Source organism: Mesoplodon mirus, assembly GCF_964341445.2.
Source record: "Mesoplodon mirus genome assembly, chromosome: X".
NCBI lineage: Eukaryota > Metazoa > Chordata > Mammalia > Artiodactyla > Ziphiidae > Mesoplodon > Mesoplodon mirus.
This window is the reverse complement of record NC_138981.1, coordinates 88840549-88980788: the sequence shown is the minus strand read 5'-3', so window position 1 is coordinate 88980788 and position 140240 is coordinate 88840549. Positions and strand designations below refer to the sequence as shown.

At 43.7% G+C, this 140240-nt stretch overlaps 3 protein-coding genes across 14 annotated transcripts; 2 read left to right on the top strand and 1 right to left on the bottom strand.

Moving 5' to 3' along the window:
• Window positions 1-45697: 45697 nt before the first annotated feature.
• Window positions 45698-76635, top strand: LOC309796453 (glycine receptor subunit alpha-4; the record flags this gene model as incomplete). 2 transcript variants are annotated; one of them, XM_082609577.1, is made up of 9 exons in its annotated part: window positions 45698-45801; window positions 49628-49758; window positions 50044-50111; window positions 50743-50966; window positions 51094-51176; window positions 52898-53038; window positions 56141-56355; window positions 68597-68746; window positions 74210-74500. In XM_082609577.1, the coding sequence occupies 9 exons, from the start codon at window positions 45737-45739 to the stop codon at window positions 74498-74500; spliced, it is 1368 nt and encodes a 455-aa protein (XP_082465703.1). The 2 variants fall into 2 exon arrangements, with proteins under 2 accessions (XP_082465703.1, XP_082465702.1); XM_082609576.1 differs by lacking the exon at window positions 74210-74500 and adding an exon at window positions 76546-76635 and having other exon boundaries at window positions 45737-45801.
• A 15191-nt stretch (window positions 76636-91826) lies between these two features.
• On the top strand, window positions 91827-104382 carry MORF4L2 (mortality factor 4 like 2). 3 transcript variants are annotated; one of them, XM_082609580.1, is made up of 4 exons: window positions 91827-91906; window positions 94656-94744; window positions 101371-101474; window positions 102828-104382. In XM_082609580.1, the coding sequence occupies exon 4, from the start codon at window positions 102852-102854 to the stop codon at window positions 103716-103718; it is 867 nt and encodes a 288-aa protein (XP_082465706.1). In that variant the 5' UTR covers window positions 91827-91906; window positions 94656-94744; window positions 101371-101474; window positions 102828-102851; the 3' UTR covers window positions 103719-104382. The 3 variants fall into 3 exon arrangements, with proteins under 3 accessions (XP_082465706.1, XP_082465705.1, XP_082465707.1); XM_082609579.1 differs by lacking the exon at window positions 91827-91906 and adding an exon at window positions 93125-93232; XM_082609581.1 differs by lacking the exon at window positions 91827-91906 and adding an exon at window positions 93275-93494.
• A 23226-nt stretch (window positions 104383-127608) lies between these two features.
• Window positions 127609-133972, bottom strand: TCEAL1 (transcription elongation factor A like 1). 9 transcript variants are annotated; one of them, XM_082610076.1, is made up of 3 exons: window positions 133824-133972; window positions 129022-129095; window positions 127609-128652 (listed from the first exon to the last, which is right to left on the bottom strand). In XM_082610076.1, exons 2-3 carry the CDS (start codon window positions 129058-129060, stop codon window positions 128161-128163), a joined length of 531 nt encoding a protein of 176 aa, XP_082466202.1. In that variant the 5' UTR covers window positions 129061-129095; window positions 133824-133972; the 3' UTR covers window positions 127609-128160. The 9 variants fall into 9 exon arrangements, with proteins under 9 accessions (XP_082466202.1, XP_082466206.1, XP_082466200.1 ...); XM_082610080.1 differs by having other exon boundaries at window positions 129028-129095; window positions 133824-133971; XM_082610074.1 differs by lacking the exon at window positions 133824-133972 and adding an exon at window positions 129757-129879.
• Between the last annotated feature and the right edge of the window lie 6268 nt (window positions 133973-140240).

Here is a 140240-nt window from a genome sequence, read left to right as displayed (position 1 = left end):
AATTTAGCGACGTTTGGGTGGATGGAGGGGCATATGCTGTAGCAACACAAACAATTAAAAGTTGATGACTAGACATTCCTGTATTTAAAAGTCCTCGGCTACATTGCTACTTGGAATTTCTCTGCAAACTCCATCCTCCTGCCATGCATCCACTCTTGCTCCTTTCTCCCTTCTCTCATTTCCTCTTTTTTCTTCTCTTCCACCCCAAGTTCATGTTTATTTCTTATGAAAAGCAATTTAGCTACTTATGTGTTATCTTCCAGTCCTTTCCATCAGAGCTCCTCCTTCCCCGAAACTGGCATATCTGAGTATTTTCTTAAAAAGGACTGTACCCTTCTTAGGAGAAAACTTTATGTCAACTAATTTATCACCCTACCCCTCTTGCACAAACGTAATCCCTGTTAATCTCACAGCATACGAGGTAGGGTTGTTATACCCATTTTACACATGAGCAAACTCAGGCATCTGAAGCCCACAGCTTGCACTGGAAGAGCTAGGATTCAAACGCACTTCTAAGTCTGGTGTTCTTCCCATTACCCAAGGATGTTGCTAAATTGTGTACTACAGACAATTAGAGAATATGTCAGGGATGGGGGTTAGAGAAATTGCTCTCATGTGGAGGGTTCTCTGACTGAGGGGAAATGCCCACTGCAGCCTATAAGCCTTTCCCTCAGACCAGCTCCAGAGTCAGCAAAGCAGCACTCCTTGTCTACAGCAAAATCACAGGCATGCAGATTCACTAGGCCACTGGATCCCTGAGTTGTTTAGCCTAGGAATAGCTTCAGACATGACCTAGCTATCATACCTTTATGGGGGGTTTTTGTTTTGGTTTGGTTTTCTGGCCGCAGCCATGCGGCCTGCAGGACCCCAGCTCCCCAACCAGGGATCGAACCCCTGGCCCCAGCAGTGGAAGTGTGGAGTCCCCGAACACTGGACCGTCAGGGAATTCCCCACATTTTTGTTTTTTTTCAAACAAATTTTACTACCAGGTCTTACAGCAGCCCAAAGAAGTGGATACTGTCACAATGTCCAATTTACAGACAAGAAAACTGAGTATCAGAGAACTCACATAACTTGCCCAAGGTCACACAGCTAGTAAATGGCGGAAGGCAAAGGTGGAGCCCTCTGGCTTCATGTGTTGTCAATGCCCTCCAGCAAAAGGTCACCAGGAATACACCTGGCTTTGTTCGAGTTGGGTTTATTGCCCGTTGCAGCAAAGGGAGACACCCCAAGACCCCACTGTCCCCCAAGGTGTGCGTTTTCCCTAGAGGCAAAGAGCAATAAGTCCAACTTGTTCAACCCCAGGTGTGCTCCTGGTGGTCTTTGGCTGGAGGACACTGACAGAAACAGGGGTTCACCAACACTCAGCTGAAGCCCTCACTGCCTTGGACCCAGATGTTCCACTTAGTAATAGTGCCTGCATCTGAGACTCCTGTCTGCCTGTTTGAGGTGCCAGCCTGCCCATATCTGGGAGATAAGTTCGCACTGAATTGCAGTCTGATAGTTTTGGGTTTATCTTGCTTTTCTAAGAATGAGATCCCTTGGGGTATTTTTGGTTATCTGTTCGGATTTGTATTGTTCCCTGGTAAAATTGTTTTCTAGCCTTCTAACACATGCTCCTATAGTCTCTCTGCTTATCTAAGTGTCTTTAATGTTGTTTGTTTATAAGAGGAACAATCTATAGGGAGAGGACAGTATAGATTCAATAAACTTGTCCTTGAGCTGGCCCCAGGGACTGAGGAGTTCAGGTCTTCTCAGACCATTGTCCTTCTGACAAACTTTATCTCAGTTTATCATTTCAAAGCCTTATAGAGATTTCTCAATCTTGTCTTTGTGTCCCTGAGACCTGCTTCCTTTAGTTTCATCTACCCAGAATCAGGGGCTTTCGTCTGACCCCTCATTGGTGGTGATTGGCCTTTGGCCAAATTCTGGATGCACAAAGTTCACCACCACCATCTTTACAGATGGTTGAGTTCTCATGGGGTTTTCTCAGTCTAAAAATGCACCACTTCCAGGCTAAACACCTCTTCCTTCATGCTTTCCCCCCATAATGCTAATTTGTGCACTTAGCCCCCTAACTGGCACAATTTCACCAGGGACGATTTAAAATTGCAGTGGTCCCTTTGGGGAGCTTTGGACATAAGCCGGAGAGGTACTTTAGAGCAAAAAGTAAAAGAAACCCTATGGAGGAGATTGTCTTCTTTGTCTAAAAGAGAGATCAGTTTGTTTAACGTAGGAAATATCACCTCCTTGGTTTCCATATTTGGAAGATTAAAAAATGCTGGGTTTTTAATTATACAGCTTGATAAACTTATCAAGGGCCCATGTTATGTCAAAACCAGCTAGACGTACTCTCTTTTTTGTGTGTATACCTCAAAATCTGTATTTCTACGTGTGAACTTTCTTCCTTTTCCTTGCAGAGGAAACATAACTAGCCCTTTACAGTTGATCATTATACATTTGACCCTCTCATATTTTTTTCTGTTCCACTGTCTTTTTCCTGTCTTGTGAAACTTTAAATATTAATTTTATCACAAAACAATTTAGTTGTCTTGCATACACTCTAGGAATATTTAGTCCAAATAAACTCAAATTTGTCTAAAAGAAAATTTTAATTTATTAAACCATCTTACTTTCTGTGTGCACTGAAAAGCATAATAGCCTTGTTGCTATAGCTATAAGAAAATAAGAAGAGGCTTTAGGGACTTCCCTGGTGGCACAGTGGTTAAGAATCTGCCTACCAATGCAGGGGAGACAGGTTCGAACCCTGATCCGGGAAGATCCCATACGCTGCAGAGCAACTAAGCCCATGCACCACAACTACTGAGCCCACGCGCCACAACTACTGAAGTCTGGGCGCCTAAAGTCCATGCTCCGCAACAAGAGAATCCACCAAAATTAGAAGCCCGCACACTGCAACAAAGCCCCCGCTTGCTGCAACTAAAGCCCGTGTGCAGCAAAGAAGGCCCAATGCAGCCAAAAAATAAATTAATTAATTTTTAAAAAAGAAAAAAAATGTTAATTGCTTTAAAAAAAGAAGAAGGTTTAAGGTGAGAGAGTGGCATGGACATATATATACACTACCAAGTGTAAAACTGATAGCTACTGGGATGCATCCGCATAGCACATGGAGATCAGCTCGGTGTTTTGTGACTACCTAGAGGAGTGGGATAGGGAGGGTGGGAGGGAGGGAAGAGATATGGGGACATGTGCATATGTATAACTGATTCACTTTGTTATAAAGCAGAAACTGACACACCACTTTGTGTTAAGCAATTATACTCTAATAAAGATGTTAAAAAAAAAAGAAAAGGGTTTAGTTTCAAGATAAAAGAAGAATTTTGGTATGATTTGATATCTTTAGCACACTATCTTGGTTTATGCAAAACCAGGTTTAAATGTGTCATAATTCAAACTTCTTAAATTTTCTACATTGGTTTTATAAGTTAAACAAGTTAGTATTGTTTCCATAACTTGTTTAAATTAAAATTATATGTATAAAATTGTACTCAACTAAACAGAATAAAAAAAAATCTTCTCAAAACTTTGTTTGTGAAATTCTTAAAATGCTGTATATTGAAAGAATTCAGTGTGTTAGCTAAGTTGTAATTTCCAGATACTTAGCTAATTTTAAAACCTTAGACCCAAGTTCATTGTAAATAATCTTTGGCTGTCTGGACAGTTCCAAAAAGAAAAAAAAAGATACAAATATAGTTATATTCTTATTTTTAATGGCAATCAACTAACAAAATATACAAAAGTTTTGGATGCTATTTTGTACATTTTTTTGCCTTCTAAAACTGTTAAAATATGAAATAATTGTTCATGGAGACAAACATAGCTAAACAACTTTTTATTTTATGTTCTGTAGTTTTCTCTCATGTTTCAGGAAAGAAAAGTTCACTACTTTGATTAAAGATAAGAAAATATAAATGGTTAGTTATACTTGGTACAGTAATTACAGAGAAATAGATGTATAAAAGATAATGGATATTACTTTGCTTTTTAAAGAAGCTGTAATACATACAGATGGCCAACAAACACTTGAAAAGATGCTCAACATCACTAATTATTAGAGAAATGCAAATCAAAACTACAATGAGGTATCACCTCACACTGGTCAGAATGGCCATCATCAAAAAATCTACAAACAATAAATGCTGAAGAGGGTGTGGAGAAAAGGGAAACCTCTTGCACTGTTCGTGGGAATGTAAATTGATACAGTCACTATGGAGAACAGTATGGAAATTCCATTAAAAACTAAAAATAGAACTACCATATGACACAGTAATCTCACTACTGGGCATATACCCAGAGAAAACCATAACTCAAAAAGACACATGAGGGCCTTACCTGGTGGCGCAGTGGTTAAGAATCCGCCTGCCAATGCAGGGGACACGGGTTCAAGCCCTGGCCCAGGAAGACCCCACATGCCGCAGAGCAATTAAGCCTGTGCACCACAACTACTGAGCCGCGCTCTAGATCCCCCATGCCACAACAGGCCTACAGAGCCCGTGTGCTGCAACTACTGCCACACGCCTAGAGCCCGTGCTCTGCAACAAGAGAAGCCACAGCAATAAGAAGCCCACACACCACAACGAAGAGTAGCCCCCGCTCGCTGCAACTAGAGATAGCCTGCGGGTAGCCATGAAGACCCAACGCACCAAAAACTAATTAATTAATTATTTACATTTTTAAAAAAGACACATGCACCCCAGTGTTCATTGCAGCATTATTTACAATAGCCAGGACATGGAAGCAACCTAAATGTCCACCGACAGAGGAATAGATAAAGAAGATGTAGTACATATATACAATGGAATAGTACTCAGCCATAAAAAGGAACAAAATTGGGTCATTTGTAGAGATGTGGATGGACCTAGAGACTGTCATACAGAGTGAAGTCAGAAAGAGAAAAACAAATATCGTATATTAAACCATACATGTGGAATCTGAAAAATTAGTATAGACCATCTTATTTACAAAGCAGAAATAGAGACAGAGACATAGAGAACAAAAGTATGGATACCAAGGTTGAAGGGAGTGGGGTGGGGTGGGATGAATTAGGAGACTGGGATTGACATATATACACTATTGATACTATGTATAAAATAGATAACAAATGAGAACCTACTGTATAGCACAGGAAACTCTACTCAATGCTCTGTGATCACCTAAATGAGAAGGAAATCCAAAATAGAGAGGATATATGTGCACATATGGCTGATTCACTTTGCTGTACAGTATAAATTAACACAGTATTGTAAAGCAACTATACTTCAATAAAAATTTAAAAAATAAAGAAGCATTCATAGTTATTTTAAATGATATGTTTTATTTAACATACTAAGTTAATTATATTTAAAGCAATAGTTAAAAGCTTGAGATTATTACATATTTTCATATTTATATATCTGTATATGCATAAGTGCAAATATATAAAGGTGTATTAATAAATTCTTTATTACAAATTGTTGCATGAATAATGTATCAAAGGAGTAAAATTAGAATTTGGGTCTTTCTTTTTTTTGTAAAATGACTAAGTTTTTCTGTGCCCAAATTAGTAGAGGTTCCTTTTTGTCCCCAACTTATTGTTAACTCTCTGAGCTTTGTGACATAGTATTAAATCATTTGTTAAAGATTCCTTATTTTTTTAAAAAAGTTAATTGTCTAATAGATGTTGTTGTTTATCACTGGGTAATTTTACCATGCTAACTATAAATATTTTTGGCTTTAGATATTTATGACTTATAACTAGTCCCTTCTAACAACTATTCTTAATTTTGCCTACCCAAATGCAGAATGATAAAACTATTAAAATGTCTTTTACGTCTAAACAACCTTTGGGTTTCCTAAAATGAGCATTAAGTAACAAAAAGATTTGCCCATTCATCCTATAAAAGAAAGGATAATAAGAATAATTAGGTTTGTCTAATTTTCTCCAACTTTTGTCAAACTATCATGAGAACTTTGTCTCCCAAACTTAGTATTATAAATAACCTGAAAAATTAAAAGTAGAGTTTATCTTCCAGATATGTAAAATATGCAAATGTAGATATCTTTCCATGTTGAACAACTTTCAAGTTAAAATAAACATACTAATATTTAAGCACAAAGACTGATACAATATCTGTCTGTCAAAAGATTTTTCCAGGATTCTAGATTGACAAACCCATTTTCCCTTTTTGTTCATAAAGTTTCTGGATAGGCACTAGGGGTATGTAATAGCTTAATTCCACGGGAATGGTCAGAGGTATATTGCTTAATTTGGTCTTTCATTAGATCCAGTAGCTGAGGCATAGAACCTTGTCTAAGAGCTATAACAGCAATAGCAAAACATGTCAAAATTTCAATTAGCTTAGTGGGAAGCAGCCGCATAGCACAGGGAGATCAGCTTGGTGCTTTGTGACCGCCTGGAGGGGTGGGATAGGGAGGGTGGGAGGGAGACGCAAAAGGGAGGGGATATGGAAACATATGTATATGTATAACTGATTAAATTTGTTATAAGGCAAAAAATTAAAAAATAAATAAATTAAAAAAAAATGAAAAAAAAAATTTCAATTAGCTTAGTTTAGCTCTTCACTAAACTCAATGGTTCCCCATGCTGTGCAAACTCTCTCATTGAGAAAAAAGGCATAACCTCCTAGGAAATACTGCTTTCCCTGTCACACTCTCTGTGGCTGTGACACTTGAAACCCAGTCAGCCTCCTGCATTTACCTGAAGAAGGTAAAACCTACAATTGCTTCCTTCTGTCAGGAAATTCTCTATATCCTATAAACACCTTCAGAGACGCTTCAGCCTGCTTTGCAAGAACTGCTCAATCCGACTCAAAAAAAAACTATATTAACTTAGAAGGATACAAAATGGGCTCACTGCTATTGTCACAAATGTTTCTTTTGCTCCCAATAGAGTCTGTGCCCCATTAGGGTACTACTTCATATGTGGACATCAGAAATCACACTAACTCATCTTGTATATTCAGGATAATTTTTAGAGATTTAAAATTACCACTCCCCCAGAGGATCATGTTTCTCTAGAAATAATTTTTAAATTACCCCCAGATTACCCAATCACCTCCAAACTGAGGCATATGCAAGCTACTTTGGAGAACTCCCAGAAGGGATAACTGATTGCCTCTTCATGTATACTATTAGAGCTGTTATTCCCACGTTAGAAATAATAGAATTGGCAAAGATGATCCAAAACTTGTCTCTGACCCTAGAAAAAATCTTAAATAATATAAGCTTGACTCTGAAAGCCCAACAACCTAGTCAAAATTCAGTAGCCAGGGCTGTTATAAATAATCACATTACCCTTGATTTCTCTCTTGACTAGTCAAGGGGAATTTTACACTATAGCAAATACTTCTTGCTATGCCAATACACTACGAGATAAGTAAAAGAGCTGGGAGAATAAAAGCCACTTGTTTCCTAGACTAATCATCATTGTGTTTCTGATAATTGTTAGTATTACAGTTGGCTGATGTAGCCTGGAGAGAGTTAGAAATGCTACTGTACGACCATTGTCACATTGGAGGACTCAACAACTCATCCTGAAGCAGAGTAGACTAACACTAGTCCTGCTACAGACTACATTCTCCAGACAACCTCCTGATCAGCAAAATCTTGGCAAAAGTGAAAACCTGGCTATCATTGATTAATGTTCAGCAACCCAACTTCGTCTGCCCTTGGCTATAAGGGAGGCACTAAGAAAAAAACAAACAGCCCCTCACAGCTAAGACCCAGCCTGGTACTATCAGCTGGGCCCTGCTGTTCTCCTGCTAAACAATCTCACAGAACATCAAAATCAGACAAGGCCACTCTGTGACCATGATGAATCAAAATCAAGAAAGACCACTGTGGGGGCCGAAATAGCTCAGCAGGAGAGCATGAGATTGAAAAGGCCACTGTGTAATCAGATCTGAACAGAGACAAAATATGAACATTATGTAAATCATAGCAATGACCAAACTCTACCTCCCCCCCACCCAATTCTGGCTAATACGAGTGACTGCTGCTTCTTTAATTACATCTTTATCTTGCTCTAATCTTCCCTCTTTTTAGATAAGATTTATTGAGATATTCAATTATAGAATTACTCTTGATTCCTGACAGCATCCAATCCAGAGCAAATCCCCACTTCTTTAAACCCTCTCTAAAATCACTGAAGTCCAAATCCTGAAGCATCACATGATTCCTCATGGTGTGCATTCTCTTTTCGCTGCAATAACACATACATTATCACACTTTTATCCCACAGGAAGAAATTACTATCATCACCATTTTGCAGATAATGAAACTAAGACTCTGAGAATTTAAATAACTTTCCCAGGACTACCCAGCTTGTAAGCAGAGAAACCCACACAAGAACCCACAACTTGTTTTTTGCAGTATGTCAAGCTGCTTTTAAAATATATATGTATATGTATAGCTGATTCACTTTGTTATAAAGCAGAAACTAACACACCACTGTAAAGCAATTATACTCCAATAAAGATGTTAAAAAATTTAAAAAAATAATAAATTCCTTGAACGGAGATTCTATTAGGTTCTTGGCAATTCCTCTAAAGAAAATTCCATTTTCCAACAAGCTACATCTTACTTTTAGTTGACATATTGGTATATCAACCCTCCCTGGCTATTCTCAGCCACTTTGAATGCTCTCATTAACTTGCACACAGTAGTTGCTCACTAAATTGTGTGTGTGTATGTGTGTGTGCATTGTGGTTAGATGGGTTGTGATGTATTTTAATGTGTCCTGTGATTTTTCCTGGGGCCTGCACCTGGTTACTTGAATCACCCATCCATTTCTACAGAGAACAAAACCAGACAAACTTCTTTCTTCAGGTCCCTTCCAGGCTCGGGGTCTGAGGAGCTTGCAGGCTGACCCAGCCAGCCTGGTGAGGCTTCTAACTCAGCACGGGGTTGTGAGCGCGTGTGAAGGGAGGAGCCAGAGCTGCCACTGTGGGGCTTCTGACAATTTAGTGCTGACAGTGGCAACGGCAAGGGCATCAGTCTCCCAGCAGGGATGAAGTGAATTCTTCCTGCTTTCAGCCTCCTGCCCACCTCGTGCCAGGTGCAGGGGGTGGAAGAGAGGTTTCAGAAGGGATGTAAGATATGGCTTCTGCTCTGGGGAGCTTACCTTAGCCTCCCCCAGCGAGAATACCTCCTGCTTCCTCTTCTCCCCCTCCCATCCAGTGCCATGTGCTGAGATGCTAAAGGAAGCACTCTTGCAGGGAGATGCAGAGGCGCTGGCTGTTGTGGGCATGAGGCACAGCCCTGAGAGCCCTCAGATGGAGAAGCGTGCATGTTCATTGACCTAAGCATGTCTGCTTTCTGATAATTACCAGTCAAGAAAATCCCAAGGGATGGTGAGGAGGGAGGAGAGGAAGGAGGCAAGGAACAAAGTTCTAGCCATTTTTATGCATCAGGGGTTTAGGGACAGTGATCTGAAATGTGTGTTACGGGAGCAGGGGAGTTTGCCTGGAGGCTGCATCTGCTTAAAGGTACTTTATTTGGATTATATTTTCATTGGGGGTGGCATGGTGGGCAGGTGGCAGCTTACCGCAGCATCAGTAGACCTGAAGCTGCTCCAAGTCATCCCTGCTTTCAGGTGTGATGAAAGGAGCTCCTTCCCTGGGCCAGCAGGCAAGAGAAGAGGCCAGAGAGATGGGATCAAGGAGGAGGGTCTGGAATCTTGAGAAAAGGTGAGCAGGGGGCAAAGTGTTTCAGAGGCAGTGGCTCCTTCCTGAGAATCAGGACTGTGGCTGTTTATGAACTGCCCAAGACCACTGTACATGGCTGGTCTTTATTAGATAATCAGAGAGTTTTTCCCATATCCACTCACAGATTTAAGAGGGGAATAGAATCATTGGAGTGATCCATGGCATTCTTGAGATTGGATCCTCTGAACTTTGACCTGGAAGGTTAGAGTGGGGCTGACTTGGTCCATCTGGACATCCATCGGCTTGTTTATCCTACAGCCACCAGAGCCACCAGCCCAGTTTCTGCTCCTCTTCTTAGAAAGCCCCAGCTCCCACAAAAACACAATGGCTCTTTCCCAGTCCCCAGCAGCCCAGCTGACACAGGCTGGCATTTTAAAAAAGAACCTCCCTTCATCCCTGCTCCAAATAGGAGATAATGAATAGGAAAGAAAGTATCAATAACACCAAATGGAAATATCCGCAAAGCACTGACACTGCTCATTGGAGTCGCTCACTGGAAGGAGAGTGGAGTTTCCCAAAGCACGTTTCAGAGAATGCCAGTTCCACTCAATGCTGAAAGGTGGCTCTGAGGAGGAATCTGCTTGTGAAAGGCTGGGTTACCCAAACTTAAAAATAAAAAATGTTTCTACTTTGAGACTTCTCAGAACGTCCAATATACTGATGTGCATTATGGCCTCTAAAAGATGGAGGAAATAGAGTTTGCCACTGGATGCCATTTATCAAATGCTTACTGTGTGCTAGGCTCTGAGCTAAGTGATTCACATGTATTAATCCTCATGTAACCCTCATCACATAAGATAGATGCTACTGTTCTCGTCATTCTAGAGGTAAAGTAACTGAGCCACAGAGAGTTTAAGTAACCTCATCCAAGGTCACAAGCTATAATTAGCAGATTTGATACTTTGGGGAATTGCACTATAGCATATCAGATCTGTGTGGCAAAGACTGTACAGGTGCTCGCCAAACCCATTTCCTCTTCTTAAAGGCCCCCCACCAAATTACATCACCCAGGCTCCCTTGCAATGGGGTGGTCAGTACTTACATTTGGAATATGAGCAGAAGTGATGTGTGTGCCCTCCAGGCTGAGACAGGTAAGAATGGGTGTGACTCCTCCACCTTCTCGCTTTTCCCTCACCTCTCGGCAGAATGCAGAGGGCCCAGTAAAGGGCTCCAGGGACATAAAGGTGGCCAAGCCACACTACGAAATGAGCATGGGTCACTGGATGTCTCTGTAGATCAGAGCCTCCCAGCCCAGCCCACACCCACTCCTTCCAAGCAGCATTGACTGTGACATGGATAAAAAATAATTGTTGATTGCATTAAACCACTGAGATTTGTGGGTTGTTGGTTACAATATTTATCCTATCCTATCTGGACTAATACAATCAAGAAATTCTTTTTCCCTAGAGTGTTTCCTGGGACAAAGATTCTGAGGAGTTGACACTGAGGAGCATCTGTGTAGTATAATGAGCACCAGCTTCAGAGTCAGACAGAACTAGATTCAAATCTCAGTTCTGTACAAGCTATGCCACTCTGGGCAAGTCACTTAACTCTTCTGAGCTTCTGTTGCCTAATTTAAAACTGGACATAATAATGCCAAACTCAAAGAGTCATTGTGCAGATTAAGTGGGATCATGAACAGAAGTGTCTGACACACAGTAGGTGCTTGTTAAAAGGTAGCTATTATCATTTCAGGAAAGCCCTGGCACTCTGTCTGACACATAATAATAAGGACCTAAGAGGGAGAGGACTGGGGTTGGCTGCATGAACACAGCCTGAAGGGGGCTAGTGTGCCACAGCTAGCCGGTAAGTAGTCCGGGAAAAAGTCTGGAACTGCCGAAGAGGCAAGAGACCATTGTTTCAGGGTGTGCGAGGAGGGGGGATTCACAGCACCACCTAAACAAGCTCCAGAGACGGGCATGAGCAGTGACTATCAGCACGGACACCAGAGACGGGCATGAGACACTAAGGCTGCTGCTGCCGCCACCAAGAAGCCTGTGTGCAAGCACAGGTCACTCTCCACACCTACCCTCCTGGAGCCTGTGCAGCCCTCCACTGCCAGGGTCCCGTGATCCAGGGACAACTTCCCCAGGAGAACACACATCGTGCCTCAGGCTGTTGCAACATCACGCCAGCCTCTGCTGCCACAGGCTCGCCCCGCACTCCGTACCCCTCTCTCCCCCTGGCCAGAGTGAGCCAGAGCCCCCTAATCGGCTGCTACTTTAACCCCGTCCTGTCTGGACGGGGAACAGATGCCCTCAGGCGACCTAAAAGCAGAGGCGGGGCCAACTCCAAAGCTGAACCCCGGGAGCTGTGCAAACAAAGAAGAGAAAGGGAAATCTCTCCATGTAGCCACAAGAGCAGCGGATTAAATGTCCACAATTAAATTGATGTACCCTGCGTCTGTGGAATACATGGACAGACAATGAATCATCCCAAAACTGAGGTGGTGGACTTTGGGAGCAATTGTAGACTTGGGGTTTGCTTTCTCTATCTAATTTGTTTCTGGTTTTATGTTTATCTTAGTTTAGTACTTAGAGTTTATTATCACTGGTAGATTTGTTTATTTATTTGGTTGCTCTCTTCCTTTTTTAAAATATATATATATATATATATATATATATACTTTTCCCTTTTCTCCTTTTGTGAGTGTGTATGTGTATGCTTCTTTGTCTAATTTTGTCTGTATACCTTTGTTTTTACCATTTGTCTTAGGGTTCTGTCTGTCCACTTATTTTTGTTTTTTTTTTGTTTTTAGTATAGTTTTTAGTGCCTGTTATCATTGGTGGATTTGTTTTTTGGTTTGGTTGCTCTCTTCTTTCCTTCTTTCTTTTATTACTCTTTTATTTTTAACAATATTTGTTTTATTTTTATTTTAATAACTTTATTTTTCTTTCTTTCTTTCTTAATTTTTCTCCCTTTTCTTCTCAGCCGTGTGGTTGACAGCATCTTGGTGCTCTGTCTGGGTGTCAGGCCTGAGCCTCTGAGGTGGGAGAGCTGAGTTCAGGATATTGGTCCACCAGAAACCACCCGGCCCCACATAATATCAAACAGCAAAATCTTTCTCAGAGACCTCCATCTCAATGCTAAGACCCAGCTCCACTCAACAACCAGCAAGCTACAGTGTTGGACAAACTATTCCAAACAACTAGCAAGACAGGAACACAACCACACCCATTAACAGAGAGGCTGCCTAAAATCATAACAAGTTCACAGACACACCAACACACACCATCGGATATGGTCCTGCCCACCAGAAAGACAAGGTACAACCTCATCCACCAGAACACAGGCACCAGTCCCCTCCACCAGGAAGCCTACAAAACCCACTGAACCAAACTTACCCACTAGGGGCAGACACCAAAAACAAGGGGAACTACGAACCTGAAGGCTGCAAAAAGGAGACCACAAACACAGTAACTTAAGCAAAATGAAAAGACAGAGACATACACAGAAGATGAAGGAGCAAGGTAAAAACCCAACAAACCAAACAAATGAAGAGGAAATAGGCAGTCTACCTGAAAAAGAAGTCAGAGTAATGATAGTAAAAAAGATCCAAAATCTTGGAAATAGAATGGAGAAAATGCAAGAAATGTTTCACAAGGACCTAGAAGAACTAAAGTGTAAACAAACAATGATGAACAACACAATAAATAAAATTAAAAATTCTCTAGAAGGAATCAATAGCAGAATAACTGAGGCAGAAGAATGGATAAGTGACCTGGAAGATAAAATAGTGGAAATAACTACCACAGAGTAGAATAAAGAAAAAAGAATGAAAACAATTGAGGACAGTCTCAGAGACCTTGGGGACAATGTTAACCTCACCCACATTCAAATTATAGGGGTCCCAGAAGAAGAAGAGAAAAAAAAAGTGACTGAGAAAATATTTGAAGATTAGAGTTGAAAACTTCCCTAATATGGGAAAGGAAATAGTCAATCAAGTCCAGGAAGCACAGAGACCCATACAGTAAAAATTCAAGGAGAAACACGCCAACACACATAATAATTAAACTATCAAAATAAAATACAAAGAAAAAATATTAAAAAGCAGCAAGGGAAAAGCAACAAATAACATAAAAGGGAATCCTCATAAGGTTAACAGCTGATCTTTCAGCAGGAACTCTGCAAGCCACAAGGGAGTGGCAAGACATATTTAAAGTGATGAAAGAGAAAAACCTACAACCAAGATTACTCCACCCAGCAAGGATCTCGTTCAGATTCAACTGAGACATTAAAATCTTTACAGACAAGCAAAAGCTAACAGAATTCACCACCACCAAACCAGCTTTACAACAAATGCTAAAGGAACTTCTCTAGGCAGGAAACACAAGAGAAGGAAAAGACCTACAATAACAAACCCCAAACAATTAAGAAAATGGTAATAGGAACACACATATCAATAACTACCTTAAATGTAACTGGATTAAATGCTCCAACCAAAAGACACAGACTGGATAAATGGATAAAAAAAAACAAGACCCATATATATACTGTCTAGAAGAGACCCACTTCAGACTTAGGGACACATACAGACTGAAAGTGAGGGGATGGAAAAAGATATCCCATTCAAATGGAAATCAAAAGAAAGCTGGAGTAGCAATTCTCATATCAGACAAAATAGACTTTAAAGCAAAGACTATTACAAGAGACAAAGAAGGACACTACATAATGATCAAGGGATCAAACCAAGAAGAAGATATAACAATTGTAAATATTTATGCACCCAAAATAGGAGGACCTCAATATATAAGGCAAATACTAACAGCCATAAAATGGGAAATCAACAGTAACACAGTCATAGTAGGGGACTTTAACACCCCACTTTCACCAATGGACAGATCATCCAAAATGAAAATAAAGAAGGAAACACATGCTTTAAATGACACATTAAACAAGAAGGACTTCATTGATATTTATAGGACATTCCATCTAAAAACAACTGAATACACTTTCTGCTCAAGTGCTCATGGAACATTCTCCAAGATAGATCATATCTTGGGTCACAAATCAAGCCCTGGTAAATTTAAGAAAATTTAAATCATATAAAGTATCTTTTCCAACCACAACGTTATGAGACTAGATATCATTAACAGGATAAAAACTGTACAAAATACAAACACATGGAGGCGAAACCGTACACTACTAAATAACCAAGAGATCACTGAAGAAATCAAAGAGGAAGTTAAAAAAAACCTAGAAACAAATGACAATGAAAACAAGACGACCCAAAACCTATAGGATGCAGCAAAAGCAGTTCTAAGAGGGAAGTTTATAGCAATACAATCAATCCTAAGTCAAGAAACAAGAAACATCTCAAATAAACAACCTAACCTTACACCAAAAGCAATTAGAGAAAGAAGAACAAAAAAAAACAAAGTTAGCAGAAGAAAAGAAATCATGAAGATCCAATCAGAAATAAATGAAAGAGAAATGAAGGAAACGATAGCAAAGATCAATAAAACTAGAAGCTGGTTCTCTCAGAAGATAAGAAAAAAATGATAAAACATTAGCTCGACTCATCAAGAAATAAAGGGAGAAGACTCAAATCAATACAATTAGAAATGAAAAAGGAGAAGTAACAACATACACTGCAGAAATATAAAAGATCATGAGAGATTACTACAAGCAACTCTATGCCAATAAAATGGACAACCTGGAAGAAATGGACAAATTCTTAGAAAAGCATAATCTTCCAAGACTGAACAAGGAAGAAATAGAAAATATAAACAGACCAAACATAGGCACTGAAATTGAAATTGTGAGTAAAAATCTTCCAACAAACAAAAGCCCAGGACCAGATGGCTTCACAGGAGAATTCTATCAAACATTTAGAGAAGAGCTAACACCCATCCTTCTCAAACTCTTCCAAAATATACCAGAGGGAGGAAGACCCCCAAACTCATTCTACGAGGCCACCATCACCCTGATACCAAAACCAGACAAAGATGTCACAAAAAAAGAAAACTACAGGCCAATATCACTGATGAACATAGAAGCAAAAATCCTCAACAAAATACTAGCAAGCAGAATCCAACAGCACATTAAAAGATCATACACCGTAATCAGTTGGGGTTTATCCCAGGAATGTAAGGATTCTTCAATATACGCAAATCAATCAGTGTGATAAACCATATTAATGAATTGAAGGGGAAAAGCCATATGATCATCTCAATAGATGGAGAAAAAGCTTTCGACAAAACTCAACACCCATTTATGATAAAACCCTCCAGAAAGTAGGCATAGAGGGAATTTACCTCAACATAATAAAGGCCATATATGACAAACCCACAGCCAACATCGTTCTCAATGGTGAAAAACTGAAACCATTTCCACCAAGATCAGGAACAAGACAAGGCTGTCCACTCTCACCACTATTATTCAATATAGTTTTGGAAGTTTTACCCACAGCAATCAGAGAAGAAAAAAGAAATAAAAGGAATCCTAATCAGAAAAGAAGTAAAGCTGTCACTGTTTGCAGATGACATGATACTATACATAGAGAATCCTAAAGATGCTACCAGAAAACTACTAGAGCTAATCAATGAATTTGGTAAAGTAGCAGGATACAAAGTTAATGCACAGAAATCTCTTGCATTCCTATACACTAATGATAAAAAATCTGAAAGAGAAATTAAGGAAACACTCCCATTTACCATTGCAACAAAAAGAGTAAAATACCTAGGAATACTCCGACCACAGGAGACAAAAGACCTGTATGCAGAAAACTATAAGACCCTGATGAAGGAAATTAAAGATGTTACAAACAGATAGAGAGATATACCATGTTCTTGAATTGGAAGAATCAACATTGTAAAAATGACTCTACTACCCAAAGCAATCTACAGATTCAATGCAATCCCTATCAAACTACCCATGACATTTTTCACAGAACTAGAACAAATAATTTCACAATTTGTATGGAAACACAAAAAAAACCCCAAGTAGCCAAAGCAATCTTGAGAAAGAAAAACGGAGCTGGAGGAATCAGGCTCCCAGACTTCAGACTACACTACAAAGCTACAGTAATCAAGACAGTATGGTACTGGCACTAAAACAGAAATATAGATCAATGGAACAGGATAGAAAGCCCAGAGGTAAACCCATGCACATATGGTCACCTTATTTTTGATAAAGGAGGCAAGAATATACATTGGAGAAAAGGCAGCCTCTTCAGTAAGTGGTGCTGGGAAAACTGGAGAGCTACACGGAAAATTATGAAATTTGAATACTTCCTAACACCATACACAAAAATAAACTCAAAATGGATTAAAGACCTAAATGTAAGGCCAGACACTCTAAAACTCTTAGAGGAAAACATAGGCAGAATACTCTACAACATAAATCACAGCAAAATCCTTTTTGAACTACCTCCTAGAGAAATGGGAATAAAAACAAAAACAAACAAATGGGACCTAATGAAACTTAAAAGCTTTTGCACAGCAAAGGAAAACATAAACAAGACAAAAAGACAACCCTCAGAATGGGAGAAAATATTTGCAAATGAAGCAACTGACAAAGGATTAATCTCCAAAATTTACAAGCAGCTCATGCAGCTCATTATCAAAAAAACAAACAACCCAATCCAAAAATGGGCAGAAGACCTAAATCGACATTTCTCCAAAGAAGATATAGATTGCCTACAAGGAGAGGAAAGGATGCTCAACCTCTCTAATAATTAGAGAAATGCAAATCAAAACTACAATGAGGTATCACCTCACACCAGTCAGCATGGCCCTCATCAAAAAATCTAGAAACAATAAATGCTGGAGAGGGTGTGGAGAAAAGGGAACACTCTTGCACTGTTGGTGGGAATGTAAATTGATACACGCACTATGGAGAACAGTATGGAGGTTCCTTAAAAAACTAAAAATAGAACTACCATATGACCCAGCAATCCCATTACTGGGCATAAACCCTGAGAAAATTATAATTCAAAAAGAGTCATGTACCACAATGTTCATTGCAGCTCTATTTACAATGGCCAGGACATGGAAGCAACCTAAGTGTCCATCGACAGATGAATGGATAAAGAAGATGTGGCACATGTATACAATGGGATATTACTCAGCCATGAAAAGAAATGAAATTGAGTTATTTGTAGTGAGATGGATGGACCTAGAGAGTGTCATACAGAGTGAAGTAAGTCAAAAAGAGGAAAACAGATACCGTATGCTAGCACATATATATGGAATCTAAAAAATAATAATAATAATAATGGTCCTGAAGAGCCTAGGGGCAGAACAGGAATAAAGATGCAGACGTAGAGAATGGACTTGAGAACATGGAGAGGGGGAAGGGTAACCTGGGATGAAGAGAGAGAGTAGCATTGACATATATACACTACCAAATGTAAAATAGATAGCTAGTGGGAAGCAGCTGCATAGCACAGGGAGATCAGCTCAGTGCTTTGTGTCCACCTAGAAGGGTGGGATAGGGAGAGAGGGAGACGCAAGAGGGAGGCGGTATGGGGATATATGTATACATATAGCTGATTCACTTTGTTATAAAGCAGAAACTAACACACCATTGTAAAGAAATTATACTCCAGTAAAGATGTTAAAGAAAAAAAGAAATACTCTATAATAAATATTCAGTTACTAAGAGAAAACAATAATAATAAGGACCTAATAAATAGTAGCTCCCTTCTCTTTAATTCCTTCCCACATCCCCATAGCCTAAGAGCTGGCTTGACTTGGCAAACACCTTGTTGGGATTTCTACCCTCCCAGTTCCCTCCTAACCCGTGTCTTCTTGGCAGCTCCTCCCTTTACCACACCTTCCGGAGCTGGTCCATGCCCCATTCTCATCCTATCCCGGACAAACCACCAAACGCCAAGCGAAATGACTCTCTACTGAAGGCCTGCGTCTTTAAAAGTTTTTGTGGAGTGAATAGTGTCCCTCTTCCCAAATCAAGCCCTCAGCTCCAAGCTCCTCTGGCGTCCTCTGAGCTGACTCTAATGGCTGGGATGTGCCAGGGCTATGCTGCCACCCTCCACTTCCAATGTCCAATCTAATGCTACCTTCAGTGTACTGGGACCAAACATGAATTCTTCAAGTGTCAGCCAACGTGGTGCCACTGAATCCTGCAAATGGGCAAGCCCAGGGAAGACCTGAATTTGCAACAGCTGCAGAGAGAAGACTAGGGGTGGTGAGGAGGGAGTGTCCACTTCACAGAGAATTCTGGCAGTGAGGGGATCCTTGACCTGTGGTGATATGTGACCACTCCAGGCAGTGATCCAGAAAATTGAATTCACACCCGCTCACCTCTTTCTGGAGCAGACAGAACAAATGGTTCTTGCTTCCTGTCCAGATTCCGTACCCTCCTAATTCCCCCCCAGAAAGAGGAAAAAAATCCAGCTATTTTTAATTCTCTGCTTCTTCAAAGTTGGCCTGGATCTCTCAACTGTTTTTCCTCTTCCCTCTGTGCTGGCGTTTTCTTTGATTTGAGACTCTCTTATTCCCTTAGGCTGATCAACCTCCTGAGATAACCTCTTTGGAGGTTTGTGTTAGTGGGTGTCCATGGGGACCGTGCTCTTGCTGGGGACATGGAGAGCCTTCCCTCAGCCCCTGCAAGCCGTGACCTCCTCCTGAGCTCCCTCTAGTGTTTCTTGTTGTTCTTGACTACGAGCCTCACGGGCACCTATGCCCACCCTCAATCTAGACCATCTGTCCTCTGTGTGAAGTAGACCAGTGGGCCTTAAGTCCGCAAGGAATGACAGTGTTGGAACTAACAAAGGCAGCACTTGCAGAAGGCTTCAAGCTGATTACACTGGGCTGAGGCTGAGCCAGGGATCCCTGGAGAGAAACCTTTAGAAGATTCCATGGCACCTCATCAGGGGAGGCATCTAATAGGAATCCCTGACAGCTCGGGAGTTGGAAACAAATCCTCCTGCCTATTCCCTAGACTAAAACAACAACAATAGCAATTGGATGGGGGTGGGGGGAACAACACTTTCCCAAAGGGCAGACATGCTCCAGCCTTAGGAGGGCACGGCTGGCTGAGGGATGGTCCGTGATCCACCTCATCCTGCCTTGACTGCAGGCGGAGAATAGGAAAGGGAACATGATAATTACAACTAGTAGAGTGAATGAAGCCTGTCCTAAAATACCCCATTTGTATGATTCCATTTATATGATATGTCTAGAATAAGCAAATCTACAGAGACAAAATGTAGATTAGTGGATGCCGGGAGCTGGAGGGAAAGGAAATGGGGAGTTACTGCCAGTGGGTACAGGATTTCTTTTGGGGATGATGAAAATGTTCTGGAGTTAGTGGTGATGATTTTACAACTTGGTGAATATACTAAAAACCACTGAACTGTATACTTTAAAAGAGTAAATGTTATGATATGTGAATTATATCTCAATAAAGCCATTAAATTTTAAAAAAATAATTACAGCTAATAGTTACTGAGTGCTTTAGTATATATCCAGCCCTGTTCTAACCGCTTTACAGACAATAATGTGTTGAATCTGTAAAGAAAAAGACCCTATAAGGAAGGTCTTATTATTGTCCTCATTTTAGGCAGCAGGCAACTGAGGCATAGAGAAGTTACACAGCTGGTAGGGTAAGAACTGAGGTTTGAACCTAGACAATCTGCCTTCCAATCCCATGCTCCTAACCAGTATGCATACTGCCTGGCTAGTGTGCTGCTGTGTGGATGAGCCCTCTCCCCTGCCCTTAGCCTCCTAAGTTACTCCCTCTCCTCTCAGATGGATTGCCTATGCTTGAGGGCTTCATCTACTTCAGAGAAAATCGTAATGATTTTCCCTAGTAAGGCCCTGGGCCAGTGTGACCTTAGGGCACAGAGCAGGGAGCCCCTCGCAGTAATCTGAGAAGGGCCAGGAAAGGAAAAGAGGGAGAGTAGCTAAATTCCATGTCTGGAGAAGGAGGCAGCTAGTGAAGTAACTGGAAAGCTGGAAAGCCAGAGAGAATCCCCTCCCCTCCTCCTGTCCCCAAGCAATACAACTGCTCCCCCAGCCCCTCACACACACACACACACACACACACACACACACACACACTCACATACACAGACATCTGTGCTCAGTTATTCCAGCAGAAGGGCAGAGCAGGGCTGCCAGAGAAGAGATTGCTTGTTAGTGAGGGAGCTTGGCAAACGTGCCCTCCAGCTCTGTTTTTGAAAGCAGCCTGAGTGTTGGGGGCTGGGTGACCTGCAGAACTCCTGAGGCTCAGAGAGCACCCCTAGTGAGGGCAGGTGCTGAGAAGACACTCAGCTGTTGTGTAGGACTGGTTTATTCAAGACTGTGGCTAGCCTCCTGGACTCCAAATCAAGTCCTAAGGCTCCATTCTGGAACCTTCCTAAGGCAGACTCAATAGGGTTATGCAGAGGAAGCCTCGTTCCCTGTTGACTCTGCTTATCCTGCAGGACCCCCTCCATCCTCTCAACCAGCGGGCTAGCTGAGGACGCGCTCAGGCCCCGTCAGCTCCCGAGACTTTGAGTCCTCTGTGTAAAAGTACAGTCCTGGTGCCTGGCCCTTCAGTTCCCCGACAATAAGCCCGAAGACATATAGCAAAGCTTCCCACGATGCTTCTCTCCCAATAGCAAACCACTCTGTGTCGTTAGAAGCCGTCCAGTTCACATCATCACACATCTCTGCAGTTGCCACCTACTCTTCTTACTTTTCTACCTTCACAGGCACATGATCTCAGATGTACTTACATGACTCAGTTTACTCATCTGTCAAATGAAGGCAATACTGCCCAGCAATTTCCTAGAAGTTTTGAGAATCTGATGAGATACAGTTCCAAATGCTCTCGTAAAGTACACAAAAGGCTTCACGTGCTAGGAGATAACATTCGTCTCACCCACCAGCCTGTGAGCTTCTCATCTACCTGATTGTTCCTTTCCTAGTGCCCAGCAGAGTATTCTGCACATAGTAAATTACCCAATAAAAGGGTGCTTCACGAATTCAAGCTACGACTAGGAGCGTAGCATTTTAGGGCTGCAAATGACAAGCCTCTTTCCATGAGCTGTTTCCCAGACTAAGCCTGGGACCAAGACTTTCCCATATCCCCAACAGCAGCAACAGGTGACACCAAGTGAAGCCAATGTCACTCATTTTTCTTCAGAGGGGTCCAGTGGGAGTATGGTTGTGCTGGGCTATAAGGAGATTGGAGCAAGGCACAATCTTTCTGCCATTTCATGGCAAGGAGCAGGGGGAAGGCAATACCTGGGACCAGTGCTGTGGTGATAGACAGTGAAAAGGGGACAGCAGCAGACATGGAGACTGGGCTCTGGCTCTGTGTTCGTTTCAAACCATTTCAGACCCAGTCAATGTGAGCACAGTGAAGGAAGAAGACTGCATGGGACCATTTCACGTTAGCAGCAGGCAGATGGCTTAAGACTTGAGAGAGTAGAAAGAGTCACAGACCCACAGACCTGGAGGGGTGGGACCTTTGAAGCCACCTCCTTCATTTTACACTTGAAGCCCAGAAACCTGAAGTCGTTCATCTAAGGTCACAGAACCAGAGAAGATCACAGCCATGACTGCAACCAGGCAGCTCGAATCACAGACCAGTGTTTGTTCTATTCCCCATCTTCCCACAAAGGGGAATAGTCCTTTATTCTTTCACATCCCTCAACCCATTTGATCTTCATGGCAATCCCAGGAGTCAGGAAGGACAAGGGCTGTCATTCCCATTTGGTACCAGAGGAAACTGAGGCCCAGAGAGGTTTTTGCATGAATAGCCGCAAATATTGGTGACATGGTCTAGTACTCCTGACAAAGGCAGCTGAGTGATTAAGGGCACTGCAGCTAGAGTCAGACCAACCTGGCTTTGAGTCTTAGCTCCACAGATTACTGTCCCTGAAACTTTGGGGTAGTTATCTATCCTTTTGGGGCTTCAATTTTCTCAACTATAAACTGGGGAATGTTAATAGTACTAACCTCAGAGGCACAGGTAATTAATGCTCTATAACTCTTAGTAATTCTTCTTTTCTCTCTGTGCCATGCCCCCAGCCTCAGTGCCTCTCTCTTCAGAAGGAGTCTAGTGGGAGGAAGAGGAGGGGCAGTTGATAACAAAAGCCGAGAAAGTGAGCTTTGGAACACATGACAACAGTGCTTCCCTATCACCTGGCCCCAGCCCCTCCTTCCTCCCTCCTCCCACCAAGGACACTAGATAAAAGAATACTCTTTTATGAATGGATAAAGAAGATGTGGCACATATATACAGTGGAGTATTACTCAGCCATAAAAAAGAAACGAAATTGAGTTATTTGTAGTGAGGTGGATGGACCTAGAGTCTCTCATACAGAGTGAAGTATGTCAGAAAGAGAAAAACAAATATCTTATGCTAACACATATATATGGAATTTAAGGAAAAAAATGTCATGAAGAACCTAGGGGTAAGACGGGAATAAAGACACAGACCTACTAGAGAATGGACTTGAGGATATGGGGAGGGGGAAGGGTAATCTGGGACAAAGTGAGAGAGTGGCATGGACATATGTACACTACCAAACGTAAAATAGATAGCTAGTGGGAAGCAGCCGCATAGCACAGGGAGATCAGCTCGGTGCCTGGTGACCACCTAGAGGGGTGGGATAGGGAGGGTGGGAGGGAGGGAGATGCAAGATGGAAGAGATATGGGAACATATGTATATGTATAACTGATTCACTTTGTTATAAAGCAGAATCTAACACACCATTGTAAAGCAATTATACTCCAATAAAGATGTTAAAAAAAAAAGAATACTCTGAGTGGACTGGCACTCCCCATGCCATTTGTGTTCCTGGGCAGGCAGCCTGCAAAATCTTTAAATGCAAATTAAAAAAAATAAATCAGCAAATCCCAATTGCCTGACCTTGGAAGTAAAGAGACAGACAGGTAAACAACAGATGTAGAGGAATGAGCCAGGAGGACTGCGGGTCCCACAGCTTGGGGGTGGGGGAGGAGGTGAAGGTGAAGATAAAATGAAGGCAAGGAGATAAGTGGGCATAAATACAGATGCTCACCACATGTCTGAACCTCTTTTCTCCCAGACAGACAGCCAAGCAGCTTTGTGGCCTTGTAGGACCAGGCCTCCATCTCCCTTAGCACCACCAAAACCAAGGTCATTGCCAAGTCCTGACACTGGCCCAGTGAGAATCCCAGGAAGCAGGACCTTGGTTCAGAAGAGAAGAATGGTAAACAATTGCTCTCTCCAGAAGCCCTTCCCCTTTATGCCCTCATGTATACTTGTGTGTTCCTTTCCCATCTATACCATTCGTCTGGTTCTTAGAACAATGGCCTGGTTCTGTCCTGGGCCCTCTACCAAGGAAGGTCATCCCTCAGCTACAAAATAGGTCAGAGCCAGACTGGAAACTTCAGGCTTTCCTGGCTGGTTGCTTCCACTGTCACGACTCGAGTCTCACAGATTGCTCTTCCTAAACCATACCCTTGGTAACGAGGATTTTCCCATTCCTTCTCTTACTTCTCTTCTTTGGCAGCAGGTCCCTGAAGGTTACTATAGCCATAACTGGCCCTGTTCAGTCTGAGCCAGGCTGGGCTAAACTAATAGGCCTCTAGCAGAAATTTAGCCTGAGACAAGTGAAAAGCAAGCTTTCCAAGTACCTCTCTGCTAGGGACCCTTCAGCTCAGCATGTGGGCTAAGTCTCTTCAACAGTATCACTGCCTTTGGTTTTGCTTCCTGTGTCTCTATACAGGGAAGGCAGTATCCTCAAACCACCTGTCAGATTGTCTCAGCCCTCAGGTTCCTGAGCTGTGGAGCCCATTTCTCAGAGTAGCCAGGGAGTCTCTGGACAGGTGTAGTGTTGGATCAGTCAGGAGAAGAGCTAAAGCTTCTCCCCACCCTTGAGCAAACAGGGAGGCTAGTCTCAGTGGATCCAAGACTGCCAAGCTGGCAATGCAGTTGATTGGGCTCCTTGGGTCAAGTTCTCAATACAAAGATGGTGGGATTGTGGACATGAAGAGCAAAGGGAGCTCACATCCGAGGTGAATAACATTCAGGATGTGGAGGCCTCTTGCTGGTTTCTAACCACATGTCCTCATTTCACTTTTGCTGTCCTCCAGCAGGGGCACCTCCTCCAGGTGGACCAACTGGCATCCATGGACAGATCCAAATGCCCAGGTGTTTGGCTTCTGGGTTCTTAGTACTCCCTACTCACAGCCACTTCTCTCTCAAAGAAGAAAAAAGGATCAGGAGAAAGGAAACTCACATTTACTGAGCAAGTATTGGTTGCCAGACACTGTCTTGGGTACTTTCCTATACCTTCTCCAACTTCTTTCTTTCTATTTTCTATTTTTTTTTGGTGGTGGTGGGGGGGTTGTGCCTCAGATGCAAAGAATGGCATTGCTTGGAATTTTGTTAGAGTCACACTATCAGTTCATGCATGGCCCACTTTGTTTTATTTTATTTTTATTCATCGTACTTTTTATTGAAATATAGTTGACTCACAATGTTGTGTTAGTTTCAGGTATACAGCAAAGTGATTCAGTATATACATATATATATATACATATATATATCAGTATATATGTATATATACATATTTTTTTTCAGATTCTTTTCCATTATAGGTTATTACAAGATATTGAATATAGTTCCCTGTGCTACACAATATATTGGTCCTTGTTTATTCATCTTACTTTATTTCTTTCCCTCTTTATCGCCTTTCCCAGTGCCATTTCTTTTCCTGATGGACACCCACTCTTTTTTTTCTTTATGTGTTTGATTTACATAAGCAATATTATCTGTATACCTTTTTTCTGCTTCTTTATTTCACACAGTATCACAATTATAGAGAACTAATTATGTTGATATCTATGGATCTAGTGTGATCATTTTGACTACTGAATGGTATTCCAAGATTTACATATTTGTTCCCCTGTTGATGAACATTTAGGTTGTTTCTAATTCTGCAATATTGCAATGGACATTTTCATACAAGCCACTTTGTGTACCTGTGAGAACAGTTCTTGTGGGATATACATCCAAAAGTAGAATTGCTCTGTCATAGGGTATGTACAAATTTTCTAAATATTTGCGAATTCCTCTACAAAATGGCTGTATCCTTTTACATAATTCCCTGTTTCCCTACATTGTTATTAACACTTGTTATTAGCTTACTCTTTTTAAATGTTTTGCCAGTCTGATGGGTATAAAAGAATATCTTGTTGCTGTTTTAATTTGCCTTTTCCTAATGATAATGAGGTTGAACATTTCTTCAAATGATCATGATCCACTTATTGGAGCTTCCCCTTATGTAAATTGCCTATTTGTACATTTGCTGTTTTCTCTATCAGATTTCCTGTCTCTTTCTTGCCCTACATATTCTGGATATTAATCTGTTTTGCTCATATATATTACAAATATTTTCTCCAAATCTGTTACCTGTCTGTTCAATTTGCTCATTGTGTCCTCTGTAGAAAAGAAATCTTTACTCTTAATGGACTTTAATCAAATCCATCCACTTTTGCCTTTATGGTTTGTGCTCTCTACCCCTTAGGAAAACATTCCCACCCCCTTGCTGCAAAGATATTCTCCTACATTTTCTACCAAGAGTTGTATAGTTGCCTTTTATGTTTAAGTCTTCAATATCTCTAAGAGTTTATTTTGTATATGGCATGAGAAAAGCATTTAATCTTATTTTTCTGTATAATAAGCCAATTTTCCCACTATTGTTACATTATGTCAGTTCTACATAGAATAGAACCTTCCTGTGGTCTTCAGTTTTGATCAGTAAGTCAAAATCCATTACCAAGCTCCTATTGTGTTCCAAAACCCTGAAGAGGAAGTCTAGTGGAGCTTATGACACAGAACTTGCCTTTAGGAAATGTGCTATCTAGCTAGAAGAATAAAACATGGACACAAGGACCTGAGAATATGCACAAAGCAACACCTAGGTAAGGATAAATTAAGAACTTGGAAGCTGAGAATACAAGTTTAGAGGGTTAAAAAATGAGCAGGTTCCCTATTCCCAGGCTAGGATGGATAAAAGTTTTGGACTAGGGGTACAGGGACAGCATTTGATGTCATCACTCTGAGATACTCATCCAATCAGGCTAACTTTATGCAGTTGCCACAGGATGAAAGAGATAGGATCCACTAAGACTTCACCATTTGCCATGATCTGGACTTGCTGGTACACTCGGGGTTTCTTTCCCATGCCCTTTTCCCTTTGTATAGCTCCCAAGCCCCAGGGTACCAATTAAGAAGGAAGCAAAGTCATTTTTGAGTGGAGTCCAAGCACCCAGTCCACAAAATCCCCCTGAATCAGCTTTTCAGAGAAATGGACTGAATTGAAGGGAAACTATTTATAAAATAATAATAATAATAATAATAATACCCTCACAGCCCTTCTGGAGCCCACATTTTTTCCACAAATATGTTCTACCTTGGTCACCACTGGGAAGGGAGGCAGCCGACAGAGGGAGATTTTTGTGGACTGAATGGCTGGACTCCTGTCAAAGGACTTTGGGGTCAGGGAGACACCAGACAGGAGTTCCCAGACTGACAGGACTGAGCTGCCTCCATTTTTCCAGAGGCCTTCCTCTTTCCAGAGGCCTCCCTCCACCCAAACTCCTGGCATCTAAATAGTTTGTCTATGCGTTTCTTATTCTGTGGCCAGAAAACTATGGAGGCTTCAGAGAGAGTCAGCGAACCCTCCTCCCCCAGCAGTCCCCCTCTGCCTCAGGATGCCACATCATGCCACAAAGGTGTAACCTCTTGCCTTCCAAACGTGGCCCTCCCAGGAGTCTGCACTGCAAAGCACACGCCAATTATGCTTAGCAGGGCAGCCTGTATTTAGTGTAGCCCGCATCAGGAGCTGATTTTGCTTCTAGTAATCTCCTTCTGCTTTAGTGCTTTGAGACTTTGGTGGGGTGGGCGGGAGGGGAACGGAGGGAAAGAGGGGTAGGGGAAGAAAAGCCAACAGAACTCATCAAAAGCAACAAACAATAAAGCGCAAGCTCCTAACTCCTTAATCCCTTCAGGGACTAGTCCTCACCATAGCAACCAGTAAGTCTCCAGGCCTCCTCAGTCCTCAGTCCAGTTGTTAGTGAAGAGTGGAGGCTGGCTGCTTCATTTGGGATGATTGCAATACTGGGCAAATTAAACTGGTCCTGAGGAGGTGTGGAAGTTGAAGGAGCGGGGTGGGGGGGGTGCGGCAGAGAGAGGAGAAGGAACACAGGTGAGGAATGGCAGGTTTCCATCAGGCAGCATCTCTCAGGAACTCTCTCGGGAAGGCGGAGAGGCCCTCCAGTGCCAACTTGGATTAACCCTCAGAGGTCCTGGGTGAAGGCTGGCTCACCCCACTCTCTTCCCCCTTCCCCTCAGGCAAGCCTCTGCAGTCTGAGGGATCCTTCAGGGTGGGTGGATACCAGTCAGCTCTTTGTAGCCCAAAGTGATACGCTCCTTCTTTGGCCAAAAGCAGAAAGAGGAGCTAGGAAGTAAAAGTAGGGAGGGTTCCCACTTTTACCTCTCCCAGGAGGTAGCTGGTCATTTGTGAGAGTCTCTCCCCCAAGAGGAACAGGAGGCATGCTCCTCAGGAAAGATTCCCGGCAATTCAGCTCCTCTGACCAATAAGTCTGCCTCCCCAGGCCTCCCAAAGGCACCATTGCTCTAGCCTTCTTTTGGTTCAGTCTGTCCACTAAAGGGCCCTGACCCCCATGGATAGACAGCCATCTGCCAAGAAGGGAGTCCTTCAAGTCTTATCAGCGTCTCTATACCTCACGCTGGCAACTGCCTTGGCAACTACCTTTCCTAAGAAACTGAGGCTGGAGCTGGGTATGGGGCTGGAATAGAGTCACTGACACACATGATGAGCTGGGCCTGGACTCGGAAATCAGACCCAAGGCTAGTCCCCAGGCAGCTCACTCTGGCCCTACCCCACAGCAATATGGATGAATTCTTAGTTCTTTTCCTAAATGCATGCTTTGACAAAGAAAGGGGAGGCAGTAAGTTGGGGAGGAAAGACTCAGGGAAGGCCCTTGGGTGTTTTGCTCATGTCCACAACTAATGAAGGGTTGCTTCCTCAATTTGTTCCTAGTGGGTTTGATTTCCCCTATCACAAATGGAACTGAATACTCTTTCCTCTTTAAAAATACTGCCTTGGGGCTTCCCTGGTAGCACAGTGGTTAAGAATCCACTTGCCAATGCCAAAGGGGACACGGGTTCGAGCCCTGGTCCGGGAAGATCCCACATGCCGTGGAGCAACTAAGCCCATGCGCCACAACTACTGAGCCTGCGTGCCACAACTACTGAAGCCCACGTGCCTAGAGCCTGTGCTCTGCAACGAGAAGCCACCGCAGTGAGAAGCCCGCACACCACAACAAAGAGTAGCCCCCGCTCGCCACAACTAGAGGAAAAAAAAAAAGCCCACACACAGCAACAAAGACCCAACGCAGCCAAAAATAAATAAATCAATTAATTAATTTTTAAAAACCCCACTACCTTCCTTCCTCTCTATGTGCCCCTGTGCCTGATACCATCTGCGCACTCTTTCCATTCCCTTAGTGAGGGGCAGAGTCCCAGACTGTGAAAATATAATCATCTTCCCTTTAGCCTCAACCTCCAAGACCTTAACACCTTAGACTTACTAATTTCTGAGTCAGGGTGGAGTCTTGCTTCCACTCACTTGCTCACTCACCATTTATTGAAAGTCACTAGACTAATGTCCATAAGGGCAGAGGTCATGTCTGATTTTGCTCATCAGTGTGTCTCCAGTGGCTGCTTGGCATGCAGTAGGTATTCAGTGAAGATTTTTTTGAATGAAACCTACTATGTGTATGATCTCAGAGTCTCTTGATCACTTAAGACAACAGCAGCATCTAAAGCTTCCCTTTATTGAACAACTACTATGAGCCAGATCCTGTGTTAAGTACTTCAGATGCACACTCTAATTTAAACCTTGTGACAACACTGAGGGGTAGAAACTATTATTTAATTCCACTCCATATATGAGAATAATGAGGCCCAAGGACAAAATTAATTTTTTCCAACTCACATGGTTAGTAAGTGGCAGAGCCTGGTACCAAACCCAGGCCCCTTGGACTCCAAAGCCTGCCTCCCTATACTGGGGTTAAGGAAGTGCCAGTGAGATTAAAGTAACTATTTGGCTCCCCAAAATGCCAGTTAACTCTTCGTAGAGACAGTTATTCGGTCACACACTTTATTCCCAACACTGGCAAATCAGTTTGTCTGAAGTGGCCCAGGTGAGACAGTGTGGGTTGCTAAGTGTGCCTTTCTACTTGTCAATACCCGTTACCCAAGTACAAAGTTTTATAGTTTACAAACTTATCCCTCTTATAGTCCTCACAGCAATCAGAAGAGTGAGTTCAATTAGTATTCCTCACTTTACAAATAAGGAACCTGAGGTTCAAAGGAGGTGATACAAATTGCCTAAGATCACAGAGCCAAGAAGTAGTCTAGCTGGGGCTAAAATCCACTGTTTTCTGACTCTAAAATCCCTGAGCATAAGCCACCGGGTCTCCTTGGCACGCAAAGCATTGGAAATCTTGCTTTCTGGCATGTGCCAATTCCCACTAAAAGACTGCTGCCTTCTCTTCAGACAAAGATGATCTAGGGCACCAGTGCTGTGTCCCAAATTGCCAACTGGGAAGAACCTTGGCATCTCTCACACACTGTCAGAAGTAGAAATGCATCACCTGGCAGGAAAACGTTTTGATGCCTTCTCCTCAAAGGTGCTGTCTAAGAATTAGCCTCCCTCCACCCCGCTACCCCGCAAACTAGGCAGGGACATGTGCTCAGATGCAGTGCAAGCTGGCAAGGGCTTCTGCAAGGTTTGTTTGTTTTCCCCTGGCACCGAAATGAGGACCGGGAATGCATGTCTCTTCTTCGCTCCATCAGTCCTCTTTCCCCTCTGAGAACTCTTAATCATTTCTAAAGTCCAGTGAATAAAGAAAACAGGCCACCACCCCTATAGATTACAGCACTGCTCTCTGGAAGTAGGCATTGGTCATAAAGAGATCACTGCTGGATGGGGCAAAAGCCAACAGATTAGTGGGGATTTGCACCAGCCTAAGTAGGCTTAACTCCTAAGTGGCAAAGTGGCTTGGACAAGGATCCCCCAGAATTCAGTTAGTGACTTCTGTACAGCCTTCTTTCTCCTCCCCCTCCTCTCCTGTATGGCTGTCACCCCTCCCCCATCCCTCCCAGAGTAAGATGCAGTCCTTTTCTGTCTCTCCCACTGTCAAGGGACTGAAAGAATAACATTTCCTGAGCTCCCTTCGCTGAATTATTCATCTTTGCTGCCTGAGCATGACAAAACTTCTCATTAAAAGCCCTGGGTGGGGGTGACCCACCGGGCCCCAGGCCACACAGCTAGCCAGAGAGAAAGCCAAGGGGAGGAAAAGAGGCAGTGGCCGGCGTGAGAGGTTCCCCCAAAGGGCCTGTGAGACAGAGTCCTTGAGACCCCGGGACTCGGGAGGGTGATGGGGCACAGGCAGGCTCTTCACTGTAGGGTGACCAGCGTGGTGGTCTGGGGTGTCAGCCTTCTCAAAAGCTCTGGACAAACACAGAAGGCCTGACCCGCCATGCTTCTCAGCCCTAGAATGTCCGAGTGCTGAGCAGTCAAAGAAATACTGTCACGGAATTGAAGAGAACTCGGTCTCTGCCGTTAGCACTCTGCTTGGCTGGGTAAAGTAGGACACGTTGTCCATCCCTATTGTACCTAGAGGGACAGAGCCATGTGGGGTAGAGAGCCGGAGTGGGGAGAGGAGACCTAATTTCTGGTTCCAGCTCTGCCATTAGCCAGCTGTGTGACCCTGGGCACACCGTTTGGCTTCTCTGTGCCTGAGTTTTCACTTGTACAAGGGAGGCAATACAGACGATGCGGCGATTCAGGGCGTGGGCTCTGGAACCAGGCTGCCCGGGTTCACATCTCATCTCTGTCTCTTCCGAGGTACGTGATGGTAACAAACCTGCTTAGCCCGACAAAGCCTCAGTCTTCTCATCTGTAAAACAGGGACAACAATAGTGTCCACCTCCAAAGATTGCTGCAAACTGTACAGCAGTCAGCACACAGCCTTGAGAGACACTCAGTAGACGGTAGCTATGTGCATCTCATCAGAGGTCCCCGTTCTCCAGCGTTTGATCTGTTCAAGTCACTGGGACCTGGCTTTTCATTCCAGAAGGAGCACGGCGTTCTGGTGATGAGAACATGTGGTTTGCAAGTTGCCTGGGCCAGCCCTTCAGAATATGCAGAATATGTCCCGATGGGTGCACACCCCGTGTGATGTCCTACAAATGCTCGTGTGGGCCTCCTCATTTTCGAGGCATCCTGGGGAACACTGCCATGGAGACCAGTGCTCCCGGGCTTACAGGACATTTGCCCACAGCTCTGAATAGGACAGAGCAAGGGCTGTGGGGGAGGAAACATAATTTCCCTCTATCCTTCTGGGTTCTTGGCTGAGACCACCCCCACCCTGTAATAAAAGACAGATTAACAGGAGAAAAACAGACACTTAGAAACCTATATACCTCCTGTATTTATGAGAGAGACCCAGGAAAATTGAGTGACACCCCGAAGTGGTCCAAACCACCAACTTAAATACCATCTCCAGCTAAAAACAAAAGAAGATAATGCGGGGGTGGGGAAGAGCCACTTATGGGAGATTTTCGGGAAAAGCTCATTGAACAAGGGTAAGAGTGTTATGCATATTTAAGTTGTTGCCTTCTCCACTGATAAGAGTTTCTAGACATTTGGTCATCCTTCTCTCTGTTCCTGGTACAGAAAGAGAGACTCCCTTCCAAATGGTGATTTCCCTTACAAATGTAAATACCTCTGACAAAAGAGTAACCTCTACTAGGTTTTCAGAGCTTCTTCTGGTCTGCTCTTTTTCAGATATAATCAGCCTAAGATAATCCTTATGCCAAAGAGATGTATCTTGGGGTGGTCAATTCTGCCCCGCTCTGTGCCCACCCTGGGGGAGCCACAGCCAGGGAGGCCAGGGCCAGGGCAAGAGGGCAGCAAGTCCCAGGCCTCTCCTCCGCTGGCCTCTGGGTACCCAGCCAACCAGCCAGAAATGGGCTGCTTCCCTTGGCCTCTTACCCCGGACCTGGCTGCCTTGGCTTCTGTTTGCTTTCCATTTGGGGAGTGACTGAGGATTCTGCCAAGAGCCAGGAACCTTCAGAGAAGGACCCTGGGCCCTGTCACGTTCAAGCCCATTAATGGTGTTGTAGGCAACCTCGCCAACAGAGCAGCCAGGACTGACTCCACAGAAGATTGCCACTCAGCACTGTTGTCCAAGCTGGGGCTGCCAGCAGTGCCTCCCCATCCACCCACCCACCCATCCACCCATCCACCCAACCATCCATCCATCCATCCATCCACTGATGCATGCATTCATCCCCAAATATTTAGCTGCCACATATCCTGTGCCTGGCCCTGCACTAGGTGCTGTGGGAGCTCAGCAATGAGAACAACACAGGCCTGGACCTCAGGGAGCTTACAGTCTAGTGGGGAGGGGACTTATGAGGAGCCACACACATGGATGTGAGATTACAAATCATGAGAAACACAAAGAAATAAATAGAGAGGTGTTGTGAACACGTGTAAGATGGAGTAGGAAGCCAGGAAAGAAGTCCAGGGAGGTGACGCTTAGGCCTGACCCCGAGGGAGAGAAGGCACCAGGCGGGCAATGAGTGAGGGGGGAGGGTGCAGTGAGGGGGGAGGGTGCAGGAGGGCCAGGTGTGTCCCTGCCCCGGGTCAGGGTGTTTCCTAGCATTCTGCCTTTGTGGGTCAGATTCTGTGGTCTGGACGCCTGTTGGCTTTCACTTGATAAACAAATTTTGACTGCTGCCGCCGAGGCTTTTCAACACCTAGCCCTCAGACCATGGGCATGAGAGTCCGAGAGAAAACTTGATAACAGGTAGATCCCTGGGCTGCACAGCCCCCCCGGAGACTTGGATTTAGCAGGTCAGGGCGGGCTCAAGAATTTGTATTTTTAACAAGGCCTTCAGGTGGTTCTAACACTGGAACTTGGAGAATCTCTTTACATACAATAGCATGGGGGAAATGGTTTGGTGGCAAAAACCGAGCTATTAAGTTGTCTATGCTTATGAGCCTGGGTTAAATAGTGACTTTCTCTCAAGAGCCTTCTTTGGTCCCTGCATGTGATTGTTTACTGTCAGGCTCTGAAGAATGTGGGCTCCCTTCATCTTGGACTTCCTGAATGGGCTTTTTCTTAGGGTTACCACCTGTCCCGGTTTGTCTGGGACTCTCCTTGTTGTATAATTGAAAGTTCCATGTCCCAGGAAACCCCTCAGTGTCGGCAAACCAAGGCGATTGGCCACCTTATTTTCTTAGAGAAGAGCCCACCTAGATTTACCTTGGAAAGGAAGGAGTCACTAGGATAAGAGTTCCCTCTGCATCTTTCTGACCAAAGTGCTCCCTAACGTGCTAAACTTGCCTTCTCATCTATCTACAAAGAGCCACACAGAATGCTTCTCCCTCTATTCCCCAGCATACACCCTCTCTTCTTTTTCTTTCTGGACAAGTATCATTTCATAAAGAAGGCATGACAACAAGCCAGTAAGTCCCACAGCATATCCAGAGTGCTGGAGATGGAAACCAAAGATGCACAGAGGGCTAAGCCCTGTACTTAGAAACTAGAGCAGAAAGAAGCTATCAGCTGCCAGATTCACAGGGTAATAGAAAAAAAGACATATAGCATCACCATGGCAGCCAGCCTCCAAAGGCCCCCAGCACCTGCTCCTTTCTATACAAGATTTCCCCAAAGAGGAATATTTCTTACTTCCTTGTTTTTCTTTTCAATAAAGATGTTAATTTTATGTCCCCTCATTTGTGCTTAATGTTCTAGTAGAAAGTTAGCTTCTCCTCAGCTCTCCAGCCCCTCCCTGTCTCTCCCAAACTTTTTCTTCCCCCTTCTCCCCAGCCTCCCTTTCCTTTCTGTCTATCTCCTCTGGTTTATTCTGTCTGTACTCACAACTTCCTGTCCCCCAAACCCCCAAGGAATATTTCTAACCATCTCTTCTCCCAGAGCTAAGCCCTCATCCAGGATATTTTCCAGCTGCAATTCTAACTGACCTAGCAAGCACTGGTCTTTGCTCTGGGTGAGGGATATATGGTACTCCCTCCAAAGCCCACATCCTCTGATCTGGCTCCCCCGGCTGAGGGGGTTCAGTGCAGCAAAACCACTTCAGCTCACAGAGCAGATGAAGGGAAAGAAGTACTCCAGGGCCGAGAAGAATAATAATAGCTTATCAAGTGCTGACTGTGTGCCTGGACCTAGGCTAGAGTCTATTATCACATTTAATCTTCATGGCAACCCTGAGGGCACAGGTCTAATTTATTATCTCATTTAGCAGATGCAGAAACAGAGGCTTAGACTGGTGAAGTCACTTGTAGAGGGTCACACAGCTAGCAAGTGACAGAGCAAGGATTTAAACCTAGGCAGTCTAATGCCAAAACCTGTCCCTTCCACGACGACCTTCGGAAGAAGTTTGGGGGAGGAAGATTCTGTCCTGACTCACTCAGTGGGAATGGTCCCAGGTATACCCTTTAATCATCATTGTTTGGAGGGGGCTGGTCAATGAAAAAGTCCTGGATAACAAATATATGTCTTTCTGCTTAGATCCAAGGGACTAGTGTGGCAGAAAGGAAAGCAAGGGAGTTGAGGAGTCCTTTTTTCATTCATCCAACACACATTTAGCAAATATTTCCCGTGAGCTAGGCTCTATTCAGCCTATCCATAGGCATCTGTGTTGTTGTGGAAAGACTGTTGGGTGCTAGGAGCTCTGTTTATGAGGCTTGGCTCTCCACTTGTCATCTCTGAGCCTGTTTCTGGGAATAATGATACTTGTGAGTTAATGAAAATCATGGCTCTGGAAGTGCCTGACACGAGAGCGGTCAACTTTGTAGAGGCAGAATCACTTCTACATGGGAAAGTTCCAGTGAAACAAAGGAGGGTGGTGCTGAATTCTCCCACAGACAGGATGGGTCTGGGGGTGCTGGGACCCTCACCAACTCTCTTAGGAATGGGCGCTCTCAAAGCAAGGGTACCCAAGGCTGCCCACGGCATCACCTGCTTGCCCCTTGGAGCACACAGCTTCCTCTTTCCATATCACTTACTTCTTGTGGTCAAAGAAGAGACCCAGGCCTCTGTGGAACACAGCATTTGGATCTGACACCAAACTTCTATGCTGACGAGGACTCTGGATGAAGACGCTGCTGAGCAACATTATTTTTATCATTATCGTTATTAGAGTGGGACCTTGTGTGCCCAGGCTTGCAAGGGAAGTTGGCCCTGCAGAACGAGGGTTAAGGAAATGCTTTAGGTAAGGGGGGGAGCGGGATGCCAAGAAATTCTAAGGAAATTCACTCATTTCATTTCTCTCTCTTGCACTCTTTCCTTCTCTCATTTCTCATCTCAGCTTTGTTTTAGTTTTCTTTTCTTTTTTTGGAGGAGAATGAGTTACTGAGTAAACGGTGGAGGAAGCAGCTTATGTGTGCATAACTTAGCGGACTTGTGGATTAATTAAAAGGACTCCCTTGGCCCTGCTGCTGACCCTTTACAGAAAAGTAGCAACTCGGGAAGACATTTGCCTGGGCCTGTGCTCGGCCGGGAAGAGCTCACGGCTACCAGGTGCAGGGCAAAGTGTAGGTGTGCACATGTGTGCCTTGTGGAGAGGGCCAGGGGAAAAGTCACAGAGCACAAAGCAGAGGACCGGTTTCGGCTTCCAGTGGAAGGCAGGAATGTGAATGGGGGGCAGGTCGTTCGGGAGCCAGAGTTTCTGAGATCTACCAAGCTCCACACCAAACAGCTGAATCACCTTCAGCCCGTCATTTCACCCTTTCAGTACTTTCTTGGGCCTTCGAAAAGGAGATTGGATTTGATCTATAATATCCTATCCATTTCTAACATTCTATGACTTGGTGGTTTTGCATGAGATTTTGAGGGGAATTCTAGCGCTTCTTCATTTGCCCCAAGCAAGACTCTGCTGTTGAATTTTAGTCTTTCCCCTCATTCCTCACCAAATAATATGTTTCAGGGGCCAAATGGAAGCCACAAGGCACTTCGAAACCACCTCTGAGGGCAAGTTAAGGCTGCCACCATCTCTGCTCATGACAGACTGAGCCAAGCTTCTGCACAAAGACATCAGAGGGAACCTGAGAGTCAACTGCACTTTCCTTCTTCTCAGCTCAAGTACAGAGAAGGGTTGAAGAGGATTGATGACAGGGGGCAGGAAGCGGCGGAGCAGAGCAGAGAAGAATCAAGCCCTTTAGGAAAAAAAACTATCTGCTGCGTTAATTTCAGCCATGATTCATCTGGTAGCTGAAAAGATCCCCTTACTAGGGTGGAGACAACTTCACCACTAACCACAGCAAAGTTTGATTTGGAAGGAAGTATTGATTATGGACTATCTACTGTCCCTTAATGTTCTAAGGATCTAGTTTGTTCTGACTTGACTAGAGCAGCCAGTTGGGGAATAAGCCTGCCTGGCTTTGACTCCTGACTTCATGGCCAACATTTTTGACCTCTGGGGGGAGAAAAAGCCTATTCCATGGCCAGGTTCTGTGGAATGTAGGCTGGAGAAAATGCAGTTTCTTCCTACAAAAACCTCTAGAGTGGCCTTTGATTCGTAGGGAAGCAGGAGGCTGTCCTTTCTCCAATCTTTACTCACCTCCTGAGACCAGAGAGATCTGCATGGCAGAACCAAGACCCATGATGAATCAATCATTCTTTACTTCTTATTCTCCTTTTCTTCAAATGAAGAGGCCTACCCTGATCCTCCTTGGGCATCGGTAGACTTCAGTTCATCTCTGAAAAATGACACTCTGAACTCACAGGTAAGTAGAGGTCTGAGTAGATGCAGAGCAGTGGAGAGGCCAGAGTCTGAATATAGAATTGGACATGAGACAGCTAAACATTTCCTGGACACTAACTGCAAAAAGAAGTCTAGTTTCATCTCTGCTTTAGCCTATCTTATTGGTTGGCTTGTGTTTCACCAACTTGTAAACATAATATCTTTATGCTTGAGAAATTGGAGGTTGAATGAGAATAGAGGTACAGAGAAGACAGAGATGTGAGACAGAGAAGACAGAAATAAACTGTGTTGTGGGTTTCATTTTCCCATCTGTAACATGGATCTAGGAAGAACCAATCATAGCAGATCAGATTCAAACAAGGAGTCAAAATACAGTGAAATGTATCTAATAATAATTATGAATCCCACCAACTTGGAACAAAGAATCTTCTCTGCCTCTGACAAGTTGGAAGCACTTGAATGCCACAAATTTCTCTACCACAGTAACTAGAACTCCTTTCTAGTCTCCATGGAGATCAGAGAATCTTCTCAGAGTAAGGGGATGAGGCTGGCCCTTTGGTATCATTAGAGTCTATGGTGGACTCAGTTCTACCCCAGGATTCAATCAATGCAATTAACATGAGCTAAGGCTCCCCAGGCACTGGCCTTCTTAGCACTGATTAACAGCTTCTCCAGGACTTGGTCTGTGGTATGAGGAGTATCTCTTTAGTTTCACTTTATGTGTTAATCTTCTGACTTCTGCTGGTGGCTGCTTGATCTGGAATGGAATATGAGTCATCAAAAAAGAACAACTTCAAATTCTCTCCCTCCAGTAGCTCAGGATGAGCTGAGCTCCCCTGCCCATGCTTCCAGTTTTCTCCTGGATGCTTCTCTGAAGAGTGAAAATATTCGTCCTTACTCAGTGAACCTTCTAAATGGTCCTCTTCTACTCCATTCTACAGTTTCATAGACCTGTTTCTGTACATGGAAAATAAGTTAGTCTCCTAAGTGTTTTTGCTTAAGGTGATGCAACTGAGTAGACTTCCCTGGCTCCATGCCACTGCTTGCCTGAAAATATCAAGACCTCAGCATCCTATTTGTCTATGCTGAAACTGCACCGTAATTGAGGCTGGTTGTACTGGGCTTGCAGTTGTGAAACAGCACCTGCCTTTGACTCAGCAGTGGGCACACCGCTGTGGAAAGCGAGGGGTTTATAGAACACGTGGGATGTAATACACGGTAAAAGGCAATGTGAAGGTTACAGAAAGAAACTGACAATGGGCAGGAAAGAGAAGTCAGAGTTCTCAAAGCAGCACTCTCTCGGTGTTGGACGATGATGTTGCTGACCGTGCAGGAGCGGGTGGCAGCAAAAGCTATTGTGTGTGACCTGCTGAGGTTTGTTGTCTGATTAGCAGCTCAGGAGTGCCTGTCACTGATTAGAATATGTTGCTTTGGGCCATATGCCCCATAACTTTCACAAAATGAGTTAACCCACCCTATACACAGAGAAGTGGTTCAACTTGGCACATTACCAAGGGATTCCAATTTTTCCTGTGTAAGTGACTGTGTCGAAAAGGGCTTCATTAGTGCAGTATATGTAGAAACCACAGCCACAAATCAAAGAACAAGATCCACCTGCACTCACCCCAACTTCATCACACCCCACAGTCACACTCTGAGATGATAATTGCTAGTGGCAGGGGCATCATCTTCACACTATCAAGAGGTGCTCTGTGTGTGTGTCTGCATGCACACACGTGTGTATATTCAGATGATGAACACTACAGGAGTGCAAGATTAAACTATCACATCTTTTCTAATGTTAAATTCTAGTCCCTGCCATATAAACATTGCTGATCTAACTATAACTATATGATTGGTATCATTAATGCAAATTCAGCTTTCTGCATATTTCCATGTACAGTCACCAACTAAATTCTTCCTTACTTCGGGGTCCAATATCCTATTGCAGCAGACATTGAATTTATTCATGGGGGAAAAAAAGACTTGAGGACAGACAGAAAGACAGACTGAAAGAAAGACAGAAAGGAAAAACAAAGACAAAAGAGAGAGAGGAAGAGAGGCAGAGAGAGAGAGAGAGAATGAATCCTAAATAATTGGAGACCACTTAGAGAAGTACCACAGCAAGGGTGCTAAGAGTGCTGTTAATCCCCCTAACTATCCTACTGAGGAAGGAGCTTATAATCAGTCACAGACAAATCTGTATGCACCACCAGAGATACTCAAGGGACTCGGACATGTATATTCTGTTTAGGGTTGGATTATTGGAGGATAAGCTTCTTGGGGTGGTGTCTAGCAAGTGGTGACCTCTTGTGATGTGACTAGCAGACAGATTCTGGGATACATGGAAATGAAGTTCATTCCTGTCTGCTGAAAAGTCATCTCTCTTTTTTTTTAATTGAAGTATAGCTGATTTACAATATTGTGTTAGTTTCAGGTATACAGCACAGTGATTCAGATATATGTATAGATATATACAGATATACATTCTTTTTCAGATTCTTTTCCCTTATAGGTTATTACAAAATATTGAGTATAGTTCCCTGTGCTATACAGTAGGTCCTTGTTGATTATCTATTTTATATATTGTAGTGTGTATATGTTAATTCCAACCTCCTAATTTATCTGTCCCCCAACCCCATTTCCCCTGCGGTAACCATAAATTTGTTTTCTATGTCTGTTTCTGTTTTGTAAATAAGTTCATTTGTGTCTTTTTCATCTCTATTTTTTCTAGGCCATGTAATAAATGTCCAAATCAAATGCTTCAAGAGGTACGCAGGCCCTGGGGCACTGCTGATGACCCATGCAGAACCTTCTTTGGGAGACAATTACATCATTACTCCACTAGAATGTAAGCTACATAAGGGCGTGGACTTCGTCTGCTTTGTTCACTGTTGTATCTACAGCACCTAAAACATCTGGCATATGATGTGCAATCAATAAATATTTGTTAAGTGCATGCATGAATCAGTGGGAACACAGTGCATTCCACACGGTAAACATTTATTCATCTTTCCAAGTCCTGTTTCTTTTATGTTATGTAAGGGCTTCACAACTCACACATCATGGATGATCACAGTCCCCAAGTGAGCGAAATAAGATATTCATGAGCATGATCACCAGCAAAAACCAATTTACTTTTGAGGAGAAGCGTGACATGGTCCTATCATCCCCGAAAAAGAATGTTTCAGAGTTATGAGAACCAAGAGACAAGGAGAGTCAATGCAAACTCTGTGGAAACCTTAATGAAACTCTCCTGCATGCCTAGTGAATCACTCTCAAGTGGCTGGTGGGATGAGTAGTGATGCTGAGGGTCCAGCAGGAGAGAAATGGTGCCTATCTGGGTGCTAGTCAATATACCATCCCTGCCTGGAGCCCCATTTCTCTGTTGACCCCTAGACACTGAACAGAGAGCCAGCAACAGAGGCAGGACCATTGTTCACTGTGCTATCCTCGTGCTGATAACTGGTTCATTTTTGAGGTCTGAGAGAAGCTCAGTCAACCTCTCCACAGGCGGCCCCAAATTCAGATACCCAAGGCTTGGTCTGCAAAACCCATGCCGGAAATATTCCGTAAAAGAAGGAAAGGTAATCTTGGAAACATGGGACTTAAATCAATTACTCTCCAAAAGTCTTAGGAGAGCACTGAACCTATCCAACGCATCTGCCATTTTGTTCTTTCTTCTTCCTTCCTCTAGCTGAATCGAGGACTGTGAAACTCCCACCACCACTATTACATCACACACACTGTGCATATCTCCTTGAGTCTGAAGGGCATGAGGGCTTCCTGCCTCTGCCAGCAGCACTCCCTCAGCACCAGAAGTTGAGCCCCCACTTTCAAGTAAACTGTCACATCCTTGGAGGTTGAAAATGACCCTGAAAAGGAAAACTCACACACAGCAACAAGATGCAGCCTTGCTCCTTGGAGATCCAACCGAAACGCCCCTGTCCTTGTCAGCAGACATTTTAAAAGACGTCTGTATTTTATTTCACACATGCCCCCAACTTCTTACCCCAATGCTTCTGAAAAGTAGCTAATGCTTTGAGAGTTTCCTCAGCTTGGGAACACAGTCGACTTTTGAGGTACCCCCACAGACCACTTTATACTTAAATAAGTGGGATAGGTAGTATGGGGGAGTTGGGTCCAGGATGGGATGCCAAACGGCTCTCCAACTCTGCCCCCAAAATTAAGCCCTAGAAGTCACTGGAGGGGCTTCCCTGGTGGCGCAGTGGTTGAGAGTCCGCCTGCCGATGCAGGGGACACGGGTTCGTGACCCGCTCCAGGAAGATCCCACATGCCGCGGAGCGGCTGGGCCCATGAGCCATGGCCACTGAGCCTGCGCGTCCCGAGCCTGTGCTCCGCAACGGGAGAGGCCACAACAGTGACAGGCCGGTGTACTGCAAAAAAAAAAAAAAGACTCTAGTAGAAGTCACTGGATTCACCAGATAATACCCGATCCCGCACAGACATGCTTCTCCTCAGACTGAGGTTGCAGAAACCTGCTTGTCAGGAGGGCACAATTGTAATTTTCCTTGTATTGGGCTGAAATGTGACAGACTCTTTCCTGGAATGAAACATTTATGAAAATGATGTGCTTAATCCATTTCTAGCAGCTCAGTAGTTTTTTCATGATGAAGTAATCTTTCATCCAGTAAAACATTTTACTTATTGTAGCTTCTACGCAACCTCCTGCTGCAATCCAGCCACTTCTCGTGGCCAATGGGAAAGCCAATTTCAAAAGACGAAAAGGGGGGCTTCCCTGGTGGCGCAGTGGTTGAGAGTCCGCCTGCCGACACAGGGGACACGGGTTCGTGCCCCGGTCTGGGAAGATCCCATGCAGCGGAGCGGCTGGGCCGGGAGCCATGGCCGCTGAGCCTGCGAGTCCGGAGCCTGCGCTCCGCAACGCGAGAGGCCACGATAGTGAGAGGCCCGTGTACCGCAAAAAAAAAAAAAAAAAAAAAAAAAAGAGGAAAAGGGTGCAATACATTTTGGAGCATAGAGATTCCCATACACCATAGTTTGATAATAAGAAGAGAAAAAATTTGTGGGGCGAGTCTGGACACAAATTTGTGCCCCTCCCACACCAGAAAATGCTGAGGTCATCTTCAGAAAGTGTGGCTTCCTATTAGTAGAGGGAACTCTTGGATGGGCATCTTCCCTGCTTCTTGTCACCTCCTAGGAGCAGCGTATCCAGTTCTTTGCCTCCCTGGCCTCCCTCCTTCTCCCAAAGCCTTTCAGCACCCTTGGGAAGCCGTATCCCTTCGACATACCAGCCAGACCCTTGGTCATGGCTGCAGCCTTTCATAAGAAGGTATCTTTCCTCCCAGGAAACTGATCCCACTGTGTTCTCAGCACTCAGGGACCCCACGGGACACACAGGGGGCGAGACCTGAGACAATGGACCAGTCCCCAGGGGCGTGTGCCTTCCATTAGCCAAGAATCCCAGATGACTGAAGGTGACGCCTCAGGACCAAGGGGCAAGAGAATGAAAACTGCTTTCTCGTTTCCCTTTATTACCATTACTTCATGCCGGCTCTCTCTCTCTGTGTCAGACTCATCATTCTCATTTGACAGAGAAAGATGCAGAGGCACTGGCTTGGGGAAGTATCTCTGGGTGCCCGGAATGCATCTTAATGTATGTTCACTAGTTGCCTGGAATGTGCCAAGCTCTGGGCTGGGCCCTCGGGATTGGGTGGCTCACGTGTCTCTACCCTCAGGAAGCTTGAGAGATCTGTAGTGGGGAGAGAGTCAAGTAAGCAGGCGGCTTTAACAGAGTGTGATGGTGCTGTGAAGGGAAAGGCGAAGGTCCTGTAGGAACACATTGGGGGGTCTCCTAACCCAGACCTGAGGGGTGACAGGGGCAGTTCAAGAAGTCTTCCTTGAGAGGGGGACAACAAAACTTAGTCCAGAAGGATGAGAGTGGAGGGAAGAGTACTCTGGCAGAGGGAACAACTTGTGAAACAACGTGGAAGCTGGAGAGACAGGGGTCTCGAGATGCATCAGCGGAGGAGCAGAGTGACCAGGTCATGCAGCACCTTGAACTTCAGCTTGAAAGCAATACGGAAGAGTTGAGGAAGGGGAAGTGACAAAATCAAGCTTGTCAGAGGGAGTGAGTTAAATAGGATCAAGTGCTTCTGCTGCCCGCCCCGCTTAGTGCCCTAGCCTGCAGCTCTGCCCTGAGAGGTGCTGTAAGGCTCGGTTCCTGCCCACGGAGCGGGGATTGTGATGCTTACAGAAAACACGGAGGGAGGGTAAGCAGGTGAAAGAGCTGCTAAAGATATTTTCAGGAAAATTAGTACTTTGTATTTTGTACTTACTGGCCATATAAGCATGATTTCAGGCTTGTAATGTTTCCAGTCCCAATTCCAAAAGCCCAGCTCCACCATCAACATTTCATTGCGTAATCTTTAAAATTATCTTCTTTCCCTTTCATTGGTGGTTTAAAAATTCCTCTTCTTTAATAATAACACAACCACAAGGGAGATGCAGCACAAGTTCTACCCATCATTGCCTCTAAGTGGGTCCCTTTGAAGAGCTTGCAATCCCCGCACACCCTTCTCTGGTGGGGCTGAGGGGCCGCAGTCAGCGCTGGAATCGACCCCTATAAAGTGGCACCGAACCCTCCCCTGAGTACACACTCAAGAACTCAGATGAGCTGTTGTGAGAGTTTCCACTGCAGAATAAATGAAAACATTTTGCTTCTCACAGTCGTAATTTAAAAAGAGAGTGTGAGAAAATGGAGATAATGGGAAGTTGAGAGAGAAAACGGGAATGGAGAGAAAGCGAGGGTGAAAGAAGAGGGGGAGACAGACACAGAAGGTGAGACCCAGAAAAGAAACAGGAAGGGAGATTAGAGATGGAGAGAGTAAAGATGAAGGAAAGCTTCAGGGAGAGAGGGAAGAAGAAAGTAAGGAAAAAGAGGGAGGGAGGGAGGGAGGCTGAGGCACTCACGGAAGTCCCAGAGCGGTTCAGGTGGTGCTTGAGCAATTTTGGGGAAGGGTCATCAGGAAACGAGCTGCTCAAGCACCTGGATGCTGTAAGCAAATGGGCAGAAGCAAGGGGATGGGGAGCAGCCCACCCTCCCTGCCTCTCTACTCCATCCTGGGCTTCGGGGCTGCCGGGTCATTGCTCTTGGCCCCCTTGACTTCTCTGAAGCTTGCAAAGCCTGCTGTGCGCCAGGCCTGCCCTGCCCCTGCCAGGGACACCTATTCCTCCTCACAGCCTAACCAGGCTGGGGAAAGGGAGTTTCAGAGAGCTAAAGAGAGCCCCCCAAGCTCAGCAGAGATGAGCTAAGGGAGGTAAGCAGGCAGGAAAGAGGATGCGCAACTACAAGGATGAAGATGGGTCATGCAGACAGACAGATGGACAGACTGATAGGCAGGCAGACATAGGAGAACTCCGAAGTTCCTCTGCCTTATCCATCCCTTGTGTCTCCACCCAGAGGGTTGAGGAAAAGCCACCCCTGCCCTCGGCCTCCTCCTCACCTCCTCTCAGCCCTGAAGCTGTCAGCTGGAGGAAACCCACTGGCTCCCCTAAATCCTCTCAGGTCTTTTTCTCCCTTACAAAAATCATTAAGCCTTTAGAGTTTGGCCACAGCTTGGCTCCAGGATAAAAGGGGAACTGCTGGGGAGCTTGGGGAATCAGGGCAGCCTGCACGCACTCCTCCAGCTGGACAGTTAGAAGCTAGACAGGACACCTCCGGCCCTCTCCAGGCTGCAGCAGCAGCCCAGGCTCCTCCCCAGCACGCAGCACACAGGCTCGCTCGGAACCCCACTCCAGCTGCTGGCGACTGTGCCTTTAAATTGCTGCTTTCAGAGGGTGCATCTCAGGGGGAGGTGGGAGGGAGGGAAACATCTTCCTACAGTCTCCCTCTTCCCTCCCCTCCAAGACTCTCCAGGGTTTAGAGAGTGATTGCTGCCCAAAAAGAATCTCCTTCAGCACCCCAGCAGGCAGGCTGAGGCCCTCCGGAGCCCCAGGCGAGCCAGAGCAGGAGCAGGTTATCTGTGTCAGGATCACTTCCAGGGGAATAGTTCTGGCCCCTGACTGGTCAGGACTAAGGACGGGGCAGAGAAAAGAGAAGAGGAGAGAGCGTGCAACTCCTAGCCCGGCCCTCCTTGGGTTCCTTGCAAGTGGCCCAAGTAGGAAGAAGGCTCTGTACTTTCGGCGTTCCCGCCCGGATACCCACTCTCACCTCGGCAGCCAGGCTGAGAAAGGACTCCAGGGTCCCCTCAGAATGACAACTCTTGTTCCAGCAACCCTCTCCTTCCTTCTCTTCTGGACCCTGCAGGTTCTCCTCAGGTGAGCTGAGTGGGGGTGAGAAGGAGATGCATGCAAATACTGGCTGGGGGTAGCAGGGGCTCTGGCACAGTTTCCTTGAAGTTTACAGAAAGCCCACAGTCTGGAAGGCTCCAGGGGAGGACACACCCTCCCCCACTCAGATCCCAGGAGACTTTCATAAAGGAGGTCAAAGCCCCAGAGCAGGTGGGAAGGCTTCGGCATGGGTGAGACTTTCCTGGGCCAGGGTAGGGGCTGGGGAGTGAGCCCCGGAACAGAAGCCATCTGTCCTGCCATGCAACCCTGTCTCCCTACCAGCTTGGCCACACGTTCCTCAGATCCTTAAAAATGACACCAACATCTGCCAGCTGCTCACCCAAGAGATTTCAAGGAGCAAGGATTTTCCCAAAAGCACATCAGAATGATGTTGGCTGACCAAACCTTGGCCCTCTTCAGTCACCTTACCCTGCCCGGGGGGGAACCTGTCTGCTCGCTGTCCCTGGAGGGGCACTAAGTGCCCATCATTTCCTGGGCTTGGGGGCAAGACATGCTTTGAGCTCCTTGTAAATGGCCTCCCACGCATTCTCACTTTCTCATTAGACCAGGAGCCATTCTAGGTGGATAGGGTGAGCTGAGGAGGAAAGATGGCTGTGCCTTGGGCTGAACTGGTCAGAAGAATGCCTCCCAAGGTGGAGGCAGGTGAGTGCCACTGCAATATCGTCCTCCTCCTCTTCGTTCAAAGAGCACGCCAAGATCTGCTTGCCTCTGAGGAGCCTCCTGCCTCACTGCTGGCAGACACATTAGGGGGCAATCAGGCAGGGATACAGTGGGCCGGGGGGGGGGCAGTGACAAACTTCTTCAGAGTGAAAAGCAGCCCAAAGTGCAATGGCAGCTCAGCTGGAGTTGATAGGAGGATACAGGCAGAAGGGGGCACCCATATGACGCTTGCAGGCCCTGCTGGAGGGGAAGTTGCCTCAAGGACCAAGCTTTGGTGGCAGCATTCCCACTTGAGTGATTGGAGCAAGGCAGGCCCTTAGGAAATCTTTTTTTTTTTTTTTTTTTTTTTTTGAAGTACGCGGGCCTCTCACTGTTGTGGCCTCTCCTGTTGCGGAGCACAGGCTCCGGACGCGCAGGCTCAGTGGCCATGGCTCACGGGCCCAGCCGCTCCGCGGCATGTGGGATCTTCCCGGACCGGGGCACAAACCCGTGTCCCCTGCATCGGCAGGCGGACTTCAACCACTGTGCCACCAGGGAAGCCCGAGGCCCTTAGGAAATCTTGAGACCAAATCCTTCATTGTATTTATGGAAACTGAGGCCTAGAGAGGGCAAGTGACCTGGCCAAGGTCACTTAAGTACCCAGCAGCAGAATCAGTGTTCTCCCCTTACCCCACCCCAAGGCCTTCCATGAGAAAGATTTTCAGCTCTGGGACCTCCCTACTCCTGCCAGTGTTTGGAACATTCCAGGAATGAAAGGGAGCAAGGAGAGACCGCACACGGTGACTCTGCTTTCAGGTCCGCAGACAAGGTAACCCTGGAAAAGCGGGGCTGCCACGGCGGTTGGGGCCCAAGACAGCTGAGCCCACAGCCAGTCCCAGGGTCCTGGGGCTGGAGCTAGCGGGAGAGGTGACATGAGAGTGAGGTTGAGGACAGTGCCAAGGGTCTGGCTGCTCCACCTGCAGGGCCATGTGGCCTCCCGGCAGGCAGGTGACAAGCAGCCAGCAGCAGCACCTGGCCAGTGTGGATGCCCCATGGTGAAGCCACTCACTTCTGCTTGCACCAGCACCACCACCCGCCTCCCTGGGTTTTCAGAGCCTGCTTAGGCCACCTGCTCTGGCCACCCCCACTCGGGGCCAAGGTGGCCTCTGTTCCCAGGGTAAGAGCTCTCTCCTGCTCATGGGATTCAAGGAAGCAAGACTCTAAGGGTCAGGGTGCGGCTGTCACCTTCCCCCTCTGGTTCCTTGGCAGCCCACCCTGGGCTGCTTGTATCATGGTATTGCGGTAGATGGACTTAGTTTTGAAGTCAGTAGCTCTGGGTTGGAATCTCGGCTTTACCATTTGGGAACTGTATGATCATGAACAAGTCACTCCATCTTGCACTCCTCAACTATAGCTGGAGGATAATAAGAGTGATTATTGAGAGGATTGATGTGAGAACTATACTAGATAAAGTGTTTAGCATGGTGCCTCAGCTATTTGTATTATTCTATCAGTCACTGGCAGGTGCATAGATTTACTGGGAAAGAGGAGCTCGCTGGTTCAAAGGAGACTCAGACCCAGAAGGACAGCAGTCACCCCACCTCCCAGCCCCAGCAGTGCAGCAGCAGTAGTGGCAGCAGGGGAGCTGGCTCTGGTGATGATGGCAGGATGGAGCAGAAGGCACAGGACCCAGCCAGGAGTCCAGCCTGAGCTCAGTGTGAGCCCCACCCCTGCCCTCAAGCCCTTGTTGAGCTCCTGGTCCCTGGTCTAGCTATTGGCTGCTAAGCAGACAAGCAGGCATATGGAAGGAACTTTGCTGCTCTTTGAAGGAAACTTGTCAGGGGAGAAGGGAGCTGGCCTCTAGGCTAGGCCAAAGCACACTGGCCCCATCCTCAAAATGAAGCTCTTAGGAAGAAAAGATGGGAGTTGACCTTCACAGCATAGCCACTTTACTGGGAGGCTTTCCCATGCTTCTAGAGCCCTGCTTTCCTGCCTCTTTTATTGCCAAGGTGAGATGACCTTCCTGCAGCTGCCACAACCCTGAACTGAGGTTCAGCTCAGAATATAGCTTCCTGCTGGAGCAAACACCAGAAGCTAAGCTGCCCTCTCCAGAAGCTGGGTCCTAGCCCCTGAGGGATCAGCATGAAGGCCAAGCAACTAAAACCATCTCTCAGGGGTGTAAACTGCCCTTGAGCCCTTCCCATCCTTGGCTAGGCCAGATGTACAAAGCGTTGCCACAGCCGCATTATTTCTGTCACTCTTGTTTGAGCATGTTCAAGGCACCTTCAGAAAGAGAATACTGGATGAGGCCTCAGCCTTGGGTTCAAGTCCTGATCTTGGGCCCTGTGTCACTCACCAGCTGTGAGACTTTGGTCAAGTCACTTTTCTTTTGGACGGTCGATCTATCTATCTATCTATCTATCTATCCACTTATTAGATTCCACATATGAGATCATATGGTATTTGTCTTTCTCTGTCTGACTTATTTCATTTAGCATAATACCCTCCAAGTCCATCCATGTTGCTGCAAATGGCATTATTTCATTCTTCTCTATAGCTGAGTAGTATTCCATTGTATATATACACCACATCTTCTTTATCTATTCATCCGTTGATGGACACTTGGGTAATTTCCATGTCTTGGCCATTGCAAATAATGCTGCTATGAAAATGGGGGGCGGTGCTGGTATTTCTTCAACATAGTGATCTTGTTTCCTTTGGATAAATACCCAGAAGTAGAATTGCTGGATCCTAAGGTAGTTCAACTTTTAATATTTTGAGGGAACTCCATATTGTTTTCCACAGTGGCTGCACCAATTTACAGTCTCACAGATTACTCCTTTGGAAGCCTCAGTTTTCTCACCTATAAGATGGAAATAACAGTTTTCACCCCCATCACGCTGAGAATTTTGAGGGCAAAAATATCTAATATATGTGAAAGTAATCTTCTAGGACTAACTATTGAGCTGCTGTGCTGTTTTAGGGGTTTCTGTACTTCTCATTTTGCAAGTGGACACCTAGAAACCCATCTCCTAATCCTCCTGCCTGATGGAGAGACCAGCCAAAGTGGGGAGGGAACAAGGAAGGAGAGTGTCTGTGATAAAGGCAGAATACAACAGATCTCAGTTATTAATTCTTTATCTCTCCTGTCCAGGGTGGCCTTGGCAAAAGAAGAAGTCAAATCTGGGACCAAGGTGTCCCAGCCAATGTCCCCCTCTGATTTCCTGGACAAGCTTATGGGGCGAACATCTGGATATGATGCCAGGATTCGGCCCAATTTTAAAGGTAAGAATCATTTATCCTACAAAAAACCCTTCCCTCCCCACTTCTTTTGGGGACATACTGCCGAGCTAGCCTCCATTGCCTACCTCAGGACCAGGAGGCTGGAGGTACAGGGCTGGCTCTCACAGCTCAGAAGGAGCATCCCCTCTCCATCACCCATGGGCCCGTGTGCCAGGCACTGCCTTCTCCCAGTAGTACCCTGGCCTCAAGCTCAGGGAGGGGGTCTTGGAAATTTCTCCCAGATTCCTGGAATGCCCTGCCAATATGGCTGTGCTTTGCTACCCTTAGGCCCACCTGTGAACGTGACCTGCAACATCTTCATCAACAGTTTCAGCTCCATCACCGAGACTACCATGGTAAAGCATTGCCCTGCTCCCGCTTCCACTCTAGTGTGAATGGGTGAAGCCCACCTGATAGGAAGACTTTCCTCCCTCTGCCATCGTCCCCCTGTTTCAGAGTCATGGCTAAAGCCAGGGGATGTCCAAAGTCGGTCACTGGGAGTTTATCTTTCCCCAGCCCAGGGTTTTAGTGGCTAAAGGCAGACTAGCCTAAGCAGCAGATGTTCCAGTTTGGAAGGTAGCTTGATGCATAGCATCAAGGCTTGGAAATCAGATAAACCTGCGTTCAAACCCTGACTCTACCATCTCTTAGGCAGGTTACTCAAATCTCTCTTTGTCTCAGTTTCCTCATCTGTGAAATGGGGATCATAACAGCACCCTCCTCTCAGGGTTGACATGAGATTTAAATGAGATGATGCATATGAAGAAAGCACTTAGCAGAGAGCCTGGCACATAGTAAGTGTTTAATAAATGTCTTTTCCCTTCCCTTCTTTGCCATATCAGCCCAAAGCAGGCTCCTTCTCCAGTGGAAAATGCCCACTGCCCCTGAGATGTGCTCCCAGCATTTCCTCCTCATGGCCCTCCTGCCCAGGTAGGCTTGCTAGGCCCCTGCAATAGCACTGCCTCTGATGGGCCCATCTCTGTTCAGGACTACCGGGTGAACATCTTCTTGCGGCAGCAGTGGAACGACCCACGCCTGGCCTACCGAGAATACCCTGATGACTCGCTGGACCTCGATCCCTCCATGCTGGACTCAATTTGGAAGCCAGACCTGTTCTTTGCCAATGAGAAAGGGGCCAATTTTCACGAGGTGACCACAGACAACAAGTTGCTGCGCATCTTCAAGAATGGAAACGTGCTCTACAGCATCAGGTGCAGCTGGCGTACAGCCAGGAGAGCTCGGGGCAAGGGGTAGAGGCTGAGGGGTGGGCAGAGGGTTCCCTGTGCTGTGCTGAGCCCCAGTAAGCCGGCCTAACTTCTTTCTTACTGTCCCTGCCAGGCTGACTCTCATTTTATCCTGCCCAATGGACCTGAAGAACTTCCCCATGGATATCCAGACCTGCACGATGCAGCTGGAGAGCTGTAAGTGTCCCTAGAGAGTCACAGAGTGAGGCCTGAGATACCAGCTAGTTAACCCCATGCCATGATATTCCAGACAGGAGAAGGGCAGCCCAGAGTGGGGATGGACTTCCCCAAGCACACACAGTGAGCTCTTGGCACAGGTGAGACTAGAAGCCAGGGCTTGCTAACACTCAGCCCAGTGTGCTTTTCCATCCCCTCGCTATTGGCAGGTCTGGCTGCCTCACAGGGCTGGGGAATGGGAAGGGTCCAGCCTTACATACAAATGTGCTTATGCTGTATGTGGAGGGTCATTTGAGGGGTACCTCCTCTGTCCAGATATAATTTCCCTCTCACAGTGCCTGAAGTAATTCTACCTTTACTTCCCCTGAGTTGAGACATTCAAGATGCCTATAAAAATCCAGAGTTGACAGGGAAGGGGGGAGTCTTTGAACCTTGATTCCTTGTGAACACATATTTTTTTTTAAACTGAAGTATAGTTACAGTGTTGTGTTAATTTCAGGTGTACAGCAAAATAATTCATATATATATATATATATGTTCTTTTTCAGATTCTTTTCCATTATAGGTTATTACAAGATATTGAATATAGTTCCCTATGCTATACAGTAGGTCCTTGTTGTTTGTCTATTTTACACATAGTAGTATGTACAGATAGCTTTTGTAGAGAGGTGAGAGAGGACAGTTCTAGGCATAGGACAGTGCCCAGGATAGCAAGGTCAGCCAAGGGCTACCAAGGGCAGGGGGTGCCAGCCTGCAGAGGCTGCCCCAAGTGCAGAGAAGCTAAAGGATAGCAAGGCTGGACCATCGCCCATGTCCATTCCTTTGCCATCTCCTGGACAATTGAGACTGTGGGATCAGGAGATATCCATTTGATCCTCAAAGAAGAAGTCTTGTCAGGCTGTTTCCAACATATAATAACAGTAATAGATAGAATATGTCCTATGTGGTCAGCTTTTTAGAGTTCATAAACCACCTTCACATCCAGGTCCTCATTACCCACTCTGAAAAGTAGGTGGAGCATTTTACAGAAGGGGAAGTGACTTGCCCAAAGTCACAAAGCTACTCTGGGCCAAGGCCCTACACTGGACATCTGTGAGCCTTGGTGTTTCTGCTCCCATTTCTACCCAACGTGTGAGTATAGTCATCTATGTGGCAAGAGCCTTCACGAACTGCTAGCTATCTGTAAGCAACTTGGCATTTTCAATGTTAGCTCTCAATTTGCCCCAGGTCAGGACTCTGGCTGGGAGTCTGTGGTATGCACATTGTCCCATGCATGACTGGCAAGGTATAAATAGCTCTTTCCTCCCTGGAGTGAGGTGGCAGAAGCCCCAGCTCTGAGGCTGGCTCAGCTCAAGACATGTGGTCGGTACACATGCTTACTCCCCTGGGTTTGAGATGGGGCAGGAGGTTCCCAGCTGGTTTCCTTGACATCTTTCCAAGCCTTTTGACGTGCTTTCTAGGTCTGCCAGAATAATTTCTCTTTGGGCCTTTCTAAAGCTTCAGAACTAGGTAGGAGAGGAATCTTTCTGATTTACCCACTTAGGCTGGGCCCATGAGGCAACTGACCCTCTTCCGAATGGTTTTCCTTTCCAAGATGAGCATGAAACTTCTAAAACCCAGGCCTTATTCCTCATTTGTTCTTTCCTGCCAGTTCTAACTCTCTCCCTACCCCCGTCCAACCACCACACTCTGCAATCCTCTGCCATCTCTGTCACTTTCAGTTGGCTACACCATGAATGACCTCGTGTTTGAGTGGCTAGAAGATTCTCCTGCTGTCCAAGTGGCTGAGGGGTTGACTCTGCCCCAGTTTATCTTGCGGGATGAGAAGGATCTAGGCTATTGTACCAAGCGCTACAACACAGGTAAAAACCCAAGATCTTTACTGGCTGTGAGCCACAAGAGGGCCTCCAGATGGGAGGGAAAGGGGCAAGGCAGCTAGCCTCTACTGAAGGTCCAATCTGTACCAGATGTGGTGCTAAGTGCTTTATATGTCTTATCTCATTATGGTAGGGGTGATCAGCCCCATTTCTCAGAAAGAGAAAACTGAGGTTCTAAGAAGTTGAATCAGTTGGCCAAGTCACACAGCTAGTAAATGGCTGATTTAGAATTCAAATCCAGATCTGTCTAATGCCAAAGCCCTTGTTCTTGTCCCTATCACATGCTGCAGAACAAATGGTCCTGTGCCAGTGAGTAGCAGGAGTGTTCCACCTGTCCTGGGGCCAACTTCACGTGGAAAGTGGGGAATCTACATCTGGGAGTAGTCAATGAGTTTACTGAACCAGGAGAGAACAGAATTCAGGTCACCAGCTGGCTTACCGTCCACACGTCCTACCACTGTCCCCACTGCTCAACTCTCATGAATTGGCTTGGTTTCCCAGGTGTGAAAAGCGTACCAGGAAATGGAGAGGAGCTGGTTTTCCAGCCTGAGCGTCTGCCCCCTGCAGCTTCCCTAATCGCTGCTGGCTCCTCATTTCCCCTGGCAATTTGGCTGTGAAGAGCTATGACCCTGAGATAGAGGCCACAAGCTGAAGAGGGAAGATCACACTCCAACGGTGTGCTGATATGCTTTGGGTGCAGCCCTATGAATTCGTGTGTGAATGTGGAGGTGCAGGTAGCTGGGGAGACGAATGAGCCATTGAATTTAGAAAATGCTGGCGTGAGTGGAAATTGGTATAACTTTTTAGGGAAAAGAACTGGCATTTTGTATATAGACTGGTGGGTTTCAAATTTTGGTGTGCATTATATTTCCCTGGGGAGCCTGTTAAAATATTGATTCCTGGGTTCTGCCTCTCAGAGATTCTGATTACATGCCCTGGGAGTGAAGCCCAGAAATCTGTGTTTGAACAAGCATCCTGAGGATTCTGATGCAGGTGGTCCAGGGGGCACACTAAGAAACTTTAGTCTGGAAGCTAAATTTGTTTCCCTACCTGTTGATCCAGGAATTCCACTGCCTGGAATTTATTATAAGGAAATATTCCAAAATATCATATTGACTTTAGACCCCAAGAGGGTTCCTGGGTCACTGTTTATACCGGCAAAAACTTGGAACTGCTCTAAATATCCACCAATAGGGTGGAAGTTAAGTAAATTACATAGCGCATCTGCTTGGTGGGATATTATCCAGACGTTTAAAAAGAATGCTTGCAAGGTGCTTATATCAACATGGGAAACTTCAAGTGGAAAAGGCTAAGATTCAAAGTTGTATACACAGAATGATTCTATTGTGATGAAAGAAACAAACCAAAAGCATGTGTTTAAAAACCCTGGAAGGGGCTTCCCTGGTGGCGCAGTGGTTGAGAGTCCGCCTGCCCATGCAGGGGACACGGGTTCGTGCCCTGGTCCGGGAAGATCCCACATGCCACGGAGTGGCTGGGCCCGTGAGCCATGGCCGCTGAGCCTGCGCGTCCGGAGCCTGTGCCCCGCAGTGGGAGAGGCCACAACAGTGAGAGGCCCACGTACTGCAAAAAAAAAAAAAAAAAAAAACCTGGAAGGAAATAGCACTAAGCGTTTCTAAAGCAGTATGATACAACAGGTAAGAGCAAGAACTCTGGAGTCAGATAGAGCTGAGTTTGAATTCTGGCTGCACCATTTACTAGTTGGGTGCCCTTGAGCAACATAACTTAATCTCTTTGAGCCTCAGTATCACTGTCTATAAAATGGGAAATAATAATTTGACCTGCCCCAAAGAGTTGCTATGGGATTTAAATGAGATAAACTATATAAAGTCAGGGCACTTAGTAGGGGCTTGACAAATGTCAGCTTATGAATCTTATTATTCTTTCTCTACTTCTCACTTTCATTCTGTGCTAAACAAGTGTTCATTTTGTCATTGAAAACAAAACTGCTATCACCAAAAAAAAAAAAAAAAAAGGAAGGAAGGAAGGAAAGAAAGGAAAGAAAATATGGATACCTAGCCAAAACATGTCATGGCAAGAAGCCCAGGGTGGGTGGACTCAGGGAAGAGTAGGCGATCACAGCATCACACGACATGTCAAAGCCATAATCAGTCATTGATGAAATCACTAACCTTGAGGAATCAGAGAGTCCTGTTAAGAGCAAGCCTAGGCCAGAATAAAATAATAGTATACACATCCTCTGCTTGTTGCTTTGGTTATCCTAAGCGTCTGCTGCCAGAAGCTCTGAGCTAGTGTTTTCTTAGCCTTGGGGAGTGGAAACCAGGGTAAAATGAAGATGGCTGGCAGAGGAGGCGAGCACTGGTGCATGTGCCAGGGGCCAATGCACTTTTTGTGGGTGGAATAGAATGCTGCTGCCAGATGCTTTTTGGGAACCCGCTGCCTGCTGTCTAGAGCTGGTCTCTGTTAGACATTGTTTCCAGATGTTTGCTACCCTGCTCTTCTTACTTGCTTAAGACACAGGCAGTGTTTATCTCAGTGAATCGTTGCTGGAGAGCTTCAAGGGTCCCAGCACACACAAGCTAGGCTTCTGAGATTTGAGTGGAGTCTAAGCTCATTTTGTTAGTCATGATAATAGTACCAGCTACCTACTGTGCTCAACACCTCAAATACATTATCTCATTTAATTCTTCCAACTGCCCAATGATGGAGTTGATATTGTTTTTATTCTATTTTACAGGCAAGGAAACTGAAGCTTTAAAAGCTTAGGTGTTTTGCCTGAGGTCACACAGCTAGTGAGTGGAAGGTTCAGGATTCAAACCCATACAGTCTGGCTCTGGAGCCCTCCCACCCTTAATCCTCTTGCAGTGCTGTCACGGGGAAGGCCTTCTGCTGGCAACTAAAGTGCTGGGAGCAAGAGTTCAAGTCCCCAGTGGCTTCTCTGAGAGTTTCTTCAAAACATGCATCTGGTGCTCCCTGGGGCCATTTTGAAAGGCTCATTTATTGGCGCAGGTTAGGTGCCCATAGAAATAGAGCCGCCCTAGTCCTGCCTCTCAGGCTCAGCTATAGGCTGGGGACCTGAGGCCTGATACCTCACCTCTTTCCTTGCAGGGAAATTCACCTGCATCGAGGTAAAGTTTCACCTGGAACGACAGATGGGCTACTATCTGATTCAGATGTATATCCCCAGCCTACTCATCGTTATCCTGTCCTGGGTCTCCTTCTGGATCAACATGGATGCTGCCCCTGCCCGGGTGGGCCTAGGCATCACCACTGTGCTCACCATGACAACTCAGAGCTCTGGCTCCCGGGCCTCTTTGCCTAAGGTGAAGAGACATGCAAGGGAACTTGCTTGCCATAGAGCTCCCCATTTCCCATTCATCCCCTGTTCCCTCCTGCTGACTATTCTCCTTGGATTTAAGGTAGAGAAGAGCCATCGAGCAAAAGCAGGTGGCCTGCATTCTCTTCCCCCAGAACATACCGCTAATAACATTGCTAACAGTGTGGAGGCTGGGGTTGCAGATGCTTTCTGGCTGGGGAACGAGTAGAGACAGTGCTGACTTACTTTGACTTTCATCAGGAAATACTAGCATGTCCAAGATTAAAAGACCCTTAGCAAGTAGAAAGTCCCACTCCCTCATGGTACAGATGAGGGCATTACAGCCCAGAGAGATAGAATGACTTTCTCAAGGTCATGCTTCACAAGAAACAATCAAACAATCCGACATCTGTTTCTTGCTATGTCGGAAATCGGGTACTATTACAAAGAACTCTAGAGACAATGTCCCTTCTTTTGGGGTGAGAAAACTTTGAGGTAGCAAATAGCAATGAAAGTCAGTAGACTCTGATCACCTAGGGCCTGGTGATATTTTGATTACGCAGAGAGATTTGTGCTGATGGAACTGGGCCTAGGTTCTCCCTGCCTCATGTCTTCATGTGCGGAATTTAGAGGTCGTCACCTCAGTGTCCTTACAGTCAGCAAGGCTCTGAGAAAATCAGGGAGCAAACTCATTCATTCATTCAATAAATATTTACTGAGCACATACTATGTACCAGGCACTGTACTAGGCCATGGAGAAATAATGGGAAACCAAAACAACACAGCTTTTGCAGATCTTCCAGTGAATATATTCCCTCTTGCTCTGTATTGATGGAAACCAGGCCCTGTGATCGCCCATCTTCCAGTGTTTATTTTTAAGAATATTTTTACTGGGGACTTAAACAGGGGGTAATCCAGACACCCAGAGTGAATTTACAAATTTGCTATATAGTGGGGAGGTGGGGCTGGGGGTAATAGTGGTTAAGAGTAAGAGAATAGGGTCAGGTAGATTTTGATTTAAGTCCCCACCTTGTCATTTACTAATGGTGATCTTAGGTAAATTCCTTAACGTCTCAGTCTCCTCACCTGTAACATGGAAATATTACCTCTTCCATAGGGTTATTGCAAGTAATAAATAAGATAATGTATTAACACAGAGAACAGTGTTTGGCACATAATAACCACTCAATAAATGTTAACTATTGTTATAATTATTAGGGGTCTAGGTGGAAAGAACTGGGTGGTAGACCTAGGCCTAAAGCAGCTGGTGGTGTTTCCAATTATTTTTGAGTCACCAGGAAACCTGTGAGGTGGTCCTAAGCCCTCTAGGGATAAATAGTGACAAAACTCAGATTAAGATCTAATGTCCTAGGGGAAGTTGTCAGAGATCACTTCCTATATAAGCATACTTCCTTTTATTGCACTTCGCTTTATTGCACTTCGCTTTATTGCACTTAGCAGATACTGTGTTTTTTAACGACTTGAAGGTTTGTGGCAGCCCTGCGTTGTCAGATGATGCTTAGCATTTTTTTAGCAAAAAGTATTTTTTAATTAAGGTATACACATTGTTCTTTAGACATAATGCTATTACACACTTACTAGAGACTACAGTGTAGTGTAAACATAATTTTTATATGCACTGGGAAACCAAAAGATTTGTGTGATTTGCTTTATTGCAATATCTGCTTTATTGCAGTGATCTGGAACCGAACCCACAATATCTCTGAAGTAGGCCTGTAAATGTATTTCCTAAATGGACAAGGATATTGAAGAGGCTCTGAGAGGCAGACTGGGATTAGGCGAGGGCTACAGGGCCAGGTGGGGCTGTGGTAGTGGCCTGTATGAAGGCCAGAGGCAAAAAAGTAGTTCAGACCTAAGAACCCTGCCCTTGTTTATTGCCACTGCCACACAAGAAGGATATTTTCCTCTAACTCAGGGAAATGCTACAATTTATGCTTTATTCTTGCTGAGAGAACTTCTTCCTCCAGTCCCCTCCTGTGAGCAAGCACAATCCATCTGCTCCCAGGAATCACTTTGTTTTCTCTTACGGAAAAAATGGACTTTGTTGGAGGATTGTTTGATTTGGTTTGATTTGGGGTGCGGGTTGCAGTATTTGATGCCTTATCAGATTTTGATGACCTTTTCTTTTTATGTATATATATTTTTATTGAAGTATAGTTGATTTACAATGTTGTGTCAATCTCTGCTGTACAGCAAAGTGACTCAGTTATACACATAGAGACATTCTTTTTTCATATTCTTTTCCATTATGGTTTATCACAGGATATTGAATGTAGTTCCCTGTGCTATACAGTACGACCTTGTTTTTTATCCATTCTATATATACCAGTTTGCATCTGCTAATCCCAAACTCCCAGTCCTTCCCTTCCCCACCCCACCTCCCCTTTGGCAACCACAAGTCTGTTCTCTATGTTGGGGACCGTTTCTTGGCCTCATTGGCCAATAAGCAAAATATGTAGGCATGCACCCTGAACTAAATAGCTTCATTAGCCAGCCCCACAGAGCAAGGGACTAAGTCAGGGAACTTCCACTCACTCTTGAGTTTCTGCAACATTAGAATTTATGGGAGGCCCAAGGAAAAAGGTGGTGCCAGGTCAGGGGCTTCTGAAAGCCACAGCAATTCCACCTCCAGTACAACTCTAGTGTCCAGGATGAGAGTGGCAGAGGCTCGCGTTGTAAGGGAACTCAGCTGGGATGGCCATTCTCCATGCTCCCGGAAGCCACTCCTTCTTTGCCTTTATGAGGGCTAGGACTCTCAAAGGCACCCATGGCTGTCTCTTTGCCAGGTTCTTGATGTACACAACTGCAGGTGGCTCAGTGAGTAATGGAAGGGTTAAATGGAAGTTTCTACCAGACACTGACAGATTAGACCTAAAGTTGCAGTGGGCAGGAGGGACCCAATTCTTTCAAAATCTTGTAATCTAAATGGCTCACAGCTCTTGGGCAAGTAGTAACAAGGAGGGCCAAGAGAGCAAACAGAAGCCAGCAGAGACAAATACAAACTATCCATCCGTTCATTAATTCAAAAGATACTTACTATGTGCCAGGCACTCAGCTAGGCACAGTGAACACGATGGAAAGAGTCCCTGCCACTGAAGAGCTCACAGTCTAGTGAAGGAAATAGCCAGGTGTATTTGATGGATGCTAAGAAGGTGTAGGTAACCTGAGCACATACAGTAGCGGCAACCAACCCAAACTAGGATGATTAAGGAAGACTTCTCAGAGGATACGGTATCTGAAGTGAACATTTAAGTAAAAGTTATCAAGGTAAAGGAGAGATACAGAGAGAGATTATCTCCTTGGGAGACAACTGAAATTGATCATCATGGCAGGGTCATAGATTGCAAGGGGCGAGATGAGGCTGAAGTAGTAGGTAGTGGCTAGATGTCATGCTAAGGGGAGCATTGACTGTATCGGAAGGATAATGGAGAACCACTGAAGGGTTGTAAGCAGAGGAGTGATATGATCAGACTTACATTTTCAAAACAAAATCCTGGCTGCTGTTTGGAGAACAGATTGGAGGTGGCAAGCGTAGATGCAGGGAGACCATTTAGGAAACTGTTGCACTCCTTCAGATGAGCCAGGATAGCAAGTGGATGGATTCCACAGATATTTAAGGTGTATTGTTGACACATGTATTGTTAACAAGACTTTCTTCCTGCTGCTTAAGGTGTCCTTTTCTTTTGATGGTCCAAAGTCCTTCGTGGACCTCCCTTGTCATTACCTCATTATGGATTTTTGTATCACTTAACATCCCTGGGGGCACAATGGGACTGGGAGATGGTGAATGAAACAGGATGACGTCTTAGTAGGTGGCAAAGTGCAAACACCAAGGGATGCTTAATCAGGGTTACCTAGCAACCCACCACTACCATCTCAGTGGAACTGCCTTAAAAGAAAAAGAGCAGGGTTTCTCAATCTTTTTTTTTTACACACACTCACTGTATTTTATTTTTACAAGAGATAAATAAACTGACACCAAGCATTGTAAATGGATGACCACAACAAAAGCAACAATGATTGCAATTACCAAACACGAAACACACTCATACTATGTCATAATATTGACATTCAGTCCAGGAATCCTCCACTGTAACAGCTCCTTTACTTTGCAGTGAAAATTGATTTGTATATTTTTTGCCTCTGAGTCCTTGTGGGATTTTCTTTTTATTCAAACAGAAAGTCACAAAAATTATAATCATCCTCATCAGTTCACTCAGTCCCATGTAATTAATTTTTTTTCATCTTCATCTTTTTTTTTTTTTTTTTTTTTTTTTTTTGCGGTACTAGGGCCTCTCGTTGTTGTGGTCTCTCCCGTTGCGGAGCACAGGCTCCGGATGCGCAGGCTCAGAGGCCATGGCTCACGGGCCCAGCCGCTCCACGGCATGTGGGATCTTCCTGGACCGGGTCACGAACCCATGTCCCCTGCATCAGCAGGCGGACTCTTAACCACTGCGCCACCAGGGAAGCCCCATCTTCATCTTTTGTTAGCACTTTTATGAATTCATCAGTTTTCCATTAGAGTTCTGAAAATGCTTATTCATTCAGTTCAGCAGTATAGTCAGTTACCAGAAACCTGTACTTGTCAGAGTCTTTTCCATGAATTCCTTGAAGATGAAACCCTTTTATAGGAACATTTTTGCAAAAGCATCAGAGTACACCCAGAACTGTCTGTAAATGACAAAAGACTTAAAAATGACCATGGTTAGAGATTTGATGAAAGTTCATAAAAATGCAATTGACAAGGAAATTTAGTTATTTCTGAGATATACATTTTAAAGTAATAACTAGAATTATGACTTATAACATTATACCAGAACGTATAAAATTTTTAGAAATTTCATGTAATGTCTGAAATATTTATATTAACATATTTCCATACAAATAACCCAAAGAAAGTTTAGTATTAGTTGTTCTGTCTGTTTGTTTGTTTTTTATACTGCAGGTTCTTATTAGTCATCAATTTTATACACATCAGTGTACACATGTCAATTCCAATCGCCCAATTCAGCACGCCACCATCCTCACCCCACCGCGGTTTTCCCCCCTTGGTGCCCATACGTTTGTTCTCTACATCTGTGTCTCAACTTCTGCCCTGCAAACCAGTTCATCTGTACCATTTTTCTAGGTTCCACATACACGCATTAATATACGATATTTGTTTTTCTCTTTCTGACATAGTTCACTCTGTATGACAGTCTCTAGGTCCATCCATGTCTCAACAAATGACTCAATTTCATTCCTTTTTATGGCTGAGTAATATTCCATTGTATATATGTACGACAACCTCTTTATCCATTCATCTGTCGATGGGCATTTAGGTTGCTTCCATGACCTGGCTATTGTAAACAGTGCTGCAGTGAACATTGGGGTGCATGTGTCTTTTTTGAATTATGGTATTCTCTGGGTATATGCCCAGTAGTGAGATTGCTGGATCATATGGTAATTCTATTTTTAGTTTTTTAAGGAACCTCCATACTGTTCTCCATAGCGGCTGTATCAATTTACATTCCCAGCAACAGGGCAAGAGGGCTCCCTTTTCTCCACACCCTCTCCAGCATTTGTTGTTTGTAGATTTTCTGATGATGCCCATTCTAACTGGTGTGAGGTGATACCTCATTGTAGTTTTGATTTGCATTTCTCTAATAATTAGTGATGGTCAGCAGCTTTTCATGTGCTTCCTGGCCATCTGTATGTCTTCTTTGGAGAAATGTCTATTTAGGTCTTCTGCCCATTTTTGGATTGGGTTATTTGTTTTTTTAATATTGAGCTGCATGAGTTGTTTATATATTTTGGAGATTAATCTTTTGTCCATTGATTCGTTTGCAAATATTTTCTCCCATTCTGAGGGTTGTCTTTTGGTCTTGTTTATGGTTTCCTTTGCTGTGCAAACACTTTGAAGTTTCATTAGGTCCCATTTGTTTATTTTTGTTTTTATTTCCATTACTCTAGGAGGTGGATCAAAAAAGATCTTGCTGTGATTTATGTCAAAGAATGTTCTTCCTATGTTTTCCTCTAAGAGTTTTACAGTGTCTGGTCTTACATTTAGGTCTTGAATCCATTTTGAGTTTATTTTTGTGTATGGTGTTAGGGAGTGTTCTAATATCATTCATTACATGTAGCTGTCCAATTTTCCCAGCACCACTTATTGAAGAGACTGTCTTTTCTCCATTGTATATCTTTGCCTCTTTTGTCATAGATTAGTTGACCATACGTGCGTGGGTTTATCTCTGGGCTTTCTATCTTGTTCCATTGATCTATGTTTCTGTTTTTGTGCCTGTACCATATTGTCTTGATTACTGTAGCTTTGTAGTATAGTCTGAAGTCAGGGAGTATGATTCCTCCAGCTCCGTTTTTTTACCTCAAGACTGCTTTGGCTATTCGGGGTCTTTTGTGTCTCCATACAAATTTTAAGATGATTTGTTCTTGTTCCATCAAAACTGCCATTGGTAATTTCATAAGGATTGCATTGAATCTGTATATTGCTTTGGATAGTATAGTCATTTTCACAATATTGATTCTTCCAATTCAAGAACATGGTATATCTCTCCATCTGTTGGTATCATCTTTAATTTCTTTCATCAGTGTCTTATAATTTTCTGCATACAGCTCTTTTTTCTCCCTAGGTACGTTTATTCCTAGGTATTTTGTTCTTTTTGTTGCAGTGGTAAATGGGAGTTTTTCCATAATTTCTCTTTCAGATTTTTCATCATTAGTGTGTATGAATGCAGAGATTTCTGGGCATTAATTTTGTATCCTGCAACTTTACCAAATTCACTGATTAGCTCTAGTAGTTTTCTGGTGGCATCTTTAGGATTCTCTATGTATACTATCATGTCATCTGCAAACAGTGACAGTTTTACTCCTTCTTTTCCAATTTGTATTCCTTTTATTTCTTTTTCTTCTCTGATTGCTGTGGCTAAAACTTCCAAAACTGTGTTGAATAAAAGTGGAGAGAGTGGACATCCTTGTCTCATTCCTAATCTTAGAGGAAATGCTTTCAGTTCTTCACCATTGAGAATGATGTTTGCTGTGTATTTGTCATATATGGCCTTTATTATGTTGAGGTAGGTTCCCTCTGTGCCCACTTTCTGGAGAGTTTTTATCATAAACGAGTGTTGAATTTTGTCAAAAGCTTTTTCTGCATCTATTGAGATGATCATATGGTTTTTATTCTTCAATTTGTTAATATGGTGTATCACATTGATTGATTTGCATATATTGAAGAATCCTTGCATCCCTGGGATAAATCCCACTTGATCATGGTGTATGGTCCTTTTAATGTGTTGTTGGATTCTGTTTGCTAGTATTTTGTTGAGGATTTTTGCATCTATATTCATCAATCATATTGGTCTATAATTTTCTTTTTCTGTAGTATCTTTGTGTGGTTTTGGTATCAGGGTGATGGTGGCCTCATAGAATGAGTTTGGGAGTGTTCCTTCCTCTGCAATTTTTTGGAAGAGTTTGAGAAGGATGGGTGTTAGCTCTTCTCTAAATGTTTGATAGAATTCACCTGTGAAGCCATCTGGTCCTGGACTTTTGTTTGTTGGAAGATTTTTAATCACACTTTAAATTTCATTACTTGTGATTGGTCTGTTCATATTTTCTGTTTCTTACTGGTTCAGTCTTTGAAGGTTATACCTTTCTAAGAATTTGTCCATTTCTTCCAGGCTGTCCATTTTATTGGCATAGAGTTGCTTGTAGTAGTCTCTTAGGATGCTTTGTATTTCTGCGGTGTCTATTGTAACTTCTTTTTCATTCCTAATTTTATTGATTTGAGCCCTCTCCCTCTTTTTCTGGATGAGTCTGGCTAATGGTTTATCATTTTGTTTATCTTCTCAAAGAACCAGCTTTTAGTTTTATTGATCTTTGCTATTGTTTTCTTTGTTTCTATTTCATTTATTTCTGTTCTGATCTTTATGATTTCTTTCCTTCTGCTAAGTTTGGGTTTTGTTTGTTCTTCTTTCTCTAGTTCCTTTAGGTGTAAGGTTAAATTGTTTACTTGAGCTTTTTCTTGTTTCTTGAGGTAGGCTTGTATAGCTATAAACTTCCCTGTTAGAACTGCTTTTGCTGCATCCCATAGGTTTTGGATTGTTGTGTTTTCATTGTCATTTGTCTCTAGGTATTTTTTGATTTCCTCTTTGATTTCTTCAGTGATCACTTCATTATTAAGTAGTGTATTGTTTAGCCTCCATGTGTTTGTGTTTTTTACATTTTTTTCCCTGTAATTCATTTCTAATCTAATAGCATTGTGGTCAGAAATGATGCTTGATATGATTTCAATTTTCTTAAATTTACCGAGGCTTGATTTGTGACCCAAGATGTGATCTATCCTGGAGAATGTTCTGTGCGCACTTGAGTAGAAAGTGTAATCTGCTGTTTTTGGATGGAATGTCCTATAAATATCAATTAAATCTATCTGGTCTATTGTGTCATTTAAAGCCTGTGTTTCCTTATCAATTTTCATTTTGGATGATCTGTCCATTGGTGTAAGTGAGGTGTTAAAGTCTCCCACTATTATTGTGTTACTGTCAATTTCCTCTTTTATAGCTGTTAGCAGTTGCCTTATGTGTTGAGGTGCTCCTATGTTGTGTGCATATATATTTGTAATTGTTGTATCTTCTTGGATTGATCCCTTGATCATTATGTAGTGTCCTTCCTTGTCTCTTGTAACATTCTTTATTTTAAAGTCTCTTTTATCTGATATGAGTATAGCTACTCCAGCTTTCTTTCGATTTCCATTTGCATGGAATATCTTTTTCCATCCCCTCACTTTTAGTCTGTATGTGTCCCTAGGTCTGAAGTGGGTCTCTTGTAGACAGCATATATATGGGTCTTGTTTTTGTATCCATTCAGCAAACCTGTGTCTTTTGGTTGGAGCATTTATTCCATTCACGTTTAAGGTAATTATCGATATGTATGTTCCTATGACCATTTTCTTAATTGTTTTGGATTTGTTTTTGTAGATCATTTTCTTCTCTTGTGCTTCCCACTTAGAGAAGTTCCTTTAGCATTTGCTGTAGAGCTGGTTTGGTGGTGCTGAATTCTCTTAGCTTTTGCTTGTCTGTAAAGCTTTTGATTTCTCCATCGAATCTGAATGAGATCCTTGCTGGGTAGAGTAATCTTGGTTGTAAGTTCTTCCCTTTCATCACTTTAAGTATATCATGCCACTCCCTTCTGGCTTGTAGAATTTCTGCTGAGAAATCATCTGTTAACCTTATGGGAGTTCCCTTGTATGTTATTTGTCGTTTTTCCCTTGCTGTTTTCAATAATTTTTCTTTGTCTTTAATTTTTGCCGATTTAATTACTGTGTGTTTTGGCATGTTTCTCCTTGGGTTTATCCTGTATGGGACTGGTCGCGTTTCCTGGCTATTTTCTTTCCCATGTTAGGGAAGTTTTCGACTATAATCTCTTCAAATATTTTCTCTGGCCCTTTCTCTCTCTCTTCTCCTTCTGGGACCCTTATAATGCGAATGTTGTTGAGTTTAATGTTGTGCCAGAGGTCTCTTAGGCTGTCTTCATTTCTTCTCATTCTTTTTTCTTTATTCTGTTCCGCAGCAGTGAATTCCACCATTCTGTCTTCCAGGTCACTTATCCGATCTTCTGCCTCAGTTATTCTGCTATTGATTCCTTCTAGTGTAGTTTTCATTTCAGTTATTGTATTGTTCATCTCTGTTTGTTCTTAAATTCTTCTAAGTCTTTGTTAAACATTTCTTGCATCTTCTCGATCTTTGCCTCCATTCTTTTTCCGAGGTCCTGGATCATCTTCACTATCATTATTCTGAATTCTTTTTCTGGAAAGTTTCCTATCTCCACTTCATTTAGTTGTTTTTCTGGAGTTTTATCTTGTTCCTTCATCTGGTACATAGCCCTCTGCCTTTTCATCTTGTCTATCTTTCTGTGAATGTGGTTTTTGTTCCACAGGCTGCAGGATTGTAGTTCTTGCTTCTGCTTTCTGCCCTCTGGTGGATGAGACTGTCTAAGAGGCTTGTGTAAGTTTCCTGATGGGAGGGACTGGTGGTGGGTAGAGCTCACTGTTGCTCTGGTGAGCAGAGCTCAATAAAACTTTAATCTGCTTGACTGTTGATGGGTGGGGCTGGGTTCCCTCCCTGTTGGTTGTTTTGCCTGAGGCCACCCAACACTGGAGCCTACCTGGGCTCTTTGGTGGGGCTAATGACAGACTCTGGGAGGGCTCACGCCAAGTAGTACTCCCCAGAACCTCTGCTGCCAGTGTCCTTGTCCCCACAGTGAGGCAAAGCCCCCTCCCACGCCTCTGCAGGAAACCCTCCAACACTAGCAGGTAGGTCTGGTTCAGTCTCCCCTGGGGTCACTGCTCCTTCCCCTGGGTCCCAATGTGCACATTACTTTGTCTGTGCCCTCCAAGAGTGGAGTCTCTGTTTCCCCCAGTCCCATAAAAGTCCTGCAATCAATTCCCACTAGGCTTCAAAGTCTGATTCTCTAGGAATTCCTCCTCCCGTTGCCAGACTCCCAGGTTGGGAAGCTGGACGTGGGGCTCAGAACCTTCACTCCAGTGGGTGGACTTCTGTGGTATAAGTGTTCTCCAGTCTATGAGTCACCCACCCACCAGTTATGGGATTTGATTTTACTGTGATTGTGCCCCTCCTACCCTCTCACTGTGGCTTCTCCTTTGTCTTTGGATGTGGGGTATCATTTTTGGTGAGTTCCAGTGTCTTCCTAGGGTTTCTCAATCTTAGCACTATCATCATTTTGGGTGAGATAATTTTTCTTTGATGTGTGGGTTGGGGGGGTGTCCTGTGCACTGTAGGATATTTAGCAGCTTCCCTGGCCTCTACCCACTAGATGCCAGTTGCCAGCACCACCCCAAAATTGTGCAACCAAAAATGTCTCCAAACATTTTGAAAGGCCCCTGGTGGGGTGGGGGTGGGGGGAGTCAGCCCTAGTTAAGAACCACTGAGGTGGAAGATTTCTCTAGTGAGACCTGCTCCTTACCTGGAATCTGCAGCAAGCTCACTGTCCAACATAGCAGAGGCTGATGAAAAAAGTTGCCTGCCATTAATCCTACTCCTGCTGTGGAGCCCCATAAGGTGAGCTCAGCTGCTCAAAACAATGTAGGGAGGTGATCTGATTAAGGAAGTGAAAGGACTTCATAAACCTGAGCTCTGGCCTCTCTTCTGGTCCCACCCAGCCACAACCCTGCTTCAGGAGAAGTGAGCATTCTCTCTTCACAAGAGAAATGGGAGAGAAAAGTACAGTCATCCCTCAGTACCAGTAGGGGATTGCTTCCAGGACCCCCTGCAGATACCAAAATCAGCAGATGCTCAAGTCCCTTACATTTGGCCCTTCGTATCCTCAGACACAGAACCCATGAATACAGAGGGCTGACTGTACTTAAAGGCTACCAAGGCAGGTAGTAGAGGAGAGCACTAAGGAATGGATAGGCGGAAGGCAGCAGTGCCTTGAAATGAGAGAAGCATCCATAGCAGGGCGTGGATTGTACACTCCATTGGGATCCCTGCCCTGTTTGCTCTTCATTGTAGGACATGAGGTCCTCACTCACCACTCAGTTCAAATCCCCACCAGGGTCTCTCACAAAGAACAGCAGGAAAAAATCACAAGGTCAAAGAAGAATAGGGTTGGAGGAAGGAAAGAAAGGACCTCCTAGTCTGATATTGAGACTACAGCCTAGGTAAAGGGCAGCACCACTGAATTGAAAGCCCAGGATCCCCAAGCCCTACTGCTATCTTCTCACTGGGTAATCTTGGCTAAGACTTTTCTCCTCTAGGCCTCCAATGTCCTCATGTGTCTCACATGGGAATAACACACCCCACCCAATTACCACCACAGCTGTGATGACCCTAGGAGAGAACAGAAGGCAAACAAAAACAGCATTCATGTTCATTGCTTTTTATTGAAAGAAAAGAATCAGAAGACAAGAATGAAAAGAATAATAAGTAGAAGCAGAAGTATGCAAAGAAGAAAGAAAGAAAGGAAAAGAAGTATAGGGAGGAAAGGCAGATGGAAGTGGAGGGTGGAGAAGGCAGAGAGGTGAAGGATGATGGGTAGCCCGATCTCTTTGACATGGGCCTTCAGACAATGGGATATATCATGGGAATCTTCTTTAAAAACCAGAAGAAATTCAGGATAAAACTGAAGAACAGCAGGCAGTTGATATGGGTTGGCAATTCACTGGATAGACCATGGAAGGACTCCTGGAAAGCTGACTGCTCCATTGGTGGATGTTGCAGGTGTCCTACGTGAAGGCAATCGACATATGGATGTCTGTGTGCCTCCTCTTCGTGTTCGCTGCCCTGCTGGAGTACGCTGCTGTCAATTTTGTCTCCCGTCAGCATAAGGAATTCATGCGACTTCGAAGAAGGCAGAGGCTCCAACGCATGGTGAGTATAACTAGGGAGGGGCCCACTTCCTTTCTCCTTTGGACTTCTTCCTCCCTACTACTCCTCCCACAAACCAAGACTCGACCTAGGCTGCAAGGACTAGACAGGCAATCAGGATCCTGGATTCTAGTCCCAAGCTGGTCACAAATAAGCTAAGTACTTTAACAAACTCTTTGATTCCATTTCTTTTTCTGTCCAATGGGACATTAATTCCTGTAGGGCAGTCTAGCAGACTGATTAAGAGCATGGGCATAGTAAGCACTGAAAAAATGTGAGCCAATATTAGAACCTTGTCAAGTTAGTTAACATGAGATTGCTTTGAGAATAAGTAGTGGTTGCTCCTGATTCTCCTCCCACCCAGGAGGAAGGTGCCCCAAGTTGTCATATACTGTTTGGTGGTTAAGAATTCAGATCAGGCATTGTTGCCTTTCTAGAGGAGCATTGTAAAAGGGTCCCCATAACTAAACTGGAATTGAAAAACCACCACTTGCCTCTTCTGGCTGTTGGATTTCTTCACCTTGATCTTCACTGGGCACATCAGAGTTGTTGGGCATGAGCTGTTGTTCTCCCTCGCTCTTGTTTGTTAACCCCATTTCTTCTACAGTAGAGTGATCACCTGGGGAAATAGAGTAGGGATCTTGTCATCGTGACAACAGAGACAGTTCTTCCTCCCCACCATTACCCAGACCATAGGTGCTAGGTACGTTGCCATGACAACAGAGGTGCCTGGGCCACTCTCACAGAAGCCAGTGCCCAGTTATGAGCAAAGCTAAAAGCCTTTGCTGAGCTACATACTGGTCACTTAATCATCTCACTTAATCATCAGACACACAGAGCTCTGGCCTGTCTTGAGCTCTGACTCCTTGTTTTCTGCCTTATCTGGAGGCTCCTAAGCCAAGAGGCAGGCACATATGACCTCTTGCGGGAGAAGAAACAATGCTCTATCTAAGCCCACTGGCTCTAGCCTGTCGGGGCCACTCTAGCCCTAAGGTTCTTCTCTCTTCTTAACATCCCACCTCCCACTTCAGCTGTTCCTGGAGTACCGTTACCATATGTCTGCACTAAAATTATCCTCCGGGATTTCATGTTCCTTGCTAAGGTCCCTTTCTGCTGAGGGCAGGGCTCCTGCCTCATCTAGTGGTTTGTCGGAATTTATCAATTCTTGCCTGGCTTCAGTCCTTGAGTTGTGTCCTGGGAAACTCGCCCTCTAGTGGATTGATCCATAACTACATCTCCTTGAGTAGGACTGATTCTTCAAGAGACCTAAAAAAAGCCTTCGTAGCCGATGCTGAGACTTAGAAAAAATATATGGACTTGGCAGAAGGGCAAGAAAAGTAGATGCACCCTTTTCTAAGCTAACTGTCCCCACCTCCTTTTTAGCTGTGTCAAGCCTGCCTGCAGGTACCAAAATCTTATCTTTATAGGGGTTTTGATCTTGATGCCTTCTCAATGCCTACCTTGGGAAAGAAGAGCAGGCTGCCAACCAGTCCCAGAGTCCTTTTGCCAGATAGATTGCCTGTGTGTGTGTCCCAGCAACAGAAGACTGCTGCAGTTACTGTAGAGCTACTCCAGGTTGACACTAGTCCCGCCCCCTTCCCTGCACCTCTCCAACCTCCAACTACCCACGGCCTATCCCCTCCTGGTCATGTACAGGGTGATCCTGTACAGGGTCATGTACAGGGTGATCTCATAATGAAGTCTGTCATAACCAGTGCTCAATAACTGCAAAGTTATAACATCAGCCTGGGCCCTGCTTAGGCACCTGGATCCTGCCTCAAAGTGGACTGGGCTTATGATTAATATAAATAAAACCTGAAAACCAAAACTTGTGCCATTAGTCCTGTCCCTTTTTGAGATTCCTAAAGCCACTGTCATCCCAGAAGAAATGTAGCAGAATCCTAGAGGTCACTGAGCAGGCTGAAAAAGTTGATGCAGGGTTAATCCATTTCTAGAACCTCTCTCTGGGCCCTGCTGTTCCAGCTAGAGGAGCAGTTTTTAGTCTTGAGAGGAGCCCTCTTAAGGGAGAGAGAGAATCCATATGATTTTCAGGGATCCCTTAGTCAAGAGCAAGTTAGGAGTATTCTAGAAGCCAGCCAGCTATTCACCCAGCTCCAGACTTCATTCTCTTCTTCTCAAATCTCTCCTCAACTACCCATCTCCACAGCATGGTGATCTCCTTCCATGTCACGGTGTAAAAAAATATTGGCTTGGCCAAAAAGTTCGTTCGGGTTTTTGGGCAACCCAATAGCTCAATTTTTTTCCCCAGACAATTCCATTTTGTCTTCCCAGCTAGTCTAGAAACCCCACAGGGAAGAGTCTGTCTCTCCTTTTTTATAATCTCAACAGGCCCTGGCACCAGGTTCTGGACACAGCAGCCACAGAATCTACTCCACCAACCTTTGCAGGCTGATTGGCAAGGGCTCTCTTTCAAGATGGAGAGAGAAAAAGCCTTACCATTATCAACAGAATAACTTGAGAAATGGAAGAAATTTCAAACTACTGCCAAATCCTCTCAGGCGCTTGATCCCAGAACCCTGCTTGCCTCTTTCCATCCCCCAGGACCCTCCCCCATTCTCCAATTTCCTCTCTCACTTCAATATATATCACTCAATATCTATCCCTCCTTCCCATCTCCACACCTCATCTCCCACACCGTGCATTCCCACCCCAGCTTGGTTTTGGAATATCTTTCCTCTCTAGCTCCCCAGTCCTCCTCCCCTATAGATATCTGCCGCAGAAATGTTCTATTTCAACAGCCATGGAAGCCACAAAGTGGAGTTTAAGCCTCCATTGTCCCTCCCAAACACACACACACACACACACACACACACCTCAGAATTTGGCCTAAATAGGTAATACCCAAATCCAGGATCCCCACCCTTGAATTTTAGGCCACTCATGTTTGCTCCCCCAACTACAAGTGGTGCAACGTGTAAAAATTAAAAAGAGCCAAGGGTGACATTCTATTGGCCATATTTTCTCTCCTGTGTGAAATAGCTTTTTCCAGCCTTGGAATATTTCCCAATAATTCCCTTTAGATTTACTGTGATTGGAGAAAAGGGGAAATAATTAGATCTATAGAAACAGAAAGAGCAGTTGGATTCAACTTTCTCTTTCAGAGATTTTTGCAAACAAATATATTCCATGATTGTATCCTCTGGCTGGAGAGCTGAGAGGATCAGTATGAGCAGCAGGGAACAGGGAGTCTGAGGGACTCTGAACTGGAAAGCAAAAGGAAAAATCATTTTATTTACCCCCTCATTTTTCACTTATGTGGGAGATATTTTGTTTGCCTCTGGTTCTTCATCTATAAAATGGGTCTAGCACAACCCCTCTGGTAGAAACAGTGTGAAAATGAATTACAGAACACAGATGAGGTGAGCCAAGGCCTGTGGTGACAGGTTATGTAAAGAATTTTGAGGAGAGAACTGAGGCTGCCTCACCACAACAACTCAGGGTCAAAGCACCACCACAGGAGTGAATTGCCTCTGGCCTACACGTGTACAACTCTCTCCACAGAGACTGGCAAAATCGAGGATTGAATAGCAAGGCTCTCTGGTGGGCAAACTTAGAGAGACCCTTCCCTATGCCAAAGTGCCACTCTTTCTAAAGGCTGAAGGGCATCACACCCTGTGCAGTGGTGGGGCAAGGAGTAATTGCTTTTTCTGCCAAGTACTCTGTAGCTAAGATTCTCTTCTGAGTAGACTCTTCAGTCTGAGATCCTGAGAGGAGGCTGGCTTCATGAGAACAAAGCCATTCCCTGTCCTGTACTCTGAGGCATGTGGTTCATCAGTCCATTCATTCATTCAACTAATGTCTACTGGGTGTCTATTGGATGCCAGCTCTGTGCTAGGCACTGGGGACACAGCAGTGAGCAAGACCGATGCCCTTTCCCACGTCTGTACTATGAGCCCACAGGAAGCAGAGAAAGAGGTGGGATCTGTTGATAAATCTCTGACCTAAGCTTGTCTGCCTCTGATGCCCAGTGACAGGCTAGGCCTTCTAGTGCTGTCATAATCAAGGCTCACTGGGACCCACCACACCAACATCTCATCGATTAAACCACTTTTCAGTGGGTTACTATAGCTACAGAGATCTCATTATAAACACCCTATGATGTCCTTCTAACTGCATAGCATGTGTAAAATCTACTTTTATCTACATTTTATGTATATCTGTCACATCCATTCAACATACATGTGCCTTATTCTGTTTTAGTACTGAAAGCTCCTAGTCTCAGGAAGCCCTCAGCCCTGGACACACTGAGAAGATAGTTGGCACCATCCCACAAGGGGACATTTCACTTCAGGTTATTTCTTACATAGCTGAAACTTTTACTCCTGTAAACATCAGTACTTTACAAAATTATAACCATCTTTGAATGAAGTATTTCTAGGTTTTGGTATATACTTACCTGTCCTCTGTCTAATTTCCAGGCTGTGAACCACCACTTCTGATGGCGGTATGTCCTTTAGAAGTAGCCAACATTGGGCAGGTTTGGGTTATATAGAAACCAAGAGTAAATAGGCTCTGAGTGGGGCCCTGAAAGGCTCTTATATGAGTAAAGTTCTCTCTGTTGATCACTCAGGGGCTTTGGTTCTCTCTCTCTCTCTCTTTCTCTCACTCTCTCTCTCTCTCCTTTTCCCTCCTTCTCCCTCTCCATCTCTCTCTAGATCTCTATCTATCTTTGTGGCCTTACCTTCTGGCTCTCAGCTGTGTTATAGCTACTTAAGATTGTCAGCTGTCATTTATTAGACAAACTTTGTGTAGTCTGCTACATTGCTTAATGCTTATATAAAAATTTACCTCTTCAGTGTTAATGTGTTCATCAGAATGCATATATTGTACATGAATGGAATGTGTATTGGGTAATAAATGTTACCCTAGAAGCACACGTATCTGCAAGAGCATGATCAGCTTTACAATAATTCAGATAGCCCACTAGGTTATCTGAAACTTTTGGAATTTTCAGCTTTAAGTCAAGATAAACATTTTTTTAAGATACTATGTACAAGCAGAATTAATTTTGCAGCTTTTGGAAGTCATTAAAGTCAAGTTCCCAAGTCTAAATATCTCAGCTGTGCTTTCTAAAGGTTTCATTGTTCTGTTTATTCTGTTTATTACCAGTCAGAGATAACTTGACATTGAGATGTCCCTCTCGTGGTGAGGTGGCACTTCACTGGGTTTTAGATGGCTCTAAATGATGTTATGCATTTTAAAAAGGCCGCTCGGGGCTTATCTGCAAATGGAATCATAACATATACCGTCCATACCACGTATAGCTGCTTAACCTACATCTATCTCATGAGTAGTTTTGTGGCCATAAAAAAACATGCAGTGGGCCTGTGTACCCAGCCACCCTGTCTGCATAGCACCACCTGAGATATTTGTGTGGCCTGGTCTCTATTCCTCTGCCTTAGAGCTGTAACCTCAAATTCTGCCTTTTCTTCCATGTAATTCCAGGAGGAAGATATCACCCGAGAAAGTCGCCTTTATTTCCGTGGCTATGGCCTGGGCCACTGCCTGCAGGCAAGGGATGGAGGTCCAATGGAAGGTTCTGGCATTTATAGCCCCCAACCTCCAGCCCCTCTTCTAAGGGAAGGAGAAAACATGCGGAAACTCTACGTGGACCAGGCCAAGAGGATTGACACCATCTCCCGGGCTGTCTTCCCTTTCACTTTCCTCATCTTCAACATCTTCTACTGGGTTGTCTATAAAGTGCTACGGTCAGAAGATATCCACCAGGCACTGTGAATAGGAGCTAAAGAGTCCAGCTGTTGGCTTCCTGCTTCCTCCTGGGTGGGCTTCCCCATGCATTAGATTCCATCAAGGGCTTGAACAGTTCCTTCCTGATCTCCCACTCAGAACTTCAACAGCCAATCCCAAAGCTATGTGGGTCTACAATGCAGGGTGCCAATGGTGGCTTTACTTAGAAAGATGGCTTACCTACCCTAATTCAGATTTTCTCCATACTATCCCATTTCTCATGAGAGTAAGGTTTGGCCATGTTCTTGGGGCCAGGATGACCTTCTTCCCTGACTGGAGCTTCTATGTTTTTCAGGTCTCTGGTGGAGACTATTCAGACCATTGCTACTAGATTCTGGCATTTGTCATCTTAATCTGCACCAATCTTTGCCCTGCCACCTCCCACCCAGAGCCTGACCTTTACTGTGCCCTCTGTACCTTCTACCACAGGCTCAAATAGGGAGTCTTTCCCATCCACAAGTGCTGCCCTGTGTGACCTAGTCAGGTTTTCTTGACTGTGGGAGGAAGGCAAGGGGATAGATTCCCCATCTCTCAGCAAGGTTAGAACAGTCATCAGCTGCACTGGGGTAGGGCATTGCTATATGACCCAACAGAGAGGTCTTCAAGTTTCCTTGGAAGCTCAACACTGTCAGAATGAGGTCAGAAATCTTGGATTCTCAGAGAGATCACCCTTCCAGATCTACCTGAATTTCCTGGTCTCAGAAATATTTGTTTTATTCCCTAACTAACTAACATGGCAGCAGGGTGTGTTTGACTGCTATGGAGTGCAAAAAGAGAAAAATGCTTAGTCTTCAAGAAAGTTACTCAGCGATGCTAGAAACATTTAAGAAAAGTGATATCCAAAGCAGTAGGACCTAGGAGGAGTACAATACAGAAACTATCCTCAGGGAATCTTCTGTCAGCTGTGCTTTTATTTGTTTCTTCTTTTTCTCCAAAGTCTCTTTATTTCCCTGGACCCCTCATTTCCAATTTGCTCCTTTTAGTGAGCAAATAATAGTGCCATGTAACCTTGTCTGGGATAAAGTGGGCTTCAAGGTTCCTAAAGGAGGGAGGAACTAGGTATATAGAGGACCCCTATCCTGGACAAATATTGACTTGGCCAATCTCAGGATGGAGTTGTAGAAGTTAGAAAAACATAAGTTGGAGTTATTTCTTAATCCTTCTCTTGCTTCCTTTCTCCTTCTACAGTGAGGAGGGGAAGCAGTGAGTTGAAGCTACCAGAAATGTCAGAATAGAGGGGGTGCGAAGGGCTCATATCAGACCTGACATACCACAGGGACATGGGGAAGCATGGGCCTGGTACTCTGAGTCCTTTGAAATGACCCACTGTGAAAAACTGAAAAAGGGAAGATTAAAGTGCTGAGCTAAACAACTGGAAGACAGAAGTGATCAAATGATCTCTAACATCTTGACTTTTTCTCTGGACCTACAATAATTTACTATGTGAGTCTAATTCTCTCTCTCTCTCTCTCTCTCTCTCTCTCTTTCTCTCTCTCGTCTTCCTCCTTTCCCCTCCCTCCTTTACTCCCTTTCTCAAAACGGTGTTCAAAATGGAAAGTCAATAAATCCAATGACCAAAGCAAATCCTATAGTCAAACCAAGAGCTCAGCTTCTTTCCCCCTTTTTTCCTGTTGAGCTTGGCTGCTCTTTCCTGTTCACTGAGATACTCTTCTTGTCTCTTGGCTTTGAGGAGAGCATTCTGGGCTGATCAGGGTAGCTGGACCAGAAATTAACCTTATTGAAAATATTAATTATGACTCTGGTGGCCAAGGAGATTCAAAACTAAAGGACTGGCTAAAGAAAGGAGATTAAATTGAGAGGCCAGAGAATCCCTGTTTTCCCATTTCTGCCCAGGTAGTGCCAATCAATGAAAGGCCACAAGCAATACCCCTTTGAAAGGAGCAGAGAGTATCTCTTTGATACTCTCTATGGTGGGGCTGGGGTGTCAGGCTGCTGCAGCCCGAAGGCGGGGGTAGCGGGGGGGGGGTGGACTATGGAGATGAGCTTATTGCACAGAGCTCTACTTGTTATAGATCTTGTCCAGATGGGCCAACTGCACAAATCTGCCCTGTTGGAAGTCTCAAGAACAATGCTCTGGAGACAGCTACAGCACTGAGCAATAGAGCCTGCCCAACTGGGACTCAGCTCAGGGCATCAGCTGGTGCTGGGAGCCAAAGAAGCCAAAGTACCAGCCAACATAATAGCCCAAAGGAGTTCACAAAGCTACTCAGAAGCAATGCCAGGTGGAAGGTACTCTCCCTCCCCATCGGAGCTGGCAAGTGGAGAAGGGAGACACAGGGTGTCAGAATTCGGTGCAAATAGCTTCCATTTTCCTCACCCTTCCCACACAAGTTTGTGGGGGGGGGGATGCGGGTCTCACTAGAAGTGTCTGACACCTAGCAATCCATTCCAATCATGGAATTCTTGAACTTGGCCCCTTCTTACAGTGAGTTGGCAGGAGGCAATATAAGAGACTCATTTGGAGGTCATTTCCATCTACCATCATTCTGATAGTACTCACCGCTAGAGATCCACACTGCTTTCTCCCTGGATCACGTATGAAATGATTTTAAGTTTTAAAACAGCATATTTTCTAAAGGGGAAAAAATTTCTACATAAATAAAGTGTTTTGGTGTTTTCATTAATTCTTAATATTTAATGTCAATTAAATATTTTATACATATGTTTTTCCAGAGAAAGGGCTTTATTTCTTCAGTTGTTGTTGAGGCTATCAGCGCCTTCATCTTCTCTTCAGTTTGCTCTGCTCTTTGGAGAGCCAGTGGTCTGTCTTCTTTTTTCCTCTCAATCCACTAGCAGGGCCACTTGCTCTCCCAAATTTCACAGTCATACTTTTTTAATTTTTTATGTTGAGGAAAGGTAGTGAATAAAATTTATTCCTTTTACTTTCTCCCATAAGCCTCTTTCCCCACCTGTCACCAAAGAATCGACACTCTTCTAGCTGAAATGTTGACTGTTAACATTATTTTTCCTTTTCACTGAGCCATGCAAATATCCCAACTTAGTCCAGAACATATCACCTCCTAGGAACCTTTATATGTGTCCCCACTTGCCTCTCTCCATTCTCAGTTTACTATTATCAATGTTATAATTATTATTAATATCTTGTCATTTCAGGCTGTCAAAATCTTAAATTCAAATTCACTATGTTGGGATTAAAGATCTTCCTAGGCTGCTTTGCTGGTGAAAAACAAATCAGCCAAACATGGGAACCACCAAGGGGTTAGGAACCCAGCTAGTATTATCCCTTGCTCAATGGAAGAAATGTAGAACAAGCTCTTTGAGGGCAGGGAATGCATCTTACACAACTTTCTAACCCACACAGATCCTGGTACATAGCAATGCTCAGTATGTGTATGTAGAATGAAAGCATGACTTTTCATATGACCTATTATATACCACATTTCTATTCATTTGCTTTCCATTAACCTGTTGACCACAGAAAAATAGACTTGGAAGGGAACTTATAAAATCAAATAAAATTTACACACACCTGTGCATGCACACACACATAACCAAGCTGGTCCTTGGGTATAACAGAACCGAAGTTCAGAAGACATCAAAACCTGGTAAATTGCATTACTGAATAAAGAATGATAACAATCTGAATAAACATTAATAATATTCTAAATAGGAAGACCAGTATCAAGCTATATTTCAAAGTCAATCACCAAATGAAAACTCTGGTAGTGACAAGAGAGTCCAGGAGCAAGGATTCTGGCAGTACAACCATCTGCCTCTCCCTGCTCCATATGCTGTCCCACCAGAGAGCCAGTCATCCCTAAAGGGATAGCAATTAGGCTGTTCTTTCTCACCTCACATTCCTTGCTTCATTATACTTCACATCTAGGATAGTGTTTATTTACAGTCTACAAACTTGGACTGGTGGCATCAGAACAACTTGTTATCAAATCTTAGGCCAGGAGGAGGAAGGACATCTGAGCCAGGGGCTTTCTTGCTCACAGAGCATTCTCTTCATGGAAGAACAAAGTACTACTGCTGTCATAAAGCCACCTGAAAAAGTCACATGAGAACTCAGCTATTGCTGCCCCACCTGAGTAGCTCTGTTTTTCACAGTCTCTCCTTTCACCATGATGCTTTCTACAAATGCCCTGGCTGCATTATACCGTGTACATTACCAAGGAAGTACATGCTCTCGCTCTCAGCTCCCTGGAATAAGGGCAAGTTTTACTATTACTTAAGTTCAGGGAACATTTTGCCTTACAGAGCTGGATCTAGAAAAATGTGCACATATTGTCTATTTTAATAGCTACCATTCATGACAGTGTAGTGATTAAGAGCGTGGCTTTGGTACCAGACAGAGCCTGGGCTTACATTACAACTCACTAGATATGGGTTCTTGGACAAATGGCTTCATCTCCTTCAGCATCAGTTTCCTCCTCTAAGGGGTCATTTGAAGGCTCTGAAAGATCCAGCACACAACTATGTGGCCTTGAATAAATCATTGAACATTTCTCTGATTCAATTTTCACATCTGTTCAATGAAGGCGATAACAGTACCTACCTCATAGGGTTGTTGTGGGAATTATATGTGTTAATGTAGATAAAGTGCTTAACTCAGTGCCTGGCACGTAGTAACTGCTCAGCGAAGATTAGCTATTATATGACCAGACCAATCATCGTACTCTGTCAGACTTTTAGCACATGGACCTGGTTGGAACTTCAGATTGCCATTTTGTGTATCTCATCTTGCTGAGTCCACACTCACAAAAAAGGTCAAGTGAAAATCACCTCTCTTTTATATTTTCAGTCTCTCTGCTGTGACTGGGTTCTTCCTGCTGGCATATAACATGCTTATAAACTATGTAACCATGGCAAGTGGCTGAATCTCTCTGAACCTCAGCTTTTTCAGAGAGAGAGAAGGAGAAGAAGAAGGAGGAGGAGGAGGAAGAGGAGAAGGAAGAGGAGAAGGAGGAGAGGGGGAGAGGGAGGAACAAAAGGGGAGGAGAGGGGAGAGAGGGAAAGTCTCTCCCATTCAAAATAAAAAATAAAAGTAAAAACTACCCTCTATTTGACCCTGAAGTTCTCTCTACCTATTGATTTATTGCCCTCCTTCCATTCATCATCACGTTTCTTAAAGGGATGTCCTTATTAGACATTTACACACCTCACAGCTACCATTTATTCCTTAACACACTGCAGTCTATCCTCTGCCTTCTTCCCCCTCATTCCATCTCATGTTCCTCACACTGCCTTCCTATTTGCTGTGTATTAGGTCAATATTTTTCTGTCCTAATCTTTCATAACTTCCTGTAACATCTGTCAGAGCTGTCACACCTTCTTTGAAATTTTCTTCTCCCTTGGATTTAATTCTCCAGTTTCCTCTCTCAGCCCTCTGGTCATTGCTTCTTGCTGTTCTCATACTCCAGTATTTCATCTTTGGCTGTTTGCACGCCTACTGCTTGGCTGTTCTCAACTATTTCCATGGCTGTGGTAACCTGTATGCTGATGATTCTCAAATTTCTACCTTCAGTTCCGAATCTCCAAAGCTCTAGTCCTATTTTCCAATTCTCTGTTGAACATTCCGACCTGGGTGCCCACAAGGACCTCAAGCTCAACATGTCAAGAGCCAAGCAGCTCACAATCTCCTTCAAACTTCCTCCTCCATTCTTCCCAATCTTCGTGAGTGGCACTTCCACCTACCCAGTCACCTAAGCCAGAAACCTGGGAGTCAGCCTTGACAACTCCTTCTTCTACGACCCTCAGATTAAATCAATCACCAAGTCCTGTTGGGTCTACCTTTCAAATATTTCTGAAATCTGTCCCTCCTTTTCTATCCTCCCGGATCTCATTTTGGCTCAGCTTTTGATTACAGTATGATTTCCTATCCTCCACACTAGTGCCAATTTGACCTTTCTAAAACAGAAATCTTTGGGAAACTCTTCCTTGCTTTTCATCCTTCAATAGCTCCCTATTATCTTCAGGAAAGAGGCCACATTCCTTAAACTGACCTCCAAGAGATTTTCTGCTCTGGCCCCGGCCAGCGCCTCCAGCCTCTTCTCTCGTCACTCCCTCACCCCCCTAAATGCAAGCTGCATTTGACCAAGCTGATCCACCCACAGATCCCTGAACCCAATGACTCATCCTGTCTAATGCTCTGTGCCTTTGCACATGCTGTTTCCATGTCTCTAAATGCCCTCCTCTGACCTCTTCCACCTGAGGTACCCCTACTCATCCATCAAGACTCTAACCAGATATCACATTTTCACTCAAACTCTGGTGAAAACCCCAACATCCAGACAGATTTGGGTTATCCAATAATGCCTTGTACATAGCTCTATATTTGTACTTGAGAGATTATATAGAGTTTCTTTTTTTCTGTTTCCCTCACACACAAATATGAGTTTTAAGTAAAGAATTATAATGTATTTATCTTTCAGTTCCTCATACCAAGCTCACAGCATGAAATGAATTAGTTTTTGCTAGCTAATTTTTTAAGTAGTGAGCACTTAATTTTTTTTTTTTTTTTGCGATACGTGGGCCTCTCGCTGTTGTGGCCTCTCCCGTTGCGGAGCACAGGCTCCGGCTGCGCAGGCTCAGCGGCCATGGCTCACTGGCCTAGCCGCTCCATGGCATGTGGGATCTTCCCGGACCGGGCACGAACCCATGTCCCCTGCAACGGCTGGCAGACTCTCAACCACTGCACCACCAGGGAAGCCCTTAAATTTTTTAAATTAAAAACATTAAAAATTTTTTTCAACCACTCAATTGCAGCATTAGTTCTCACCAACTATACTTACTTTGCAAGGGTTGTGTCATGAGGGACTATACTATCAAGGTAAAAAGCATCCTTGTAATCTTTTCCTTTTCAAAGCACGTAAGTGGCATGTCATCCTCAGAGCAAACCTTTTAGGTAAAATAACTTTAAGTGGCATGTCATCCTCAGAGCAAACCTTTTAGGTAAAATAACTGTATTCATGCAAGAGATGAGGAAATGAGGCTCAAAGATACCAAGCGACTTACCCAAGTCTCTCAACGAGTTAGTGACAGAGCCAAAACCCTATTTCTCAGTTTTCCTATTTCTCAGTTTAATGTCTTATTTACTGGGCCAGAAATTTTTAAAGTCAGCTTCAAGGAGTCCTAGGTAACCACTTCCTCTCCTCCCCTCACATACACACTATTTGCACATTCAGTCAGAGTAACTCTACTTTCAGCTGATATACCTACTTCACCATAATACTTCATTTGGGGTAGGAGTGGGGGGAGGAAGAGAGAGTTTACTGCTGCTTTTATAATTTTTGGGGAAAAAACTGCATTATCTAAATACAAATTTCAGAGGTAATCCATTTAACAGGTCAATGGGTGTTAGAACTGTATTATTTGGATACTAGTATAGAAAGACCTTGTGTTTTAAAAATAAGCCAAAATGAAGGGCAGTCATGACAAAGGAATCTAACATTTGGGCATCTTTCTGACTCTAAGCTCCTCCTCAAATTATCAACTTACAGAAGTCCTGAATTCTTATCAGCCTCTCTCCCCTTAAACTTACTAACAATGCCTTGTTGACTGATCTGTCTTATCAGTCCTCAATTTAACACTAATCGTTAACTACTTCAGGCAGTGAGAATCATTGTTATAAAGACAGCCTTGACTATCAGGAGGGCAAGAATGCTTGGGAACTTTGGTCACAGCAGCACATTTGCTATCTTGACTGCATTTACCACTATTCCCACACAGAGAAACAAACAATTGGCTCTTTTAGAAAACTAATCTCTCATGGGATTTCCCATAAGGCAACTGGGTCAATGGATCACAATGTCTTAGAATTCTAGATGCTGGCACAATAGAGCTGGAAGGGCCTTCCCAGATCATTTTGTCTTGTCTGCTCATCAGACAACATGGGGACACTGAGGGCCTGATAGGATAAAGTCCAGGCCCTAAGTGTAACTCCTTTTTTTTTTTTTCAAATTAGTTGAAGCTGTTAAGGGAAAGGATGGAATAGAAAGTGAGGGACCAAAGTATGTCATAATTTATTAGCTCCAGAGACTCATTTCTGAGACTGCTGTGACAAGTTGACTACAGCAGATTCAAGGCCAAATGGAATCTGTAGCTGAGGAAACTGTCCCTGTGATACCATTCAGTCCCCAACCTCTGCCATGTTAATCAATTTGCTGATACCCACATTAGATGTCCAAAGTCCCCATAGAAAGAGGATAGCACAAATCTTTCCAACACTTAGGATGGTACAGGTGTAAAATGGTGATGCCAAGCTCCAAATTCTACAAACTCAGGGTATCCTCGTCCAGGGTTCTTTTGTGAATTTATTTGTGAAGGCCTTAGTCTTACACTTCTTTTACCCTCTCCCTAATGGAAACATACCTATTATCGCCCATTTGATTAGCCTAAGCTTCAAGCTGTCCTTTAATGAAGGAAATAATGTGACTCTTCACTAATAATACATCATTATCCTTCTTTGAAAAGTACTCCATTGATTTTGGAGTTAACCTTTCCTGTCCCATCTCTTAGAATTTCAAATTTCAGGTGTACGAACCCTATTCACATAAGGCCACCTAACAGAGTAGAGTAATGAGTCATGGAAATTAATCTCATTCATGTCTATCTGCTACTTATATATTCCTCTCTCTCTGATATCCTGGTGGTGGATTCATTTTCAGGGTAAAGGATTCAAGGGAGAGAGAAAGGGTAAAAACTAATGAATATATCTTCAAAACTTCACTGGCACTATGTTTGATGGTATCCCTCAACCAAGAGATAACCAGTTATGGCCTCCCTGGTGGCGCAGTGGTTGAGAGTCCGCCTGCCGATGCAGGGGATACGGGTTCGTGCCCCGGTCTGGGAGGATCCCATATGCCGCGGAGCGGCTGGGCCCGTGAGCCATGGCCGCTGGGCCTGTGCATCCGGAGCCTGTGCTCCGCAACGGGAGAGGCCACAACAGTGAGAGGCCCGCATACCGCAAAAAGATAAAAAAAAAAAAAAAAAAGAGATAACCAGTTAGGACTGTATCTACAAAACAGTATCCACTGCTTCCCTTTACTCTCCCTTAGGGTGGGGTCAGGGGCAGGAGTGCACTGCCTCTCTGACATCCCCATTTGTTATGTTCCTAACCACCTGGGAACCAAATCTAAGATGAAAAGGAACCATTCCCTGGCACTAACCTCTACCCCAGGGTGAAGGTGGGTGCTTTATGATGATCTTTGGAAGGTTTCTTGGAGCCACAATTTTTTTTTTTTTTTTTTTTTTTGCTGTACGCAGGCCTCTCACTGTCGTGGCCTCTCCCATTGCGGAGCACAGGATCCGGACTCGCAGGCCCAGCGGCCATGGCTCACGGGCCCAGCCGCTCCGCGGCATGTGGGATCCTCCCGGACCGGGGCACGAACCCGTGTCCCCCACATCGGCAGGCGAACTCTCAACCACTGCACCACCAGGGAAGCCCGGAGCCACATTTTTGTTTCAGCTCACTTCAGGGGGCAGGCCAGCTCCTCAATTTTTATTGGGAAATCTAATTGCTTTTCCCGTGATTCCTTGAGTTCCTTCACTCTGTTTCACTCAAGGGGTGTACACTGGAGGTGCGTTTGCCTTATTAGGTACAACCTCATAAGGTTAAAGAATGGCTACTGCCTGACTGCCCTTCCAGACATTCTTCACACTGCTACTTAGCCTCCTCCTGGAAGGGTGAAAACCTAGTGTGGATTGGCATCCATTCTTTGTGTCTCACTGAGTCCCCAGTTTCGCAGAGGACCAACGCCTGAGATTCAGCTCCTTTGCAGGCTCTTAGTGCCCTAAAAAATCTCCCAAATTGAGCCCAGGTAAGGCAAAGTTCTTCACTCAGCAATTTGAAGGTATCAATTGAGTGATCAGTATGAGAGGTTCACTCAACTGTGAACCCCATTAAGGTAGGAATAAGACCTTCTTCATCTGTAGCTAAAAGCACAGTGTTTGAAACAACCGAGATGGGCAATAAATCCCAGCCCAATGAACAATTGCACCTGTGAAAGTAAGTGCATTTGGCCCTACTGCTAAATTTCTCTGGTTGGAAGGACCAATGAGTAAGTTTTCTTGTGTTTTTGGAGGCGGGAGTGGTGTAGGGGAGCAGGTAAGGAGGGAATATGAGTCCACAAGATAATTGGGAGGATAGGGTTCAGGGTAAGCTGAGGTTGGAGTTCTCTGGGTATTGTTAGTTTGAACTGGCTTTTTATTTGTTTTGTTTTCTTCCAAAGTCAGTGTTGGACTTCCCTGGTGGTCCAGTGTTAAGACTCCATGCTCCCAACGCAGGGGGCACAGGTTCAATCCCTGGTTGGGGAACTAAGACCCTGCATGCTGCATGGCACGGCCTTAAAAAAAAAAGTCAGTGTTGTCTAATGATTTCTTCATCCCATAATCAAAAGCACTGAAAGTTTTTTTAAACTTTGCCCATAGATGTGAGAACAATCTCTTCGGCTGGCTTTCATCTATGAATATTGCCTCATCCCCCTTGGATTCATTCATAGATTTTTGTGGAGCACGCACCACAGTATGCCAGGCACTGTACTAACTACAAGGGCAACACAGTGAAGAAGAAACATAGCCCCTGCCCTCAGAGGGCTTATATTCTGGTGGAGGAGACAAACTGTAGTAAGTTAGTGGAGAATAGTAAAAGGGAAAAAGTATTATGAAAATATATGAGGGAGAATTGACCTGATTATGGTAGAAGCTGGGGGAAGAGGTGTCATGGAATGCTTCCCTGAGACAGGGACATTTAAGATATGACCTGAGGGGAAAGTGAGAGGGAGGGAAGCAGGAAGGACATAAAAGGAGGGAAAAGAGAACAAAGGGAGTTTTTAAAAGGAAAAAAATGAAACAGATTTGCATTTTGCCAAGAACATTCTGAGTCACAGTGTGGGAAACAAATTGTAGGGAGACAAAAGTAGGACATTACATGAAGATGGCGATGGAAAAAGGGGAATGTAGTAGGTCCAAGGGGCACATAAAGCAAGGGCACTTCACCTGGTCCTGGAGGTCAAAGAAGGCCTCTGTGAAGAAGTGACATTTCACGTGAGACTTGAAGGCTGGGTTAGGCATGGTGAGGAGCCGGAGGGGGTGAGCAGTTGAAGAGAATCTCCATCACAGTAATCTGCTTTAGCCAAAGCAGTCCTCCTTTCTGCTAATGCTTTGGTCTCAACCTGGAATGCCAAGTGCCTTTTCTTTCTAGTCAAATCATGTCTATCTTTCTAGGCCCTCTCAAATCCCACCTTTTCTGATCACACCCAAATATGGCTTCTCTTGCTTCTAAACTCCTATTCCATGTTTGTCACTTAGCGTTTAAAGATACACTATTTAGTGTTATTTAACTTTACACATAACCACAAACTCTGTAAGCTCCTTAAACTTATGAACTGTCTTCGATTACTCTGGCATCACCCAGGGTACCTACCTCAGTGATGAGCACATAAGGTACTCACTGAATGAATGAATGAGTGAATGAGGCACTAGAGCCCCTGCAGGCCTCCTTTTGTAATTCACTATTATCTGTGAAGCTGACAAGGAAAAGGTTTTCTTTCCCGACAAGATTTCGGCTACTTGCATCCAAAGACCTAAGATTCGAAATCAACAGCTCCTTCCCACTGGTCACTGCTTCTCACCCCGCTTCCAATCCTGCCCCCTCTCCCACCACCATCTTCTATTGTTTCTTCTGTCTTCTGGTTGTCAGCCAGGATGAGAAAATGGTCTAGCTGTCCTCAGAGACTTACACCAGCCTGGACTGCTCTGCAGTGCCATGAAGGGCCAGGACTTTTGTTTACAGCTGGGACCATGGTGAGGCGGTGAGCACAGCTGACAGCCCCACGCTGGAGCAAACATCAATCTTCTTCTGTCCTCACAGCCAAGTTTCACAGACCAGCTCTATTGAAAACTGGCTGCACCCGCCTGGGTCTCACTGATATCCCACCCACAACTCTGGCCTGGGAGCTGCTGGGTGAATCTTGGCTTTGTACCTTTTAGGCACTGCCCTTGCTCTCTTCTCTGGCCCCAGCCTCTAATCATGCTACCTCAACTTTAGGGCTTTGAAAGAACTTGTCCTCCTAGGTCCCCACACTCCAAACAGTGCCCCATCTCTCCAACCACATCTTCTGACTCCCACCAGTGTACCAACACCCTCGTTTGCTCAGTCGAAGTAAAACCACAACAACCAACAAAGAACCAAACCACCCAGTTTTCAAAGTGTACTTTTATTGAGCCTGCCTTCCCATGCTGAGCAGACAAGGTTCCAGGCCCTTGGACGCTCGCGTGCGTATGTAATCTTTGCCTTCAGATGGCTTTCCCAGTTGTTTTAAAACCTGCAAATCAGATGGGGCCTGGAGCCTTCAAAGACTAGCCTTTGAGGGCCTCCCTGGTGGCGCAGTGGTTGAGAGTCCGCCTGCCGATGCAGGGGATACGGGTTCGTGCCCCGGTCTGGGAGGATCCCATATGCCGCGGAGCGGCTGGGCCCGTGAGCCATGGCCGCTGAGCCTGTGCGTCCGGAGCCTGTGCTCCGCAACGGGAGAGGCCACAACAGTGAGAGGCCCGCGTACAGCAAAAAAAAAAAAAAAAAAAAAAAAAAAAAAAAAAAAAGACTAGCCTTTGAGACCCAAGTGAGGACCTCTTTGCCACATACTCTGCTCCCTGGTCTCCTCCTTCCCTAGCATCTTTGCCCTCTCCAGCACTCACCTGGGGTGAGAATGAAGCCCCTTCTCTTGCCCCCAGGTTCTCTTTGCCTGTGTTTCTCTGCCTACTGGCTAACAGTTTTCACCAATTAGCTGAAGCCTGTTTCCTGGTTTTCACCCTCTCCCCACTCCCAAAGGCCCGAGGGAGATGATTCACTTCTCTCACTTGCAGTAGCTCATTATAGCAACACTTCCTCAGGGATCCGGTAGAGAGGGACTGCAGACTGGAGGAGTCTCCCCTTCTAGGAGACCTTCTCAGGATTTCCAGCACAGAGGCTTTTTCAATCTAAAATCCCCCCCCATATTTTTACATGGTACCTTCCTACTAAATGTTATCACCCAAGCCCTTGGTTAATAGAAGAGAATCCCATGTGTGTTCTCCTTCCCAGGACTGATGAAGCACTTTTAATTTTACTTTTTTTTTGTCTTTTTAAACTGTTTTATTATGGAAACCTTCAAAAAACACACAAAAGTAGGAAGACTAGTATAATGAACCCCCATGTGCCCATCATTACACTTCAACAATTTAAAGACACAGCACTTTAAGTGCTACTGGTTTGTCCTCTTTAATACGACAGCTGAAATTTTCAAAAGGCATAGCTTTTATCATTCCCAGTAAAATGAGGACTGTGAGTGCAGGTTATAAGCACGAACATAGTTATCTCTGAAAAAGGGCTCAAGGCATCCTCTTGGAGGCAATGCTCAGATTGTAGGAGTCAGTATACACTGGGGGAAATCAATTCTCATCTCTGTTGGTTGATGCGTACTATGGATGAGTTGACATGATGATTCCAAGTGAGGTGTGTGGTTCACAAAGCCACACATTTTGGTGAATTGCATGCTAAACTACTGACTCAGGAAGGGGAAACCAAGGGATTGTGTGCAAGTCTGGCATCCCAAGGCCACTCAAGGACTACATTGATTAGATTCAGGTTCTCAGTCATTTGAAGTAATATCTTTCTGCCACATGGATGGGTCAGTTGGAGCAGGGCAGGGGTTGATTACAGAAGAGGAGAGGAGCTAGAAGAGAACAGATACCCCTAAAAGGATAAAACTTTCCCATGACTAGTTCCATTGTTGGCCCTGTCTGTCATGGGATAGCAAACTAGACTGATCCAGACTAATTTGCTGAACTGGTTTTATGAAATCCCTATAGAACAAGGCAGGTACAAATAGATAGAAAAAAACATCGTTATTAAAGAAATACCATTTTGCTTAGCCTTGAAATATTAGGTTTTTTAAAAACTTTTAAATTAACCAAGCATTCTTTTAAAAATCATCCAATAAACTAGTCAGAACCAAATGAAAAAATATCAAATTAACCTTAGAATGGAGCAATTTCATCTACTACCCAGAAGCCATGGGAAGACACTGCTGTCCCTCTCCACCCTCCAGAAGACACTGACCACTACCTTCCAGACCTAACCATGAGGTAAGACAAGCAAGGCCAGCAGATACTGTTGGGCGGGGCAGGCTGTACCCTGCACAAGGGTACCCAACTGAGAGGGAACAAGTGGAGGCTGAAATTCATTCTTCAACTGCCCTGGTAGAGCTCCAATATCCCTGAGAAAGAAAACATTTTTCTCATTGTTCCACTAGAGTGGACACTTCTCTGCAATTTGTCTGCCCCCAGGTGGCACATGTTTCTAATTAGCACAAAGGCATCATATGAGCAAATGGTGGCCTTGAAAATTAACTTAGAGATCTTAGAGCCATCAGGTGTTCTGTGAAGGCTGTGACCATAAATAGCCTGTTTGGTCTTGGGCCTTGAAACCAAACATTGACCAAAGCTATATTTCCCTTCCAGTTGACACAGAATGTGAAGACACTGATTCAGCTGTAAAATCAAAGGGAAGAAGAGTAACTCACATTTTCTGAGGATCTAATAAGAGTCAGGAATCTGCTGAAGCTTCATCCCACTAGTAAGTGGAAGGGGCAGGAGAGTATTCACCTTTGAGAGGGTTCCATGGCATAATGGGAAAAAACATGGGCTCTGAAGTCACAGAGAAGTCTGAATCTTTGGTCTGCTGTTTACTAGTTGGCAACTTGAGTAAATATTTAACTTCTCCAGGCTTCAGTGAGGAGTCACTAAGACAACTGATGTAAAGAGCTGAGCATAGTGTTGCCTGGCACATAGGAGACATTCAGTTCCTATGTCTTTTTCTGCTGCTACCCTGACTCCAAATTTAATTCACATTATTCACACCCGTGGCCTTAGAACCTCACTCAGTAGAGCATAAGGACAGGTCTACCAGACAGAATATTGGAGGGAGAGTCAGGAGACGTGAGTCCCAATGCCAGATATATCCCCCGTTATATAGTATATTGGGTAAGTTACTCCCCTCTCTGGACCCCATCAATAAAACAGGAGAATATACCTAGCTCTGATGCTGAAAGGCAAGAGCAGAGAAAATTACTTTTCTTGGGTACCTGCCATGAAATATACACTAAGCTAGGCCCTTTTACATACCTTATATACACTAAATCAGCACTGTCCCATAAAACTTTCTGATGGTGGGAATGTTCTATATTTGTTGATATCTAATTTGGTACTAACACTAGCCATAAATAGCTACTGAGCCCTTGAAATGCGGTTAGTGCAACTGAGGAACTAAATTTTTAATTTTACTTAAATTTAACTAAATCAAATTTAAATACCTATGTGTCTAGTGGTTACTGTGTTGGATACTGCAGCTCTAAGATTATGAAGCAGGAATATTTGTTCCCATTTACTATATGTTGAAACTGAGGCTCAGAAAAATTAAAGAACTTGCTGAAAGTCACATAAAATAATAAATAACTAAATCAGATTCAAAACAAGGAGTAGAAAGTTTAGCAGGGTAGTACTGTCAGATACACCAGGAATTACCTAGGCTCTACTACTTAAAAGTTACATAACCAAAGAGAAATAATTATAGTCTCTAGAACTCAGGTTCAACATCTATAAAATAAGGATAATTATCACCTAATTTGTAGGCTTATTGTTGAGATTAATGGGTTAGAGCTGTATAGAGTGTCACTTTCAACAACTGTCTTTCCTCACCATCCTTTTTCCTCCCCCACACATAGAAGAGGATTAGACATAAACTAAAAAAGATAACTGTAGGGTAGAGAGCACTTGGGATATATAAAAGCAAGAAAGGAAACACTTATGAGCTTTCATGTGATACTTTATTATAGAATGGATATGAGGGAATGTATGAAATCATCAAAATACTTCCATTTATTTGGTTTGCTTCCCTGCCCTCTTCTTGATGCTCTAGTCAACGTTAGCCAAGGCAGGGAACAAGGTGTCGGTGATGCATTTTGAGGCCCAGAAAGACAAGCTACTGTGGCTGAACAACATAGTGCTGTCAAAGGCTTGGGCTCGAAGGACAGGTAAAGTTCAATTCTGGTTCCCAAACTTTTGTATGCACTGAGAAAATAATAGGCACCTCTTCACAATAGTTTTTAATCTATAAAACAGGACAGATAACACGCAGGGTGTCTCAATAAAACATATACAGCATTTATTATTTTGCTTTATATTCTGTAGTACCCTCTAGTGGAGTGTACAAAAATAAGCATTGTATTTCTGCCCTCCAAAGCAGTGCTTTTAACTTCAGTGTACATTGGGATCACCAGAACAGTTTGTTATAACAGATAGCCAAACCCTACCTACTCCTAGAATTTCTGATTAATTAGGTTGGAGGTGAGAATCTAAATTTCTGACAACTTCCCAAAAGGTGATAATGATGTTATTGGTGTGTCTGGGAAACACTTTGAGAACTTCTGCTCTAAATCCTGCCCTTTCCGGGTGTGTGCTTGTGTGTGTGTGTTCATGAGCACACACGTGCATGCATGCACACATGTGTAAGATCTATAACTGAAAGAGGTATAACTTTTGTTGTTTGACATTCATTTATTAGTATGCATCTAATAAGGATTTTGTGAAGAATAAAAGAATATCCATGTGAATGATATGACACAGCATCTAAAATATAGAAAGCATGAAAAAAACTGAGGATCACAGAACATTAATCCCAGGTTCTCAGAACTAGTAAGTGTGGAATGGGGTTTAAAATTAGGCCTCTGACTCCTAAAACATAATAGTTTTACAGGACCACTACAGAAAACAGGGTGAAAACACACATATCTAATCGAAATTTCAAAAGTAAAAAGATCAGTTTTCAATACCAGGGTCCAAGTCCAATAAAGAGAAACGTCTTTACTGACAAAACAGCCATCTATATTTTCCTTTTGTAGGGGGCGGCATTTGAAGAGAAGATCTTAACGCCACAGAAAGGGTTAGAATCTCATCACCATGAGTGCCTGGGGTCATTTATCATTTCTGACCCCCCCCACCCACAAAAGGCAAGTAGGAAAGAAGAGAGAGATGGGGGGATGATTTTTTTAAGGAGGAAAGAAGGAAAGAAATGAGGTAAAACATTTGAATCAAGGGCCATAGTCCCCTGCCTTGTAGGGCTAGTAACAGAAGTTAATTTGATTTTTCCCTAGCAATGAAAGATATATATGATCTCTATAGATTGGAGAGTTCAACGAATCAGAAAAGGGGGGATCCCATAATTCCAGGGACCAAACAGCCAATCCTTTGCTGGAATTTGGCGGCATCTAGTGGCAAACTCAAAAGGTATAAACCTCACCCAGAGAACTTTCTGGAAAATTAAGAGTGCGTACTTGCCTGAAGAGCACTCTGCCTGGAGATCAGGACAAAAAGGTAGGAGAACCTCAGCCCCCACAGAAATGCGGTGGAGGGGAAGTCTGTCGTATATAGATATTCTCAGCAGAAAATTGTTTGTGCCAGGAGAATTGGAAGCAACTTGGAGAGGGGAGGGCGGAGGGAGCGGGGGTTGGGGGGGGAGGCTATTAGGGAACAGCAAAGAAGCTGCTTCTTGGAATTGCTAATGTGAGAATGGGAGGGTTTCGCTCTTCACCGCTGGAGGGCTACGGTTTAGAACAGGATTTTGACGTGGAGAAAGACGTGGGAAGAAAGTGTATTTTTAGGGTCTAAAATTAAATCGATAGGGGACACCAAAATATTTCTAGCTAAGACCCTTTATCTCACTTACGGTCGCCTTGCCTTAATTACTTAATTTTCCTTTTCCTGAGAATAATTTTCAAACATACACAAAAGTAGAAAATGATCCGTAGAGCGCGCGCACCTACGCGCGCACACACGCACATGCACCCGCTTCGGGACACACACCGGCCCCAACGCTAGGGGCGCACGCCTGCGCACACCAGCTCCCTCCAGCGCCACGAGGCCTGGCGTTCACGCACACGCCAACACCAAGGCCACGTGGGCTCGCCTGCGCGCAGACGCCCTGACACTGCGCGCCCGCAGCGCCTCCCCGCACCCCAACTCGCACACACATCAAAACCCCCACTCTACCTTATTTTTTTTTCCTCCAAGAGTTGTGCAACAGGTTCGGGGGCGTGGCCCCAGATTTGACCTAGCGCTTCCCCACTCGCGGGAACCTTAGCTCATTTCCGCCCATCCTGTTTCCGCAGGCCACGTAGACACTTCCTTTCCCAGTGGAAAAAAAAAAAACCCATAATGCCTCCCTGCAGGGAAGAAAAAAAAAAAAAAAAAAAACCTCTGGTCTGGGGAACTCTGGGTCGTGAAAGTAGGCCACGTGAACACCCTGCCCTATAGACTTATGACCCAACTCCTGTCGCGCTTTTGGAGGGCGGGCTAAGAACCTAAGAGGGCGAACATCATTGGCCAGAGCCCGCACTAAAGGAGGAAGGTTATTGGTTTGCTTCAAGCCTTAACCGTGAAGAAGCAGGCTGCTAGCACCCGCCTTTACTGCGGCGAAGTGTCACTGTTGACGTGGTAGGCTTCGTCCAATCATTTGGTTATAGAACATTCTAAAACTTAGAATGTTCTATTGTGACTGGCTGGAGGACATAAACCCGCCTCCAGGGTGACGTGTCTGCCTATGGATATCAGTTGCCAGAGAAACCTGGCTTTACTATGGCGGTTGGAGGGTCGGCAGTGATCACACGTCGGCTGCTGGAAAGAGCTGGATTCTCGTTTCAGGTTTCGGGGTGGGGGTGGGGAGAAAGGGTTGACGATTTCCTCTTATCGTCGCGTATATAGGCAAGATTAACTAATGGCTTTACAATCTGGCAGAGCTAGATTCAAATTCCTACTCGCCAACGCCCAGCTTGGGCTGGCTGCTGTTCTTTCTGCGTCTCGGTTTCCATGTTTGTAAAGTGGTGATAATAATAGTATCTACCTCAGAGACGTGTGCCTCCGAGGCGTGTGCTGTATATTAGTGCGTGTAATATACGAAAGCGAGGTAATGTAGTACGTATAATTACTTAATACGAAGTCTGGCTCCGGAAGATATTAGCTATTATTGTGGAGAGAAAAACCCGGGTAATAGAATGAGAAAAAAACATAAAATTATGTAAAGTCGTTCATTACAGTGCTTTTCCTGCTCATCACCCCCTTCCCTAGAAGAAATTCGAGATATAAGAGAGACGTATCAGTCTTTACCGATGAAATAATTTATTTGGGAATTACCTCAAAATAGTGGGGATTGGAATTTTCCATATTGAAAAGTTTAAAAAAAAAAGCGGCGTGGGGGTGGGGAGAGATGGAGAATGAGAGCGAGCTGGAGGTGAACCGCATGCGAGGAGTAGGCCTTGTTTGGATCCTGATTCGGACACACCAACTATAAAAAAAAAATGTTTAACACGCATCGGGAAATTTTGAAGACGGATTCGATATTTGATGTTTTTTAAGGAATTAATGACGATGTTTTAGACGTTGTAATGGTATTGTGGTTATGTTTTCAAATTGTCTTTAGCTTGTAGAGATAATATACGAAAATATGGATTAAATAATAAAATGTCTCGGATTGGCTTCAAAATACGTTGATACCTAGGATTTGCTTCAAAATAAGCTCAGCGGTAGGGGGAAGTGGGGAGGGGTATAGATGAAACAGAATTGGCCCTAAGTTAATCGTTTAAGCTGAGTGATGGCCATATGGGATTCCTTATATTATTCTGTCTACCTTGGTATATGTTTGAAATTTTCCATAATAAAATACAGAAAGTCAGCTCTTCAGTGAGCTTGAAAAAAACGGAGTGGGGGGGAGCAGTGGGTGGGGTTATAGATAAAACAAGATGGCCTTCAGTTGGTAATTGTTGAAGCTGGATTATACATTCGCATAGGTTTATACTATTATTCCCCCTACGTTTTTATCCATTTGAAATTATCCTTGATAAAAAGTACTTTAAAAAAACAAAAACAAATTACTTTATCAAAAATCAAGGTAAATGTACAATAAGGTAAATTTGAAAATGTAACCACAAGAAAGGAAAAAAACACTTGTACATTATTTATCAGCTTTGGTGTCCTTTGTGTGTGATAAAACGCATTGATGGAAAAGAAAACGTTCGTCTCATATCTTTTTATTTTATGTCCTTTCCTGTCCCCTTGTTTGACCTTCTAGGCTACCATCAGAGAAACTAAGTTTGCTGAATAGTGAGGATCAGAAGATCTGATCCTGATTGCAGAACATCCCTGATTACAGAATCTTGGGTAAGTGACTCCCTTCTCCTGGCCTCAGTTTGCAAACAAGATAATTCCACATAACCTTCCTAACTGTCCAGGAATATTTTGAGGATTAATAAGCGCCTGTCTAGGAAAGCACTCTACATTCTAAGAAAGGAAGGATGGAACTAAGTCTATTTGTGCTTCCAGTATAGAAAGTGCCTAAACAACAGAGGGCTGTATAGTTTTACATTCTTTGATAAAAGATACTGTAATTGATCCCCTATAGTTAGCTCCATACGTCCTTTTTTTTTTTAATTTGTGGCATCCCATATGCAACATAATTTAGTGGTTAAGAGCAAATACTGACTTCCTGAATATAAATCCTGACTCTGCCACTTACTGTGTGATCCTGGGCAAGATACTTACTAGCTTTGTCTCCAAATTTCCTCATATGTAAAATAAAGATAATAACAGTTCCTACTTCATTGGATTGTTGAGGGAATTACATGTAAAATTACAGGACATTGTTTGGCACATATAAGTGTTTGATTTAATAATATGACTCTTAGTCCTTCTGCTTCATCCTGTTTTACACACACATGCACATGTGCACACACATGTTAATAAAAGCAGTGGATACCTTTTTGGAGTTGTAAAAAATAATACTAATAATACTGTTGGTTTCTCTCCTGATTTTCCAGAAGCAGCAGTTACTACTAGAACTGAATTCTGAAATTATAACTTCTGACTTACCCTAACAATCTAGAAAGATATTGAGTATGTTGATCATATTTATTTATAAGGGAATTTCCAGGAGCTGTAATTTTAACTAGCAAATCATAACCATATTCAGTCTGCTAACAGCTTTTATATCATTCCTCTTTTGTCTCAGACTCAAAAAATATCTGTTAAACATAAAGGAAGTGTTCCAAGATCCAGAATTTATGTAAATGTAACTGACATGGTGTATATGCATTTAAAGGTTTATTCCAACTGTTGGAGATATTGTTCACACTCACCTGTGACACATTCATACACAAAAATGTCAGCATTTGGAATCTGTATTCCTGAATGGCCCATCACTTGCATGAGGAGATGAAGGAAGGTTTTTCAGTCTCTTGACAGCTTTATTTTCCCATGGAGTCACGATATTTTCCTTTTTACTTTTTTTTCTTCTGAAAGCTAGGTTGCAGAGAAGGGCACTTCCCTGGTGGGAAAGATGCAACAGAACCCCTTTACGGGAGGCCATTTGGAGAATGATTAAAGGTGAAAGGGAGGGAGGTGTACTCTTAGGCCAGTAGCAGCTTAGAGAAGACAAGGGTCAAGGTAGCCTGAAATGGAGAAAGCCTCAAGGAGGAAAAGGACCTTGACCAGGGCCTCTGAGGATGGGCAGAACCTAGAAGGGGGGAAGGAAACCAGTTCAAATGGAATGCCTACAAAGTATACGACATACAATGATAATTAACTGAAAAGTCTAGCTGTGTGTTAGAACCATGGATAAGAATACATCAGAAAATCATTATGAATTTTAAATTTGTGTATTTTAATATAAATCTTTAGTCACATAATTGATCATGTTAATCAGTCTCCTTGTAATGTAAAAAGCTAAAGTATTACAGAGTAGGCCCAGGTTTCCTTTTCTCATACCTCCAATTCTCTTACTCTCCCCAGAGTTAACCACTATTATCAGTTCTATTTCCTTTGAGATCTCTAATTATGTACCTGTTTAAAAAATGTATATGGATACATATAAAATATTGTTTTGTGTTTTCTTTTACATAAATATGGTGTCACATTATAGGTATTGTTTTGCAACTTGCTATTTTTATTCAACAAATTGTCTTGGATGTCTTCACGTCCATTCATAGAGTTCTGATTCCATTCACAGTGGCATTCCTTTAACTAGCATTATAGTCCATGTAATGGATAAACCACATTTTGTTTTGCCAAATCACTATTGATAGTCCTCTAGGTTGACTCCAGTATTTTGCTGTTTCAAATTATACTGCATCACACATCCTTGGAACCCATTTACAAGTGTTATCCCAGGGCAATATTTATATCTTTAAACTATGATGATAAAACCAGTGTTGATACTGGTGTGAGAACAGACGTCACTGTGACAGGACAGATGACCTAGAAACAATGATACCTTTAAAAATTGAATAATCAAAAATCATTGGGAAGAGAGTACCTTAAAAGACCCATAGAACTCTAGGAATTTAGAATGTTATAAATCAGCAATTCAAATCAGTGGGGAAAGGATAGGCTCTAATAATTAATACTAGGAAAAATTAGCTGCATATTTGGAAGAAACTATAAAAATACTGAGAAATAATATAGGAAGTCATTTAGAATATTGATTTGGGAGCATTTTCTCCCAGCATGACATGCCAAAGTTCACAAAGGAAAAGGTTGTTGACACATCTGTGTTTCTTATACACAGAGAGAGACCCACTTAGAAGAAAAATCACAGTTTGGAAAAAATATTTCCAACATACCAAAAAACCTTAGTATTTAATTATTAGAAGTCAATAAAAGAGGCAAAACAACCTAGTAGAAAGGAGGACAAAATATTTACATAAGAAAAAGATACATATGAATGTCTGAAGATATGCTCAATATCACACAAACGCAAATAAAAACATCTTACTACATACTAGATTGGACCCCCAATTTTTTTTCCCAGAAAGATGTTTATCCAGTGTTGCTGAAGGTGTGGGTGAATGAACTTTAACATTTTTGCTGGGAGTACAAATTAAAACAGCTCTTTACAAATTAATTTGCCTCTATGTCATCAAAGTTGTAAATAAGCAGATCCTTTGCGCAGTTCCACTGCTGAGAATGTCCTGAATACTTACCTAACATGCTAATATGTCTGTACACTGATGTCTGTTACAGCATTTCTATAGTAATGAAGTATTGGAAACAACCTAAATGTTCATTTATATGGGGCTAGTTAAATTACATTATGTGGAGATTATAGAATGATGGCCGATATTACAAAGAATGAGCTAGGTATGTGTGGATATAGATGGCCATGATAAAGTGAGAAAAGGTGGGGAGCAATATGTATCTCATTTGTCAAGACAAATCAAGTAAATGCATGATACATATTCACAATATGAACAGACATTTAGTTTTAAAGGTAGGTTTTTGTGTGAATATGTACATAAAAAGATTTGAAAGCATACACACTCATTCTGGGATTGAGGTGGGGAGGGGAGGTGGTAAGGGGAGAATGCCCACATCTTTATATATTCTGCTATTTATAATTACGTAAAGGAACTATTACTCAAATACTACCACAAAATTAATTACTCGGGCAGGAGGAATATAGATTTTCAGTTCACAATTTAAATAATTTCTGGGTGGATTAAGGAATTAAAATATAAACAAATCCATTAAAATGTCATCTTAATCTTTTAAGCTTAATGGAAGGAAAAAACCACATATTTTATCATACAGATCTTAATCTTATCAGACACTAAACTAGGGGAAATATTTGCCCAATATGACAATTGATAAACAACTGTAAATGTTAAACTCATTAAGAACAAACTCAAAATGAATGGGCAGAGGACAAGTAAAATATAACTGGCCAGGAAACACATTTTTTAAATGTCAAAACCACTAGTAAAAAATACAAGCTGAGTAGATACACCCATTTTCCTTATAAGATTTACAGTGCTGGATAGCCGGTGCCGACCAGAGTTGTGAGGTTGAAAATTGGTACAACTTGTGGGGAAAGTAATTTGGCAACATATTACCTCTTAACCTACTAAATCTGCATCTGGGAATCTTAATAATGAGGGCAAAAGATATTTTACTTACAGGATAGATTGAGGGGGAGGGTCACTTTCCAGAAAGGGGGTGGTTAAGTAAATTAAAGTATGCCCATTTGGTGGATCTCCTACAGCTCTCAAGATGTATGCATATTATAACCTTACTAACATGGGGAAATGATCCGTTGTAATAGCAAGTTTTTTTAAGTGAAAATCTGATTTAATACCAGGATGAGGTTACCTCCGAGTATTTACACAGAAATTGAAGATAGAAAACTAAGGCAAACATACGGATGTGTTTTCTCAATATCTTGGCATACTCTAGAGCTGACCTGTAGGGAACAAGTGGAAAAATATTTGATGACTGTCGTCCCTAATTTGTGCTTCCATTTTCCCCATGTGTTGAATCACCTCCTCACTGATTCACTAATGTATACCATACCCACCAGGGACCTAAGTGCTACTGCAAAAAGCACAAGATACATATTACACAAGGCCTATGGCAAATGGAGGTTAATGATGTAGTTCCATAAGGAAAACTAACACGTGAAACATTTAAATACTAAGCTGTGGAGTACTAACGGCTTCATATGATACTGGCGATGGGAGTGAAAGGTGGGCTAGAGGAAATGGGACTTTCGTGATATTTAGATGAGGGAGATGAAGGGAGGAAGCATGATTGGAGTTAAGAGTGGGTATACAAAGCCAGTAAACGATGTTAATAAAGTCCAAAACTGGCAGATTTGAAGTTTAAAACAGCTCAAAGCAATATATAGTGCTAACGTTTTTAATGAATATGCACAGCACGTCTGCCAGCAAGCCATGGAGTAATGTAAGCTTCTAGGAAGGGAGGTACAAACTATAGTGACCCTAATGAAACTCCATAAATTTGTATTACAAGTAGGAGCCAGACATCAAAAGGATGGGTCTTCCCTCCGTTTGATATTTGGCTTCCTACTCCAGGTAGTAATAGTTGCTTGATCTGTAGGATACTCAGATGAAAATAAAGATACTGAGACAATTCTCAGGCTGCTTCCCTGGCTTTATTCAGTCTGGGCAAAAATCTTGACTCGTGTGGGTATTTTTCTGTACCATGTCAGGTATTTCATTCAACTTGGGACTTTATGAAAAATAGAATTTGTAGAGAAAGATGAAACTCACCCACTTAATGAGAGCCAGGTAGAATTCCTTGTTGTAATTTTCTTGTGCATAAATATATGTAATCAATGCCAAGGACATACAGTAGGTTCAGGGATCATTCTCAAGTTCCTCACTAAGGAATTGCTGATGACCAGTGTGGCTTCCAAAAGAGTTACTATGCAGCCTGGCTCGACTTCTGTGTGTTTTACAGTCTGGCTGGCACTGGGTCATCCTGCTTTCTTTAGTTGCTATTTTAACTATACCCCTGTTTTGTGGAAGGTCTGCCCATTATTAGCCCCCAGGTAGGTTTTCTGGATTTCACCTATATAACTTAATTCTCTGATATCCTCACATACTGTGTCCCCTCTGTCCCAGTCACAATAAATTTTTTTAGAAACACTTTGTAAGCTTGGTAGCTTACAATATAATGCCATGAAACACCGGCCACTCTCTGATCCTTCACAGGATGTGTCTATATATCCCTCTCAGCCAGAAAGTTTCTGATTCCCACATGGTCAGTGTCTGTATTCACAGATCTTGATGCTCTCTGAGGAGCACCTTTGTTCTGATTTCTGCTGAGAGCTTTGTGTTCTGTCAGAGGATATCATTTGCTTAGTGATAGAACCCAGGCCTCTCTTGCCAATAACTGGCTTCCCTGATTCACAGCTCTAGTTTTCTGGCATTTCTCACCTCATTTCCTCTTCAGGGATTCCCTGACACCTGCCCACATAATCTTAGGAGCTAACAATTGGCAAAAGGGCTTTTTTTCTGTGGGTTAAAATTGTTACCAGAGAAACCTGGTTTAAGGCTTGCCCACCATCATATCTCGTTCTTTTCCCGAGGTTACCCTGGCTTTAATGGTGTGGTGTTTATTCATCTAGTTACTTTCCTGTGTATTTTTTTTTAATATTTATTTGTTTATTTGGCTGCACTGGGTCTTAGTCGCGGTGTGCGGCATCTTTTTAGTTGCGACATGCAGGCTCTTAGTTGCGGCATGTGGGATCTAGTTCACTGACCAGGGATCGAACCCAGGCCCCCTGCATTGGAAGCACAGAGTCTTAACCACTGGACCACCAGGGAATTCCCAACTTTCCTATGTATTTTTATACACATCAGTTTAAAACATAGAAATTGGACCTCACTGTTCACAAAAACTGTCAAAAATATTGTTATTTCTCCACTTGTGCTATCTGTGGGATCCTCTTGTACACATTATTATGCAACTTGCTTATTTACCTAATAGTGTATAATTGAACATCTTTCCATGTCAGTACATGGATCTCTGTTTAATTCATTTGAATGTTCTTCCATGGTGTGCATACATAATAATTTCTATTACCATTTCCCTGTTGAAGAATATTTGTTTCCAGTTCTTCAGTATTACAAACACCACTGCAGTGAACATCCTTGTATCCATGTTCACATATGCAGGTATTCCTGCAAGGTACCGTGCTAGCTTTTCAGCCACATCTTATTTATGAAATTCTTAACAAGAACCTGTGAAGGCTAGGGGTAATTTGCTACATTCCATAGATGAAAAAACAGGCTAAGAGAGCTTACATATCTTGCCCAGAGCCTCACAACCCATAAATGGCAGAGCCTTATTGAAGTAGAAGTATGTCTAACAGCAGAACTCATGTATTTTCCTTGATATCACAATTGTAAACCACATGTTTTTAAATTAGATTTTTTCCCAGTATTTCAGAAAAGTTTATCTTCATTGCTGATGTCTGCTTTCCTTTCTAGGTTGTGTCTCCCACCTCATCTCTCCAGACATCCCAGAAGATCTGTAAGATTCCATCTGGGAAAACACTAGGAGTTTTTGGAAGGGAAAGAAGGAAGAGGATTACGTAAGTCAAAGGACTTGTTTAATCTGTCATACCATAAGAATCACAACACTGTTTTTTCATCTTTATCTCACGAACCCTCTCTGCTGTATTTTACAGTGTAGATTATCTCTTTTCCTTCTTGAAACTCTCAACTACTTTGGCTTCCAAAATAACATTCTTCTAATTCTCATATGGCTGCTCTGACCTTTTTGTTTTATTTGTTCTCTCTCTCTCTCTCTCTCCTCACCCCTTAAATACCATTGTTTCTTAGGTTTTTGCAGAATCCTGTACTTGGTTCAGTTTTTCTTCTACTACCAGCTATATGATGATTACTCTCAAATCTCCATTTCTGGTTTTGACCTCTCACCTAAGCTTTAAAGTCATTTGTTTAACTTCATACCTCATACTTACTACATCTAGTACTGAACTTTCCTCTCTAATCCATTTCCTCCTCCTCTAGATGCAGTCTCATTTGGTGATAATACTGTGACCTAATCACCCATTCTCAAAACCCTGGGAGTCATCACTGACTTTATCCCTCACCAATTTATTATCTCCTCCAACAAGCTATTGCTGAAAGTGGTGTTCAGTAGCATTTCTTGTTTGCTCCGAAAATATTCTGTGCCTATAATTATCACTTGACTAACCTTATTGTTTTATAATTGTCACTTTAGATATTCGAATCCCTAGCACCTAGCATAGTACATGTCCAGAAGCAGATAAGCAGTAATGTATGATGACTAACTGAATGGATGAATTACCCTATTTCCTATTATTTTATTGCTGATTCCAAACTAACCATTAAAAATTAGTGCTTTTATTAATTCATTAATTACTCAGGCTTAAAACTGTGGAGGCACCTTTGACTCGTCCCTCTCCTTCATTTACCAAGTTCTATATTCAGTTTCTCTTGACTGTGTCATCAGCTTAGTTCAGGCCTACTGGACTTACAGAAAAACCTTTGCTGTTACTCATTTTGCCTCCAGCCACCTAAGTTAATCTTTCTCGTTTCTTTCATCTTGTCATTTTCCTGTTCAGAAGTCTTGAGTTTCAGTTCCACTGCCTTTTGTAGTTTAACTCATTCTTTCGCTAAAATTATATTCCTGTCTTTTGAGTGGCATTGAAAAGCTAATTTATGGGCAGGTCTGATGAGTGATTGGGTGGGCTAAGAGTAGTGGGTGGGTGGTAGTGAGGATCAAAGAGAGAGGAGAGGTAGTAAAGTCACTTACAGTTAATTGGTTGGCCCTGAAATAGGATTTGAAATCCAAATTCCAATATAGTAGCGTGTGTTGTGCTTTGATAGGTTTTTAGGAAGCACGGTGTGTTAAAGGTCGCCATAGAAAACAACCAAGTAAAATACTTTATATATTACAGTGGTTGGAATAAAAACAGGGTTGAATGAGTTCCAGAAAGCAGGGTTCTCAAACTCGTGGACAACAATCTGCAGACGAAGACAACTTCAAAAAACCAACTAGAAGCAACATGCAGAGAAGTAAGATGAGAGGGGCCTCCTCGGGAAAGAAGACAGCTGGTCCCCAGCAGAAGAATCTGGAAGCAGCACTCCCAGGCAGATGGGGGGGTCGCTCTGCAGAGAACCCCCCTTCAGGGTCCGTGAGGAAGACAAGAAAGAACAAACAGAAGACCCCTGGGAACGGAGATGGTGGCAGCACCAGCGAAGCACCTCAGCCACCTCGGAAGAAAAGGGCCCGGGCAGACCCCACCGTTGAAAGTGAGGAGGCATTTAAGAATAGAATGGAAGTTAAAGTGAAGATTCCAGAAGAATTAAAACCATGGCTTGTTGAGGACTGGGACTTAGTTACCAGGCAGAAGCAGCTGTTTCAACTCCCTGCTAAGAAGAATGTAGATGCCATTCTGGAAGAGTATGCTAATTGCAAGAAATCGCAGGGAAATGTTGATAATAAGGAGTATGCAGTTAATGAAGTTGTGGCAGGAATCAAAGAGTATTTCAATGTGATGTTGGGCACTCAGCTGCTCTACAAATTTGAGAGGCCCCAGTATGCCGAAATCCTCTTGGCTCACCCTGATGCACCGATGTCCCAGGTTTATGGGGCGCCACACCTACTGAGATTATTTGTAAGAATTGGAGCGATGTTGGCATACACGCCCCTTGATGAGAAGAGCCTTGCATTATTGTTGGGCTATTTGCATGATTTCCTAAAATATCTGGCAAAGAATGCTGCGTCTCTCTTTACTGCCAGTGATTATAAAGTGGCTTCCGCTGAGTACCACCGCAAAGCCCTGTGAGGGTCTACTGACCACTCACTGTTATGTCTGGTATCTGTAAACACTCTTTTTGTTCTTAGTCTTTTTCTTGTATAATTGATGTTCTTTCAAATTGTTAATGTATAACAGGGCTTATGTTTCATTTTGTTTTCTGTTTTGTTCTAAACAGAAAATAAAAGGAGTGCAAGCTCCTTTTCTCATTTCAAAGTTGCTACCAGTGTACGCAGTAATTAGACAAAGAAGAAACATTCAGTAGAACATTTTATTGCCTAGTTGACAACATTGCTTGAATGCTGGTGGTTCTATCCCTTTGACACTACACAGTTTTCTAATATGTGTTAATGCTACGTGAAAAAAAATGCCCTGATTCCTAGTGCCAAAGGTTCAACTTAATGTATATACCCGAAAACCCATGCATTTGTGCTCTTTTTTTTATGGTGCTTGAAGTAAAACAGCCCATCCTCTGCAAGTCCATCTATGTTGTTCCTTAGGCATTCTATCTTTGCTCAAATTGTTGAAGGATGGTGGTTTGTTTCATGGTTTTTGTATTTGAGTCTAATGCACGTTCTAACATGATAGAGGCAATGCATTATTGTGTAGCCACGGTTTTCTGGAGAAGTTGATATTTTAGGAATTGTATTTCAGATCTTAAATAAAATTTGTTTCTAAATTTCAAAGCAAGAAATTTGCAGTGTGCCTTTAATGTTACTGAGGCTGAGAAGTCGGCAGGCTCAGGAAAGATCTAGGTGGTATTAAAGGAGAGAGTTCTGACCTCTAGTGAAAGAATTCCTTTTATTGGGTGGGGCAACAAGATGTGTACCCTGCCCGGGGCCAGTCTCCCTTTTCTCCCCTCTGTGTGGCTTCTCAGGGTGGGATTGCTTCGACTTCTCAGGGTGGGATTGCTTCGTAGTGCTGCTTGTAAGAGCCACTTTTGCTCCCATGCTCCTTGCCTCTGTGAGTTGGGCTGGTATAATAGGATATTTAATGGGTACTATAACAGCCCCTTATACTTATGCAGACCTTTGCTCTTTCCCACCGGGGGAAGCATGGGCAGCCACCTTCAGTATTGTATCAGAAATACTTGGAGATTTGGGGCCAAGGATGGCAGCTTTCCCAGCTCCAGCATTTATGCCATGTTCCCTATGCTTTTATAATCCCTTGGACATAAGATTGAGAATCCTAGAGTTGGGTATCTGTGGAGAAGAGGGATGGTGTTGGACGCCTATGATTATAAATCCATCTTACATGAAAATTCCCTAGTCAAACCAAGTTTTGCTTCATGACAGTGTTTTTTTACTTCTTTAATGAAAAAATATTCCATGGTTACTGCAGAAATTTTGGAAAATACACTAAGAACAAATATGAGAATAAGTATCACATATAATGCCACTGGATCCGTCAGGATCCCAGCAGGAAATAAATGAGACCCAAAATGGATGATTTGAGTTTAATAGAGATTTTTTCCCCAAGTTGTCAGCAGAGGAGTCACCCACAGACTGGGTGACTTAAACAACAAAAAAGTATTTTCTCATAGTTTTGGAGGCCAGAAGTCTTAAGATCAGGGTGTTGGCAGGGTTGGTTTCTTCTGAGGCCTCTCTCCTTGACTTGTAGATGGCTGCCTTCTCCCTGTGACTTCACATGGTCTTTTCCTCTGTACCTACCTGTGTCCTCCTAATCTTTTCTTATAAGACCAGTCATATTGGATTAGGGCCCACCCTAATGATCTCATTTTAACTTAGTTACCTCTATAAAGACTCTATCTCCAGATACAGTCACATTCTGAGGTACTGGGGGGAAGGGGGTAGGACTTTAACATGAATTTGGAGGTGACTCAATTCAGCCTGTAACAGGGTGTTACTACATCTAGACAGGGAAGAGTAGGAGAGGAGAACAGGGTGAGGGAGGGAGCGGGAGGAGGGAATGTGGGAGACTGTGGAGTAGGAGCTGGGGAGGAGTGGGAGCAGGGGTGAGAGAAGGAGCAGGGTGAGGGGAGAAAATAGGAGCAGTGGGAGGGGGAGGGGAGGGGGAATTACTAGAATGGTAGACAGCTGTGTGGAAGGGGCCACCTGACAGCAGCTGGAATCTTCAGGATGCAGTTAGCTCACAGAAACCTCAAAGAAGGCAGAATCCAGGAAGAGGGGCTGGGGTGGTGTACCTGACCTCACTCTTCCCTGCTTTTTATCTCCTGCTGGGTATTTCCCTTTGGCCATATTGGAAACCAAAGGGCAAAGAAGACCTATGATATATTTATATTGGTAAGCTTGGGGGACACAGCAGGGAGGAAAAGTAGATTGGTGGGGGTAGAGCAAATGAGATTTCTAGCACACACATACCTGAAATAACCATTGTTCACACTTTGACATATATTCTTAGAATTATTATGTCCTCTTTGGGACCTAGGGCCTTGGCCAACTAGCGGGATTCTTAACAAGGCCATTTATCCATTGAACTGGAGGACTAGTAAACAAATGGATGTTAGCTCACATGCTTAAACATGTTAGAAATATCACATTTTAAAACATCACATTGCCTCTAAATGAACATAAATATGACCCTGAGATCCAACCATAGCATGTTGGTGGGATAGCCACTTCAGTTATTATTGAGGATCCCCCATCTTTATCACTTGTACAAACAATCTATGGTCGCATCAAAGCCTGAAGACGTCCCCACTGACATCAGATGCCTGTCCACACTGGTTAGGAATGAGGTGCTCCTTTACTGAACTGGCCCGGTATCTTCAGATCCCTTGTCCCTGCTGCTTCCGTCAACCCTCTGGGTAGGGGGATCTTTAGTAAGACTAGGTGCCCAGCTTCTCTGAGCCCACCACAGAGTCTTCCTTGGGGCCTAATATGGAAAAACATGTCTCTGCTACTGGAAGGACCCATAAACCCTGACCTCTTTTGCTGCCTTCAAATGCCCTCCATTCCCATCTAGGGAAACCATGCTTGATTTTGTCAAGGCATATAGTCCTTTTCAAAATATAAAAGCCACTGGCTTCAAGCAGCTTTCACCTCCAGCTCTGCTATAAACCTCCCTGTCATGGATCTCTGTGGAAAATGGGAGGAGAGAAAAAATATAAGAACACAATACACATGTTAATATCTCAATGACTAATAGTTCAGTATTTTCCAGGTAGGTTCGTAGGTAGTTTCTTTTTATTTTAGCTGATTTCTTCTTGTGTCATTTTTTAAAAGCAACACCTTAGGAATATTCAGGAGAGGCCTAAAGTGCTTTATTAGGACCTAAACCAGGCTATCCTACTGATTAAAAAAAAAGGCAATTATAATAAGTATATCCAAATTATTACCCAAATCTCTGTTGATTTAGCAAGTTTCTCTATTCTTAAACTACACAGGTGATGTAGTTTCATCTAGCCATCTAAATGACTAAAGGCTTCCCTTCTGAAACTGAAGGGTGGTTTTGAGAATATATTTACCGCATCAGATTCAGCACCTAGCTCACATGGTGGTTCCATAATAAATGCTATTATAATTGTTATTTATTATTTTCAGCAATATCATTAACAAGAAAAATAAGTCATTTTCCATTCAGGAGAATGTTTGTGGATTTCACAACGGAAGCAAGTTGTGAAATAACTCTCATGACACCCATAAAACACCTAGAAAGTAAAGAAGGTAGCCATTATATATAAGCCTTATCTTGCCTAAGAAAATTTTCTGGTACAGAATAAACGTTCAAAAATGATAATTCTCTCTCCTCTTTCACTTCCCAAAAGAAAAGGGTGAATAATATATTTCTGAGATCCGTGGTTCTCAACCTGAGGTCCCCAGATTCTTAAGGGTTTTTAAAGATACCATTAAGAATTGAAGAGCTCTTTTCTCTTCGGGTCTTTCCTCTTCTTCCTTTTTTTACTAATTCATTATGAAGTAACACCTAGCTGAGCTTTTACTAGAATCAAAGGAGATAATATATTTTAAAATACATCATGAATTGTGAACTATAATAATAATAATCATTAACAGTTTGCTTGCTTATAGAAATACCAGTTATCAGAAGCTGTATATATATATATATATATATATATATATATATATATATATATATATATATATATATATTGAAAGACCTTTCAAAATGTAGAAGTTTAAATAAGGAGGAGCATAGAAGTTGGAGATAGTTTAGATTTTGTTTAAAAATATAAAGTTAGAATTCCCTGGCAGTCCAGTAGTTGGGACTCTGCACTTTCGCTGCCAAGGGCCTGGGTTCCATCCCTGGTCGGGGATAAAAGATCCTGCAAGTCGCGCAGCACAGCCAAAATAAATAAAAATTTTAAAAGTTAGATAATCAATTTAGAAAAATCTTAGGGCAAGCACTAAAAGATTAAAAATAGAGGGGCTTGGGCTTCCCTGGTGGCGCAGTGGTTGAGAGTCCGCCTGCTGATGCAGGGGACATGGGTTCGTGCCCCAGTCTGGGAGGATCCCACATGCTGCGGAGCGGCTGGGCCTGTGAGCCATGGCCGCTGGGCCTGCACGTCCGGAGCCTGTGCTCCGCAACGGGAGAGGCCACAGCGGTGAGAGGCCCGCGTACCAGAGGAGCTTTCCTAGTGATGCAGTGGTTAAGAATCTGCCTGCCAGTGCAGGGGACACGGGTTCAAGCCCTGGTCCGGGGAAGATCCCACATGCCGCGGAGCAGCTAAGCCCGTGTGCCACAACTACTGAGCCTGCGCTCTAGAGCCCATGAGCCACAACTACTGAAGCCCGTGCACCTAGAGCCCGTGCTGTGCAACAGGAGAAGCCACCACAATGAGAAGCTCACGCATCGCAAGGAAGAGTAGCCCCAGCTCGCTGCAGCTAGAGAAAGCCCACACGCAGTGACAAAGACCCAACGCAGCCAAAAATAAATAAATTACATAAATAAATTTAAAAAAATAGAATGTGTAAATACCAAAATTCCAAAGAAAACTCCATTGGTCCAGCAGAAGGCAGGAAAGGAGAGGAGGGGAAGGATGCCAAGAACAAACATAAACAGTAAACACAAAGTAGGAAGGTAGAAATAAATGTAGCTACAGTATGCCAATAATCAAAAAAAGATACACGGATTAAACTCAACAGGAATAAAACCTTAGATTGGATTTATTTTCCAGGCACAGAATCCAGTTCCACGCTTTTTCTCAGAGATACTCTTAAAATTATCCAGAAAAATTCAAAATAAAAAGATGGAAAAATATATACCAGGCAAATACTAGTCAAAAGAAAGCTAGTGTAGAAAAAGTTTTTCCCAGGCCCCATGGCTTTGTAGCTCACTCCAAAGAGCTCTACAGTCACTTTAAATCACAAATTGAGCCTCATTTCAGTGATTAGAACCCCTAGTCCGAAATAATAAAGGAGACTTTGAACTCGATTCAGAGTTAAACCTCTCCTCCCTTAGCTAGCACCAACTTCTGGTGGGACTCCCACTTTGTGGGGAAGGGATGTGCTGGGTTTCTTCTCTTTCCCTATCCTCCCCATTCTCTAGCCCATCAGATTTCTTATGCTGGAGTCAGATCCCATTTCACTGTGCCTCCAAACTCCAGGAGCTACATATCAAGCTTCAAGGGGTCCAGTTAAAGCCTTGGGGTGAAGGGCAAAGCACCGGAACTCTTCGCCCTTGGAAGCCCACTCCAAAGAAATCCTCAAAAAAATTCTTTCTCCATATATTCTCTCTTAAACCTTTTAATCCTTTTAAGTTTTAGAGCTGCTTGTTTATTTCCTTTGAAAACCTGGCTTTAGAATTTCATATCTATTATATCTTGGTTGCTTATGAGAAAACTCAAATTTAACATGCTGTCATGCAAATTTAAACCAATAAATCCCCCAGTCCTGGAAGGTCACCATCTAAAGTTTAAAAATTGTAAAAGGTAGGGTATGGGCTTTGGAGTATAACAAAACCTAGGTTAGAATATAAACTCTATAATTTACTAGATTAAGGGCCTTGGAAAATACACCTAACCTCTCGGAGTTGTTTCTTCTTCATGTAAGGGAAATACTGCTGCCTACCTCACAGGACTGTTATGGGGATTAAAGATAGAATCAACCCAAAACACCAAACACTGCATCTGGCCCTTAGTGAGCACTCATGAAAATGTTAGTTCCCTTCCCACCTGCCTCTTCCCTTCCTTGAAAAATATGCCTGTGACACACTCTACCATAAAGAGTATTTGGTAAATGTAACAACAAGAAGAGGAATCACAGGTATGGTCTTCAGTGCCATTTCTGTATTCCAGAATAAGTTGTCTGATGGATACAATATAGGAAAATGGACAATATTATCATACCACTCTCACTTTGGGAGTTACCCACCCAATGGAGTTGAAGGTAGGAGTCACAATCATCATGCCATTTAACTGGTTCATGTGTTTTCCTAAACTTTAATTTTAGCTTCTAGGTTAAAAATCAATAAAGCATATGTACTTAGAGCTGTAGAACCTTAAGACTGAGAGTTCCAGACCCAAGCTCATCAATAGCTACAGGACCTGGTAAGATCCTTCCCCTCTTCTGCCTTCATCTACCAAAGATGGTAAAATAGCTGATATTATTTAATATGTGTGAGATACTAAGTGGTCTGTATAAAAATCATTCATATAAACCTCACAACAATCCTAAGAGGAAGTAATGTGATTATCTCAGTTTTAGAAAAGGGGCACAGAGGCCAAAGACACACAGCTAAAAGTAATAGACCTGGGACTTAAACCCAGTTAGTCAGGCTCTTAAATACTGTACTACCCTGCCTCTCTGAAAAACAGTATAGCTATCGAGAAATGTGAAACGTGAGCTTTCATCTGTGAAAGTACCCTGAGCCTATGTACCAGTTTAGGCCTTCCTAGAAGCAAATGCCAAGACAAGATTAGGCAACATTAGAGATTTATTGGGGGAGCACTTATGAAAAATAAAAGAGGAAGGACCTGGAAGACATGGGGAAAGCCTTCAGACTGTGATGCACATCTCACACCTGTGAAAGAAGAGAGGGAAGGAAGGCAGACTAGGCAGGAAGAGCCTCAGACTGTGGTGCAATAAGAAAGTCGGGGACTTCCCTGGTGGCGAAGTGGTTAAGAATCTGTCCACCAACGCAGGGGACACGGGTTCGAGCCCTGATCCGGGAAGATCCCACATGCCGCAGAGCAACTAAGCCCATGTGCCACAACTACTGAGCCTGTGCTCTAGAGCCCATGAGCCACAACTACTGAGCCCACATGCCACAACTACTGAAGCCTGTGAGCCTAGAGCCCGTGCTCTGCAACAAGAGAAGCCACCACAACAAGAGAAGCTACCACAATGAGAAGCCCACACGCCACAACAAATAGGCCCCGCTTGCTGCAACTAGAGAAAGCCCCTGCGCAATAAATAAATAAATTAATTAATTAATTTTAAAAAGAAGAATGTCTGCACAAGGCCAGTGGGGAGGACAGGCAAAGATTAAGGGAATCCAAAGAGCAGAAACGGCCTGGCTCTGGCAGCCCAACTGTGCTCAGTTAGGGTATGCTAGCAATCTGGGTAAAATGTGGCCTTAGCGTGAATGTCAGGGGAGATCCAAAGGTTCTTTTGAGGAAATATCTGAGCTATGTGACTCCATGGCCACCACAGACCTGGTGACTTTTTCCTGGCAGTCATCCACATACCTTCTGGCACCTGAGTGTTTTGCAAGAACCCTGAACCTGATCCCACTACCCTGCCTCACCAGAGGGGCTCCCACTCCCAGGCTCTGTCTCCCAAGGGCTTGGGCATCCTGCTTAGCAGACAGCTCTCTCCAGGGTCCTGGACCCTCAACGCTTCCTGCTCTGGAGTTGGCCAGGCAAGTAGCTTCTTGGACACGGGATGGGGATATCAGCCTTCTGTGCGGGCAGGGAAGTGGTGAGGGGGCCAGAGAACCAGGCTCTGGATGCTGCTGACCCTCCACCATCAACGCCTCCAAAAGCATCTTCACACCAATCCACAGCCTGACTGCCTTGACCTCCAAGTCGTGGGCTAGGCCTGCAGTGCATAGGGGTGTTCTCACAGGAGGTGCCACCCCTTTTCTCCTGAGCTGTGAGACCACATGCCTTTGAAGCTCCCTTTACCTGGGGGCTCCCGTGCCTCTGGGCCTGGGCTGATGCAGACATCAGAAGCGCCGCACCAGGCACACACAGACCTAAAGTCACCACAGAACCACCCAAACAGGCCAGGGCACATCTGAGGCCCTTCTGGGAATCTGAGCAACGTGAGTGGGAGAGGGATGGGTGAGGTCGTGTTTGAGGTCTGACCCCATTTCAGGGGCCTACTTCACTGGACTCTGACAGAAGGGCCAGCCCCTTCTGCTTCAGCCCCAAGTTACCTGGTCAGGCCCAGCCAGGTCAGACATCTGTTTGCTCAGAGATTGTCCCGACCAATGTTTCCACTTGGGAATCCTTGGGCTTTATCTCCTCCCCTATAAAAGGTTCCCCAAAAGAGACAGGGAAAAGGAAAGAGAGGCAAAGTGCTCTGACCTGCAATGGGACAGTCGTTGTCCTCCTGGTGTGTATGTCCAGGACAGCCTGGCCATCAACCTAGAAGAAGTCTGGTGCCTGCTGTAGACTGGAGAAGAGAAACCAAAGTCAGACCACCCTGGAGAGTGTGCCTTGGGGGAGCCTTTCCACATCCTGCCCCAGTATCATGCCTCAGAGCACCCAGGGGGCTAGATTTATCCTGTCCTATAGAACTGGCAAGTGAGTTGCTGGAACCGTCATCACTCCAGCCAGAATCCAACCCAATCAGCATCCATCAGGCTACCATAACCTTAAAGAATGGTCTGAAGATTCCCCCAAAATAACACCACTGAGAAAACAAAAGCCAAGGGTACATTCATTCTTACTTTGCTCCATAGAAACTTAATTATACTTGTCACTTTTTCTTTACAATTTTCAATTTTTCGTTTTAGTGCTTTAGAAAGGCACTCTCCCTGGAATTTTTATGAATATTTTCTTTTAGTTTATTTTTCTCACTTTATAGTATATACTGCCTCTGCACACACAAAAAAACTATGCTTCCTAGTCCCATAGCACCCTCAGCCCCTTGCCATTAGGTGAGGCTACGTTACTAGTTTTGGCCAGTCAGCTGTGCAGAGAAGTGACTTACGTTACTTCTAGAGTACAGTAACTTTAGAAGAATAAGAGATTTCTATGACACTCTCCGTTTGCCACAGTGACCAGCGATGTTCCAGGCTGTGGAGCCTCTGTCAGCTGGGTTCCCTGACAGATAGGAAGCAGAGCCCCCTCACCCCGACCTTCACCAACACTTGTTGGGCACTTATTGCGTGCTAAAACTAAACCTTTACTATGTTAAGCTGCTGACGTTTGGGGGTTGTTACCCCAGCATAAGCTTAGCCTAACCTGACAAACAGCGATGGCTCTCAAAGTTTAGGATTCAATAGAATCACCTGTGAAACGTTAAAATACATATTTTGTGACAAAAATATATTGGGGGACAGACATGGATTAGTGATGATAGGAGAGAACTACTCAATTATCAGCTGATTTGACAAATCCTTTTGAATTTTATACTTTTTATTTTTTTTAACCTTATAATATTGTTACCCAGGTGCTTGGAAAAACAGAAGACACAAACAAAAAGGAAAAATTAAAAATCCAGAGCTCCAGATATTGCTAACCTTCTAGTGTGGCATGTTAGGAATTTTCTTTTGAAAAAAGTCCATGTTTTCCCTACAAGAGAGGAATGGAAAAAAGAATGCACAGCACTCTTTTCGCTCCGTCAACTCCCCTAATCACACACACACGCACACGCACACACGTGCGCGCGCGGCAGGGCAAGAGTATGGGGAATGCAGTCCTGTAAAGGATTCGCTTCCATGTCTGCCCGCCCCCGCCCCTGAGGGCTACAGGCACCAGCCACTCTCGCACCCATCTGCAGGGATCCGGGGTGCTTACCTCTCTCCATCTTTCCCTCGACCCGCCCACATCCTCCGCAATAGGATGCTTGCGCCCACGCAGGGTTCCCGCCCACCTCCCCAGCATTCCCCATTGCCCACCATTTACTGAATCAAAATGGATAGAAGGCGTGGATGTGGGGTGAAAACTGCAGTACGGGGTCCGCTTCCCACCCCACCCCCACACCCCTTTCCTTTCCAGCGGTTTGCAGGTGGCTCCCACCTGCACTTCCACTTCCAGGGAACCCTGGTGTTTTCCTCCTCCTCCTCTTTTTCTGGGCCAGAGGCCAGCCTGCTTTCAATGCAATAGGGAGCTGGTACTCAAACATGACCGCCGCCCCCTTCCCAGATCCCTCCCCCAAGCCCACCATTTTTTTTTATTTTTATTTTTTTGCCCCAAAATGGACCGGAGCAGGGGCAGGAAAGGAGCATAGGCAATGCAGTCCTGGACCCGCAGTGGTGTTCGCCCTCGCCTTCGGATAGCCTCTGCTCTTTCAAACCTGCTCAGATCCCCGGCAGGTGGTAGTCACTTCCTCTGGTCTAGTGTCCAGAAGAGCGCCCGCCTGCCTCCAAGGTAAGAGGGAGATGGTGCTCAGGCGGGGGAAAGAGGACTCAGACTACACAGTGACTGAAGTTCACGTCAGCCCTTTGTCCAGCGAGGCCCATGTTAACAGTGAGTTCAGGTCCCCAATTAACTCTCCCAACAGCACTGCAGCAGGAGCCGGGTTGTTCCTCCCCGCCCCACTTAACAATCTTTTCAGCCTTGGCCAGAAACTGGAAAAGTGTATCATCTCCTTGGAATTTCTATGCGCCTTTCTCAGATTATCAGAGAGGATCAGCCCCTGGCGGTTAGTCGACCCGTGTCTCCTTCCCCCGCCCCGCCCTGCCCTGCTCCCTAGATTCTCCACCTCCCCTCCCCCAAGACCCGAAGGTCTACCATTTCCCTTGCAGTCCTGTCCAGGCACTGAAATGGGGTTCAGGAAATAAGGATCGGAGAGAGAGATTTTTACTAGTTCTTTTTAACATTTGTCAGTTCTGTGCCTTGTAGTTATTATTATAATTACCGTTATTACTATCAGCCTATGTCCTGTTTACCATTAGAAAATAGAAAAGAGCTATCTGTTGTCATTTGGGAAGCAAGAGGTAGATTCAAGTGTGTGTGGGAATAAGCAAACAACCCAGCCACCTGTTTTCCCTGCTCAGTGTTAATACAAATATAGATCCTTTAGGCAGCCACGTTTTTGGAAGTTTGAAATGTACAGAGCAGCTGGAGGCTCCTCTTGGGAGGGGCCCCTGTGTGTGTGTTTGGGGGGCTGGTCCATGAAGTCAGCCTCTGAGGTCGCATAATTTCATAATACCAACTTGGAATTTCAGATTTTAAAAGCTGGTCACATGTCCTGGTCTTCAAGATTATTATTCATTTAACCTCCACAATTGCTCTGTTTCCTAGTTCTCTACCACATCCACATCCCTATTAACCCTTTCCAATTGCAACCAAAATTTCATACTACTTCTTACCATCTCAGGGACAGATCTAGGTTGTGAGGCCTGAAACTTAAGATTCAGGGGACCCTCTTTAAGAAAAAGGACATTAAAAATTTATGGGCAATGCAGGCAATTAGGTGCCAAAGTTAATATTTACTTATAATGAGAAATCACAAGAAATTATGAAATTTGAACAGCTGGCATATACAAAACATCCCAATTTCCATACAAACAATATTTTTATTAATTACTGCCTGGCACACCTCTATGATATTTTCCCTACAATTTTTTTTTATCATAAACTCTTTGATCCTCTCTTCATGTCTGTGTAATATTTTTCCTAGAGAAAATGTAAAGATAATTCAATCTTTCCTTTGCATGGTTAATCAATTTATTATTATTATTGTTGTTGATAAAAGTTTCAGCTTTACAACTCATTATTGGTGATGGGTGAATTTTTAGTATTATCAAATTTGAGTAAACTGCTGTCTAACTCTGTCAAGTTTCTTTCTTATATGGGCTTACGATTTAAGTTTTCTTGTGCAGATTCTTATCTTACATAGTCTTAATAATGACACTTACAAACCAGTTTGATGTCAGTGTCCTGAAGAGGAGCAGAATTTGCCACCCCAATATATGCCTCCTGGGCATAAAGATTATTTTAGGCTGATTATTTTTAAGAAACCCAGACCTAGTGAAACAGGAGGGAAGGGGGCAGGGCACAACCTTTAAAAGAATGACATAGACATGATATAAATGGTGAGAACTAAATAGGTCCAAGATGGCAGACGAGACTTCCACTAGACCTTGAGCCTCAGTATACGCTTATTTTAGCACATCAGCACGCTAAATGACACACCCACAGGCGCCATGACAATTCCAAGGCCAACCATAAATGTCAAAAAGTGGGCAGTGGCCCAACTCCTGGAAATCCCTACCCCTTCCCCAAAATAGCTGGAATACTCCTCCCACTCATTAGCCTATGAAATTACCAACCCCTATAAAAACTAACAACCCCATACTCTGGGGCCATTTTTGCCTCTGAGATGGCCCACACTCTGTCTGTGGAGTGTGTTTCTCTCTAAATAAATCCCTTTCTTTCTTTTTTTTTTTTTTTTTTTGCGGTACGCAGGCCTCTCACTGTTGTGGCCTCTCCCGTTGCAGAGCACAGGCTCCAGACGCGCAGACTCAGCGGCTATGCCTCACGGGCCCAGCCGCTCCGCGGCATATAGGGATCTTCCTGGACCGGGGCACGAACCCACGTCCCCTGCACCAGCAGGCAGACTCTCAACCACTGCGCCACCAGGGAGGCCCTAAATCCATTTCTTACTTATCACTTTGCCTCTCACTGAATTCTTTCTGTAATGAAACATCAAGAACCTGAGCTTCATTAAGTCTTGAGACCAGGTGTGTGATCTCAGTTAAAAGACCGTGGGTTCAAGTCCCAATCTGGGTTTTGGCTGGGTTCACGTTCCAATCTGGGGTTTAGCTGGGTTCAAGTCCCAGCACGTGGGTTCAAGTCCCAATCTGAGATGCATGGTTTCACTAGCAGAAGCTCAGAAAACCGGTAAATTACGCTTTTGTAAGAGAGATTTACATTTATAAGGGAAATCTCCATTTGTAGAGGTGTCTCCCTCTCAGTGCTCCGAAGAGAAGGATGACTAAATCTCTAGAAACTTACCAATTGAGAAGGCAACGACTCAAATTTGCATAACAACCTTACTCTTGTTTACTGTGCTTTTCCTGGTCACCTCCCATAACTGGCCACCCCCCCACCCCCCAGCAACATCCTTTGTCTTTAGAAGAAGATACTTAAAGTGGTGTCTTGGGCTATTTTGTGGAGTTACTCAGTTTTGCTGGGTCTCTCCTCTATACACATTATTTTTTTAAAATATTTATTTATTTATTTATTTGGTTGCACCCAGTCTTAGTTGCAGCACGCAGGATCTTCATTGCCCTGTGCAAGATCTTCGTTGCGGCATGCGGGATCTTTACTTGTGGCACGCGGGCTTTTAGTTGCAGCACGCGGGATCTAGATCCCTGACCAGGGATCAAACCCAGGCCCCTTGCATTGGGAGTGCAGGGTCTTAACCACTGCACCACAAGGGAAGTCCCTTTACGTGTTATTAAATGTGCTTGTTTTTCTCTTATTAATCTGTTCTTTATTACAGGAGGGTCTCAGCCAAGAACCTAGAAGGGTAGAAGGAAAATTATTTGTCCTCCCCCACAGTCCTCATTGTAGTAGTGATTTTGAGTTTTAGGGTATCTTAGTCAATGTCAGTATTTCATGCCACATCACGAAGAAATTAATATGAACCTGTGTGGATGTGATTGGGCAAAACCATACATGTGGTCAGTGTAGCAAAAGGTCAGGAGTGCATTTTTGATAAATCATATCATACGTACTTATAGGGCAGCAATGGGAGCCAAGACTAAAAAAAGTATCTTGGAATCAGGTAATGAAGTGGGAAATAGCATCAAATGCTGGCAAGTAGCTGGTGTTAAACCACCATGGTATTAATTTGAGCTGTAAAATTTGTTCATGGTTCCCTAAACATATGAAAGGCAACAGAGTGTAGCATTAGTTCATTAGCATTAGAATCAGACAACCCTAGTTTGTATCCTAGAGCTTCTACTCACTACACTGTGAAATCTTACTAGTAATTACTTAATCATACATGGAAGTGGCTGAGAAACACATGTATAAATTATCCAATTGAACCCAACTAAATGTAATTCCAAGTCAGCTTCCCCTTAGCTTGATCCCAGACATGCCCACCTCCATCTCACTGTTGCAGGAAGGAGGACCCCTTCCAGGGCCCAATAGTGGGCTCTTATCTAACACTCGGAAAAGAATTGTCCAAGGAGACACACCTGCTGACACAGCAAGAGACTTTTATTGGGAAGGGGCACCCGGGTGGAGAGCAGGAGGGTAAGGAAACCCAGGAGGACTGCTCTGCCACATGGCTCACAGTCTCGTGTTTTATGTTGATGGAATTAGTTTCCCGGTTGTCTCTGGCCAATCATTCTGACTCAGGATCCTTCCTGGTGGCGTTTGCTTCACTCAGCCAAGACGGATCCCAGTGAGAAGGATTCCGGGAGGAAATATGGACTGGTGTCTCCTGTCTCCCTTTGACCTTTCCCGAATTCTTCCAGTTGGTGGTGGCTTGTTAATTCCGTGCTCCTTGCCAGGACCTCCTGTTTAAGATAACTCATGCAAATGGTTACTGTGGTGCCTGGCCAGGGTGGGTGGTTTCAGTCAGTGGTTCCCCTAACAACTCCCCGCTGAGAGACTTCATACTCAAGATACTTCTTGGGAATTGGGGCAGAGGTCTCTTTCTTCTGTAACTATTTCCTGCTGAGAATGGGCACAGTCCTGCCTAGTAGAGTAGAAGTCTCTCTCTACCTGATCTAAATCGAGGTATTCTGTGCCCAAAACCAGTATTCACCCTCATGGTAACAACAATTTAGCCTGAAACTGTTGAACCCTGTCGGAGATGAAACAGACAGGGGCCAAACAGGAGGTCTAAATGGATGGTCATCACTGGGCCCAGAAAAGGAAGGCAAAATCTGCAGGATGTGTGACTTTCTTCTGATTGGTTGGTGGCAAAGTAACAGGACATTGCTCCAGGAATCTTGCACTCAGATTGAAGTTACCATCCTCCACCTGGGTGGGGGCCTTAGTTCCTGCATAAGAACTCAAAGGTATTTCTATGCATACTCCTTAGGAGGAGCCAGAAGCCTGCCCCAAGGCTGTACCACCACTTGACTCCCCTGTTTCTGTATCCCCTCCCTTCTCTGATTAGCAACTGTTTTAATCTGCCCTTTGGAATTCAGGGATGGTCAAGGAGGCTGAATGAAGTCTAAATACTACAAACAAGAAACAGGGGACACAGAAAGGATTTGTACTCCAGAGCCCCACAGAGTCCTGCTCAGTTTCAATTCAGGGAACTGGATGATGATGGCTCTGGCCACTTCCTGCTAAAATGGGGCATAGTCCTGCCTCAATTTGGAAAATAGACACTGAATCAGAAATATTTCTGAGTTCTGAGTTCTGGATCTGAGTATTGTATGATTAAAATCTCACTCCCTTGGTGTGCCATTTTACTGTAACAGACCCAATTAGAAGTAGTTGGAGGGGGCTTCCCTGGTGGCCCAGTGGTTGAGAGTCCGCCTGCCGATGCAGGGGACATGGGTTCGTGCCCCGGTCCGGGAAGATCCCACATGCCGCGGAGCGGCTGGGCCCGTGAGCCATGGCTGCTGAGCCTGCGCAGCTAGAGCCTGTGCTCCGCAACGGGAGAGGCCACAACACTGTGGGATCTTCCCGGACCGGGGCACGAACCCGTGTCTTCTGCATCAGCAGGTGGACTCTCAACCATTGCGCCACCAGGGAAGCCCAAAACCTCAAAGACATTTAACAGGACTAGAATCTGAAATCCACACAGGTGCATTATAGTTTCCACTGAAAACAATTTTACTCTCTACAGACACCCCCATTTCTATCAGAGATAATCAACAGAAGACTAATTTGTTTGCAAAATAAGTCTAGTAAGGGAAATCTTTGTAAGAGTGTCTCCCTCTTGGTACCAGGAAGAGGAGGATGACAAAATCTCTAGAAATTCATGGAGAAGGAGCAAACAAAGCTACATAACAACCCAGCTCTTGTTTACTGTGCTTTGCCTGATAACAAAACCATGCCCTATAGGGTTAACAGAAGCTGGCGCCTTAACAGAAATCCTTGAGTGTGTCTTACAGAACAGCAGATAAGGGAACAGCTTGTTAAAAAACCCTCTGCTTGTAATCTGCCTGTACTGATTAAGCTTGCTTTAGATATTTTTTTCTCTCTTTTTTCCCTTCTTTAATTGCATACCCTCCAAGCTTAGGTAATATATCATAAGACTTCTTAACCACCCCTACAGATAAAGCCTCTGACGTATGGGTCACTATAGTAACGAGGCTTAAGTTGTTTTCCAGGAACTTGGAGTAGGTCCTGTCCAGTTCAAGCTGGCTAAAACTGGTTGGGACCACCAATCCTAAAACTAGGCCTGTGCCGGTATCTGACAAAGGACCTTTTAACATCAGAGGGCTGAAAACTCCACCCTTAGATCATGCTAAACACCTCCATTTTTTTTTTTTTTTTTGTCATGAGACATTCCACCAAGCTTTATTAAAGGAAAAGCAAGGATGAACATCTCTCTCCAGGTACATTTTATTAGTGTTTGATACCCCTGATGCCGTGGTCAACTTTGCACTTTAACCCTTTCTTGACTCAGATTTTCTACTCAGTTCATCTATTTTCAGATTTTTGCGTAAAAGAGAAACATTTCTACTACATACCATCCTCAGTAAGAAGGTAGAATTCGATATACACTGTTTTGCTATACAAAATCTTTCAGAAACTCACAGACTTTCTAAGTTTTGGGATATTGCTTTAAAAGTACTTAGGCGTTTTGTTTTGGTCTTATTCATCACACTCATATAAAGCTATAGAATCATGCTTGTTAGTGTCATCTGATAATATGAAGATTGATAGAAGTCAGGAGGGAAGCTACGTGTCATTTTGTACAGGCTTAGATGGACCATGGCCTGTCCTATTCTGACATAAAACATTCCCAGAGGACTGTCTTTCAAGACCCAGAAGAAAAACTATTTAGTATTTATTATTACCCACCAAACTGGGAAAAGCCTTGAATTTTACTTCTTACTTACTTATTTATTTATTTTTAACATCTTTATTGGAGTATAATTGCTTTACAATGGTGTGTTAGTTTCTGCTTTATAACAAAGTGAATCAGCTATACATATACATATATCCCCATATCTCCTCTGTCTTGCATCTTCCTCCCACCCTCCCTATCCTGCTCCTCTAGGTGGTCACAAAGCACCAAGCTGATCTCCCTAGCACCTCCATTTTTTAACATACATCCCATGAAGAAGCACATAACTCAGATATGCCTGCACAGAACACTAATTACCTAACCTTTTCCCTACCTCCAATCACCTTTCCCCATGCCTAAGGCCACCCTGCTTCTTTATCCCATAAATATCTCAAGCCCCTCAACATTGGGAAGGTAGATCTGAGACTTGTTCTCCTGTCTCCTCACATGGCTGCCTTGTGAATAATCTTGTCCTCTGCTATAAAACCTCAGCATCTCATCATTTGGCTTGCTGAACATCAGGCAAACGAACCCGGTTCAGTAACAGTAACCGCCCGAGACTGCCCCCACCCCCACCAACGTCTTTTGTCTTTAGCTGAAGATAGTATTGAAGGTGATGGCTTGGGCCATTTGGGGGAGCTACTCAGTTTTCCTGGGTATCTCCTATTTATACAGGAGGTATACATGGTATTAAACTTCTGCTTGTTTTTCTCCTGTTAATCTGTCTTTTATTAACAGCAGATCTCAGCCAAGGCCTTAGAAGTGTAGAGTGAATTATTTTTCTTCCCCTACACAGTTAAAGCCTTGTTAATATAAACAATGTTTCTAACTGTGTCCTATTACAAGAACGGATTCTTATTGAACCAATGCAAACAACTACATTGCCATGAAAACTACCCAGTAAAAAAGAAAACAACAACAACAACAAAAAACTACCCAGTAAGTTTCCAAACTCTGGAGGGATCAGACAGGGAGAAAAAGTAACTGTTTCACCTTTGTTCATAAGGGTATACTTTACCAACTAGCTGTAAATCATAGATAGCTTAAGAGAAAATAAAAAGAGGTTTCCTTAACTTTGGCAAACAAAACATTAGAGAACCAAGATGTTTCAAAGTCAAAAAATTATAATCATCCTCGTTAGTTGATTCAATCCCACGTAAATTAACTCTTGTTGATCTTGATCTTTTGTTAGCAGTCTTATGAATCCAGTTGTTTTTTTTCACACACACACACTGTATTTTATTTTTACAAGAGATAAATAAACTGACACCAAGCATTGTAAATGGATGACCACAACAAAAGCAACAATGATTGCAATTACCAAACACAAAACACACTCATACTAGGTCATAATAATGACAATGAATCCAGTTTTTTCATTAGAGTTCTATAGATTCTTACCCAGTTCAGTGGTATGATGTGAAAGTTACCAGAAATCTGTACTTCTCGGAGTCCTTTTCATGAATCTCCTTGAAGTTGAAGCACTTTTGCAAAATCATCAGAATAAAACAGTAACTATCTATAAATGACAAGAGGCTTAAAAATGGCCATCGTTGGGCTTCCCTGGTGGCACAGTGGTTGAGAGTCCGCCTGCCAATGCAGGGGACATGGGTTCGTGCCCCGGTCTGGGAAGATCCCACATGCCGCGGAGCGGCTAGGCCCGTGAGCCATGGCCGCTGAGCCTGCATGTCCGGAGCCTGTGCTCCGCAACGGGAGAGGCCACAACAGTGAGAGGCCCGTGTACCGAAAAAAAATTTTAAAAGTGGCCATCGTTAAAGATCTGATGAGAGTACATTATAATGCAATTGATAAGGAAATTCGGTTATTTCTGTGACACAATATTTTAAGATAATAACTAGCATTATGACTGATAACATTATACCCGGACATATCAGAAGTCTAGAATTTTCATGCAATTTCTGGAACACTTATATTAATAACGTATACAAATATAACCCAAAGACAGTTTAAAATACCAAATAAGCCTAATTAGTTTAATATCTCATTTTTTTTTAAAGGAGAGAGAACAAATCTTTTGAGATTTTCTGGTGCGCCTTTAGAAAATTCCAAAATTAGTTTGAGGTCAAAAAGACTTCATTTAGAATTTGATTTTGGGAAGTTAGTCAAAAATAAGAACGTGGACACTTGACTATAAAGGATCACAGATCATTATGAAGCTACTTAATTTCCATCTAACCAAAGTGAAAAAAGATTTTAAAGGAAATATTGAGAAGACTTGGTTTTAAGTAATCAAAGACCTGATGATAAATACAATATGAAGCATAGGTAACTACCTTGGTAAGACACAATATCTTCGCTTTCTAGGCAGATTATTTAAAAGGTAAAGAAAAATCTTTCACAATCTCTTATCATGAGCAGACTAATAGTCCATAAAACTTTTTCCTTATACCAGAGAAAAAGAAAATTAAGTTTCAGTTTTACATAAGTACACTATTGATACTAAAGCTTATTTTTTTAAATGCTTATAATAAATTCATTCAATTTTAGCCAGCTTAACTACACAAGGTAAGATTATCTTCTTCACCAAGCAGTGTGGCTGATAGAATGAATACCCATATGAATGTCATTTTACGTGTACAAGGAAAAATAAAGGACTAAATAAAATATATGCTACATAAGATATAAATACAAATATACATATGAATACATAAAAGTATTTAAATGTATATATATAAATATATAAAGTAATATACATATATACTATATAAAAAGTAAATTGATGAGTATGTAAAAGGAGATATATATACACACAATGTAAGTACATGCATGTTAATATTAATTATTTTCTCTGGGTAGAGAAATTATAAGTAATTCATATCTTCTTTTATACTTGTCTACATTTGCAGATATTTTCTAGTAGAAACATGTAACTTCCACAATCAGAGAAAAAGTGAAAATAGTATAAGATCACTCAGTTTAAACACACACACACTTGCACAAACACACTTATCTTGACTTGAGACAGGGAAAAACCATCTAACTATAGGTTGCTTCTTGTGCCACCTCACCCCCAGGAAGAGGCTGATACTGTGTCAGTCCAGTGTGAGTCAGGATTGAGGTTTTCTCCCCTAACACCCAATAGTTTTATCTCCTTCCCTCTCTCTTTAGCTGTTTTCTGCTCGCAGTCTGGCTAAGGCCACCAGATGGCGCGCTTACCTCTAGTTTCTAAATACTCTTCAAAACGTATTATCTTGGTAGAGGTCTAAAGAAAAAGTTCATTTTCTACACACAGACTATGATTTAGTGAATTCAGTAGAATTGCACTTCTGTTTGAAAAATATATATTTATAGGAAAGGACAGAAGGATATACAATTAGATTCTTGCTTACTATGCACCAGGTACCACCAACCAAAATCAGTATTTCCATGCCAATCTCTTTTCCGAATTCTAGACACATATCTATCTGACTACTGGACGGTTCTACCTGGAAAACGATAATAGTGTGGAAGCTCACCCAAATGCACAAACCAACAAGGATACCATACTTAGCAAGTCTAAATTAATTACTCCCTAAGCCCCAGAAAGCTACAATCTAAATTGGAGGCAGTGTGGCACAGTGGGGAGAACATAGAACTTGATTCAGACAAATCTGGGTTACAACACAGGGTCTACTTCTTATTTATCTGTATAATCTTCCTCATTTGTAAAAATAATTGAGTTTATATATCTGAATGGGAGAGGGAGGAGTCTCTGGGCATTTTGCAAGGACCATGGACCCAATCCCTCTACCTTGCCTCACCAGAGGGGCTCCCACTCCCAGGCTTTGTCTCCCAAGGGCTTGGGCATCCTGCTTAGCAGACAGCTCTCTCCAGGGTCCTGGACCCTCAACGCTTCCTGCTCTGGAGTTGGCCAGGCAAGTAGCTTCTTGGACACGGGATGGGGATATCAGCCTTCTGTGTGGGCAGGGAAGTGGTGAGGGGGCCAGAGAACCAGGCTCTGGATGCTGCTGACCCTCCACCATCAACGCCTCCAAAAGCATCTTCACACCAATCCACAGCCTGACTGCCTTGACCTCCAAGTCGTGGGCTAGGCCTGCAGTGCATAGGGGTGTTCTCACAGGAGGTGCCACCCCTTTTCTCCTGAGCTGTGAGACCACATGCCTTTGAAGCTCCCTTTACCTGGGGGCTCCCGTGCCTCTGGGCCTGGGCTGACGCAGACATCAGAAGCGCCGCACCAGGCACACACAGACCTAAAGTCACCACAGAACCACCCAAACAGGCCAGGGCACATCTGAGGCCCTTCTGGGAATCTGAGCAACGTGAGTGGGAGAGGGATGGGTGAGGTCGTGTTTGAGGTCTGACCCCATTTCAGGGGCCTACTTCACTGGACTCTGACAGAAGGGCCAGCCCCTTCTGCTTCAGCCCCAAGTTACCTGGTCAGGCCCAGCCAGGTCAGACATCTGTTTGCTCAGAGATTGTCCCGACCAATGTTTCCACTTGGGAATCCTTGGGCTTTATCTCCTCCCCTATAAAAGGTTCCCCAAAAGAGACAGGGAAAAGGAAAGAGAGGCAAAGTGCTCTGACCTGCAATGGGACAGTCGTTGTCCTCCTGGTGTGTATGTCCAGGACAGCCTGGCCATCAACCTAGAAGAAGTCTGGTGCCTGCTGTAGACTGGAGAAGAGAAACCAAAGTCAGACCACCCTGGAGAGTGTGCCTTGGGGGAGCCTTTCCACATCCTGCCCCAGTGTCATGCCTCAGAGCACCCAGGGGGCTAGATTTATCCTGTCCTATAGAACTGGCAAGTGAGTTGCTGGAACCGTCATCACTCCAGCCAGAATCCAACCCAATCAGCATCCATCAGGCTACCAGAACCTTGAGGAATGGTCTGGAGACATGAAGATCCCCCCTAATGGCATCACACAGTGAAAAAATTAAAACAAAAGCAAAATTAAGGGCACAGGACTGGCTTACCATTTTGAGATCTGATTACCAAAGGAGAACTTTGAATTTATTTCTGATGTACCTTACTCATATTGTAAGGAAGTAATGCAAGGCATTACATAATGTCAACCATAGGAAATACATCTTGCTGTTTTGTCATCTCTCTTAGGTTTTTATTCTGTGTATGGTCTTGCTTTGTTGCAAAAAAAATCTAAATTTTATGTAGTAAAGTTGATGAGGTTGTGTTTAATTCCTTACTTAAATATATGGCTGGACAAGCCTTTCACCTCTTTAATTCTGATATAATCATCTGTACTTTCTTCTATTTATGTCATAGTTTACTCTTACTAAAACCAGGAGTATATTTTATATAGATAGCAGTGTCTCTCCACCTTGTGTGTTCATATACAGAAAAGCAGATTTAGTGGGTCTGGGGTAGAGCCCAGGTCTCTGCTTACTTTATAGGAGAAACACTGATACCTGAAATATTTGAATAATTTTAATGTTGAATTTGGGGAAAGAATCCCTCCCCCTAACGTGATCCCTTTGGAATTGCAATTCATGTTTTCTAGAGATGTGACCACACTGAAGCTAACATAGTCCATCAGACAGACTGGGTTCAGGACTGGGTCATAATTCAAAAATTATTAGCCACTATCTGTGTTTCTAGAATTAACATGATCAATAAAACAAAATCTTAGAAATCATAATATCTGATACAGACACATATATATGTATATGCATATATATAGTACTTTAATTACTTACAAATCTTAGATTTTTAAAAAGGAGTTTAACAGAAATCATAACACCTGATACAGACACACACACACACACCCCCACACACATATAATGCTTTAATGACTTTTGCATGTTTCTTGTTGATGTGGGGTGGGGCAGAAGGGAAATGTCCTAGTTTGAGCTTGCCTTATTTTTTTTAATATTTGTTTATTTTGGCTGTGCCTGGTGTTAGTTGCCGTACGCGGGATCTTTAGTTGTGGCATGTGTGCGGGATCTAGTTCCCCAACCAGGGTTTGAACACAGGCCCCCTGCATTGGGAGCAAGGGGTCTTACCCAGCAGACCACCAGGGAAGTCCCTGAGCTTAGGTCTTAATTTCCTCTTTAACTTATACATATTGAGTAAGTCAGATGAATTGGTAAGGCAAGCCTGCCAAAAGCCCCTGGGAGAGAACTCACCCTAAGCAAGTGTTGGGCAATTAAAACCATAGTTATCCTTGGAGATTATTTGGGAGGGGGTTCCAATTTTGAGCACAAAGCATTGTGTCTGGCTCACATATTCATCTCCGAGCCCAGGTCCCAGTGAACTCATGTTTGTGCCCAATGGAGAAAAGGGAGGCTTTGGGGGAAAAAAATAAATAGGAAAGACTATTCTGCTAAGAATTCTTTAAGACATAGAGGTCTAAGCAGCACTGGGATGGTATCCACCTGGACAGGTGTAATATTAAAGCTAGAGGAGGGGCATCCTTCATATATCTGTTAAGAGACACAGTTCAGCTTTGGCCCAGCAGGGACTCCAGAGCAATCAGTAAAGCTTTGCACCTGGAGGATTCTGGCACCTCAGCTGTGATGGGGGGCCATGAAAGGAGCAGGACCCAGGAGAAGGGGCAGCTGTACCCAGCAGACATGGTGGTATCTAAGGGAAGAGAATAGCAGGACAGGAATGGAATGTGGCACTCACTTGGAATCGCACAGGATTTGTGAGTGCAAACGAGACCTCCTTTGGGTACTATCCCCAGTATCTGAAGGGAATCTATAGGGGATGGGGTCCAGCATGTGCAAGTAGGGGGAAAAAATACAACTCACATGACCTTTACCTCATTTGGTTCCACAGCAGCCCTGTAAATTGTCCTATTCCTATTTAAATGGGAAAAGAATGACCCTTAAACAAATATGAGTACAGTACCTTGTTTACATTTCTGCCTAAGAGATTCAGAAATAAAACATGGGATTGAAGTTCTGTCAAGTATTTATTAAGTGCCACATGATCTTTATAAGCTGATTGACATTATTTTTAAATTGCTTTACAATTTTTCTATTATATTGGGGTTTTTTTTTTGCAACACATGTAAAATGTGTTCATCTTGAAAAAATGAGAAATTCAGATGCAGCAAAAATGAAAAACAAACAAATCACCTGTTATCTTACCACAGATAACCACTGTTAAGCCTTTGAAGTATATACTTTCAGTTTTTTCTTTGCATATTAATATATAAATATACATTTTTTACAAAAAGGGGATACTACATATACTTTTTGAAAATTGCTTTTTTCACTTCACAATATATAATGTACATCTTTCCATGCAAATGGAGAAGACATAATTGAAAGAGGGGGACTTGCAGATGGGGGGGCAATTTTATGCCAGTTACAGGCAAAACACCTCAAATAAAGCCACGCAAAGTTAAGATTAGGAAGACGGGGTAAGGTACATGAGAAAAAGCAAACAAAGGTCAGGTGATAATACTCATACCAGGCAAAACAGAATTAAAGGCCGAACACATTAAATAGGATAAGGACGGTTCCGCCTTGCCTTCCAATGCATGATCATCAATTTGTTTCGTACTCGCTTCATCTCTTCCATCTCCTCTGCTACCTTTATCATCTCCTCATTGCTTAAATTTCTGCCGTGTATGTCCCCTCTAAATTGCGGGCGGGAGCGAGCCAGCCTTTCTTTAAAGCTTCCCTCTTCTAGCTTATGTTTGCCCACTCCGCAAGGAGGCTGCTCCATGGGAGGGCGCTCCTCAAAAAGGTCCTTCCTAGACAGGCGTTCCTGAGGAGGGCGCTCCTCGGACACGAGCATCTCAGGAAGGAGCTCAGGAAGCAGTTCCTCAGGAAAGAAGTCCTCCTCCGAGGATTGCTCCTCTGAAGACGGCTCCTCCGGAGACGACTTTTCGGGAGAGTGTTCCACAGGAGGCCGCTCCTCCTCCGCCTTGGGCGGGCTCTGTGGCTGCTCCTCGGGCTCTTGGCAGGCTTTTTCCATGTTCAGGATGGTCTTTTTTAAGCACGGTTATTCACAGGAGACAGGAAAGGCAAAGGCGAGTCAGAATACTCGCTGTCTGGACCAAAACCCCGCCCATGGGTTCCAATACCTGCCTCTTCCTGAGCCTGGGCCCGGGTACTCCAACCTACGCTGGCCGAGGGGCTCTTCGGCCCCCGGGACCCCGCCGCGTCTGGTCGTTCCCCCCCCGCCCCCCCACACCTTGTCACCCCCGCCTTCCGAAAGCCCACCATTTTCCCGGCAGGCCTTGCCACAGAGGCCTCTCCCGCTGGGGCCGGGGCGGGGCGGGCTGGCAGTGCCGCGGACCCGGCTCCCTCCAGCCCCCTCCCTCTCACCCCATCCCGGCCCTCTGCCCAACCCTACCCCGACCTGGACCTCTCCCGGCGGCTGGCTCCTAGGCATCCTCTCCTCCAGGTGCCCCGCTGTGACCTGCGGAGCTGCAGACAGACGACAAGACAGGGTAGGGGGCGGGGAGAGGGGATGAGGGAAGGACTGACTCACATGTCCCTTTTACAGGCACCAGCTGCCTCCCCCCGTGTTCTCCTCCCCCCCCCGCCCCATCGCAAAGCTTCGTTCTCCCCCGACCCCCGCCAACCCCGCAATGCTCGCCATTTGTTTCCAGGCGGGAAGTGAAAGCGAAGGACTACTTAGAAGCTGTTTCTAAGTGTCCGTGTTTCCTTCCCGTGGGGGGGGGCCCACTCACCTCCCCACCCCACCCCCTAGACCACCATTTTCTGCACTGAAATATGGGCGCGGGGGCGGGGCGGGGCTGGGCACAGGGAAAGGCCTGAACTCTGTGCCATCCCAATCCCAAGGGTTACTGGGCAGCACCGACACTTACACCGATTTAAGAGGGCGGAGGGGACTTACTTCCTTCTGTTTTTCCCCTCGACCAAAGGGCAATAGGAAGATGGTGTCTGGACAGGGAAAAAGGACCAGGACGAGAGGGACTTGGGCAGACACAGGCTCTGGTCACGTGATGGCCGCGCGTCACCGCCAAGCTCAGATCCCCAGTTACCACTTTGACCGGCGGCGGTGCTGCCGCAACCAGCCGATATTTCCTGACCCCCTAACATACCAGACGTCGTCGTCACTCACCTCTCTGTTTATATTTGCCTTTTCCTGGTTACTAGACGCGGTCAGCATCCAGTCTTGAGGGTTATTGCCTCTTCCTCTCTGCCTCTTCCCCTGATAACACCTCTCTCCCTCATTCTCCTGTCATCAGCTACCAAGGCCCATTATTTCCCCTACAGTTCAGATCCTGTACTGAAATTTGACTGTTTCTCCTTAATGAGTCACTATCATATGCCACCTCTTCCAGGTTTAATCCACATCCATAACTTCATCATGTCCGTTTAGGCTCTATCAACATGGTTTTCATCTCTTGTCACTTTCATGGGAGATAAACTTTCACTTTTACATGATTTAAGGATGTTTTTTGAGTCTCCAGTCCTAAATCACAAGTAGAAGCTCCAGTCTAAATTGGTAATCATTCAGTTCTAGAGCTCTAGAAAGAGTAAAGTTTGTGAAGTATCAATACATAAATCTAAAAAGACTGAGTACTTTGATTTTCATAAATCAAAATACACATTTGTCCATCTGTGTACAAATAGTTTGAAAACTTATTTATTATCTGAAATAGGAGCACTTTTGGTGGAGAGCATGGCATTATATATGTATGTATGTATTTATATTACATATGTACCATATATATACTATTGAGTAATTATTATTTATAATAGAATAAATAGATTTTGCTGGGGATCTAAATCTTTAACCAGCCACCTACTGGTGTTGCTGGTTGAGGAAATTTATATCAATTCATTAAATCTGCAAATATTTGGGTCCTGGGACTGCTATACCCAAAAAGATAGATTCAGCACAGAGGACATTCATATTAAACTATGTAATAATTCTTTGGAGCACACACAAATTAGCAGGATTAAAATCATGCTTGGGCTTCCCTGGTGGCGCAGTGGTTGAGAGTCTGCCTGCCGATGCAGGGGACACGGGCTCGTGCTCCGGTCCGTGAGGACCCCACATGCCGCGGAGCGGCTTGGCCCTGTGAGCCATGGCTGCTAGGCCTGCGCGTCCGGAGCCTGTGCTCTGCAATGGGAGAGGCCGCAATAGTGAGAGGCCCGCGTACCGCAAAAAAAAAAAAAAAAAAAAAAAAAATCATGCTAACACAGTTGTTATTACAAGCATGTACTTTTGGATCTAATGGTGTTTTATGATCTTCAACTTCATGCCTGCATCTCACAGCCTGGACGCTACTTTATCATGCAGATGGCCTTTCTTCCAAAGAGCAGACTATACCTCTCCTTACAATTTACACTTTCAGGGTAGGTGACCATCAGATCTGTGAGGATCCTGGGCTGTCTAGTAAGTTTCCAAACAGAAATTCATACGTGGAATTTCCCATTTTAAGAGCTTTTTGTCACTTTCTCCAACATCTAGTTTACTTTGTGCTGAGATAGCAGCAAGACAGATATTAGTTCACCTTTATATATTTTCCATAACTGTTTTACCTTTCAATTTTTCAATGATATGTGTCTTTTAAACCAAGTTTCACTATACCTTCTTTATTCTTTTCACCAAGGGTTGGCTTCATCATTTGTATGGTTTCTTTCCAAGAGGAGCCCCATTTATTCATTCTTCATTTTTATCCTTTTTTTCCTCACATCCTGTGATGGAGGACTCACTACCTTAAGAGATACTCCAGTGAAATTTCAGACAGTTCTAATCATTCAGTGGTTTTTTTTCCCCCTTTGAGCTGAAATCTGCCTCCCTGTAGTTTATGCACATTGGTCCTGGTTCTGCCCTCTGGAGTGTTACAAAGCAAGTGTAAAATAACAAAAGTGCCTTTTACCCTTGACAACCTGACGCTGCCAAAGTTAATGTTCTTGTTCTTTCCCCTGCCCATCTGTGAGATACACTGGGCAATATACTTGACCTTTCTGTGACTCTACTTCCCATCTGCAAAATTGGAGACAAAATAGTACCTACCTCATAGGATCGGTAAGAAGAATAAATGAGTCAGTATGTGTAAAGGACCTGGAGTAGTGCTAGTAACAATAATAATAGTATGACAGTACTAATACTACTACTAATTATCATTCTTTTATTATTAACATTAATTGAGCCCATGTGCCAGGCATTGCACTAAGCACTATCTCATATACTATCTCATTTAATCCTTAAACAGTTATGTTCTCACCAAGACTGTTTTTTTTAGGTTGAACCTCCCCAGTTGTTTCAGCTCCTTCTGACGTGATATGTTTGTTCAAAGTCACTCACCATTCTACATGCTCCTGAATTTGTAAATGTCTGAAAATACTGGATATTCTTCCTGGGGTAGCATGGAGTGATCTTACCACACCCTTCATTCTAGAATAGCCACGATACATCTACAGATGCATCCTAAGATCGTAGTAGATTTTGTGGATGCCATATAACACAGTTGAATCCACTTTAAGTTGCAGTCAACTGAGATCCCCAAATCCCTGTTAATGCACTTCTGTAAATCAGTTTACTTTTAACCCAAGTGCAGAAGCTTGTATTTTTCTGGGTTAAATGTTGTCTGTTAGATTCACTCCCTCATTCTTTGTATTCAGATTCTGTCATTCAGTACATTAACTACAAAATATTAATTTACAGCACACCATTAGTACTAAATTGGATGATAAATTCAGCAAGCTCAGGAAAGATCTAGAGGAGATCTTCAGCAAAGAGCTCTGACTCCAAATGAAACAATTCCTTTTCCCTTTGGGTGTGGCAGCCAGGAGTACACTCTGCCAGGCCAGCTCCCTCCTTTCCTTTCTCAAGGTGGAATTACCTTCTGCTGCTGCTGATAGAAGACATAGTTGCCTCTGAAAGCTCCCAAACCAGTATAAATTAACCCTTGATGAGCATTTGGTAAACATGGGGGTCTGACAAGGGAGGTATGAGGAACTAGAACCGGAAAGAAGGAATGAAGACAATACCTTCATATTGGCTCCAAGTCTCTGCCTGACAACAGCTGATTTGAGATTCCCTTGAGAGAAAGGGCTATCAACAGAGCATAAGGTGAAGGGGGTTCTGCCACGGTGACAACCATTTGGTACAAAGGGAATGTGGTCTGCTACTTGGCTGCATGTGGGGGGAGGGAGGGTGGTGACAATGAAATAATCCTTCCCATGGATTTGATTTGATACTGCTGATTTAGGGTTCTTTGAAGGTTTAAGTCTAAGGAACTCCATTTTAAAAGTGAGATACCTAAAACTCTGAGAGCTTACAAATTGTTCGCATGGAAACAGATTATAGTAAGTAGCAGACATGGGATCTAAACCCTGGCAATGTGGCATGAGAGACTGAAACTGTAACCACTTTGTAAAACTGCTGCAGGGCAGTGGGCTCCAGCCATGCTTACAAGCAGCCAGGGTGGGCAGCATAGGCCTTTTCAGGGAACAGGATCTGAAGGTCCCAGAAGGCAGGCAGGGCAGCCATGCAGGCAAAGGGGGAAGGCAGTCAGCCATGGCAGCTGCTGCCATGACAACAGTCTTCAGGGGTGTGGCCTTTCTCTGGGGGATCTGAGGAAGCCCAGGGTGGGTTTCTGGTTCAGGGATTCCTGCTCCCTGGTGAGGCTGTACTTCTGTGGCAGATACAGAGTCCCCCTGCCCTCTGAGCACCTCTCCAGCACTGCCCCCAGACCCCATGGAGGGCTGGTTTCCCTTTCCAGGGCCCGTCTGTCTGGACTTGGAGTTGAGGAGTTCTGCCCTCTCCAGCCCAGAGGTTCTCCCTGCTGTTACTGCCTCTGCATTCTTTCCTAATGACACCCATGGCAGTACTTTGGTCTCATGACTTGCTGCCTGGGACTGCAGCAGGCTCTGTCTAGCCTGGGGCTCTCAGGCTCACCTCCCCCACCCCCGCCCTGGGGGAAATAGCCAAGTGGGAAATGCAATGACAAGAGCCCCTCTTTACTGCTTCTGGCCTCATCCTAACTGAGCCTAGACAGACAGACAGACACACACACACACACACACACTCAAATACACACACACACCCTGCATATGCCCAGAGAAACAAGCAAGGGACTCTGGAGAAAGGTGGGGTGGCAACTCAGGCTTCTGGGAAACACTCAGGGACAGGGAAAGCTGGTCCAGACCTGGGCTGAAGGGAGGCAATACATGGCTCTGCGCTGGGCAGGACTCAGGCTGTCACTGGATGGAGGGCTCTGGAGGCTGGGAGCCTTCTTACCCCTCTCCATGCCTCTCTTTGTGTCCTCCTCCTTCTCCCTAAAACGTGGGGTCAGGGGCTGTGGTGAACGAGGTCCCTTGCAGCTCTAGGATGCTCTGACTCCACACTGCCCACCGCGGTGAGGTGAGAAGGGGCTTCTCTTAGGAACACCATTTGGCCTGAGTGGGGGCCTCTCCAGACTGGCTGCTGCTGCCTTTCCCAGAATCCAGATGAGCTCAGAGCACAGAACTCTTCCCTCCTGGGCCCCAGCATACTCACAGCCTTACTCACTCTTGGCCTCAGGGACTCTCAAAAGGGTCCAAAACAACTCTAGTCTGAAGTCTGGGTGACAGAGGTAGGGACAGAGGCAGGGTAGGCTACATAATTTGCGGAGCCCAGTGTAAAATGACAATGCAAAGCCCTTTGTTCAAAAAGCAAGGGAAAAAGTGCTATTAAAGGTACTAACATATAAAGCTTTTCTTTTTTCTGTGGTCTCTCTTTTGACTTTTTTTTTTTTTAGCAGACTTCATTTTTTAGAACAGTTTTTGATTTACAAAGAAACTGAGAAGATACTATAGAGGATTCCCATATACTCCGTACCCAGGAGCATCTTATTAGTATGGTACATTTGTTGTAGTTAATGAACCAGTATTGACACATTGTCATTAACTAAAGTCTACTTTATTCAAATTTCCTTTTTCTTAGGTAATGCCCTTTTTCTACTCCTGGATCCTATCCAGAATACCACATATTTTTAGTTGTCATTTTTCCTTAGGCTCCTCTTGGCTGTGACAGTTTCCCAGACTTTTACTGATTTTGATGAGCTTTATGAGTACTAGGCAGGTATGTGTAGAATGCCTGTCCACTGAGATTTATTTGTCTGGTGTTTTTCTCTTTGTTAAACTGGGGTTATGGGTGTGGGGGAGGAAGATCACAGGATAAAGTGCCATTTCATCACATGATATCACAGCTGCATACTATCAATGTGATTTATGACCACTGATGTTGACCTTGACATGGTGCTTTCTATTTATTATTTAATGTTCTAAGTAAAGGACAGTTGAAAATTATAACTATTAACATAAATGATATAGTCCATCTTTATATTGTACAATGTCAGTTTTAAATGCAAATATAAGAGCATTTTACTCATATGCAGAAGCACCAAAGTTGCATAATTCATATTTTGTATATGTATTCACTTCTTACCAGAACAGTGGAATGCTGCACAAAACTGACTCAACTGTTTTTATTTTTTTTTTATTTTTTACAACTTTCTTGGAGTACAATTGCTTCACAATGGTGTATTAGTTTCTGCTTTATAACAAAGTGAATCAGTTTATACACTTGTTCCCATAGCCCCTCCCTCTTGCATCTCCCTCCCTCCCACCCTCCCCATCCCACCCCTCCAGGCGGTCACAAAGCACTGAGCTGATCTCCCTGTGCTATGCGGCTGCTTCCCACTAGCTATCTACTTTACGTTTGGTAGTGTATATATGTCCATGCCTCTCTCTCGCTTTGTCACAGCTTACCCTTCCCCCTCCCCATATCCTCAAGTCCATTCTCAAGTAGGTCTGTGTCATTATTCCTGTCTTACCCCCAGGTTCTTCATGACATTTTTTTTTCTTAAATTCCATATATATGTGTTAGCATACGGTATTTGTCTTTCTCTTTCTGACTTACTTCACTCTGTATGACAGACTCTAGGTCTATCCACCTCAACTGTTTTTATTTTACTTCTTGGTACGTGCACACATGCACATTCTCCACACATAGAATGGAACTGGAACTGTGGGTTGTTCTATCTTTTCTTCTTTGTCATCATTTTCAACAGTAAGTGGCTGGCAAATTCAAGGAAGTAATACATGTCAATAAGGATATGATTGGGTTTCTTGATCATTTGTGGTTCTTGGAATGTGACTATGCATTGGAAGTAAGTTGTTTTTTTTAATATTTATTTTTGGCTGCATTGGGTCTCAGTTGCGGCACGCGGGATCTTCGTTGCAGCACACGGGCTTCTCTCTAGTTGTGGCATGTGGGCTCAGTAGTTGTGGCGTGAAGGCTCCAGAGCATGTGGACTCTGTAGTTGTGGCACGTGGGTTCTCCACTTGTGGCCCACGTTCTCAGTAGTTGTGGTGCACAGTTGCCCTGTGGCATGTGGGATCTTAGTTTCCCAACCAGGGATTGAATTCACATCCCCTTCATTGGAAGGCAGATTCTCTCAACCACTGGACCACCAGGGAAGTCCCTGGAAGTAAGTTCTGAGTGGAACCAAAAAGGTGGCCTCTCCTGGCTATCAGCAATCATAGAAGTAAGAAGATTGCCATTTTCTTGCTTTGAGTCTTGCTAAGCACCCATTCATCAAGGGTCCACTTGAATTTGGTGCTCATGGGGCACGGGGAATGCGACATGCAAACCGGACAGCAAGAATGGCAGACACACATACTGTGTATCTTCACTCCCATCCTTTTGCCAATACTATGCTGTCTTGGTTACTACAGCTTTATAGGAAGACTCAAAGTCAGTTATTGTCAGTCCTCTGATATTCTTTTTTTTTTAATCTTTATTGGAGTATAATTGCTTTACAATGGTGTGTTAGTTTCTGCTTTATAACAAAGTGAATCAGTTATACATATACATATGTTCCCATATCTCTTCTTTTTCAAGATTGTTTTGACTGCTACAGATATTGTGCATTCCCTTACAGATTTTAGGATCAGCCTGTAGATTTTCACACACAAATAAAAGCCAGCTGGGATCTTAATTGGAATTATACTGAGTATTCAGATCTGGGGAGAATTACCACTTTGACAGTATTGAGTCCTCTGATACATGAACATGGTATACTTTGTCATTTTTCAGGTCTTCCATGATTACTCACAGCAATATACTGTAGTTTTCAGTGTATAAGTCTTCAGGTATTTCCTAAAATTTATCCCTATTTACTTCACTCATTTTGATGCCATTGCAAATGGCATTAAAATTTTTCATGTTCTAATTGTTTATTTCCAGTACATAAGATATATACTTGATTTCTGTTTTTTGTTTTTTTTTTTTGTTGTTGTTGTTTTTTAACATCTTTCTTGGAGTATAATTGCTTTACAATGATGTGTTAGTTTCTGCTTTATAACAAAGTGAATCAGCTATACATACATAGCTGATTACATATATCCCCATATCTCTTCCCTCTTGCATCTCCCTCCCTCCCACCCTCCCTATCTCACCCCTCTAAGTGGTCACAAAGCACTGAGCTGATCTCCCTGTGCTATGTGCCTGCTTCCCACTAGCTATCTATTTTATGATTGGTAGTGTATGTATGTCCATGCCACTCTCTCACTTTGTCCCAGATTACCCTTCCCCCTCCCCATGTCCTCAAGTGCATTCTCTACGTTTGCATCTTTATTCCTGTCCTGCCCCTAGGTTCTTCAGAACCTTTTTTTTTTAAGATTCCATATATATGTGTTAGCATACGGTATTTGTTTTTCTCTTTCTGACTTACTTCACTCTGTATGACAGTCTCTAGGTCCATCCACCTCACTACAAATAACTCAATTTTGTTTCTTTTTATGGCTGAGTAATATTCCATTGTACATATGTGCCACATCTTCTTTATCCATTCATCTGTCGATGGACACTTAGGTTGCTTCCATGTCCTGGCTATTGTAAATAGAGCAGCAATGAACATTGTGGTACATGACTTTTTGAATTATGGTTTTCTCAGGGTATATGCCCAGTAGTGACATTGCTGTGTTGTATGGTAGTTCTATTTTTACTTCTTTTTTTTTTTTTTTTTTTTTTTTTGGTGGTGGTATGCGGGCCTCTCACTGCTGTGGCCTCTCCCGTTGTGGAGCACAGGCTCTGGACACGCAGGCTCAGCGGCCGTGTCTCATGGGCCCAGCTGCTCCACAGCATGTGGGATCCTCCCGGACCAGGACACGAACCCGTGTCCCCTGCATCAGCAGGTGGACTCCCAATCACTGTGCCACCAGGGAAGCCCCTATTTTTACTTTTTTAAGGAACCTCCATAATGTTCTCCATAGTGGCTGCATCATATACTTGATTTTTAAAAATAAATTTATTTATTTTATTTTTGGCTGCATTGTGTCTTCGCAGCTGCGCACGGGCTTTCTCTAGTTGTGGCGAGCAGGGGCTACTCTTCATTGCAGTGCGCGGGTTTCTCACTGCGGTGGCCTCTCCTGTTGCGGAGCACGGGCTCCAGGCACGCGGCCCTCAGTAGTTGTGGCACATGGGCTCAGCATTTGTGGCTTGCGGGCTCCAGAGCGCAGGCCCAGCAGCTGTGGCGCAAGGGCTCAGCCGCTCCACAGCACGTGGGATCCCCCCAGACCAGGGCCTAAACCTGTGTCCCCGCACTGGCAGGCGGACTCCCAACCACTGCACCACTAGGGAAGACCCATATACTTGATTTTGGTATAGTGACATTTTATCCTGAGACCATGCTAAATTCACTTATTAGTTCTAATAACTTTGTATAGATTCTTAGGGCATTCTATGTACATGCTTGTAATGTTCCTGCAAATAAAGATGGTTTTACTTCTTTTCCCATCTGCACACTTTTTTTCCCCTTGCCTTACTCCACTAATTAAGATTTCCAGTACATTGTTGGATAGCAGTGGTGAGAACAGACATCCTTGAATTGTTCCTTTCATAGGAGGAAAGTGTTCAGTCTTTCACTATTAAGTATAATGTCAGCTGTAGTTTTTTCATAGATGCCTTATTTCAGGCTGAGGAACTTCCTTTCTATTCATAATTTCCTAAGAAATTTTATCATAATTGGGTATTGTCTTTTATCAAACGCCTTTTATGTGTCTATTAAAATGGTTATAATTTTTCTCCTTTATCATGTTAGTATGATGAATTACATTGACTTTTTTTTAGCATCTTTATTGGAGTATAATTTGCTTTACAATGGTGTGTTATTTTCTGCTTTATAACAAAGTGAATCAGTTATACATATACATATGTTCCCATATCTCTTCCCACTTGTGTCTCCCTCTCTCCCACCCTCCCTATCCCACCCCTCTAGGTGGTCACAAACCACCGAGCTGATCTCCCTGTGCTATGCGGCTGCTTCCCACTCGCTATCTATTACATTGACTTTTGAGTGCTCAACCAACTTTTCATTCCTAGGATAAACCTCACTTGGTCATGATATATTTATTATACTTCTTATATATAGATGGATTCAATTTCCCAAAATTTTTAAGAGAATTTTTGCTTTTATGTTCATGAGGTATATTGGTCTTAGATTTCTTATAATGTTTTTGTTTAGTATCAGAGTAATTCTGGCCTCATTATATAAGAGGAGACCTGTTCCTCTACTTTCTGAAAGAGTCTATTTAAAATTGGTATTATTTCATCCTTGAATGTTCGATAGAATTCACTAGTGAAGACATCTGGGCCTGGAGTTTTCCTGGATGGTTTTTTTTTTTTTTTTTTTTTTTTTTTTTTTTTTTTTTTGCGGTACACGGTGGCCATGGCTCACGGGCCCAGCCTCTCCGCGGCATGCGGGATCCTCCCAGACCGGGGCACGAACCCGCATCCCCTGCATCGGCAGCATCGGCAGGCGGACTCTCAACCACTGTGCCACCAGGGAAGCCCTGGAAGGTTTTTAATAACAAATTAATTTTCTTTTATAGATAACAGAAAGTGTCATGCTGGAGCTGGCTTGTACCAGCTAATGAGGGCTGACTGTTTTCATCTCTTAACAAATCTTCATTCAGTGATGTCGCTTTGATAGCTTGAAATTGGCCATGGTTTACACCATGGAAGTTAGATATGCTTATGAATTAGGGTCCTTATTTTCTTCTAGAGACATGATGGTTTAAAACCATTCTTCTGTTCAGGTTTTCAATTTATTTTTTGAGTGAGTTTGGCAATTTGTATCTTTCAGGGAATTTGACAATTTTATCTATGTTACTGAGTTTATTGATGTAACGTTACTCATAATATTCCCATTACTATCCTTTAAATGTTTGGAGTATCTATAATGATGGCTTCTTTCATTCTCTTTTTAAACAGTTTTATTGAGATATTGTTCACATATACAGTTTACCCATTGAAAGTGTATATTTCAGTGTTTCGTAGTATATCTTCAAATATGTGCAACCATCACCACAGTCAATATTAGAACTTTTTCATCATCTCAGAACAAAAGCCCATACCCTTTAGCTATCACCCATCATCCCCCCTCATTCTCCCCAACCCAGGGAAACCACTCTTCTACTTCCTGTTTCTATGGATTTGCTTATTCTAGACTTTTCATATAAATAGAATCATGTAATATGTGTCTTTTGTGATTGACTTCTTTCACTCAGCAAAATGTTTTCAAGGTCCATAAATGTTGTAGC

What these genes read in the sequence shown, in the direction of transcription:
- MORF4L2 (XM_082609580.1), top strand. Translation starts at nt 102,852, where the DNA reads ATGAGTTCCAGAAAGCAGGGTTCTCAAACTCGTGGACAACAATCTGCA.
- TCEAL1 (XM_082610076.1), bottom strand. Translation starts at nt 129,060, where the DNA reads ATGCCTAGGAGCCAGCCGCCGGGAGAGGTCCAGGTCGGG. An exon ending in CGGGAGAGGTCCAGGTCGGG is followed by an intron (nt 128,653 to 129,021) that starts GTAGGGTTGGGC and finishes TGCTTAAAAAAG; the next exon opens with ACCATCCTGAACATGGAAAA.